General features: G+C 40.5%; 2 protein-coding genes across 5 annotated transcripts; one reads left to right on the top strand and one right to left on the bottom strand.

Annotated features, from left to right (window-relative positions):
- The first annotated feature begins 48,197 nt into the window (after positions 1–48,197).
- On the top strand, positions 48,198–53,413 carry LOC131243078 (myb family transcription factor MOF1-like). 2 transcript variants are annotated; one of them, XM_058242158.1, is made up of 6 exons: positions 48,198–48,916; positions 49,023–49,096; positions 49,202–49,238; positions 49,532–49,697; positions 49,782–50,019; positions 53,065–53,413. In XM_058242158.1, the coding sequence occupies exons 1-6, from the start codon at positions 48,790–48,792 to the stop codon at positions 53,368–53,370; spliced, it is 948 nt and encodes a 315-aa protein (XP_058098141.1). In that variant the 5' UTR covers positions 48,198–48,789; the 3' UTR covers positions 53,371–53,413. The 2 variants fall into 2 exon arrangements, with proteins under 2 accessions (XP_058098141.1, XP_058098140.1); XM_058242157.1 differs by having other exon boundaries at positions 48,200–48,916; positions 49,020–49,096.
- A 5,323-nt stretch (positions 53,414–58,736) lies between these two features.
- On the bottom strand, positions 58,737–123,532 carry LOC131243077 (uncharacterized). 3 transcript variants are annotated; one of them, XM_058242156.1, is made up of 7 exons: positions 123,243–123,529; positions 114,305–114,351; positions 104,729–104,885; positions 103,598–103,793; positions 100,810–100,939; positions 59,823–59,999; positions 58,737–59,320 (listed from the first exon to the last, which is right to left on the bottom strand). In XM_058242156.1, exons 1-7 carry the CDS (start codon positions 123,391–123,393, stop codon positions 59,153–59,155), a joined length of 1,026 nt encoding a protein of 341 aa, XP_058098139.1. In that variant the 5' UTR covers positions 123,394–123,529; the 3' UTR covers positions 58,737–59,152. The 3 variants fall into 3 exon arrangements, with proteins under 3 accessions (XP_058098139.1, XP_058098136.1, XP_058098137.1); XM_058242153.1 differs by lacking the exon at positions 58,737–59,320 and adding an exon at positions 59,353–59,613 and having other exon boundaries at positions 123,243–123,532; XM_058242154.1 differs by lacking the exon at positions 58,737–59,320 and adding an exon at positions 59,353–59,613 and having other exon boundaries at positions 103,598–103,790; positions 123,243–123,531.
- Between the last annotated feature and the right edge of the window lie 20,647 nt (positions 123,533–144,179).

Here is a 144,179-nt window from a genome sequence, read left to right as displayed (position 1 = left end):
TCAAGCTTCATAAGGTTCAAAGGTCAACCTTCATCTAATTGAATGAAGTTTCAATGTTCATACTTCATGTCTCAGGTATGATAGACCTTAGATTGACATTAGGTTAGGTCATTTTGAATACATAATTCATATTGAATCACTTTATAAGTATTTGGTATGTTCTAAGACTAGTCCTGGACCTTGTTCGACTAGTCCTAGCACTGGTTCGACCAGTCATAGAAAATCCAGGACCAGTCCTAAGTTTGTTGCAATTGTTCAGAATGTTCTATTCATCTACGACTAGTCCTGGACTCTGTTCGACTGGTCGTGTAAACAGTGTTGACTAGTCATCCAACCAGTCCTAGTTCTTAAGTCCTACAACCAGTTGTGGGTTTTCTACGACCAGTCGTAGACACCCTACGACCGGTCGTGTAACCGTCTGTTTCAATCCCGCTTGAAAATTTAAAAATCCGTTTCATCTATTACCAGTCGTGGAGTACTCAAGACCAGTTATAGGCGTGATTTTTGCATCTATAAATAGATGATGAATTTCAGAGATTGATAACTCAATTCAAGTAAAATCAACGCATCACTCTGAGATAAGTTTGTGTTTATTTTTAAGCTACATTTTGCTTATTTAATATTCTCTTTTGTTAGCTTATTTAATTTGATTTTGTTTCTATATTCCAATCTAAATTGAAAAGAGGAATTGTTGTATTCCTTCTTCTTAGAATCAAAATCAAATATAGTTAGCCTAACTAGTTTAATTTAAAATCAATTAGAACTTAGAACCATATCAAAGTGAGTATTGGACATTAAACTTCACATTCGAACTTCTACTCCGATTGGTTCTTCCGGGCTACAACAAAAGGAGAAATTCAGGTATTTTACATTTATTGTAAATTCAATTATTTTGGTATTGTTTGAGGTTAAGCCAGAAAAATCTCATTGTGTTGGTTATCTGAGGAGAGCTAAAAAACTCAGAAAGTGAGGTTTTTGAATTGTGTAAGCCCATATAAAAGACACAATTGTGTAGGTTTTAGGTGAACCTGTGAAACCTATTTTGATAGTGAACGCTGATATCCCATCTGTGAGGATATTAGAGTGGAGTAGCTGTGTGGCTGTTGTTTAACAATTGGTGTACACACAGGCGAACCACTATAATTTTTTGTGTCATGTGGTTTAAATGTTCGTTTAATATTTCATATCTTTTATCATTCAGAATTGTGGGATGTATGTGTGGATGTGAATGTTGTAATATTTACATTTCAAGCATTGTGGGAATGTTGTAATAGTTTAGACTTTACTTTCTGCTATTTCGTTTTATTATTCCTCTTCAGTTTGGGATATTGATACTTATTGTTCTAGTAAGTTTGTCCTGCCATAAACCCTTGGTTTTTATGGTGCAAGGTTGTACTTAGAATAACATTTGTATCAACCTCTCAAGACTTGAATTTGAGGTTGCTTTACATTTCTATATTGTGATTTGTTTCATTTCTTTTGTTGGCTATCATATTCTTTAGTTTCCACTGTTAAAAGTTTAATTTGGCATAGTCCTATTCACGCCCCCATCTAAGACATATAACTTGGCCTTTTCAGAGCTGTCGGCCTACGTTGGGGCGACGAGCCTCCCTGTAGTGACCAATGAGCAACACCGTCTCGTGAGCCGAATACGATGGTATGGGACACTGTATTCGAGTTATCGGCCTACACTAATCAGGTGACGAGCCCTTTGTAGTGACCTCGAGCATATTCTGAGACTGCGTTGAGGCGACGAGCCTTTCTGTAGTAACTAGAGTATAAACTAGGCCTACACTGATCAGGTGACGAGCGCTTTGTAGTGACCTAGAAACGTAATATCGTATGAGATTTACTAGGACTGACAACCCTATAATGGATCATTATTTGGGAATTGATATAAGGGAGGTACCTTAGCTTCCCAACCCTATTATATGAATAAACCTAAGTAAGAACTTGGTTAACACGATCATAACATTGCATTGCACGGTGCTTTGGCGAGGAAGTAGCATGTGTCTGGAGTGGTGCATGCCACAACCGTGAGATGAAGTTCGCAGAGGGAGTGCAAGCAACGGCATGCATCATATCTTACCATCTTTGCATTAACAAGAGTATTTAAGGCTTGATTGTTGTATTGCTTTATCATTTCTGCTTGATTGAATTGATAACATGTTAACCTTTGCCTTATAACTCCACTGAGTTGATCACTCATGTTCTGGGACGTTTTAAACACCAACCAGACTCTGTCTTAGTTACAAATGGCGATGCGATGTTTGAGGCGGAGCCTGACTTCTACGATGACGAGGAGGAGTTCTCCTATATGCAGTTATCAGGCGGGTTTTCTTAAACCGTCCTGATCGACAGGGGCTGCAGGGCTTATCATTTGTAGTTGGACTATCTTTTATATTTTGTATTTTGAACTAATACATGTAATTATTTAACCTGGCAATGTATTCATACTCTGGAGACCGGCAATGGTCTATACGTTCCATATATGCTTATGTACATCTCTCAGTCTTCCGCTTGCATTATTTAACTACCTCTGGAGTATGATATACTATTTTGGTATAATCCCCCTCATGTTTAATCCACTAATATAGACAACATTCAATCACCATCATATATGTTGCATAAGTGATGTTTTGGGACTTGGGAGTTGGTCTCCTGCTCGACCCCCGATTTTCAGGGCGTTACAAGTTAGTATCAAAGCATGATTTGGATTAAACTAAACCTGGGTTATGGTCACACAATGCCCACTTACGTACTTTGACATAGGAGGGTGTGATAAAACGTAGAAACGGTTATTGGATTACCAGTTTCGTCGGTCGTTGAATTCGATCAAAACTGATCGTCGTAGTTCACCCCGTAGGCATCTTTGACCGTGTAGAACGATCCTAATCTCCCTCTTGTCCGTCAATTGATGAGTAAAGACATAAATTCAGCCAACCCCATGTGCAAAGCACATAAAAAGCTTGAATGCTCACAAATTGAGGCTTGAACATACACCAAATGAGTGGAGGGGGCCATGCACCAACTTCTGGTGGGATTCGAGGTGGGTCCCACGCATTTCTGGAACCCTGAGGGGGGTGGACACCACCCCCATACAGAGGCACCACCGATGACACAAATCCAGGGAGAAGCCTTCGCCAGATCGGTGGGGCCCCGCCCGAACACACAGCGCCTGGGCAGAGCCTCCGCTGGCCCGGCGGGGCCCCGCCAGCCGACCGATCATGCAGACCCCACGCATGTGTGGAACCTCCCCTCCCACTCTAAAAACTCTCATTTGGGTCATTTTTGCAAAAAAATCCAACCCCCTTACTCCATATCCTCTTCCAAACCTCCTAAATCCTTCTTCCTCTCTAATCCATTACACCAACCCACCTTTCAAGCTTCAAATCTCTTTCTCCTTCATTATAACTCTCCCATTTATCATTCCAAGTGCTTCAAACCCTACTACCTCTTTCAATCTCCTTCAAATCTTTTTTCATACCTTTAAGACACCCCTTTTCCCCCATTTTTCACACCATCTTCCATTCCCTTCCCAATTGAGTACACCAACCCATTGGTGTGTCTCAAACTCCAAAACCCACCAACCCATCCTATTTTCCATGGCTTTCTTTAAAGTGGTCACCACCATCTTCTCCATCTCTATGCTCTTATCTCTTATGATGAGGAAAAGAACGGCCCCGGATGAGGCCAGGCCAAGCCGACCGCGTCGTCCTACAAGGAGGGCAGGCGCCGAAGCAAGTACTAGTGCAGAGCAAGAACGGAGGTCCAAGCGGGACCTCGATCCTCGGACTCTGTTGGAGAGATCCCTGCTACCGAACATCGGTCTAGATAAGTTCCGCAACAGCAAGGTCGTGTTTGAAGCACACGTCGATGAGAAGATGTTTGGGATGTACCCAATCATCGACTTTCTCGTGGAAAATGGGTGGGGGCCCATATTTGAGGGAAAGGAACCTGCCAGCACAAACACTGTGCGCACTTTTTATGCCCTCATTCGAAATTCGATGTATAAGCCCCTCCAGTTTACCATTCTTCTGGGTACGTAAGAGATTACGATTGGTGTGGATGATATTGCTCGTGTCATGGGTGTTGAGAAGGGATTGATGCATGTTAGCGAGAAGAATTGCGCTAGTAAGCGGGAGAAAAGACTCTGCACGGGATTCCTCTGTGGCCAGCCCGAGCACTGGAGGTGGGGAACTGGCGTCACTTCAACTAAGATGACAAATGACTTCCATCTGCTCCACAACATATGCACGTATAACATGTATCCCCGATCAAGTAACCGCACCGAGTGCACGAGGTTCATGGTGGACTTCTTGTTTCGAGTTGGAAAGGGAGACAAAGTATGTCTGCCTACTCTTGTCCTGACGCAGATAATCAAGGCGGCAAGGTCCTATAGGGAAAGCATCGTGCTACCATTCAGCTGATTCATTTGCAAGATCGCCTGCCGCTACAGCTTCCGACTCCATATGGATGACGTCGCCCCAATCCACATTATCAATGCAGGCACGCTTGACTACATGGGGATTGGTGAAAGGCAACGCCGAACCCACCTTGGGGAGTAGAGTGACGATACAGAAGAGGAGAGTGTTGATGTCGAAGGGGAAAGTGAGGATAACATGGAGAGCGAGGATGAGGAAGAAAGTGGCAATGAAGAAGAAGGGAGTAGTGAGGATGGCAATGGGGATGACAGTGGAGGTGAGGAGGAAGGGCCAGAAGAGGAAGAAGTGGAGGCCCAAGGCCCTGATGTGGCCTCTCCTCCTGCTACACACGAGCATGACAGTGATCGGGCTGCATCAGAAGCCCGCTGGGCTCAAATCGAGGAGACCCAAGCCGCCCTGCGACGAGAGGTCAGTCAGGTCTGGGCCGAGCTTAGAGAGACCCGAGCCAAGCTTGAAGAGAATGAGGCCTTCATGAAACGGAATTTCAAAAAGGTGTCTCGCACCTTGAGGACTATCCTGTGCTGCGTACAGAACAAGGGTGCACCTCCACCATTGCCAGATTTTGACGACTAGTCGTGCATGTAGTCATCTTTTATTTCACTTTGTTTGCTTGTTTCTATGTGTAGCCTCAATAGGCTTAATGTGTGGTAGTTTGGTAGTATGTTTTAGTGTTTGAAGCCTTGATTGTCTTACCTCTTATGCATTTTCCATCATAATTCATGTAATACTGCATCTCATGTATTGTGACAAATTTTGGTAAATGAAATGCATGAAGCTGCTTGAATTTGAATGCATGTGATATGTGGATGCGTGTATGATCATGTGCCGAATCTGACACGGGTTGCACCCTATGTTGTATTTAGGGAATGCCACCTAAGAGCACGCGGACCTCAGCACGTCTCACCCTTGGTGACTCGATTAACGGGGCTCCTCCCCTAAGCGATAGCTATATGGACCCCAGCTCGGGCCCACCTCACGAGACTATGCCGAATACTCAGCCGGCCTATGGCCCCACTAATGGGCCGACACCTGTTGCACCACCAGTTCCTGAACAGAATCGTGCGTCTTCTTCGATACAGCACATACCTCAGGCGGCCCCTCCTCCAGATAGGTTGGAGCAGATGATGTTATTGATGCAACAGCAGCAGCTGTAGCACTAGCAGCAGCAGCAGTAGCTCTTGGCTACCCTTGGGGGAATCTTTGCTCAGAGCATTGGTGTGGCTCCGCCTGCTCCATTTGTGCCCCCTGCTGGGAACGCGAGTGCCAGTGGAACATTCGAGCGATTTCAGCATTGCAACCTCCTACTTTCCTGGTACTCATAGACCCGAGAAGGCTGAGTATTGGCTTGACCGCATTTCTAAGATGCTTAAGCCGCTGCACTGCACTGAGGCAGAGCAAGTGGAGTTGGTCACCTTCATGTTTGAGAAGGAGGCCAGCTTATGGTGGGACAGTATTCTCCGCATTATTGCGGTCGGACATGTATGGACGTGGGCAGCTTTTGAGACCTGCTTCCACGAGAAGCACTATCCCCTCACTTATCGCCACGAGAAGGAAAGTGAGTTCCTTCGCCTCCGACAGAGAGGGATGACAGTGACAGAGTATGAGAACTGGTTCACGGAGCTGGCTAGGTATGCTCCTCTGATACTTGTCGATGAGCCGATGAGGATGCGGTGATTTTCTGAGGGTTTGTGACCCGAGATTCGCTTAAAGATGTGTTGTGCTAGCGTACCCACTTATGCTAAGCTAGTACACATGTCTTTGTGAGTGGAGCAGGATGGGGACAGGTTATCCCGCACTGGTGTGCCTATGGTTCCTAGGCCGCAACCAGACATGCCGAGCAGGCCATTCCTCGGTAAGAGGCCGTGTACAGATTCACCTCCTGGGTTTGCGGCTCCGCCGGTTCAGCTGCGACGGGCAGATTTATGGTGTAGCTATTGCAAGAGGTCAGGCCACACAGAGGTGAATTGTTTCACTAGGATGAGGGATAGCGGGTTCTCACCGCCTCAGAGGATCAACAGCTCGATGCCTCGGGCTACTTTCACTCCACCTCTACAGGCAGCACCTGCACACCCCTCCTTTCGACCGTCGGCACCTCGCTTTAGGCCACATCAATGACATATGGTGCCACAGTCGAACCGTTCACAGCAGGCTCGGGTGCACTCACTAACAGATGAGGCATCCGAGGGATCAGACGTAGCACCTGTGGCTTTTGAAGTCACAACTCAGATTCAAGGTACGCCTGTCTTTTTATTGGTGGACACCGAGTCCACTATTTCGATCATATCATGCGCTGCAATTAAGTGGCTGGGATTAGTTACTACTCCTATGAGGGGAGTGAGCATCCTCACCGCTACAAGGACCTCGTCGGATGTTACCAGGATGTGTGAGGCGTGTTCATTAGACTTGGGTAGCAGGATAGTGCATGTCGACCTGATCGTTACCCCGCTATGGCACTATGACATTATCCTCGGTATGGATTAGCTCACCGAGATGAGGGCAGAGATAGATTGCGAGACCAGGGTCGTGACAGCCTACGGACCTGAGGGCACGGTCTTTACTTTCCCAGTTTAGGTTAGTTGGCCTTGTTGAATTAATTGTTACGCTGCCTTGTTAGAGCATGAGTTGGGCCCGACGTTGGGGAACACACTAGTGGCACGGGAGTTCATGGTCGTGTTCAGGGTGATACCTGGACTACCACCTCAATGTGAGATTGACTTTACTATTGACCTGGCGCCCGGTGCGACATCCATTTCGCTACCGACATATCGCACGCCTCCACGCGAGATGGAGGAACTGAGGAGGCAGATTGATGACTTGTTGGAGGCAGGTTTCATATGACCGAGTGTGTCCCCTTGGGGAGTGCCCGTGTTGTTCGTGAAGAAGAAAGATGGTTCACTGCGATTATATATTGATTATTGTAGGTTGAACCAGGTGATGGTGAAGAACACGTATCCCTTACCCAGGATAGATGATCTGTTTGATTAGTTGAAGGGGGCACAATACTTCTCGAAGATCGATCTGCAGTCAGGGCATCATCAGTTGTGCGTCAAGGATGAGGACGTGTAGAAGAAGGCCTTCAGGACCAGTTTTGGACACTATGAGTTTCTCGTGATGTTGTTTGGCCTTATGAACGCACCGGCCGTGTTCATGGACCTGATGAACAGGGTGTTTCGGCCGTTTCTGTTCCGATTCGTCATCTTGTTTATAGATGACATTCTGATATACTCTAAGAGTCGGGAAGAGCACGAGGAACACCTGCGAGCAGTCTTGGGTACTTTGAAGAAGAACCAGTTGTTCGCACAGTACAAGAAGTGTAACTTCTGGAAAGAGGAAGTTAAGTTCCTGGGACATGTGGTATCCAAGGAAGGGATAGCAGTTGACCTCGCAAAGGTAGCTGCGGTTCAGGACTGGGAGCAGCCTGGATCCGTTACTGAGGTGAGGAGCTTTCTTGGTCTGGCAGAGTACTATCATCGATTTATTAGGGACTTCTCCAAGATTGCTAGATTGCTATCTCAGTTGACACGGAAGGATCTGAAGTTTGCCTGGAATGAGAAGGCCAAAGCAACTTTTCAGGAGCTGAAGGACAAGATAACGTCCACCCCTGTGCTAGTATTGTCAGAGCAAGGGGTTAAGTATACTATATACACCGACGCGTCTCACGTTGGTCTGGGTTGTGTCCTTATGCAGAAGGACATGGTGATTTCTTATGCCTCGAGATAGTTGAGGAAACACGAAGAGAACTACCCTACACATGACCTAGAGTTGGCAGCCATCATCTTTGCACTGAAGCTCTAGAGACATTACCTCTACGGAGAGGAGTTCGAGATCTTTTGTGACCACAAGAGCCTCAAATACATATTCACTCACCGGGACCTAAATATGAGGCAGCGGCGATGGATGGAAACCTTGAATGACTTCAAGTTTGAGGTTTCCTACCATCCGGGCAAGCTTAACCTTGTGGCTGACGCGTTAAGCCGTAAGAAGACCATAGAGTTTGTAGCTCCGCTGATGATGCAGAATGAGGTATGGTAGAGTTCGTGCGAGACTTCGAGCAGAAGCTCACTGTAGAGGAGCCGTTTGAGAGCGTCACGCACATTCATGTGCGGCCACTTATTGATGATAGGATCATTGAGGCCCAGAAGAACGATGGACGATTGTCTGAAATTTGAGAGCAGGCTAGCGACGATGAGGATGCCTAGTGGAGAGTTGATACGGATGGGGGCTTACGTTACCGTGGCCGCCTATGCATCTCAAATCTTCATGACTTGAGACAGGAGGTTCTCGAGACTGCACATAGTTCAAAATTGGTGATGCATCCTGGAAGCACGAAAATGTATCAAGATATGAAGAGATCATACTGATGGGATAATATAAAGGCCCATATAGCGGATTATGTGTCCCGATGTCTCACGTGCCAGCAGGTCAAGGCTAAACACCATCGACCTCCTGGACTGCTTCAGCCCATGCCCATAGCTGAATGGAAGTGGGATTTCATTTCTATGGATTTTATCTCATGGCTACGAAGACGAGGAATGGACATTACTCTATTTGTGTAATTGTGGACGGTTGACAAAATCGGCCCACTTAGTCCCGATTAAAGTCTCAAACTCTGCAGACGAGTTGGTCAGGTTGTACATCAAGGAGATTGTGCGTCTGCATGGAGTTCTCCTGGAGATTGTGTCGGACCGAGATACGCGATTCACACCCATCCAGGAAGCGATGGGTGTGAAACTGAAGTTCAGTACTGCATTCCACCCTCAGACTGACGGGCAAACAGAATGGGTGAATCAGGTGTTGGAAGATATGTTGCGTGGTTGTGTACTTGATTTCAAGGATAGTTGGGATGACTGTCTCCCATATGCAGAGTTTGTTTACAACAACAGTTTCCAGGCGAGTATTGGCATGACTCCTTATGAGGCCTTGTATGGGCACCCCTGTCGAGCACCGCATTGCTGGGCAGAGGTTGGAGAGAAGAGTCTGATTGGCCCAGAGTTAGTACAGGTGACCTCAGAGAAGATCAATATCATCAAACATCGACTTCAGGCAGCACAGAGCAGACAGAAGAGCTACGCCGATATGAGGAGGCGACCGCTTGAGTTTGAGGTTGGAGACTATGTGTTCCTCAGAGTTTTCCCTATGAAGGGAGTCATTTGGTTTGGCAAGAAGGGAAAGTTTACGCCAAGATTCATTTATCTATTTCAGATACTTGATCGAGTGGGTGTGGTGGCATACCGTCTTGCTCTACCCACACCACTTGCGAGTGTGCACAATGTATTTCATGTATCTATGCTGAAGAAATATATTTTTGATTCTTTCCACATTATTAGATGGGAGCAGGTATAGTTAAGTGAGGACGCTACATATGTCCTGCCACTGATGCGTATCCTAGATAGGAAGGAGCAGGTATTGCGTAGTAAGGTTATCCCACTTATGAAGGTACTGTGGATGCATCACACTGAGGAAGAGGCTACTTGGGAAACTGAAGCTGAGGTCTATAAGAACTACCCTCAGATCCTAGAGGAGTGCGAGAAGGTACTAATTTCGAGGAAAAAAAATTTCTTTAAGGGGGGTAGATTGTAATGTCTTGAAAAAATCTGTACGAAGACTCGAGCATCACCTCAGGCAGAAATCACTCAAGACCAAATCCTTTAGAAATTAGACGAGAATTCCCTAGTGCTACGCTAGAATACCTATAAAATTAACACTAATCACTTTAAATATGATCTCCAAGACCCAAAACGTGTAGAATCATTGGCACTACTTTACCCTGAAATCTAGAATCAATATCTAGACCCGGTTGCTCTCGGGAGCACCTTGAAATTCCGTATCGCACCTGGACCACACGTCAAAAGTCTGATGACCATGAAACTATACGAATATGACCGCTTTGTTGGGCTTGAGAACCATCTCGGAAATCAAGTCCCAACAGTGTCCAAAAACGCACAACTTAAGCCCGGAGCGAAGTGTGTGAGAAATGTGAATATCTTTAGAAAGCAAACTCAGATTTAATTGAATTGAGTCGTTCGCTTGCAGGCCAAATCTAAGAATTTATACCATTAGAATCTGACCCAATTACACCCTCAAATTAGGGAAAATTTCCAACTCATGTCAGTGCACTTGTGGCCCTGATCGAGTATCGGTGACCGTTGAACTGAAACTGGTCCGCCACGGTCAATCTGTAAGTCCGATCGGACCAAAAACTCAGCTTGACCTAGATCCAATGTCAGGGAGCTTAAGTCCGATCGCATGCCAAAAGGACGCCACCAGAAGTGCTCTGTTGGACTGAAACAGATGCCCTTTAGATATAACCCAAGTATACCTTGGCCCTGGGGCCATTTCCATCAGCCCTGGGCCTATATAAAGGCTTAAAACCCCCTCTCTCTCACTCCATACGAATTTGCTAACCTAGGTTATAGAAGAGAAAAGAAAGAGAAGGAAAGAGAGAAAGTGTGAGGGAAGTTAGGGTTTGCTGCAGAGATTCTTCTCTACCGCTCTACGTATCGTATCACCGCTACCGTATCGCTATACCAGCAATTTTGGTTCCATTTTCGGGTAAGAAATCCTAACCCTAACCTAACTTAGGGTTTTAAACAAAGTAAAGGATGAAATAGCTAATCTATTTCATACTGTAGGTTACAGTTGTGTCGTAGATGACGGGTTAGAGAACGAACAGATTTCGTTACGTGTCTACCGACGAAAGGTGCGGACTATAAAGGTTTAGGTTATGGTTTTCAAGGCTTTCAATGTCAGTAAATGATTTATGACTAACATAAATGCTATCACATGCTTAGATACGATGTTTCCCGCGCTTTACACATATCTATGAACTATGTTGAATATAGTGTATTCCATGTGTTTGTTGATATGATTGAATGAGTACCGAATTTGGATTTGTGCTTGCCATGATTGTTAACTATGGATATATGCTTGTTGTGTAAAAGGGCTTGCCAGGATATAGGTTACAACTATTCTAATATATGTATGATGGAATGTGTAGTCTAAGTGTTTGATAAAATGTTTGAATGAGGAAATGCTTGTTTAAATGTATAATATAGGGGTGTTGAGATAAGATTCTTGATCCCCTTATCTATAGTTATAATTTCCTTTACGTAACCTATCTTACATGGATGAAATGCCTATATATGTTAACATGTGCATTATATGGTTGTTGAAATGCTCAAATGAGATCTCTACGTGGTTTGGTCGTCACATGTTGTACTTGACTATCACATGTGAATGGAATCATTTTGGAGCATGTTTGGGACTATGGTATAGTCCAGGCAATCGGTAACAGGTCTTGGTTTGGCAGCCGAGGTTATTTCACCACACCAGACATGTTCGAGGAATCCGAGTCGTACGCTGCTAGTTGACAGTGGTTAAGCCACGCGGAGTGCTTACGCGCTCCATGTCTATCGGTTCGACGTATCTCATACCAATCGAGCTTGTCAAGTAACCTGATTGGCCCAATGTATGTTCACCATGTATGGATGCTACTGCTTGAATCTAAGGTACCAAACTCACCAGTGGAAACCTGTTTAACTTTGGTACCTCGATCCGCTAAGACTCATGAGCCAGACATGGTGGTATGGGACACCGTGGTCGAGCTGTCGGCCTATGCTGGGGCGACGAACCTCCCTGTAGTGACCAGTGAGCAACACCGCCTCGTGAGCCGAATACGATGGTATGGGACATTGTATTCGAGCTGTCAGCCTACACTGATCAGGTGACGAGTCCTTTGTAGTGACCTCGAGTATATTCTAAGACTGCGTTGAGGCGACAAGTCTTTCTGTAGTAACTAAAGTATAAACTAGGCCTACACTGATCAGGTGACGAGCCCGTTGTAGTGACATAGAAACGCAACATCATATGAGATTTACTAGGACTGACGACCCTAGAATGGATCATTGTTTGGGAATTGATATAAGGGAGGTACCTTAGCTTCCCAACCCGGCTATATGAATAAACCTAAGTAAGAACTTGGTTAACACGATCATAACATTGCATTGCACGGTGCTTTGGCGAGGAAGTAGCATGTGTCTGGAGTGGTACATGCTGCGACCGTGAGATGAAGTTTACAGAGGGAGTACAAGTGAGGGCATGCATCATATCATACCATCTTTGCATTAATAAGAGTATTTAGGGCTTGATTTTTGTACTGCTTTATCATTTCTGCTTGATTGAATTGATAACATATTAACCTTTGCCTTATAGCTCCACTGAGTTGATCACTCACTCTCACATTCTGGGGTTTTAAACACCAACCAGACTCTGTCTTAGTTGCAGATGGTGATGTGACGTATGAGGCGGATCCTGACTTCTACGACGACGAGGAGTTCTCCTATATGCAGTTATCAGGCGGGTTTTCTTAAACCGTCCTGATCGACGGGGGCTACAGGGCTTATCATTTATAGTTGGACTATCTTTGATATTTTGTATTTTGAATTAATACATGTAATTATTTGACCTGGCAATGTATTCATACTCTGGAGACCGGCAATGGTCTATACGTTCCATATATGCTTATGTACATCTCTCAGTCTTCCGCTTGCGTTATTTAACTGCCTCTGGAGTATGATATACTGTTTTGGTATAATCCCCTTGATGTTTAATGCACTAATATAGACAACATTCAATCACCATCATATATGTTGCATAAGTGATGCTTTGAGACTCGGGAGTTGGGCTCCTGCTCGACCCCCGATTTTTAGGGCGTTACAACTGAAGAAACAAAACGATCTCCAAGGGCCCAGGAAGGGCCTCCCCTCCCGCTCCTTCAGCCGTTATTAAGGTCAATGAAAGTACGGAGGTGGTAGAGGCGATTCCTCAGGAGTCTCAAGAGGTTGCTGAGCCAGGGTCGGCCGCAGTGTAGGACCCTTTGAGAAGGGAGGAAGAGGAACCTCCGAGGGAGGAGGCTACTGAGGAAGAGAGGGGGAACTTCCGTCAGCAGGTTAAGGGGATACTCCTCTGAGCGAGTAAGTAGATGCCCAAGGGAGAAGTCTCCAGCCTTTTTGAGCCACCCTCCATGGAGCAGACGCTTACTAGGATCACGACGATGCTCTTCGAGGTAAATCGCAGTCATTATTGCAGGCCTGTTCGGATTCTTATTTTTTTACTAAGTTTTCTTTCTTTTCGTAGTTCACGTCATGTGTGATGAGGGCCCATGCTGACCTATCCAGGGCCAACAGGCCATTGAGGAAGTAGAGGTTCAGTTGTCATCTGCTAAGGCTCGAGCTGCCTCCGAGGAGGGCCAACTCGAGGTGACAAGGGTCGCCCTTGGGACGGTCGTAGAAGATAGGGACAACCTGGCCACGCAATTGGAAGAGGGCAGGAGGGTGCTTGACCAAGCTTGTAAGGACTGCTTTACGGCCTGTGATGCGACCAATAGGATCAGGGCGGAGACCAAGGCCGCTCTCGCCTTTGTGTAGAAAGAGGTCGTGGATAAATTTCTTTCATCCCAAGCCTTTGAGGAGGAGAGTGCTACTCTCTTTCGCCAGGGCTACGTCGAGTGCGTTAAGGCGATGAAGGAGGCCTTCCCCGATCTTAATCTTTCTGGCCTTGACGAGAGTAAGTCAGGGTCTGGTGGCGAGGTCGTAGTTGACCCCGAGGCATACCTTGAGGCATCCCCCACCAGCGCTCCTGATGCAGCTCCATCAACTATCCCTGAGTGAGCTCCTGATGGGGTGGCTAAGCCTTGAAGTTGGTTTTGTGGAGCAAAATTCCTTTCTGCTCCCCACATCTTCTTTAAGCACTTCAAGCACACCTAGCGCCGATCTCGAGAGCATCTACAGCAGCAAGTGTTATCCTCCTTCGTCATTTTTGTACTTTTGTTGCTTCCCATGTATATAACACTGATGCGAGTACTGATGTATTATCGATGTAACATTTTCATCCAATCATGAATACATGTTCCTTCGTAATTTATTGTGTATTTTACACTTCTATCATGAATTCTTATGTGTTCATCGATGAGGGCTGAGCGATGATCGTCCACCGACCGAGTTAAGGATAGTAAATCTTAAGATGCTCGGCGTTCCAAGGATGCAACAACAGTTGCCCTATCAGATCTTCCAACGGTAGGTCCCAGGTCGGGCCGTACCGTACCGTGGTTGCAATCACGTAGGGGCCTTCCCAGTTGGGTCTCAACATACTAGTACTGGCCTCTATGGTATTCTGGAATGTTTTCTAAAGGAATAAGTCCCCTACTCAGAATTGTTTGACCTTGACTCGGGCATTGTAGAACTGAGATACTTGTTGTTGGCGAATGATTGTTCGGAGCCAAGCCTGTTCCCTTCGTTCGTCCAGAAGGTCGAGGCTGAGCACTAGCAGTTCCTCTTGTCTTGTTCATTGCACGAGCTCACTTGGGTGGTTGGCAAGCTGATCTCCACGAGGGTGATCCCTTCTGAGCCATATGTCATTAAAAAAGGAGTTTCTCCTATAACGGTTTGGGCTGTGGTTCGATAGGCCCACAGAACCTTACGGAGTTCTTCGGCACACGCCCCCTTTGCTCGGTCAAGCCTTGTCTGAAGGTGCTGCTTGATGATTTTGTTGACGGCTTCAAGTTGCTCATTTGCCTGTGGATGACATGGGGATGAGTAAATGTTCCTGATCCCGAGGTTCTGGCACATCTCCTAATATTACTTATTATTGAATTTCTTCCCATTATCCGAAACAATGGTCTGAGGTATCCCAAATCGGCAGATAATGTTTTTCTAAACAAAATTTGTAATTTTTTGCTTAGTTATTTTAACCAGGGGTTCGGCCTCTGCCCACTTAGTGAAGTAGTTTACAGCGATGATGGCAAACTTTGTCTAACCCTTCCCCGGGGGGAAAGGTCAATGATATCGATCCCCCATTAAGTGAAGGGCCAAAGGCCAGCCATCGAAGTGAGCTCCTCAAGCGGCTGTCGAGGGATGACTGCAAGCCTTTGGCACTTGTCACAGCTTTGAACAAGCTTCCGAGCATCTTACTGGATGGTCGACCAATAGTAGCCTTGCCGAATAACTTTATGAGCCAAGGACCGTCCTCTAAAGTGATTGTCGTAGATACCTGGTCGGGCGACTTTTCTGGCTCAGTGGAAAATGGCTCGAGTTGCTGCATGACTTCAACAATGAAGTCGGTCACTGCCTGACCCTTAATTGATACTGTGTTTTTAGTGAATGTCGAACTCGCTCAGCTCGATCGCTCATTTTGTGAGTCGTCCTGAAGCTTCCAGTTTTGGAGTATTTGTCGCAGCGATTTTTGTGAGTTAGCCTTTGAAATTTGTATAATATCATGTTCACATTCTTGTATAAAAATTTTGAAAATTTGAAAAAAAATTCCCATAAATTTTCCATAAACCTTAAAAATAAAAAATAAAAAAAATAAAAAAATAAAAACTCAACTCACATGAATGACTATCCACACCCCCAACTTAAAATCGACATTATTCTCAATGTAATGATACATGTAATGTAAAGAACAATAAAATAAAAGAAATTGTGGATAACACCTGCCATGAAGAACTCACCTGCTAGGTAACACTAAAAAAAATTAAATATTATAAAAATCCTACACAAATGCTCCGTCATACTAGGAGCATTAATCTGAATATTTTGGCTCATAAAGATGGACAGACTCCTCTCCTAAATGAAAGTTTTTCGCATAAGGCTTCAATCTCTGACCATTAACCTTGTATACATTGCCATTACGTGGATTCTCAATTTTAACAACCTCATGAGTATAAACATTCTTCATAATGAAGGAGCGTGTCCATCTTAATCTTAACTTTCCTAAAAAAATTAGAGATGGGAATTGTACAATAGGACCTTTTGCTGAGGTTCAAAATTCTTCCTCAGGATATTTTTATCATGAAAAGCTTTGGTCCTTTCATTGTAAATTTTAGAATTTTCATAAGCGTCTCTCCTCAGCTCCTCTAATTCATTTAACTCTAATTTTCTTTGTCCACTTGCTTGGTCTATATCAAAGTTTAATTTCTTTATTACTCAGTAGGCTCTATGTTTCAATTTCACAGGCAAGTGGTAAGCCTTCCCATACACCAATCTTTATGGGGACATTCCAATCGAGGTCTTATAAATAGTCTTATAAGCCCATAAAGCGTTGGATAGTCTAAGGGACCAATCCTTCCTTTTTGGCCTTATAGTTTTCTCTAAAATGTGTTTGATTTTCCAATTAGAAATCTCATCTTGCCCAATCATTTGTGGGTGGTATGGGGTGCTCACTTTATGCTTAATGTCACATTTCTTCATTAAAGCCTCAAATGTCTTATTACAAAAGTGAGACCCGCATCACTAATGATGGCTTTCGGAATTCCAAATCTAGAAAAAATATTTTTCTCGAGGAATCGTATAACCACTTTGTTGTCATTGGTCTTATTTAGAACTGCTTCAATCCACTTGGAAACATAATCTACACCAATCAATTTATAAAGAAATCTAAAAAAAAGATGAAAATGGACCCATAAAATCAATACCTCAATAATAATAAAATTTCAATAGTAAAATACGGGATAAAGGCATCATATTGTGCCAGGACACTCTTCCTAATCTTTGATATCTATCACAAGCAATATATAAAGCATGGGTGTCTTTAAACATGGTGGGCTAGTAAAAACCACACTGTAGGATTTTTGTAGTCGTTTTTTAAAAGAAAATCGGCCACCTATGGTAAAAGGAAAAACACTCTAAACTTCATCATCTGGGACACAATGTCTAAAATTTTTATCAATCCCATATTTATATAAATACGAGTCATCCCGGAAGAAGTTCCTAACCTCAGTTTCAAAATGCTTCCTATCTTATGACTTCTAATGATATAACATTTTTCCTGTTACAAGATAGTTCACTATATTAGCATACCAAGGCAATTTAGAGATCGTAAATAACTATTCATCAGGAAAACTGTCTTGGATATGCATCTCTTTAGTGGAATCATCAAACATCAATCTGGAAAGGTGATCGGCCTCTATGTTCTCTACTCCTTATCTTTTATCTCTAAGTCAAATTCTTGGAGTATGAGGATTCATCTCAAAAGTCTCAGCTTTACATCCTTCCTAGATAGCAAATATTTTAAGGCCAAGTGGTCGTGAAAATGACCACTTTGGATCCAAGTAAGCAAGACCTAAACTTATCCAAAGTAAAAACTACTACAAGTAACTCTTTTTCAGTTGTTGAGTAGTTCGCTTAGGCCGAGTTTAGAGTTCTACTCACATAATGAATAACATATGGCCATTTATCTTTCTGTTGACCCAAAACAACCCTTATGGCCTAATCATTTACATTACACATTAGTTCAAAAGGAAGTGTCCAATCTGATGGACGCATGATAGATGCAGTGGTAAGGGATGATTTAATTTTATTAAAGGCACTTGCATACTCATCTATCCACTTAAATGGGATATCCTTTTGGAGAAGATTAGTCAAGGGTCTAGTAATGGCACTAAAGTCCTTGATGAATCTTCTATAAAAATCGGCGTGCCGTAAAAGTGATCTAATATCTCTAACAATTTAAGGGATAGGTAAATTAGCAATAATGTCGAGTTTTGAGCTATCTACCTCGATTCCATTTTTTAAGATAACATGGCCTAAAACAATTCCTTTTTAAACCATGAAATGACACTTCTCCCAATTTAAGACAAGGTACTTCTCTTCACACCTAGATAAGACAAGAGATAAATTGTTGAGGCACTTCTTAAAACTACTCCCAAATATAGAGAAGTCGTCCATGAAAACCTCAAGAAACTTCCCAACTATATTTGAAAAAATACTTAAACCATTGGAAAGTTGCTGGGGCGTTACACAATCCAAATGGCATCTATTTGAAAGCAAATGTCCAAATGGACAAGTGAATGTGGTTTTCTCTTGATCTTCCAGGGCTATCTCTATTTGGTTATATCCAGAATAGGAGTGACCTTCTACCCTCTCTAAAACTTGATCAATGAATGGTAGAGGAAAATGGTCCTTCTTTGTGACTATATTCAATTTTCTATAGTCAATACAAACACGCCAACCAGTGGTGACATGTGTTGGTATAAGTTCATTATTAGAATTTTGCATGATAGTTATTCTGGATTTCTTTGGGACTACTTGAGTTGGACTCACCCAACACTATCGGATATTAAGTAGATGATTCTCACATCCAACAATTTGATCACCTCATTTTTTACAACTTTCATCATGTTTGGATTGAGATGCTTTTAAGGTTGTCTAATTGTTTGGCATCCTCATTGAGGTGGATCCGATGGGTGCATATGAAAGATCTTATACTCTTAATGTTAGAAATGGTCCAGCCTAAGGCTCCTTTATGGTCCCTTAGAACATTCAACAATTTAATCTCTTGATCATTGTCTAAAAATGAAGAGATCACCACATGATAAGTTTTATTTTCACCTCAGTATACATAGTTAAGCTCATTTGGTAGTGGTTTTAAATCAAGCTTTAGAACATTGGTTGGTGATGGTAGAGGTCGCGAGTCCTCGATAGATAGGATTTGAGTGCACGATCTCCATTGGTACATACCAATGTCCTGGGTGGTAGTGCTCTCATTATCATCATAAATTTCAGCAAGCACTTTTTTAAATCAGAACTTTTTAAGTCCCCAAAGACTTTAATCAATTCCTTAGATAGGCTAGGTTCCAATTCATCTTCCTCTATCAAGCAATCCATAAAATTCAGCTCATGGATCTCATTATTATCTATGGGCTGCTTACATAGATTGAAAATATTTAGCTCTAAAGTCCTGTTACCAAAAGACAACTTCATCATTCCATTCCTGCAATTGATGATTGCATTTGAAGTTGCTAGGAATGGGTGGCATGAAATAATGGGAACTTGAGCACTAGCATTTACACATGGTTCAGTGTTTAGTACAATAAAATTCACAGGGAAGTAGAATTCTCCACTTGGACTAATACGTCCTCTAAGATTCCCCTTGGTACCTTAATGGAGCGGTCAGCGAGTTGGAGTGTAATCATGGTTAGTTTAAGCTCGCCTAGCCCCATTTGTTAGTAAACCGAATAATGTACTAAGTTGACACTTGCACCCAAATCTAGCAAAGCATGCTCAATTTGGAAATTCCCAATAATACAAGGAATAGTGGGACTTCCCGAGCCTTTATATTTGGGTACGGCCCTTTTCTGAATGATAGCGCTCACTTTCTCAGTGATGAACACCTTCTTGTGCACATTTAATTTCCTCTTTATAGTGCATAAAACCTTGAGATATTTAGCATATGATAGAATTTGTCTAATGGCATCAAGTAGAGGAATATTGACAGTAACCTTTTGGAGCACATCCAACATCTCTTAATATTTCATAGGGACAGTCAGGTTCTAAAGTTTAGATGGGAATGGAACTGAAGGCTCATGTGACTTAGTCTCTTTATCCTTTTGTTGTTGCGGCTTTTGAACCATAGCCAGTTCATCATTCTCTTGAGACAGTGGTTCATCCTCCGGTATTTCTACCGGTTGCATTATCTTGTTATCGACCTCTTTTCCACTTCTCAAGGTAATGATGGCCTTAGCTTGTTCATGATATAACTCATTTGGATTTGAGTCTCTAATGAAATGTGTATTTCTAGGGCTTGGCGCAGGTTAAGAAGGAAGGGTGCCTTTTTCCCTAGCATTTAGTTGAGTCTCAATCCTAGCCATGATTATTTTTAATTCCTGATTTGATTGGATTAGAGACTGATTCATTTGAGCTTGAGATTTCATAAATGCGGTCAATGCATCCTCCACAGATGATCGCTTTGGTGGGGGCATATATGGTGTATTGTTAGGTGCCCCAAAGAAGTTATTTTGTAGAGGGCCTTGAGGTGCATTGGTGCATTAATTTGTGATCCATTCCTCTAACTAAGATTAAGATGGTTATGCCAATTTGGATTGTACGTGTTTCTCATTGGTTGCATAACTGTCCTTTGGTAGTTATTTATAGCATTTACTTACTTATGCTCATGCGTGATATTTTGTACAACTGGGATTATTGGACAATCCTTTGTGTTATGGTCTGCACCACGACAAATGTTGCAAAAATTACTTAAGGAAGTGTTTTCTTTAACCATATCAACCTTCCTAATTTCCAAGGCTTCGACCTTTCTAGCCAATGTAACGAATTTTGCATTAAGGTCGTCTTCCTCTCTTAGGACATACATACTCGCTTTCTCTTTAGGAATGGGTCTAGTTTGATGTGGTTTAGCAGAGACATCCTAAGGCTGAGTATTATCTGCTAATATGTCTAAAAAATCTCAATCCTCATTATGATCTTTGTTGAGAAAAGATCCACCACACATCATCTCTATGAACTAACGGGTATCCATAGTAAGCCCCTTTCGGAACGCAGCAATCAAGTGTCATGATTCATAACTATGATGTGGGCAAATGAGTAGAAGGTCTTTGAAGTGTTCTTAAGCTTGGAAAAATAGTTCATTCCCCTTTTGGGAGAACGACATGATTTTCTATTTCAGTGCATTTATTTTGTACTCGGGAAAGAATTTTTGTCAAAAACTTTCTACTTAAGGCTTGCCATGTAGTGATGGTATGAGGTCTTAGAGAGTTAAACCATGCATTGGCATGATCTTTTAGAGAAAATGAGAATAACCTAAGTTTGAGTAAATCCCTATTGCCATTATTTACTTATAATATTACAATCACTTCCTCAAAGTCCTTGAGTTGCAAGTAGGGGCTTTCAGAATCCAAGCCATGAAATTTTGGAATCAATTGAATCACACCTGGTTTCAAATCAATATTCCCTGTGTGAGCAGGGAACACAATGCAAGATGGTAAAGTTGATTTCTCAGGGTGTAAATGTTCATGTAAAGTCTGTGGTTAGTGCAACACATTCCTATGAACTTCATTCTCATCCTCAATAGGAGGATTACATTGATTTTCTCTGTTTATAGTTGGATCTGGCATATTTGGATTTACATTATCAACAGGATCTGTCATGGAATCCAAGTGGTGTTAACTGCCTCTCCTAAATGAATGATCAAGGCCTGAGACTAGTCCACCTTCAAAGGAGAGTCAATTGTTTTGATCTCTACTCCAACAGGACAAACCATCGACACCACAAAAAAATACTACTTTAAATAGTGAGTATAATACTTAAAGTAAAAATAAAAAATTATCCAACAACCAAGGTGGCAAAGCCGACCATGAGGATTCAATCTACAAAGTAAAATAAATTAACAACCCAGGTAGCAGAGCCGACCATGAGGGTTCAATCCACAAAGCAAAATAAACAAACAACCCAGGCGATAGAGCTGACCATGAGGGTTCAATCCACAAGGTAAAAATAAAAAATAAATCAACAAAAGTAAAACTAATGCAGAAATTAAATTATGTTAATCTGAAAAATAGATTCAGTGGATGATCTTTGTGATCAAATAGCACCTGTAGGACAACCATAGAACTTGGGTGATAAAATCTCAAGCAGGTCAACCTTATATCACAGTTAGTGCTCGAAAGACCTAACTAAATTTACTTTCAAAGAAAAATAGAAATTTTGGACGGTTTAGAAGGGAACTTGCCTTAGAAAAGAACTTACCTTAGCTATCTTGCATAGATCAAATCTATCTCAGTCTCCCCGGCAATGGCGTCAAAAACTTAATTGCTTACCTCCAAGTGCAGAGGTTCGTAAGTAATATCCTGTGAATACAGGGTCGACCCCATCTGGAGATGATTTATGAGAATGAGAAAATCAAATGCAAAATTAACTAAGTAATGGAGACTAAACAAATGAAATAATTTTGAAGGTTTTGAATGTATGAAATTGAATTAATTTGAAAACAACACCCAAGCTTCAATGTTCCACACATAGGTTAATGTTTCATAAGTCATGATGACTTTGATGATACAACAGGATCTGAGCACTATGATCAGCCTAATTAAAAAATAAAACAGTTTAAATATTTTAATAAATGATACAAAAGATTAGAGAATCATGTATTAACATCATTGATATATATTCTCAAGCACTAATGGTTTTAAGCATGCAATATCCATGAGATAATGAATTAAAGAAATGTAGCAGGTTGAGAACATCTTCCATCTAAAAAATCTAACCAATCTAGGTTAAGCTTATCCATCAATATGGATCTCATATGATGGAAACATATGGATCTCATATGAGGATCAAAAGCCTAAACCTAGATAAATGATAACATGCATACACCATTCATCTCATCATTAAAAATAATCAATCATCAAAACTTAAAGAATTATTAAACCCATGTGCTTCCCTTCTAGCTTGGGCTAGAGGAAATTAGAAAAACATAATTAGAAAAAAGAAAGCAATAAGAAAGAATAAATATATAAAAGCTTGTAAAGAAAAACAAATTAAAACTATGAAACTTTTCAAAAACCTTAGATAAAACTCTCTAAAAATACTAGATCTTGCTTTGGGATGCCTTGAATGATGCTTAGGAATGCCCTGGGAAGCCCTATTTATAAGTGGGGAACTCCAACTTTCGCACAAAGTTGGAAAACTCTAAAAATCACCTCAAATTTACGCAGTTTGCTAAAATAGACTTCACTCTTTGCAGTTTTCTAAAATAGACTTCACTCTAGGCCATTTCACAAATTGACACAGAGTTTCAGAATATATTTTTCTGAATAATTTCAAGATTCCTTTTCTTTACTTCAAATCTTTAATTCTCTTCATTCCTCACTTGATTTTCTTGGATATTTGGCACATGAATTCTTCAATCTTAGTCTCCTAAGATCCATCCATTGCCTTAGTGATTCTTAAGCATCAAATCCATGCTTTTAACACCATTTTCAATCCAAGCTCTTAAATTCACTTTGGAGCACAAACATGAGTAAAGTAGAACATTAAGTTGATTCATGTTCATAAAACCAATATATAAATGAGAGAAATTATGCAATATTTGAGTCTCAACAGTAGTACAGAATCAAACTGAGTTTACAAATTAGTGACACCCCCTGGGGCTCAACATCTAAGAATACAAGTATGTTGTATGATCTGTTACGAATGATATAAGTATAATTACTAATTTCTCTTCTCAACCCCTCCACGAGGTTCGGGTATGGAGGTCTTACCTATGGGTTCTAATTGATATAGATAAACTTCAAATTCAAGCCTTCATATGATACTGCCCATATCAACCAAGCGCCTAACATCATTAACTTCTCTTGTCAACTCCTTTGCGAGTTTGGGTATGGAGGTCTTATCTATGGATTTTACTAGATCTGGATAGACTTAAGATTTGGGCCTTCACATGCTATCGCCCATATTAATTAAGCATACAATACACATGTGCGCAGGCACACACACACACACACACACACGTTCGACTCATGTAACCATCAAACAGTCCGACCCGGACACCTAGTGGGTAAGCCAAGGGAAAATTTCCTGCCAGCTTCTACACTAACTTTTTAAACTAAAGTTTTATAATTCACTATTGAAATTGTGTTGGATAGTCTACCATGACACATGGAAGCTTGGCTGAGCTAAAGAATGAATGACTAAGTTATAGAGGGGGTGAATAGGACCACTTAAAAATTATGTCAATTCAAAACATAAATTCCTACTTAAATTAATATACTAAATTAAACTAAGGCAATTTAACAATAAGGCTTCCAAGCCAAAGTGGGTCCAATCACATATAATGCAAATGATATACCAATTAGAGCAAATAGTATATAATTGATAGTGTGCTTATGTGTGCTTTACAAGTCAAGTGTCTGGCATACAATTCAATTCAATCATTCATATAATTTAATTAATCAAATATATAAGCATGAATTAAACATATACGTAATTCACAATCATAAACACGAGCATATATAGTGTTTTAGTTTTCCTACTCTACTCTCGACAAACACACTGTCCTTGAGTGCACCTTGTATTCACTATTAGAGGTTTTTCAACAGGTTCACCTCTAACCTTTACAGTGGTACACAAGAACCTAACATGCAGTCCCATTGGAGGCTCCATTGGAGATTTAGTTGGTTTTTTATTAGCTAACTGACAACGTCGGTCCTAGTTCAAAGACCTACATTTACTCCCGCTGGAGGCTCCCATGAAGACTAACATGTACACACCCGGGTCCAGTGAATCTGGCCCTACACAAGAGCCTAGGCCTTATACAAAAACTTATTCGAGTTTGAGTTATAAACTCTAACCCTTAATTCTATACAAGGAATGAGAGTATCGACTCTAAATTGACAACCTTAATCGTCGGATTGAGTCCCTTTGTAGCACCTTGCTTAGGATGCATGATCGATACTCCTCTGTGCTCTAATCAGCTTCCCTTGTGCTCCCTCATATCATTGAAGTCAGTCTTCTTCAACTTCCTTGCATCGGCTACCTTACAATTAATGCTCTTATAAGGATACTAAGGTAATGGGACTGGTTTGGTTGAATCCCTTACAACTAAAGGTTGAGTTGGTTTTCAAATGGGGATTCACATAGATAGGCTTTATAAAAGTTTGAAAGACAAAGGTTTTCATATTGGATTGGTGTTTATCATTTAAAAAGTGTAAGGAAACAAGATCATCCTTATAAGGAGTTTAGAATGCTCATTAGAGTGATTAAACACGTGCGAGATGTCTTGAATCCCTTTGGATGAGTGCCTAGAAGTGTTGGAAAGTATTGAAATACATTACTACTTCAAACTCACCCAAAACCATCATTTTGCCCGATCGATCGATCCAAGCCTTTGATCAATTGATCGATCAGATGCCTCAATCAAACCAACATCCACAAATTTAATTAGATAACTCACTGGACGTTTTAACTTCCATCGATCGATAAGCCAAAACGGATTCGAGATAGAACCTTACTGGATGATTTTAGCTGTCGTCGATCGATCGAGTAGGTCCATCGATCAATCAATCGACCAGGGTCATCGATTAATCGGAGCTTTGATTGATAACACTCGAAAGTTTGTTATTTTGTGAAGTATGGTTGACAACAGCTTTGCACCTCTTATAACTTTACTTATCATGTTCCAATTTGGTTCCTAAGATTATGGATGATTAAACAAAGCTTACTTATAAAAGTTAGGATCATCTAAAGGTTAAGGGTTGTTTTGGGTCTAGGGTTAAGTTCACCAAGGCACCTCATTTATTTGTTCTTTGCTCTTTGATAATCAATGTCCTCTTGTGTCTTCGGTCTTAAGCTTTCCAAGGGCTGAACTAACTCCCTGACACATGAACTCATATGATTGACAAACAAAGTGTACAAATAAGTGCACTAACAATACCCTCCTTTGTTGATTATGTGATAAAAAAAAACATAACCAAGACCTTGTTATGGTCCATACCAATGACAAACCAAAATAAATTGAAATATTACATGTCAAATTACAAATATTTTACTACTCGATACACTAAGACATGTAAACTTGCATTGCTCTTCCACAATTGCTCCCCTTATTTTTATCAATCCCTGTAACTACAAATAGATCATGCCCAACAGAATACAACTTGTTTTGATGGGACTTGATCTTGCTCTCTATTTTTTAGTATTTAACAAAGAATTAGTTTCATGAGTATATTAATAAAAACATAATATAGAAAAACTCTGTAAGGCATATATTTTACTATAAGCATATACTAACAAGGGAACATGCTTATTATGTACATTCAAAAGATATATTAATCAAAATAGGAATAACCAATGATAGTCTAGTAGTAAACATATGATATTAAAATCAAGCAACTTTAAATCAAAACTAATAAAATAAAATGAGGCTTAATCCCCGGATTTAACTACAGTGCTCACAATTGAGGTTAGAATCCTCAAATATAACTATTAGGCAGAAGATGAGGCTAACATATTTAGATTTACTTATGGTGTTCACTAATTTTACTAATTAGGCTTACATCCTTAGATTTAGCAATAAGCCCACATAGATCTTTATGGATCACCTATCCCTCTTCACCACCCATATGGGTGTGAACTTCCTAAGACCCAGGATGAGTTTTGGGAGAGGTTTCTTTTCTTAAATTCTACTCTCCTAAGTGCATCTTTACTCAGGGATTTATTTTTGATAGGGAATATTCTTCCATGTTTCCTACCCTTATAATTGTTGCCATAACTAAGGATTTTCCTAGTATGTTCAATTAATAGGGCAACCTGCTGCCCTAACTCCCTCATATGGTTGTGCAATTCTGGAGGGGTTATAAACTTCAACTCATTTTTCGGTGATCATCTAAGAGGACACTTCTTAGAGTGTGTCATTTTCTCAATCCGAATAAATTTACATAAATGGTTCAGGACTAAAGTGGATTGCTGATTTTAATTGATTCGACATTCAAATCTCAAGTGGCCTATGTCTCTACATGAGAAACACACATGAGATAATTTAGATTTTCTCCCTAAAGTTATATAGTCCTTTTGGAACACTACTAGGATAGAGGTAGTAACATGAATAATTTTATTATTTTTAAAACCTCTATTGTCCCCACAAGGTTTGTCCACATTAAAAGATTTACCTATATGACAATTTTGGGCAACCTTGGTATCAACAATATAAGATTCAAGTTGGCAAACTTGAAAACTTAAAGTTTTAAGTCTTTATTTTCAAATTTAACTGTATTAAGTTCTAATTCAAGACCTGAATACTATTCCAAAGTCTCATTAATGTTAGACTTAAGATTTTTCTTTTCTTGTGTGAGGGAGGAAATTTCAGATTCCACTTGTTCTAATCGGTTACCCAATTTAATCTTTTCAGCTTTCACCAACCCCAACATCTTCATAATTTTCATGTTTTTCATGAAAAGTTGGTCGTAGGCTTTTTACAATTCGACATCTCCATCCTTATCATCTTCTTCATTATTGGAGGAAGATATCTCTTTTTCATTCAAGGTGTTATGGTCAAATACATCTCACATGTCTTTGGTTATAGCAGGGTGTCGGAGACCATTAAGGTGTGCATTGATCCAAGGTCTCCACCACCACTATGGGATTCTCCAAATTTTAATTTAAAATCTTCGGACTCATCATGTTTTTCTACCATGCCATTTCTTTTGATTTTTAAAACATTTGGACATAAGGAGGAAGCACGACTTTAACCCTCATAAATGTGACAATGAGTTCCTTTCGATTTGTTGAAAGATCTACTATATGTATAGAGTCAAAAGATGAACCCTCCATTTCACAAATCCATATATTATTAGACATGGTTCCAAAGCTCCTTTTTTGGATCTTACTCTGGATAATTAAGTCCTTGAAGAGCAACCCTCTCTGATATCAATTGAAATTGCGTGGGATAGTCTATTACAACACTTGAAAGCTTAGCGAAGCAAAGGAATGAATGACTAAGTCTACCTAAACTATTCTAATTTAAAAACAAAAATGCCTACTTAAACTAATATACCAAATTAAACTAAGGCAATTTAATATTAAGGCTTCCAAGCTAAAGTGGGTCTAATCAGATAAACTACAAATGATACCAATTAGAGTAAGTAATCTATAATTGATAGTATATTGTGTGTGTTTTACAAGTTAAGTGCCTAGCATACAATTCAATTTAAGTATTTATATGATTTAACTAATCAAACACATAAGCATGACTTAAACATATATGAAATTCATAATCGCAAACATAAGCATATATAGTGTTTCCTTTTCCCTGATCTACTCCCAATGGACATACTCTCCTTGAGTGTATCAGTATTCACTATCGGAGGTTTTTCAATAGGTTCATCTCTAACCTTTATAGCCATACATAATGACCTAGGTTATACTATAATGCCTCGAATTTCGAGGGTCGAGCAAATGCTCGACTCCCAAGTTTTCGGGCATCACTTATGCTTTGTGGAAGCCAATTTCTCAGTCACTTCTGCATTAGGTAATTAAGCATGTATAGGATTATACTTAATAGTGTAGCATACTCCAGAATAAACACGATTAAAGAAGATAAGTAAATTGAAATGCATGTGGTATGATTATCCAGAGTATGAGTCCATCTGGGTCTAATATACGATTCCAAAATCAATAATAAAAAAATTATGAAAATGTAGCATATAGCTAAGCTCGATCGCTCGACTCTCCCTGTCGAGAAGTGCGTAACCTACATCGGACCATCCAAATGCTAAAAGTAAGAGAACTCCTCCTCCTCGTCCAGGCACGATTTTCCAATGCATCAACACCAATAGTCCCTGCATCTATATTAGTGTCTAGTTGGTATTTTATATCACCATCCCAGAGTGGGAGTGAGTGATTAACTCAGTGGTTCCATAAAGCATGAGTACACATATTATTAAGTCTAACGGTACAAGAATGATAAAGTAATGCAAACACTCACTTCCTAGTTACTCTTATTAATGCGCATAATGGGGTTTATGAAATGATGCATGTACTTATAATCCAATACTCCCTCAACATGCAACTCCGAACACCTGGTTCACAAATGACAACACTCCCTCAACATGTGACTTTAGCTCCTGATTCGCCACATCCTATTCTAGTGCAATGCAGTGAATGGTTATGTTAACCAAGCGATTAATTAGGCTTATTCATCCAGTAATTTGGGGAAGCTAAGGTACCTCCCTTTTTATTATTGATCTCATCCGGATCACTAGGTGCGGGATGACCACAACAGTCCTACACCTGTAATCCTTAATCCATCTAGGTTCGTCACTCCCAGTTGATTAGATACGAAAGGCAATTTGTAAGAGTAATGTTCGCGGTCACTATGGAGAGGCTTGTCACCCCAATGTAGGTCGGCCGACAGCATAGATACAGTGTCCCATGTCACCATGCCCGGCTCACGAGTCATGAGGATCACGAGGCTAATGGTTAATAATAGACCTTCGCAAATGATAAGAGGGGTATCCTAGATTCGAGCAGTTGTGATCATATATGGTGAACATATATAAGGTTAGTCGGTTCTTTGAGCAATTTCGGTTGATGTGGGTGAACACTGGTGCAACTGGCATGGAGTGCATAAGCACCCCGTGTGGCCAAGCCACTGTTGGTCATCAGTGTTTAACCCAAATTAATCGAACTTGCCCCAGGGTGGTCAGCCTAATTCGGTCAACCCATATTTGGAAATTTACCGACTAACCAGACTACTCTTGTAGTCGTATTTTTTATTCTAATCAACTCAGATAGAATTTACAAATAAAATAATTCACATTTAATAACTAAATTCAGTAACATACTCATTTAGGCATTTCATCAAACACGTAAATATCACTATACTACAATTTGTAACTCATTGGCCAGAAATTTAAATACACCTAAGTTATCATGCGAATTCTACATTAACAATCATAAATCATTAACTGAAATAGTAGCATTGATAAACTACAACCTAAGCACTTATGGTTTACACCTCTGTCTAGTACGTCTGACTTAGACTCGTTTCTAGTGTTACGTGTCTAGGGAAGGATCTTTGACCACCTACACGAGTAACACGAGTTCGTAAGGGTTGGGTGAGTTCCATTTGAAAACCCACATCTACAAGGAAGGTTAGAAATCTTACCCCTTAATCGTCGCTGGAGTAGTTCCGACAACGGAAGTGGTAGCAGTTAAGCATGTGGGCCAATATCCTCTTTTCTCTCCTCCTTTTCCTTTCTCCCAATTTAGGGTTAATAAATTCGGATGGGGAGAAAGGGGTGCAATTTGGGAGTTAGTTATAGCTCTGGATGGTGCACAAATGGCCCTAAGGCCACTTCATTTGTCATTTACGCCCTAGGGGAGGTCATTTCTAACTAATGGTGCCCCCAAGAGGTCTCGTGGGCTTATTTACACCATGGAGTAGGTCCCCTACCAATGGATCTATACTAGGACACAACCTTGGCACGATCGGATGCATAGATCAACCATGGGGAGCCTAAGTTAGATCAACGGTCAACGATATTCCATCAGGGTCGCGATTATATGGATACGGGCATGGAAATATCCTTGACCCATACCCTAAGTTTGGTTGCAATCTAATGGTCGAAAGTTCACAACTTTACAAAACAATTATATGTCTATTTCACTTAAGTTTTCAAATTTCAGGCTAGGGATTCGCGTGTTGCAAGCACTTGGCCTCCGTTCCAAGTTGAGTAATTCTGGACACTTTCTTGATTCGCCACCCGCGATGAGCATCAAGCCAAGTGAGATGGACATTATTTCATAGTTTCGGAACTAATGGCCCACTAACGAGCAATTTAGAGCTCGTTTAGATAATCAAGGCATTTTCAGAATGAATTAGGTATCAAGATTTCTTGTGCGCAACGATTATGGTTTGAGTTAGCGAAGTTCATAATATGGCCTATTCTCAACTAGCGAAAATGACGATTCATTCATAATCATCTTGAATCATCGGTTCTTGTGCTAGTTGAGTAATTGAGTCAATTTGGTTCATTAATTAATATTTGACCCTTAATTGTCTCAGCTTTAAATAGATCTTTATTTAATTATGATTGTCTTGATTAGTGAGTGATATGTTAGCTAGATTTTTCTAAATGAACAAATCACGAGGCTAGACTTGAGGTTTAAGTGATCGAGTGGATTCGTTGGCTTTCTACGGTTGATTAATCAAAATTGTACGATTCTTTATTGGTATACATGTATAGGCTCACCACGAGTATTAAGGGTCAGTGAGTGACAATGCGAGTTAATTATAGCAAAAAAAATTTAAGGGTCTTTCAAAATCCAAAACAATGAAATCCAGGATGTTACAATTTACCCCCCTTAAAAATAATTTCATCCCTGAAATTGCCTAGTGTTAACATATAACTAATTTTGTACGTCTAAGTTTTTGTCAATTTTACGTTCATATACATGTTTGGATATATACTAACTCCACTAGCTTGGCTTATTATGGTCTACACCCCTTAAAAGTTTCCACCTACAAGGTTTGAAAATAGATGTCAAAATCATTATTATCGCACTATGTGTTTGAAAATAAAATTTACCTAAGGTTGGTATATTCTGTTCTTCATGATCAGTCTAATACGAAAAAACGGTTGTGGTAGGACGTTGATTGTCCACCTGACCAAGGCAGATAGCTCATTGTATCCCTTCCTAATCCTAATAGATCTTGGTCTTCTGACCGGTCAAAGCAGTGAGTCTGTTAGTAGTTGCTCAGGATTGAGAATTGGATCAAGCCGTGAATACTTCACAAGTGTATAGTCCCGTAATTCTGTAGTCCAATCAACTTAAATGCTTAGGGAATATCACACATTATTGAAAAGTTTAAATCTCTTATTTATAAGGTTGTCATTCAGGTCTTTGTCAAAGAGAGTTCTCATTTTAATTCATGTCCAAATAAGTGATTAATAATTCTTTCACTATGCCTATGGTCAAACAGTTATTGTAGAGAGGTTTCCAAGGGCCTAAGATTGTATCTGTGTATTGCAATTTTAATCCTATGGCTAACGGGTTATGAGCAAATCATGCCTCATTTTTATTAATTTTGAAAGGGAATAAAGAATCAAAAGTTCTAAGGTATTTCAGAGGTTTGAAGTACTAATAACGCTAAGAAGGATGCAAAAAAAGGAAAATTGAAGAATGTAATCTTCTTAATGTGGTATGAACCTTAAATCTATAAGAGAATAAAAAAAAATTTGAAATATTTTACCATAGTCTGCCTCTAATATGAACTTATGGATCCTTAAACTATGAAACCTAATCCTACTCAAGGGTCCTAATTCGATTGCATTGAAAACTACTTAAAATAGAAAAATATATAAAATTTTATTTAATCACAGGATAATTCCTAGTATTATTAGAAATAATTCCTAAATGGATACCAAATACTAAAACTCTAAGATGAAAAGTATACGTCCTGTCCATCGGCAAATTGTAGTTGTAGAAATTTTCGGTTTCAATACATCTTTTGTTCATAACGTATTTATCAATTTTGATTACTAAATTATTTTTATAATTTTTCTAGTAATTCATAATTAATTTAAACTTTCTCTCACAAAATTTTTTCATTTTAACTTTCAGAAAAATTATAAAAATTCTGGAAGTACCATTTGTTTAAAACTAATGATTTTCTGTATGATTCCAAAACGTCTCTATTTCTTATAATGTTTCTTATATGTTTAGTTACTAAATTAATTTGAAATTTTTTATAATTGTATATTGTTAATTTTTAAAGTTATCATATAAAATTTTATTTCATTTGAAGTTGTAGAAAAATTATTAAAATTCTAGAAGTAACAATTGTCTGAAACTAATGATTTTTGGATAGTTTTCAAAATATCCTAAAATTAACTAAAATTTAAATTTTATTTTATTTATTATTTATTTTTATATAAAACTATACTTATAAAGCTTCGATTTGGTTTTTGAATCGCCTCAATCAGAGTTATATTGAGGGAGATATGATTTTTTAAAGTTTGTAAAAAAAAAAAAAAAAATCTGAAAAATGCTGAAAATGGGTGGCGGTGGCACTGCTGCCCGCTTGTGGAAATCAGTGGTGGCGCACCATTTTGGCAGTGGCACCACTGCCCGCTGTTAGAAATCGGTAGTGGCGCGACGTTTTGGCGATGGTCCCGCCGTCCGCTGGTGGAAATCGTCAAAACCTTACAATAGGCATATCTCGCAAACCAGAATGAGTTACTAGACGTACCAAATATGATTTTGGGGTAGGAGAGGCAACTTTAGCCAGGTTATTTTGGTAGATTCCATCAGTTCTATGGTCAAAATTCCATTTTATTTCTATTTTTACTATTTATAGTAAGTTTTAGTTTGATTATTACTCTTCATCCTTTGAGCTTTAGGAGTTGTGTCCAACATGAAGAGTGCTTAGAAAAATTAGTAGAATAACATGGTTAAGCCAAATAGTATACCATAAATAGCAAATTTACTATTTATATTAAGTTATGAATTTTAGGGAGTTTGAGTTGGAGTTTGATTCTGAAACTTCTTACAAGGTTTGGTATCAACTGTAGGAAGCCAAGTTTAGCCTGTAACAAATGGAGAAGAAAGAAAAGATGACACCAAGTAGGGCCATTCTCTTTCGGATGATTTGTAATATATCAAGGATTTGCTAGAAGAAGAGTATAAATAGGGTGGTATGGGAAGAAGGGTGGTCCTTTTCTTGAAAGAAGAACTAGTTGTAGAGATCTGGGGTGGAAGGTGGGATTTAAGGATTTGAAGTAGGTTTTGAAGGGTGTGGTTGGAGTATGAGTTTGAAAGGAACATAGGTTGGATTGAGATGAGAAGATGGGTTTTAGGATGAACTTGCAATGGGTTTAAGAAAATGGGAAGGGTTTTGAAGATAGGTTTGAGGGAAATGGGTAGGAGAAAATGTAGGAAAGGAAGATGTGTTGAGAGAGAGGGTTGAGATGAGAAGATGGGTTGTAGAGATTTGAGAAGAAGGATGGGATTTTTGGGGTTTTGAAGGGTTGTAGGCTATTAGGGATTGAGAGAAAAGTGAGGAATGGGAGGAATGGGAGTGTGATTGGGAGTATTAAGGGACCCCACACATGCACCCATTTGCACATCCAAAGTATCCCGGTGATGGCGCGTGGATGCAACGGCGGAAAATGGACGCAATCCATCATGTGTTGTTGATCTAGTTGGCGATGGGGCACCTCCCTTACAACGAAGCTACATTCCTCCACCCTATTTCTATTCCTCTTTCCATTTTTCGACCTCTCTCGACCATTCCATGGCATAAATGGTTCGAAGGGAGCTAATCGGAAGACGAAGGTGGCCCATTTGGACGACGGGGTACCGGTTTGTGGTGAAGTTAGGTTTTTCCTACTCCATTTCTCCCCCTCTTTCCATTTCCGACCTCTTTTGACCATTCCATGGTCAAAATGGATTGAAAAGGCCGGATTGGAAGATGAAGGTGGGCTAGGCCGTTAGAAATTTTAAACAGGTGTACCTTTCAAACCGGTAAGAGTTCTTAGATTTGCCATATAAGATTTTGGGGTAGGGCGAGCTACTTTAGCTACCTAACCTAGCAACGTTGGGTAACTCACACCGGATTTGCAAATTCCTGCTCCACTGAAAGTTGAAACACTTCCTAGTGTTCTAGGACCCTAACTCTAACACTATCACAACTACTCTCTCTCAATTCAATCCTGTCCAAGTTCAATTTCCTAAGCTAAAGCCCGATTGCTCGAGATTACTAAGGGGTCAGTGTTAGAGTTTAACGTCGCTAAGTCTTAGCTCTCCCATCTATATCAGTGAATACATTATGGTGAGTCCACAGCCCGTGGTCCAGCTTAATCCTAAACTCAAGCTCTGATACCAACTCGTATCACCCTGAATTTCGAGGGTCAAGCAAACCCTCGACTCTCGAGTTTCTGGGCATCACTTATGCTTTACGGAAGCCGGTTTCTCGATTACTTCTATATTAGGTAATTAAGCATGTATATGATTATACTAAATAGTGTAATATACTCCAGAATGAACACGATTAAAGAAGATAAGTAAATTAAAACGCATGTAGTATGATTATCCAGAGTATAGGTCCAGCTGGGTCTAATATACAATTCTAAAATCAATAAAAAATGTGGAAATGTGTAACACCCTAGTTCCCGGAACCCAAGTACATGACTCATTTTCCAAAAACCCAGGCGTTAACCTTTAAATGTCCCAAATTCCATGTACATTTTTTTAATTATTATCAAAGTTAATAAACTAGCGGGAAAGAAGTAAATCAAGTATATGAGGGAGTCCAAGTATACATAACCAATATTTCAAGTGGTTACCCAAAAACTTATACAAACCAATGTCTTAATGTTATACAAAACATAACAATACAAATCTAATACAAATGAAGTCAGGAATAGAGAGCCGCAAGACCATCTGGCTCCTCCTATTCCATATGAACGCTAGTATGTGCGTCATCTGCGTCTCCTGCACACTGAGTACGGTTTGATAGCATCAATGGCTATCCATGAGGTATAACCCCCAAGATTTATCGTATCATCAAGATAATTAAGCATACTTATCAAGAACAGTATTTAATAAATATTTCACAATGATTATCATATGAACTAGATAAGGTTTATCATATACACATTCATTAAATAAATTTCACAAAGATAATCTTGTTTAAATGCATGGGTGCATGCACATGCTCATAGACCTGAGGATGCACATCCAGCTGGTAAAAAGTTTCCCAAGGAGAACCAGCCACCTGGAAAAGTACTCAAATGTATGCCCAAGGAGAACTGGCCACCTGAAAAAGACTATGCAATGGAGTCCCCCAAGGAGAACTAGTTGCCCGAAAAAGTACACGAAGGTACGCCCAAGGAGAACTAGCCATCTGGAAAAGACTATGATATATATCGCCCAAGCAGAGCTAACTACCCGGAAAAGTACTTAAAGGTATGCCCAAGGAGAACTAACCACCTGAAAAAGACCATAATAATATATAGATCGCCCAAAGAGGACTAGTCACCCGGAAAAGTACTTGGGGTACACCCAAGGAGAACTAGTCACCCGGAAAAGACCACATGTCATGAAAATGCATGATTAGCCCAACCATTATTATTTCAATTTCAAACAATCCATTTAGGAAAGCTCAAAGGTCACTATGGGGAGTTTGTCACCCAGCATAGGCCGATAACTCAGGCATAATGTCCCCATTCCACCATTCCTTGCTCATGAGACTAATAAATAAGATGTTTAAAGGTAACCTATTTAACTAGTGACCAGTACTAATTAAACAAGTGGAACTTACCATCATGAGGTTGTACGAAAATCATACATAAAGGCCACTTAGGGTAATTATTCCATCAAGGCTATAAAGGGCAAACATACAATTAAGCCACATAGGGCAAATAATTCATTCAAGGATACGGTGAAAAGGATTGACCCCAAAAGCCATAAGGGCACAACAATTCATTAAATGGTAAGTCCACAACAAACTTCGATTTAATTTATTAGATAGAATGGCCACTAGTTAAAGGACCTCCATAAACACCGTCATATCATCACAAGTAGTAAAACGAAACGTGTACAATGTTAATAGTATTCACACATGCAAAATGTACATTTAAAATCAAAACAGGGATATTTGCGATCTATAGCATGTCCAATCATGGAATTTAATTCAGTCATCAAATATTTATAAAGAATCACTCAATTAGAACTAACAATTATCATCATTTCTATATGATATGGTTTTAAGAAATCAGTTAGATAAATGAATGAATATAATTAAATAATGCTAACTATCATGATGTAGAAAGGCTTGAAGGGTGATCCTCTCCTTAAAAAGTGTGGGTTCACTACACAAGTCGCTAGCAACGCCAAAACAAGTCTTAAGATCAAGTCCTGTCAACTAGCATTTACTCGAGTTCAATTCAAATCAATACAACTCACTTAAATGTGACTCAATGGTGAAAATTGGGAAGTTCAAATTCCCTAAATTAAAATCAGAAAATAATATTAAATAACCTAGATCAAGTTCTAAATAATATTCCAATAAAATAATTAAGAGATCAACTCACCTTGTACGATCGATTTGACTCACTTTGACTCTAACTTGAATTCATCTTGATTTTAAATCAATTTGAACAAGGAAGATCTAACTTAGAGGCTTCAAATTTCAGATATGAGAAGGAATTCAAGAATTTACTACATCAAACTTGATTTAGCATGATAAGATAACAGAGTTAGACTCACTTTGTGATGTGACTCACTTGACTCAACTCAATCCCAATTCGGCCTCAACTTGAACACAACTCGGTCCAAACCTTGTATGCAAGCTAAATTGAATTCACCCACTGAAATCAGCTATCATTCTCTAAGAGACCCAGATTTATTCAAATCAGATTTCAATTTAATTAAAAACCCATTGAGTTAACTCAGTAGAAATCCAAAAACATGAATAGCTTATGTATTGCGATGAATAATGCTATTACCTTTGAGTAACAGAATTCCATGACTCGGCAACAATCTAAGATGGGCTGAACTGACCTAAGTCAAGCCCAGTTCATGTGTTTTAGGGGCTGACTCATTGAGTCGACTCAGGTAAGTCACTCAGTCTTCCTCCCTTCTTCTTTCTTCCTCCTTTCTTCCTCCTTTCTTCCTCCTTTCTCTTTCTTTTCTACTTCCCTTCTCTCATTTCTCATTTCCTCTCTGTCGACATTTCCAGCAGTTTGCTGGACTGACTCATCAAAACCCAGTGAGTCGACTCAATGCTCCAACCTGCTGCCATTCTTCTATTGCTTCTTTCTCTTCTCTTCCTTATCACCTTTCTCTCTTTCTTTTCTTTCTTTCTCGACCAGACATGACCTGATCTCAGATGGGGTTCGTACAACTCAACCCAAGCCGCACAACGAGTTGTTGGTTTGGTTGCAAACTCGACCGAGTTGGGATCGTGCACACCCACTTATGCATTCTTTCATCTCTTTTTCCTTTTCTCTAGGAGTCTGATGAAGCCCCAATCCCAACTAGAGATTGGATGATGGCTTGGAGGATGAACAAAGTTGTTCCGTAGAGTCCCGAGCCAACTAGGATCCACTCGATCTCCCTTCTTCTCGTTTCTGTTCCTCTTTCTTCTGCTTCATTTCCTTTTGCTTCTTCTCTTCTTCTCCTTCTTCTTGTTGTGTTGGAAATAACCGAGTGAAGCCCCAAACTCACCCTAAGCATGCAGTGACTCAGACCGAGTTAACCCAACTACATGCGGCAATGAAAATGGTGCATTCGCCTCTATTTTCTGTTTTTCTTTCTCCTTTTGGAATGGTTGCCCTAAAATGAAAAGAGGCTATTTATAGCCTTATGGGAGCCTAGAAGGATCGGCTCATAATAGGCTGATTAGTTACAACCGCGCCTATTAATCCCAATTAACGAAGAGAGCTTGTTGATGATCTCTTTAGAAGTTGTTTGTCTGGCTGAGATCTAGCCATTGGAATGATCATTTGAGGCTATGAGCCACCAGATGGGCGACTCAAATCAGGGAATGGGGGCCACTAAAAGATGATGGTTTCCACAGCCGATTGGAGAAGAAGGGGCAGCAGATCGATTTCTTATCGACGGCCCCATCTGATGATCCACAGCTTTTAGATGGATCAGATGGGCCTCTTGACCATTGTGGGGCCCAACTTTTAGATGGACAGTCACGAAACTTGGTGGTGCACAAGGTCTTTGCTTGCGGCACCATTTTTGCAAGTTGTCGATATCTCGCACGAGAACTTGCAATAGTAACGAGATAGTCTTGATGTTGCCCTAAGATGGGCATTGGAGATCGACTGGGAAACCTCTAGAAGCTCCTGAACAGCTAAGATGGAGCCACACTTAAAAAGGAAGGATTCCTTCCACCTTTTCTCCAGCTGTGGAGAGGGCTTCCCTATCTAGTGGCAAACGGATGGTCACGATCTTAGCTCATTGTGCAATTGAGATCAACAACAGGTTGTTGCCTCGGATTACCAACACGACACGTAAACAGATTTCCACTTTCAAAAATTGTTGCGTGCACTCCTCTATTTGTGCCCGTGTCTGTGCACACACACGTGTGTATTTTCACATGAAATCAACAAGGTTTTGATCAGGAAGTTCCCAACTCCCTGATGGACGGTTCGGATCTATGCAATAGCTGTGATGGTGGATCGCAAATCAAAATGGATGGATACCTTCTGTTTAAAATGCCCGTAGGCGGGAAAGGAGATAAAGTCTCCCCCTTTTTTGGTCTTTATCGGGTCAGCGCCTATTGACCTGGTTTGGCGATCCTGTACACCGTGGTGCATGTAAATTTTCTACGTATGCAACACTTTCATGGGTCCACTTGAGATGTACAGTGAAATCCACTCCATCTATTCTCCTTGGAGGTCCCAATAAGGGCCTTTCACCAAGAACCAAACAAATTTAGAGTTTAGGTGGGCCACACATATTGATTGAATCATCCAGTTATGGATCTCCACCGATTTGATGGTCAGGTCATCCTGTACTTGAACGTCAATGGTCAAAAAGTCTCATGGAGTTGTTCCAATGGTCAAGACGCTTCATGGCGCATATTTGACAATTGATGGCTAATCTCACAGATAAATGGCTCATTTTAAGGTGTAATGGCTGAAGTGTTTTAAATTGTCGACCAATGGCCTAATTGTATTGATCACTAGATATGAGGTTTGTAATCCAATTTAGGGAAATTTTGCCATTATTTCTATAATTCGACGACCCTGTATCTCAAGTGAATGACTGATCTTGAATCGAATGGTTGAATTGTTTCAGAATAGATCTCTAACTACATATACATCCTTTAACATATTTAAATGAGTCTAATGACTGATTTTGATGATTAGATGCCTAATCAGGTGATGTAAAGTCCTAGTCTACTGACGGATCACGAATTCAACAACTGATTTTTAAACTTCAATGGCCGGATCTGTTTTTTAGTGGAAGTTCGTAGTAAATTTAGGGGCCACATGACCCAATGGTGGGGATCGAGTTTAGGAATTGTTATGTTGAGGGTTGTGGGCCTGATGAACGGTGAACCTGAAAGTTCATGCTCTCATGTTAATAATGGAAGGTTAGATTTATCAGTCAAAGAAGCTAAAGTCCTAAATAGATTTATCTAGCAATGTGATGGTCTATCTGCACCGTTAACGGGTGGATGGCTTGATCCATGGGTGAGGACTAATTCCAACAATCCGATTTAAGCTGGAATGAAGATAAGCGGTTCTATAATTTAGATTATCAAGTAATACCCAAGTACTGAGAAGTACAGGGTATTACAAAATGTGACTTCTAGCTATGCTTGATCGCTTCACTCTCCCTGTTGAGAAGTGCGCAGCTTACATCAACCCATCCAAAAGCTGAAAGTAAGAGAACTCCTCGTCCATGCACACCTGGTCCAATGCATCGTCTTCGATGGTCCCTACATCTATATCAACATCTGGTTGGTGTTTTAAAACACCGTCCTAGAGTGGGAGTGAGTGATCAACTCAGTGGTTCCATAAAGCATGAGTTACATTATTATCAAGTCTAACAGTACAGGAATGATAAAGCAATGCAAACAGTCACTTCCTAATTACTCTTATAATGCACATAATGTGGTTTATAAAATGATGCATGTACTTACAATTCAACACTCCCTTAACACGTGACTCCAAACACCTGGTTCGCAAATGACAACACTCCCTCAACATGCGACTTTAACTCCTGATTCGCCACATCCTATTCTAATGCGATGTGGTGAATAGTTATGTTAACCGAGCGATTAATTAGGCCTATTCATCCAGCAATATGGGAAAGCTAGGGTACCTCCCTTTTTGTCATCGATCTCATCCGGATCACTAGGTACGAGAGAACCACCACGGTCCTATGCATGTAATCCTTGATCCATTTGGGTTCGTCACTTCCAGCTGAATACATTCCAAAAGGCAAGTTGTAAGAGTAATGCTCGTGGTCACTACAGAGAGGCTCATCACACCAGCGTAGGCCGATAGCACGGACACGGTTTCTCATATCACTATCCCTGGCTCACGAGTCTTGAGGATCGTGATGCTAATGGTTAATAGTAGACCTTCGTAAATGGTAAGAGGGGTGTCCTAGATTTGAACAGTTGTGATCATATATGGTGAACATATATAAGGTTAATCGATTTTTTAGGCAATTTCGGTTGATACGGACAAACACCGGTACAACCAACATGGAGTGTTTAAGCACTTCGAGTGGCCGAGCCACTGTCGGTCATCAGCGTTCGACCCAAATTAATCAAACTTGCCTAGGGTGGCCAGCCTAATTTGGTCAACCCATATTTAAAAATTTATCGACTAACAAGACTACTCTTGTAGTCCTATTTTTTATTCTAATCAACTTAGCTGGCATTTACAAATAAAATGATTCACATTTAATAACTAAATTTAGTAACATACTCATTTAGGCATTTCATCGAACACATAGGTATCGCTATACTACAATTTACAACTTATTGGCCAGAAATTGAAATATGCCTAAGTTATCATGTGAATTCTACATTAATAATCATAAATCATTAACTAAAATAGTAGCATTGACAAACCATAACCTAAGCACTTATGGTCCACACATCTCTCTAGTACGTCTGACTTAGATTCATTTCTAGTGTTACGTTCCAAGGAAGGATCTTCGACCACCTACACGAGTACATGAGTTTGTAAGGGTTGGATGAGTTCCATTTGAAAACCTACATTTACAAGGAAGGTTAGAAATCTTACCCTTAATCATCGTTGGAGTAGTTCTGACAGCAGAAGTGGTGGCAGTTTGGCATGTGGACTAAAGGGAAGAAGGAGAAATCTCTTCTAGCAGCCACTCCTCCGATGTCTCTCCTCTTTTCTCTCCTTCTTTCCCTTTCTCCCAAATTAGGGTTGCTAAATTCGGATGGGGAGAATGGGGTGCAATTTGAGAGCTATTTATAGCTCCAGATGGTGCACAAATAGCCTTAGGGCCACTTCATTTGTCATCTATGCCCTAGCGAAGGTCATTTAATTTTAACTAATGGTGCCCCTAGGAGGGCCCGCGGGTTTATCTACACTATGAGGTAGGTCCCCTACCAATGGATCTATACTAAGACACAACCTTGTCACAATCGGACGTGCAGATCGACCATGGGGAACCTAAGTCAAATCAACGGTCAGCGATGTTTCATTGGGGTCGAAGTTATATAAATACGCAAGGAAAATATCCTTGACCCGTACCCTGAGTTTGGTTGCAATCTAACAGTCGAAAGTTCACAACTTTGCAAAACAGTGATATGTATATTTTACCTAACTTTTCATATTTTAACTTAGGTGATTCGCGCATTTCAAGCACTTGGCCTCCAGTCCAAGTTGAGCAATTTTGGACACTTTCTTGGTTCGCCACCCGCAATGAGCGTCAAGTCCAGTGAGATGGACATTATTCCATAGTTTTGAAACTAGTAGCCCACTAACTTGCGGTCTAGAGCTTGTTTGGATATTTAAGGCATTTTAAAAATTAATTAGATATGAAGATTTCTTATATGCAATGATTATGGATTGTATTAGCAAATTTCATAGTGTGGCCTATTCACAACTAGCAGAAATGATGATTCATTCATAATCACCCTTGAGCATTGGTTCTTATGCTAGTCGAGTAATTGAGTCAATTTGGTTCATTAATTAATATTTGACCCATATTGTCTCAACTTTAAGTAGATCTTTATTTAATTATGGTTGTCTTGATTAGTCAGTAATAAGTCAACTAGATTTAGGTCATAGATGAACGAATCACGAGATTAAACTTAAGGTTTAAGTGATCGATCGGATTCGTTGGCTTTCTACGATTGATTAATCAAATTTGTGTAGTTCAAACCTCAAGACGTTATATATACACAAGAACCTAATGTCTACTCCCACCAGAGGCTCCCTTGGAGATTTAGTTAGTTTTCAAACGAGGAATCACCTAGATGGGAATTCTAGAAGTTTGAAAGACAAATGTTTTCCTATCGAATTGGTGTTAATCCTCTAAAGAATACAAAGAAACAAGATTATCTTCACAAGGAGTTTGAAATGCTCATTATAGTGATTAAACACATATAAGATGACTTGAATCCCTTTGGGTGAGATCCGAAAAGTATTGTGAAGTATTGGGATAAGCTAAGGTTTCAAATCCACTCAAAAATCATCATTTTGCCCAAGGCTCATATGCCCCTTATAAAGGAATCAAGTTCCAATGATTAAAAAAAAAATGAAGCATGCATAAATCGGCTAGTTCAATTGATTGAATGCCTCGATTAAACGAATGTCTAAAGATTTAACCGGATACCTCATTGGACGTTTTCGAGTTCCATCAATCGATTAACCGGGGTCATTAATCGTTCGAAGCTTAGATCGACAACACTAGAAAGTTTGTTGTTTTGGACAGTATGATGTACAGCAGCTTTGCACCTCTTATAGCCTTATTTATAATATTTTAATTTGACTCCTAGGGCTAAGGATGATCAAACAAGGTTTACTTATAAAGATTAGGATCATGTAGAGTTTAAAGATTATTTTGGGTCAATGGTTAGGATTACTAAGGCACCTTATTTACCAATTTTTTAGTCTTTAATGCATCATGCCTTCTTGTGTAACCAGTCTTCATTTTTCAATGGCTCAATGGACTCCTTAATGCACAGACTTACGTGATTGATAAACAAGGTGCACAAATAAGTACACTAACAACTATCAGTTTCAATAAATACATAGAACCAATTCATACATCACCCTACCCACATACATGGTTAGCAAGTCTTCCTTTAGGTGCATGATGAGCTGACTGGATAATTAAGTGCACCCAGACTCATCCAAGCGGTCCTTTCTGCAGGGCTTGTTTTGATGTATATTCTAAATCTACACTGTCCATCTGTTTTTCGATATCATTTTAGGGCATGAGCCAAAAAATAAAGCAGATCCAAATCTTAAAAAATACTATAGGAAACAGTGGTGATTGAACGCCTCAACATTAAAAACTTTGTAGGTCTTACCATAATTTTTATTTGCCATCCAACCTTTTGATAAAGTTATACAAGGAAGAAACAAATATCAGCTTGATCCAAAACTTTTGTGGACAGCAGGAAGTTTTCAATGGCCAATCACCACTCTCAGGTGGACCAAATCACAGGAAACAGCTGATCTTAGGTGCCTGTGGCAGTTGCTTGGCCAATCCAAAGAAACACCTTTTTAAGCTGACTGAGTTTTGGTCCTCTTCTGTAGGGGTGCACATCGAACCGGTAGAACGGTGGAACCGGACCGGAACCGACCAAACGGTCCGGTTTGGTCCGGTTCTAGAGTGCACCGGTTCCGGTTCCGATTCTAAAAATTAAAGAATCATTTAGTTCAGTTCGGTTCCGGTTTAGTGGTATGTAGAACCGAACCGAACCGTGATCCGAACCATGGATCCAATTCATGGAACCGAACCTGAAATCGTGAGTTTACAATATATTTTAGTTGTATATTTGACTCATGATTTATGGTTTACAATGCACCCTTTGCTTGTTTTCATAAATATGTTTTCTCATACCATATACAATATTTAAATCATTCATCAAGTGGATCACAACACGAATGGACATGGGCTAAATTATAAAATAGAACATGCAATTGGGCCGGATTATAAAAAGCCCAGAACCGTGGAACCGAACCGGTTTTCACGGTCCGGTTCCAATTCGGTTCTACGGTGCTAACGGTTCAGTTCCGGTTCCGAAAATCTTGGAACCATAAGGAACGGTTCAGTTCCGGTTTCACCCCAGAACCGAACCGAACTGAACTGTGTGCACCCCTACTCTTCTGTACACCTGTGCACCACCCAAAAAAAAAAAAAAAAAAAAAACTTCCTCATGGATTTACTAAATTTTAAACCATACTCATGTCACATGCAGGATACATCCGATAATCCGACCGTCCATTCACACTACGGTGTAAAAAATAAATAAATAAATCGTGGCATCGTAGGAGCTTGCCCATACACGGTGGCAGTCAAACAGCTAGAAAAGGAAAAACTCACATCATTGGTGCATTTGGAACATGGCCCACCTACCCTGAAGATGGATGGTTGGGACCATCTATGATGACAGCTCATATAGGTCTCACTTTTCATGTAATTTACAAATGACCCACGTTTTCTTTTCTAGAAATGGTTTGAAAATTTGAAGCTTTCTTCGGTTTGTTTGTCAAAAGTCGGCACCGGCTTTAGTTGTAAGAAACGTGATTGATGGAAGAAAGATAATGCAACAAGAAAAAAAATCAAACCCTGGCTTTTAGGGTTGTAGTTGAAAGTCTTGGAATTTTACGTGACATTCCATGATGAAACGTAACCGTAATCTGCAGGGGTATGGCCCACCATACATCCTCTGTACACGTGCCATTCACCTACTTAGATCCAAACCATCAAATCATGGCCCCACTTTTCTAATCGAAGCATGTGGGTTTGTTAGATGACCTGAAAATTCAGTAATTTTGGCAAACCCACACGTGTGTACAATAAAGCTCAGGTACATGTCACATGTTTGCTGACATGGCACGGTACGGCTGAGATCCAATTTGTCGATCAGAAACCCAAGAATCACGTTGGGACCGGATTGGGTACAACCCTGCCACCAGCCCGGTGGCTGATGGTCGATGCTCCGTGGACCCCACCATGATGTATGTGTTTCATCCACTCCGTTAATACATTTTTATAGATCATTTTAGTACTTGATACAAAAAATGAGAGGCATATAAATCTCAGGTGGACCACACGACAGGAAAACAATGGTGATTGGATATCCACCATTAAAATCCTCCTAAGGCCCACTGTACTGTTTATTTGACATCCAATCTGTTGATTAGGTAATACAGACTCAGATGAAGGAAAAAAACAAAGATCAATTTGATCCAAAACTTTTATGGCCCCCCAAAAAGTTTTTAACGATGGCCGTTCATTCAACACTGTTTCCTGTAATGTGATCCACTTGAGATTGGGATATACCTCATTTTTGGTGTCATACCATTAAATAATCTAGAAAAATAGATGGACAGTATGGATGAAACACATACATAATGACGGGGCCCACAGAGCACCGACCAACAGCCATTGGCTGGTGGCCGGGGGAATAGCCAATCCGTTTCCATCACGGGTGTCTACTTTTCAGGTTGGCCACAGTTTGCAAAATAAATAAATGGCCATGAAATACTTGGCTGAAGTTTTTTAATCCTTCCAAATTTTCCAATAGTGGGGCCCACGTGCTGAATAAACCAGATTTTATTTTTGGGAAATATGTACAAGGTCAGAGCAACCTGACGGATGGATTGGATATGGTAAATATGAGCCATGTTGACACGTGTGATGTCTACACGAGCTTTATTGCACACGCGTGTGCACTTGCTAAGCTCACAGTCGGGGGACTCGGTAGTGACCCCACCAGTACCGAGCTTGGGACTGGTCGGTGATCAAAAAGATCCGTGGGCCCAGCATATCCACACCATCCAATCATGTTTTGAGGTCATTTTAGGCTACAATTCCCAAAATGTGGTTGATCCAAAGCTTAACTGGACCACACCACAGGAAGCAGTGGGGATAGTATTCCCACCGTTGAAACCATCATTGGGCCGCAATGTTTATTTGCTATACAACAGGCTCATAAAGTCACATAAACCTGGATGAAGGGAAAACATATAAATAAGCTTGATCCGTAGCTTCCGTGGCTCACAAGATATTTTCAATGGTAGGCATTCAATCTCACTGTTTCATGTGGTGTGTTTCACTTGAGATTTAAATTTGCCTTATGTTTGGTATAATGTGGTAAAATGATCTGAAAATTTGAATCAACGGCTTGGATAAAGCACATACATCATGGTTGGGCTCACATAGCTTTGACCAGTACCGAGCTGGGAACTGGAGGGGTCACTACAATCCAATTCAACAGTTAGTAACTTCAGACAATGGTTATACGCGCAGGTAAAACACCTAAACTCTGTGGGGCCACCATTCCGTGAGTGTGACAACCATTCCTGTCATGGGCGAGTCTATACGTCCCAAAAGAATCAGCCTGGTACAAAACTCAGGTGGGCCACACCACCGCTAGTAATGAAAATTAATGCTTCCAACAGACATGGTTGGGTTGGGTGTTGGTGACCCAACACCACACTTCACTGTTCTCCACCAGGGAATCGATGCCAAGACCTCCGCGTTGAAGGTGAGGTATCTTTCTCAGTCTACTACTTACCCATCAATCAGCTGGTGTCGAAGCTTCGTGAGCTTGAGCTTTAACGATGATATTTGTATTTTGTATATGCTGTTCATCCCTTTTGCCCCCTCATTTTTACCACATGAGCTAAAAGAGAGCAAATCCAAAGCTCAAGTGGACCACACCATAAGCAGTGGTTGGGATTAAATGTTCACCGTTGAAAATTTCCTGGGGCCTCCCTAGTGTTTCCCGTGGCATGGTCCACTTGAGCTTTTGGAACTTACTCATTTTTAGGCTCATGCCATGAAATGAGCTGAAAAAAATGGATAGCCGGTATGGATAAAACACATACATCATGGAGGGCTCACAGAGCTTTGACACCAACTAGTTGGTTGGGGTATGTTGATCCTGATGAGGTCCTCTATGAGGGATAATTTAGACTGAAGGTTGATCCTGATGAGGGTCATCTGATGAACGAATTGGATGGAATATAAACAGTATTGTGGTCCCCACACAGAAACCTAACATTGGTTTCATTATGAGGTTGTCCACTTGAGTTACGGATGAGGCTGATTATTTACGGGCCTCACCTGATGGAGGGAGAGGATTTAACACACATCACGGTCGAGATTCCCATCTATTACGTGTATAAAATGAAAAGATTGACGGTTGATGGGATTACGAATTCTTTAGTAAATCTATTATAAAATATAGCCCATGATTCAAAATCGTAACCATTCATCTCATAGATCACATAATAGATGATAAAATTTACAATGATTGGTTAATATAGTGGGTCATGCCTTATTCTGCAAAGGAACGGTTGAAAATGGAAATGTGAAGATAGATTACAATCTAGGTGCTTAATTCCTTCAATTGAATGGATGGGAAGGTTTGTCTACCTTTAAAAGTTTTTTTAATGTCTCCATGGACATAGAAATGGGTAGATGGGTGGTTCCTGTGGTGAGGGGTGGGGTCCATTTAAGGGAGTAAGATTCATTCACGGTACTCCCGCGTACTATTACTAGTCGATTATTTTATTATCTAGTAGTTGACTTTGGTTACAAGGAGAGAGAGAGAGAGAGAGAGAGAGAAGGGTTTTGACCGATTCAAAGAGGGTGTTTATCTTAAATTAATAAAGTACTAAACACATGCCTAAAAAATCAAGCCGGAGATTCTTTCAGACTCGTTATACCCCAGCCGTTGTCTCTCTCTCTCTCTCTCTCTCTCTCTCTCTCTCTCTCTCTCTCCTCGTTTGCATGGGCTTCTTGTAATGATGACGATTTTGGCGTTCATGGGTCAAAGCTATTTGTAATTATTTCCAGAAGATCAGAAGCTCGTGATGAGAATTTTCTTTTGCAGACTACGGCAGGACAGACAGACACCCCGAGAGAGAGAGAGAGAGAGAGGAATTTACAGTGAGAGGTTCCTTTCCTCATCATCTCTCCCCCGCCCACTGTTGCCTTAAAGGTCGACATTTTCAACGTAGGGAAATACCAGGAAGAAGCTGGAGAAGGTGAAAGGAATAAGGAAGTTGAGTTTTTGAGCGTTTTGGAGAGGTCCCCGATAAGGAGTTTGATTGAAAGAGAGGAAAGAAAAGCACCCTAGATTCTCAAAGTTGTGGAAAGCTGAAGTTTTAAGGGGTTTTGAAAGGAACCCAGAAAGTTAAAGCACCATTTTTATTGGATTTTGCTGGGAAGAGAGAAGGAAAGATAACTCAACAGCTCAAAGGTTGGGGATTGAGGAAAGAAAAGCGAAGAAGACCCAAAAGTTCAAGAAGTTTAAAGGTTCCTTTTTTTTTTGGAGGAAGGAAGAAAGACGAGAAGAAATGAGAGGTTGTGGAAGGAATGGAACTGTTAGACAGTATATAAGGTCTAAGGTTCCTCGTTTGAGATGGACTCCTGATCTTCATCACTGCTTTGTTCATGCCATTGAAAGGCTCGGAGGCCAAGAAAGTAATTCTATTTCCTTTTGGGCCTCTTTTTATTTACTTCTTTATTCTAGTGTTTTTCCTTTCAAGAGTTGCTGAAAGCATGTTTTTTTTTTTTTTTGGCGTAGAAGCCACACCTAAGCTTGTTCTTCAGCTTATGAATGTAAGAGGGCTAACCATTTCACATGTCAAAAGCCATCTTCAGGTCTCTCTCTCTCTCTCTCTCTCTCTCTCTCTCTCTCTCTCTCTCCCGAAAGGGTTTGATTGGAGTCTAACATGAAGTTGGTTATCTTTTGTTTCTGGCTTTTAGATGTATAGGAGCATGAAGAGTGACATTAACAGACAAGGTATGTGTGACCTTTTTATTTTTTTAGGAAAATGATAATATATTCGTTTTAGCTTTACAAATATTTCTCCATGAATCTCATTTAAAAAATAAAATAAAATAAAATAAAATTGAAAATCTGATCTTATGTTGAAATCCCTTTATTTATTTATTTTCCTTTATTTTAATAAAAAGCTGTGCATTGAGAACATACAAAGTCGCGATTTAGAGATGCTCATACTCATTTTTATTTGAATATACAGAACCAATACTGATTTTCTGCAAAAAAAAAAATCGTTTCTCTTTCTCTTGCAGTTTCTTCAGCGGACTTGCATTCCACCCAACAGAGAAAACAATTCTTCGATGATGATAACATTGACAGCGAGGTCGATGAAGAGAATGATGGTTGTTCTTACCAATCTTCAAAACCCATTCCGGATTTCCAATCTCAATTCATCTACTCGCATCTCCCTCTTAAAAGGTTCGATCTCCCCGGTTCGAAACTCTTCCTGATTTTATTTGTTTGCCTTCTTTCATTAATCTTCTTTTTTTTTATTTTTTTTAGACCACGAGTTATCGAGACAAATTCCATTTCACATAGCTTGCAATGCAACCAAAGGATATTTGAAGCACCAGGCTATATGAGTGGTATTCATGAGGGTTATATAGAAGAAATGGGTGAGTATAAAGGAATAGACGAGAGTTGTTTAAGATGGCAGAAGGATGGTGGAAAAGCAAGGATATTTTCAGAAGATGTTTTCAAGTTTCATCCATACAAAGCAGAAGAATCTGAATTTGTCAAGGTACAAAAGGAGAAAGAACTTTTATGCTTTTATACTTTCTTTCTATGCTTGCTTTATCCCTTCTGAGATTTTTCACAGCTGCTCTTTTCAGACTGCCCCTTTCACTGTTTTCTACCCATATGGGATTTTATTTTTTTTTTTGGTCTTTGCTTTCTTTTGGTAAGTTTTTATTGATTTTTTATTATATTACATTGCATGGAAAACAAACTCATATAATACCAAAAATAGAAATCATTTGGAACAAACATAGTTATTAATTATTATAAATTCGAGTTTTTTTTTTCTGCAAAATCCCTCAAGATTTCTGATTTTACCAAACAATCCAGTAAGGTAGCTCCCCAAAATGAACTACTTGGGTGAAATAACTAGCGCGCCTCCTTTATTTACCTTTTCTTCTAAAAAGAGGTGGAGTGTAGCATTGTGGGGCCCATTTGGTGTGTGTGTGTGTGTGGCATCCAACCCGTCCAAGAGGTGCACTCTGCTATGATGATCAGACCAACAAAAAATAAGGCCGATCCAATCATCAGGTGGGCCACACTATATAAAACAATGTGGCCCACTTAGTGAAGTATTAGCCTAATGTTTGTTTTTTAAAAAAATAAAAAAAAATCATTGTGGTGAGGTTTTACTTGTTGGTTGGGTTGGATCTGGATGTCAGTTGTCACACGCACACCAGGTGGGCAGCACAAGGTTTGACCCCATCACCTTTTCGAGGGAGTGATGAGAGACTCTTTGGTCATTTCACCATGAAAGAAGCACTTCCTACGTTTTCAGTAGCAAAGGCATTGTCTGTTCTGTAAAATCATAAATCTTGAGGAAAATGTGGTATAAATCTTTCTTCTTTTTTTTCTTTTGTTTTTTAAAGAGTGAGTAAAAATAGAAATGAGAAATTATAGAGTACTCGGCCGTGCAACCATAGAGGATGTAGATTTTCTTGTAGTCTAGACAGGCGGAGCTTGGATGGTTAATGTTCCAAAATATTCCCCCATCTCTTGATCATAACCGTTGATTAGTGGACTTTTACATGCAATGCGGATAGTTGTATCCTACGTTAACGGTCCATTTTTCAACAAGTAAGGAGACGGTTAGGATCATCTAGATGTAGGAGATTTTGGGACATGGCCTGACAAGTAATGGAGCCCACAAGGTGAATGAAATTAGAGCAACCAAAGATCAACCCTTCTTGAATGTCATGCGCATCTACATGGTACTGATGTGAGTTACCGAGCTCAGGTGATGTGTGCCTAACATTCAAACTGTCCAACAGGTGTGCCCCACCACAAGAAATAGACCAATCTAATCATCATGCAGGCAACAACCATAGAAAACAATGTACAACTGACCTCCAAATTTGACTAGTGGGCCAATGTGGTATTTGAACGATGATGGGATGCTCCAAAAATACAGATAATCCTATTATTAGGTGGGCCCCATCACTTGAATTTCGAGGCTTTTGAGCGATTTCACATTATTTTCTATTGTGGGGTCCATGTGACACTTGGGTCGCCCTAATATTTTTCATGCCTTACCATTATGGGGAGCAAAACTTTTTAGACGGCATGGATGTCATATGCACATCGCTTGGGTCCCAGTAATAGTACCATGTGAGGGACCCCATGGAAAATTCTAGCTTTATTAGCCATTCCTCTGAAATGGAGATTTATCATGCCATTAGGATGGTTTCTTTTCTTGTTATAATTTCATGAGAAGATATATCGTCTGTATTTTTCTTTGGGGAATGATAACGTGTTAAAAATGTAATGGTAATCACCATATGTTCGAGCAGTGTGGGGCCCACCAGTGATGTTTATATGAAATCCAAAATGGTGTGCTGCCCCATGTTTGCTGTGTGTCCCACTAATTGTCCTGATCCAAAACTTAGGTAGGAGTACACCATAAGGAAATGTAAAATCACCCAAAAACCTATGGAGTCGATTGTTGTGGTCCACCTTAATTTTTAGTGGTCTGCATTTCAGCGCGTCCCTTCATCCTAGTGGGACACGCCTGATGAATATGTCTGATGACATATACACAACATAGTGGACCCACATTACATATGGAAGTTTCTATGGTGGGTGCTTCCCTACCCTCTCCTATTCTTCCCTTTGGTGTAACCTACCTGAATTATGGATCAGCCTGGTATTTTCGGATAAAGTTATAACATATGGGTGCCCATCTACTGAAGGGATTAGATTGTGCTCATACATCACAATGGGACCCACACAACTCAAATGTATGCAAACATTCCCCTTTTCTTTTATTATTCTTTTTATCAAGCATTAAATATTTTTTTATCTGAAAATCTATGAAACTTTAAAAAAAAAAAAAAAAAATTTCCAATTATACCCGATGATGATATGACAAACCTCGACTACAGAAGGTTCTGTAGATCGAGTAAAAAAAGAAAATTGGTCAGGTGAACAGTAGAGTCATGTTTGGTGAATGATCTATTGTAAAACTTACATTAATCAAGCGGGCCCCAAATTGCTGGGAGAAAGGTTAAGACAATGATAATGTGACAATGAACCATTGTTTCTATATGCTACTTGGTTTTTATTTTTATTTTTAGTCACATGTATGTTACCCATCTTTACTAGAAATCCATCATGAAATCATTTTTACTTTTCCTTGCACCATCATTTTAAACATAGACCTTTTGATTTTCCTTTTACCTTGATTTGGCTGTTGTAAATCACATAATCGATGCGTTGGAACTCATACATAAGAAATGCAAGTACCTATCTTATGTCTCTTTTGCATCATCACAAAATCATAGCTGGAAAACTTGAAAACTTAAAAGCATCAAACTCGATGTATGCCTATTACTTATTGGGTAGGTCAGTTCAAGTCACCTCTAATCGTATCGACTCAACTCAATGAGTCTTCTGAAGTAAGTAATTGGGTCAGACCCAAGACTGAATTTCCGAGAGACTCCGATCGAAATCTAACTGAGTTGAATTCAGCTAGTTTTAGGACTGTGCACTTGATAACACATTCTTTTATGTAGTTATTTCCTGATCATTTTGATAAATTCAATAATTACAGATTACCGGATCAAATGACCCATTGATTACTTCATCAAGGAAGTGCAAGTCTGAGGAGAAACAAGAGTTCAAATCATTTCCATGGATATCGTTAGGCGAAGAACACACGAGAAAAGAGGAAGGAGCTGATGATCTGTCATTATCACTGTCATTGCATCCTAGGCAATGGATAAACACGTCATCAATTAGTGAAATCAGTGATGGATCCTTCCCATCTTCAAGGAAAGAATGCTTGGGTATTTCTAAGGGAAATGATATAAATTTGGATCTTTCCATCTCTCTATGTGGTTCTTGTGAACATGTGTAATCACATTTTATTTTCATTAAATCCATCCTTTTGCCTTTGTTCATTGAATTCGACTCAAGCTTCTTCAATCTTCTCCTCATTGGTAGAATATCTTCTTCTTTTTTCTTTTCTTTTCATTTTTTCAGAAAGGTGAAACCATACCACCCATAACTTTTATTAATTTGGAAAACCATGGTACTACATAAAACTTTCAGGTAGGCCCGAGAAAAAATAAATGCGCCTCACGTATCAAATATCCTGCTATGCAGTACAGACACGAAACAAGAAAACTATACCAAAATCACAATCAATCCAACTCGAGGAAGGCGACCAAGGCCAACTAGCATCTACGCTCATTGGTAGAATATCACTAAGTTATACAAATACTGAGAGTTAGGATTAGTGGAATCTAATTTGCAGATCCATGGACTTCAGGGACATTGTATCCGACAAATTATTTCAGTAGGAACTACGATTATAAAATAAAATAAAATAAATGCAATTAATGTTTTCTTAAATACATTGCATATATTTTCAGTATGAACTATGTATTTTATTTTTTTAAAAAAAAACAAAAAAACAAAAACAAAAAAAAAAAAAAACAAAAAACAAAATGCAATGTTTTGTTAAATACATCATTCTCATTTTTAAATGCTTCAAATCAGAGGCACTTTATTTTAACCTTAGGTAGTATTTTAGTTATAAGCATAACAAATATCAAACATCTGATCATATTTCCAGCGAATTATGTGCTAAGTAGGTAAAGTTTTTGGAATAATATCTAAGAGAAGCAGTCAGATGTGTATGAGAGAATGAACAAGATATCTTGAGGTGAATAAAAAATGCCATCTATTTATGCTTTAAGCATGGCACCTTTTAGTCGACCTTATGATTGAAAGGGTTAAATAGATCTTATCTCTAGATGGAAAGTACCAGATGCTTGTAAACTCGGGTTTTTTTTTTTTTTTTAAATATTATTTTTTATTAAGTGATGTTAAAAATTAAATAGCCAAGAAGATATTTACTATGGAAAAGAATACGAATTTCCTGGTATGAGAGGTTCCTTTGCGTGAGAGACAAAACAAAGGGGAAACTGAATTTCTTTTCCTGGCTTTTACTTAAATAAGAAACCAAAAAAAAAAAAAAAAAACAATCACTTCTCAAAAATACCCGATTCTACACCCATGAAAGACGTGATGTTGGATTGGTAAAGGATAAGTCAATAGAGGGCCAACATCACACAAATTAAGGCCGAAGGAGCTCCAGTTGTCATAAACTTGAATTATAAATTCTAGCAGTTGTAACTTTACAACTAGTTTAGCATTTTGTGTATATAATATACCGTTGGAAAACTATTAACAGGCTTTACACCTTAAACAACCCAAGGTTCATTAGCGCAAACAACCCAAGGTTCATTAGCCCAAACAACTTTCCAAAATTTTATCATTTTAGTGGCTAATTTAGGTGACTCACAAGAGTTTCAACATAAGGTCATGAGTTCAAGCATCCATCGTAGTGCGAGTGTGTGAGTGTGTAAATGTATGTGAAAAAAAAAAAGGTTAAAACTTAATATTTTAAAAAGTTTTTTTTTTTCTTTTTTTTTTTTCCTTTTTTTTTAAGCTTTAAAAGTCTAATTGTAGTATGGAGTTATTGTTTTAGTCATCAAAGGATTGTTTGTGAGTTTGATAAAATTAGACATCTTTTTATTATTTTTAGTAATTTTTACTATTTAAGAAAATTGTCATATTTTGTGTCTAATTAGAGTATAAGGTTTCTTTTACTTATATAATGCCATCTAATATGTTGTAAGTAGTATTTTGAATCAATAATATTATTTTTAATCCATGTTTTAAAGATTTTCTCTTTCCTTAAATTCATGCTTGAGCAAACAAAGGTGGAGCTCCTCTTTCTCCATGTCATGCTAAGTTAATAGGTCATCATTTCCATGGACATATATATATATATATATATATATATATATATATAATGAGATCTATTTTTCATGGAATTTTTTGTAATGGAATGAAATTCCTGATAAATCAAATGTTTATAAACTAAAACAATGGCTTGGTAGGCATGATTCACAACTTAGTCATGCAATCTCTTTCAAGGAGTAAGTATAATAAATAATGAGATGGGTCAAGACTTGGATTATTCATCTAGTGGGCCACCATGGATTCAGGATAACCCAAAAATTCTCAGCTTGGATGATCCTAGCCACCTAACCCCAGGACTTTTTTTCTCATGGAAAATGAGAAATTGTCTTTCTTCTGACCTTATTTTATATGTCACCAATCAGATGGTTTGGATTATCTAACTGATGTAAGATGTGGTTATTCCATGATGACATACTCCCCACGAAAGCATTCGGTATATTTAAACCGATACTTCAATGGCCAATGATACGAATCAGTGGCACCAATAATGGGGTTGTCAATGGACTACAAATCAGGTATCAGTTATGGTTGATACAATACGAATTAGCCATGGACCACAAATCATATAGATCCAACGGCCAAGATTGTCCAATAAAATGCTGGACAGTTAAGAAATTGTGCACATTCAATGAAAAAAAGCACCCCAAAATAGGTGGTTAGAGTTTTCTTATGCGGAGAAGTTATTGGGCTATGGCTGATTTGTAGGCTAGAGAAGTATTGATTAGTGGGCCATCAATCATGGAAATCTGAAATGGGCATTGTAACCTCACGCCAATGATCTACTGATCTAAATGGAGTTTTCTTGGAACGTTGTCTATAACATTGGGTGGATATCCAAAGGCTATTGATCAATGGTTAGTAACATCCAATTTGAGTGATCTGTTAGGTATGGCCTATCTAGGCGATTTCACAACAATTGAACGGTAGCCATGTTCACTAATTGTGTCTAGAGATGATTTATGCACCGAGTTCACTACAATACACAATTCCAATGCACTATTTCAAATGTGGTATGGTTTGAATGGAACCCACTCAGCCTTATTCCGGGCATTTCAATCTCTCCTCTAATGTAATAACTGGAGAAATATTTATATGATAAATGAATTAAGATATGGAAAAGATCGTGCACCTTATGCGACCCACGGCTTGGATGCACATCCATATACAAGCATCGGTGAGCGGGAATCTTAGCACACCTTTCAAAATGGGAATTTGAAATTTCACTTTCTGAAATGCTCTTATGATCCCTAACAACTGTATTTTCATTTTCATTTCTTGGTGCTCACGGTGCTCATAGAAGTCGGAACAAATGCAGCTAGGGATGGCAATGGGCTGGCCGAGTCCCCTAAGCTCTGGGCCATGCAAGGTTACTCTCCATCTAAGAATTTTCTTTCATAAAAACGGTTTGGATCATGGAAAAATGATCTACGTACCAATGAGTGTATGTAAACTACACGTGTGTACATTTGAATGGAAACTGAATATAATAAAATGCCTTTAAAATGCCCATTCTTTTCATGTAAGGAAAGCCCACTTGATGATTGTACCGGGGCCAGCTACTGCCCCTCAGGCCTAGTTTTGCTGCCCAAACCCTGGACCTACAGTTCAGGCGGCCCACGCTCAGGCCATTGCTACCCTTAAGGGGGCGTTTGGGGCATGGGTTTAAGTGGGATTTGGTGGAAGTGGGTTTCAAGATCCCACGGATCATTGCAAGGTGTGTTTGGGAATCACACATGGTATGGGTTGTGAAGCCCTTCTGGGAATCAACGCCGGGGCAAGAGTTTCTACCGCCAGACTTTGGATTTCATGTAGCTAGTGGTCGGTGCTACGTGAACCCCACTATGATATATGTGTTTTATCCATGCCATCCATCTATTTTGAAGTAAAATTTTGGGCTTCATCCCAAAAATGAGGTAGATATAAATCTAAGGTGGACCACACCATGAGAAAACAGTAGTGATTGAATTACACCATTAAAAACCTCATTGGGCTAACTGTGCGGTCCACTTGAGATTTGGATCAAACTTATTTTTGAGCTCATACCATAAAATGACATGGAAAAATGGGTGGACAGAACGGATGAAACACATACCTCATGGTGGGGCCCATAGAGCACCAACCGGTATTAGCAAGATCAGATGCCAATCCATTTCCCAAACATGGAGTGGGATGGCCTCAATCCATGGGATTAGGAGACAATCCCTGACACAACCTAATCATTAGGTTTTGGTAATTCCATCCCACTTAAACCCATCTAATCCCAGGCTCCAAACACCAGCATCAGGCCCTCTCTTTGATGGTACTAGAAAGATTTGTTATTTTTATTTTTATTTTTCTAGACATGGTGTGTGCTTACCACTGAACTTCGGCAACTAATCGGGCCATAAATGGCATGCCAGTATGTCAATCAGGACCATCAAAATTGTCGAGACATTGTAAATGGTGTATAGACTGAAATTTATAGTTGACATACTCCCAAACTTCTAGTTGGTGGCCAGAAAATGGTCAGTGTAAAAATAAAAATAAAAATAAAAATAAAAAATCCTAGGGCCATACATTCATTGGATGGTTTTGGGACTATGGTCCAGAGGCAGTGGAGCATACGATGTTGACGGCCTGGATTGATAGATGACATGTAGGCTGATGTGTTGCCTCAATATGATAATGTGAAAAGCACATCACAATCTCATACCCCTTGAACCATTTTTTGAATATCAAGTATACCGTTTGCTTCAGCTGGTAACCCAGTGAACCCACCACAAATGGGCCACAACTTCCGATTGGCTCAACCCAAACGTTAGGTTCGGTTGGGCCAAAAATCTTCAACCCAACCCAACATGCACCCAAGTTGGGTTGGCCTTCGGGTTTGAGGCCCACAGCAACCCAACCTTACTTATTGTGCATACGTGTCATGAATAAATGTAACAACATGGCCCACAAGGAAAATAGGCGTTGGAAGTTCATGTTGGTTATCATAATCACAACTATCCCTACATAGAAAATAAGGTTCATGATTAGGGAATCAAAAAAAAAAAAAAAAACAGAGCTAAGTTTCAAGTGTCAACCTAAATTGTGTTAGATTATAGTATTCAATACCTTTGGTTGGGCCGATTCCTATAGATTTTGTATTGGTCTAATAAGCTTGAGTTAGATTATAGCACCTCTACACAACCACATGAATTGCACTCGTTGACAACCCTATCCATCTAATGGACCCGTTTCTGCCCCTTCATTATGCACTCCCACCAGATATCAACTTGTTGTTTGCAAGCTACAGTCTTGATGGTTCAAGTCTTTTCTTCTTTTTTTTATTGGTCCACTTGCTGAATACTTTCCCAATTCATAGGTAAAAGAGGAAGAAGTTGCTCTAAGGACATCCTATCACAGAACAACTTGCAATTCACCTTTAAATAGACAACCACATTGATTATCATAGGTAAAAGAGGAAGGTAAAATAACACATACAGCCACAGTTTTTACATTAGAAAAACAACCTATAAAACCATGCTATCTTATCATATTAACAGGGACAGGACACATTAAAACCGACAATATCTATTATTGCCTCAAGTACATACAGGGTCAAGATTGAAACCTCCAATATCCCAGCTATCAATTTCAATTACACCCATCTTCAGCTAATAATTGTTGGAAATGCAACCTTAATATCGCTCTCTCCACTTCCCCTGGGCATTCACCAGCTAACAGAATTTCATGCAAAGAAATCACAGGAATAGCTTGATCCATTCAGACCCACGATTGCCATTTCAAAATAAAGAAACTACATTTGCTGCCATTGTAGCCTGGTGATGCACTCGCCGGGGTTGAATCTTGTCAGGAATGGTCTGAGAACATCAATCATCTTGTTACCGTTTTTTATTCCTTCCTTCTATAGTTTTACTATCTGAAACCAGTGGTTTAACACAGAGCCGAGGCTTGACAGTGACGAGGTTGTGCGGAAGAACCGAGAGTGCAACGACTGACGATCCATTGGGTACCCCAGAAAGGGGGAGCAATTCAACAAGCACAGCAAGCTGCGAATTTCATTAGTCTAAACAGCATTAGAAATGAGAGATTGTGACTAGTTTGTGGAGTTGAATACTTGAGAAATCAGATCCTTGGTTGTAACTGCCCATCTTGCAGGGCACCAATTCAAATTGATACGATCGTCTGATAGAGGGCTCATCCAAAGATGGGGCCCACCAGATAAATGGCATACATTACTGAAAGGTGGACTGAACATGTACCATTTATCATGGAACAATAAGCACTTTGTTTCAATTGAGCACTGTACAATAGTTTGTTGATTAAATGGCATTTTCACTGCCTGTTCAAGGTGAATCAGAAAAATCAATGTGGGAATGTCTCTTTGGCTGAATATTCATCAAGAACTACTACCAGGATATGAATTGAAGAGGATTTCAATAAATAAAAAATAATAATAATCATAGTGTCTAATTATTAAAAAAAATGATAAAAAGTCTTAGATGATGATGATGATGAAAAGAAGTATGAAAAGCAATTGCAATTTGCCACCTCAGGAGATTTAAGGTCCACAACAGAATCAGCTGCAACATCTTTAACTGCTCCAGCCACAACGCTGAAGCATTTATTTCGGTCCAATAAAGTCAATTCATCAGAATCCTTTGGGTTCTTTTTCTGAATCTTCATCTCTGTCTCATCAATGCCTCTTCTATTATATCCAACCGCAAACTACACGATCAAGAAAAAGGAAAAAGGTTTCAAACTACACATGGTTCAAGCAATTGGCATTGCAGCTATAACAGAACATCAGTCACTAAATAGGTTTAAAATGTCGATAATATGCACTGACACCAAAAGATACCAGTCTATGAATCCCCGATGAGGCTGGCAGTGCTAACGATGCAGCATGGACACAGTTTGAATATGGATTTTACATACAAACATGGAAGTTATGAACACGATACCATGGGAAGCTTGCCTCATCATACCGCCCATGTTTGGCACTATGGGGCTCCCCCCATATTCGCAGTCCTGGCATGGCTGGTTGGGACCAAAAAAGTGGTAACGGTTAATAACCTCCACCATAGGAATTTGCCACTCACAAACGTGTGCATCATGTGCATGAAAGATGAGCAGTGGATCACCTTTTCCTTAACTGCACTTACGCAAAAGAACTGTGGCCAATTTCTTCTCCCTCTTTGGAAAATCGTGGGTGGTCCCAAAGTCAATGGAGAATTTTCTTTTAGACTGGCATGAGGGAGGGATAGGTGAAAAAGGTAGAGCCATATGGAGATTGGTATTACTGGTGGGAATCTGGTCTTCTTGGAAGGAAAGAAACAACTACTGTTTCAGAAACCAAAGTGGTTGGGTTTGGACTGTTTCAATAGGCAAAACAGCTTGTTCAGGGGGTGGGCTGTGGCTGTAAATATTGTAGATCTTAGCTTTTCTTTTCCATTTCTCTTGTCAGCTTTGTAAATTTCTTATTTTGTCAGATAAATAAATGATTGCCTTTCAAAAAAAAAAAAAAAAAAGTATTGAACACGATAGAAAACATATATCTTTACCTATTTTGAAGTAGAGGAATTATCAAAGGATCCTCAAAACCTAATGTTTTGCCCAATAGTTTCAGGTTTTCAGTTCTGACAGTTGGGCCCATGGTTGGATGATCCAGACTGTTGATCTGCTGGACCCCACCATAGATGGAATATGTCCTGAAAATCTCATGGACAGGACAATCCTAATCTTTCAATTTGCGCCCTACAAATAGAAGGCTAGAGAGAGAGAGAGAGAGAGAGCAGTGGTGCACATTCAACTGAAAGTCCCAAGAATGGTGGCTATGATCTTCCAAATTGAGCTGAAGGTTTTGAGGCATGGTCCGTCCAAAGAGGTATGCGATAGAACAGTGACCCGGTCCATTGAACCATGGGCCTCGCCTTTTCAGAATGGAAAATTAAAGTGCATTGACTCTGCAAAGCCCCAGGTCTGGAATCCTATTATTCCCCTTTTAAGTATCTGGCTAATATGATTTTATTGTATTATCTGGGTAAATATAATATCATATGACTGTATGGACGTGTCAGCGTGTTGGGTTTTCTACGGCCCGTGTGTGAATCCTTCTGAACATGCTGAAGTACTTGGAGGAATACTATGATTGCCATTTAATGATTGTGAGCTCTATCATTTCTTTGGGGAGCATGGTTTTTTTTTTCTTCCTTTTTTCTTTTTTTTTTCTTTTTGCGCGAATGTCAACAAAAAGAGAGTGCTCCTAAGGGATGATGAGGATTGAGGTGAGGGGCCATCCCAGACATAACCAACCTAGGAAAATACAAATGTCTCGATGCGCATAAAATTATTCCCTTTTGCGGCCCTTCAATTGCGGTAAACCCAAACCCCATTCAATAACCCAATCATAAAACAGCAGCAACCTGTCTATAGCTTCTATCTCACATGTGAGAGATCAATAGCACGAGTGAGCTGAAAACTTCCTGGATGCATCCAGCTCCCAACACCATGAATCTGCCACTGACTGACCAGGTACGACAACATTATGCATCTGAGCTTGGAGGCTGATGAACTCCATCATCTCTTCTGATAGGTTTCTGCAAAAACCAGGTTTCCATGCTATTCCATTCCCCACCTCTGCAAAGCACTGAGATATGAACTTTCCCTGATCCTGTGTGATCCTGAATAGCCTTGGTAATTCTTGTACAAAGGGAAACCTCCCAACACCCCTTATCTTCCCAAAATATGTTTCGAGCCCTGACCCCCATCATTTACAATATTGCCTGGGAACGTGCACTTGGTACTCCCATCACTGCCTTCCACAGCCCTTTTTTTAATTTTTTTTATTGGTTAGCACGTTAGTACACACACCCCACTTGGGAATCGATACCAAGAGTAGTGTTGAAACGAGGTTAGCATCACTCAACCTTCCACACCCCTAAAGCCCTATACCAGATGATATGTTTCCAAAGACTATTCATGATGCAGGACATGAAAATTAAATATGATATGCGAGATTTCAGGCTTAAAATCACGTTAGTTCAGAAACAATTACACAAATTCCATATCCCACATGAAAGTCCAAACATTCAACTCAGGGGAACCTATGCGGGTCCAGGCCTACACATAATAGGGCTGGATCAATAAAAATTATGCATCAAACGATATTCAAAGATAAGAAATAATCATCCACACATGTATAGTAATCAGTCCCTAATCCAAGGGATTCAGAAATTCCAATTCAGGGAACCCTAAGGTAAGAAAAGGGGCATAAAATTGGAGATTTGAGTAATTTATGGTTAGGTTTACAGATTTTGGGTGAAAGCGGAGTGAAAGAGAGGAGAGACGAACCAGAGTACCACACGCGTGGACAACAATAATGGCCCAGACGCACGTGCGTGTGATCCCGGCCGCACGTGTGTGGGGCCCACTATTCAGAAAAAGGTCACCTTGGCCCAAGTCGGCCAGGGATGAACTCCAAAACCCCCAAATCTCAGTTCAATCCGATGTACGGTTTGTGCGTGGTGCTCTACCGAAGTTTCATCTCTCCTATAGGGCCAGATTCTGAAATTCTGTTGTGGGGAAGAGAATTGCTGCAATAGATGATTAATTTGAAGTGTAGATAATGGGGTGAGATGAGAATAAGGGATAGTAGAAGATGAGTAGTAGAGATGGCGATGGATGGGGGCGAATCGGGATAGATGCGGCTTTGCACCACGGTAGTTAATCCTTCGATGAAGGGAGAGCTTCGCACCCAATTAGGCTTCACAACTCAGAGAGTAAGAAAATGCTGAATTTTTATTAATCTTCAATGAATCAAAAGAGCCACAAGGGGTGCCTATTTATAGGAAAACCCTATCCCCCAAAACTCGCACCATGTGCTCAACCTATTACTTGGCGATGAAGTAAACTAAAATAAAAACTTAAAAAAGAAATCTAAAGCGTTCATAATGTTATAAATAATATCAATAAGCAAGACCTAAAGTATAAGATCAATCCGACTAGTGGGCCACGATCATGAAATCCCATGATAGGCTTTACTTGACAATCGGGCCCACTCTTTTGAACCAAACTTCGTCTTCTAACTAGGAGACCCTCCCTGGACGTCATCATCGAGTCAAATCGACGGTGGGGTACGTACGTGCGTATGGGGGTGGCGTGCGTGTGCGTGTGCGCATGATGTCCCCATCAATTCTCCCTGGCTGCGAAGATTTCGCCACTGGTGAAATAAAACTCCTGAACAGCTCCGAGATATAAGAATCAAGTCTCTGAAGCTTCTCCTCAGTGAGCCACGTGCTGTCTGAAGCTGGGCGTGACTTCCATTTAATCAGGTACTTCTAAAACCCGCTGTCCGACGTTGAAACTATCTGATGGTCCAAAATATTCTCTATTTCCTCTCTGGGTGTGTGAAGGTTAGGTATAGGAGGCAGAGGCTGAAAAGAAAGGTCAGAAAGAGTAGGTATGGGAGGTAAAGGATGGAAAAATGGGTCGAGACGGGTAGGAATGGGAGGTAGATGCTGAAAAATGGGTCGGGACGGGTAGGTATGGGACGTAGAGGCTGGGAAAATGGGTCAGGAAGGATAGGTATGGAAGGTAGAGGATGGGAAAATGGGTCGGGAGGGGGCCATGGATCAAGGGATAAATCTGGAGAATCAGGATGGGTGGGCGAAGGGTCGGACAAAGTATCAGTGGTCCCCTGAAAAGTAACTAGATCCTCCACATTGAATGTGGAACTAATTCTCATAAAAGGTGGAAGATCTACCTCATACACATTGAGACCATTTCATTTTATAATTTTGAAGGGTCCAGCGCTACGCGCGTGTAACTTACGAACGGCCCTCAGAGGATACTGCTCGGGCCTGATGCGGACCATCACAAAGTCCTTGATATTGAATTCTTTGAAACGTTTATGCTAGTTTGCAGAAAATTTATAATGTTCATTACTAGTAGTGATCTTCTGCCTGATTTCTTGATGCCATGAATGAATGTGATGCGCAAAAGACTCTGCAAGCTTTGACGGCCTATGGAATAGTGACATAGGGACAAGATCAATAGGTTTCTCAGGTTTATAACCAGTAACGACTTCATAAGGACTGAGACCTATGGACCTATCGACAGAACTATTAAACGCAAACTCGGTTATAGGTATTACGGTGTCCCATGTTTTGGTGTGCTCTATATCCCTCCTAGGAGGAGACTCATCCTGTAGATCATCAGGAAAAACATCACGTAACTCATCCACTACCAGAATGGCCTCAGTGGGTAACTCTATACTAGCCTCTGGTGCACTCTCTCCAGCCACAAGGCCGCACATGTTGTACCCCTCAAAATAGTGGTCTTGATGTCCCTCATGGGGTTGGTGCACGGGTACACACCCATAATTGATTCCTTGACCAACTCCATTCATTGGTCTATCCTCCATGTCACCTGTCTGAGATTGGACATTTACCCCAATGGTGGGGTTTGTCCTGGCGATGGTCTTTAGTCGGGTAATGCGTACATCAAGCTGTTCAAAGCATTAGTCTATTTCCAAGCGCTTAATCAAAAACTCCAACTTTTGAGATAGCTTGTTTAGTGACTCTTGCAATTGTTCCATATTTAGTGTAGGGTGCCAACCAAAATGCAGCAATATAGTTGTAAAAATATAAGTTTTTTATATATATATAAAAAAAACAACCTAGTTTCTAAAAACGAAAAAGGAAAGTTTTTAAAACAAGTTAGGAAAGTTTCTCTATTAAAATTTAAAAATAAAAATAAAAACAAATTAGGAAAGTTTCTATAAAAAAAAAAAAAAAAGCAACCTAGTTTCTAAAAACGAAAAAGGAAAGTTTTTTAAAAAAACAAATTAGGAAAGTTTCTAAAAACAAAAAAGGAAAGTTTCTAAAAACAAATTAAGAAAGTTTCTAAAGAAACAAATTAGGAAAGCTTCTAAAATTTTTAAAAAAAAAAATTAAGAAAGTTTCTAAAGAAACAAATTAGGAAAGCTTCTTAAAATTTTTAAAAAAAAAAAAAAAAACAAATTAGAAAAGTTAAAAAAAAAAAAAACAACCTAGTTTCTCAAGAAAAAGAAAAAGGAAAGTTTCTAAAAATAGAAAGTAAGTTAGTTTCTTAAAAAAAAAAAAAAAAGGGAAAGTAAACTAGTTTCTAAAAAAGAAAAAGGAAAGGAAATTAGTTTCTAAAAACAGATTAAGAAAGTTTCTAAAAAACAGAAAAGGAAAGTTTCTAAACCTAGAAATAGAAAACTAAGTTAATTTCTAAAATAATTCAAGTAAGGGGATAACAGAAAATTTCAGCAGCTTATGTCAGGGTTTATGGACCTCTAAACAGCCATATATGATGAGAATTGATGCGTAATGGACATAAACAACCAAACCCTGAACATGTAATGAATTCCCCTACAAGAACCCTAGGCTTTGATACTAAATTTGATGCAAGACATGAAAATTAAATATGATATGCAAGATTTCGGGCTTAAGACGTTAGTTCAGAAACAATTATACAAATTCCATATCCCACATGAAAGTCCAAAGATTCAATTAAGGGGAATATATGCGGGTCCAAGCCTACACATGATAGGGCTGGATCAATAAAAATTATGAACCAAACGATACTCAAAGATAAGAAATAATCATCCACGCATAGTAATCAGTCCCTAATTCAAGGGATTCAGAAATTCCAATTTGGAGAACCCTAAGGTAAGAAAAGGGGCATAAAATTGGAGATTTTAGTAATTTAGGGTTAGGTTTAGGGATTTTGGGTGAAAGCGGAGTGAAAGAGAGGAGAGAGACGAACCAGAGAAGTACCGCACGCGTGGACAACAATAATGGCCCAGACGCACATGCGTGTGATCCCGGTCGCACGTGTGAGGCCCACTATTCAGAAAAAGGCCACCTTGGCCCAAGTCGGCAAGGAATGGACTCCAAAACCCCCAAATCTCAACTCAATCCGATGTACGGTTTGTGCGTGGTACTCCACTGAAGTTTCATCCCTCCTATAGAGTCAGATTCTGAAATTTTGCTGTGGGGAGGAGAATTGTTGCAATAGATGATTAATTAGAAGTGTAGATGATGAGGTGAGATGAGAAGAAGAGATGGTAGAAGATGGGTAGTAGAGATGGCGATGGATGGGAGCGAATCGGGATAGATGTGGCTTCGCACCACAGTAGTTAACCCTTCAATGAATGAAGGGTTTCGCACTCAATTAGGCTTCACAACTCAGAGAGTAGGAAAATGCAGAATTTTTATTAATCTCCAATGAATCAAAAGAGCTACAAGGGGTGTCTATTTATAGGAAAACCCTATACCCCAAAACTCGCGCCATGTTCACAACCTATTACTTGGCGATAAAGTAAACTAAAATAAAAACCAAACAAATAAATCTAAAGCATTCATGATGTTCTAAATAATATCAATAAGCAATACCTAAAGTATGAGATCAATCCGACTAGTGGGCCACGATCATAATATCCCATGATGGGCTTTACTTGACTATCGGGCCCACTCTTTTGAACCAAACTTCGTCTTCTAACTATGAGGCCCTCCCCGGACGTCGTCATTGAGCCAGATCGACAGTGGGGCCCTCCTTCGTATGTACGTGCATATGGGGGGTGGCGTGCGTGCATGTGTGCGCATGATGTCCCCATCAATCCACCCCTGCCGTGCCATACTTTCTGATAATGATATGTTTCCAAAGACTACACCCAGATCCATAGCTCAAGTGGTAGACTAAGTGAAAGATACCTCATTTCAACGCTGTGGTCTTAGCATCGATTCCCTAGTGGGGGTGGCTAACAGTGAAGTGTGATCTGACAGTGGGTGTACTAACAAGCTAACAAAACAAAACAAAAAAAAATGTTTCCAAAGACTATCATCATCTGTGTCATACCGCCACAGCCATTTACTAGGTACACTTTGGTGAGTACGGTTAGTGTTTTAGTACAGTCGTCGATGTATGTGCATGGCGGTGTATTCGAGTGTGAGAGAATACATATATTCAGTTGCCCCATGGTGCATATCACCATATCCTTGGAGATAATGGTGTATCTTTTGGATTTGAATTGCATTTATTTTTGAGCTTATCTTTTGTAACGAGTGGTCTATAAATAAGAGCTAGTAGATGAGAGAGAGATGAAGAAAATATTATATTCTCCTCTCTCTTCCTCCTCTCCACATCTTCGACAATGTAGTCCTTTAGTTTAAGAATTAGGAACAACAAAGAAAGAATGCCTCTGCGGTGAGCAGGCTTGAAACCAAGAGCCATATCTTTTAATGATGAAAATGGATGTAGGATTCAAATAAAAACCATCTCAATAAGAATATTAAGGAGCACTAAGAAACAAAAGAGAAGTTAATAGGTAGGTCAAAGGCCTTGTGTAGGTGGGCAACATGAACCCAAATGGAAGATGCCTTTAAAGAGAAGCATCCAAAGGGGGTCCCAAGGGACCTTTGGCAGGGCTTACCTCTAAGGTTAAAACCACATATGACATGGCAACCTAGCTTAAGACAATCCCCGCTCAAATATTTGTTTGAGAAGTCATTTGCACGTCGCAAACCGATCATGAAATATTTGTTAAGACTTTGAATGACACACACATCTTTGAGGAACCACTACCCGAAATGGTCACACACATGATCGGGCAGCTCTTCACTCCACGAGCCATCACATTTTTAGACAATAAGCTGCCACTAGAAGGGTGCGACCATGGGAGACCATTGAATATAATTGTTTGTCACAAGGATTGCAAGATCCCAGTCGTACTCATTGACAACGGTTCAAGTTTAAATGTCAGCCCACTACGAACCGCCATGTATCACGGATAATAACAATCCATGTTCAGGCCAAGTAGCATGAACGTGAGAGCATTGGACATAATCTTCATTCAATCTCCTCCTCAGTTGGCCTTGGCTACGCAAAGTCGGGGTCATACCTTTGACTCTTCACTAGAGAGTTAAGTATGTCCTCAAGGACAAGGTGCTCCCATCTTGGTTGACCTTGAAAACTTTTTCCCACAGAAGCAGTCCATCCTGGGGAACCAAATATCCCAATCATCAATGCTTGACATCCCGAGAAGGACCTTCTGTACCATAGCTTTTAGTTTGAAACAATGAATCACATGTCAATGGCATGTCCTCTAGCATCAAACTACATCTTCACTCTAGCTGAGCGTCAAATCCTCGGCTATCAGCTCGAACATCAAGACACCGCCAAGGTGATTGGGGTTGGAGAGAAAATGGGCAAGACCAGACTAGGATATGAGCTTCCCCTAGAAGACGAGCTTAAGGAGCCAAGTCCCAAGTGGAGATGGGAGGGGTTAGGAGATGGGAAGTCCCCTTTCCCTCGCCACCATCAAATTCATTAGCGCCAAAATCATCCACCCGGGCGAAAGGCTAGGTCCCGCTTCACCAAAACCCAGCCACCAGGTTAGCCTCACTGATGCAAGGACGTGATGGCCTAACCATAGATGCATGTATAATCAAGTTGAAGAGATTCAAATAATAAAATGAGGCAACTAACTATTATCAATTATGTTGATTAAGTAAATCTCAACATAGAGATGAAATCATTCCGTCGGGATCATGCCCCTTAGCATAGAATCATGGAAACAGTAAAAAGGGAGGACTTAGGGACATGGGGATATCCCAGATCTAGCATAAGCCAGTCCACAGTCAAGTTGGAATCCGATTCTCCTGATCAGCCATCCCTCTTTTCCGTTCAAACCAAAAGGGAAATCCAGAGAGGAACGAAAGAAATGAAGAAGAGAGATGTTTCGAGATGAGAGGGTGTACGAATTTTAGGGAATCAAAGAAAATAAGACGAACCTTTTCCTGCACCTCGAAGATCTGGAAAGATGGAAATCTGAAAACCGGATGGAATCCTCAACACCCAAGGGGTCAATCCTGAAAACCTGATCTCTTTGATAAAAGAAGAAGAAAACATACAAATTCATATTCATTCAATAATAATAAAATAGGGTTTCTCACAGTGTATATTAGGGGTGCACATTGAACCGGTAGAACCGTGGAACCGGACCGGAACCGACCAAACGATTCGGTTTGGTCCGGTTCTAGAGTGCACCGGTTCCGATTCCGATTCCAAAAATCAAAGAACCGGTTACATCGGTTCGGTTCTCGGTTTGGGGTTATGTAGAACCGAACCGAACCGTGAACCGATCCGTAGAACCAAACCATGGATCCGATCCGTAGAACCGAACCGTGGAACCGAACCTGGAACCGAACTTGGAACCGAAACAAGAACCCTTTGATTGTTGCCATATTTGACTCATGATTTATGGTTTATAATGCACCATTTAATTATTTTCATAAATGTATTTTTGCACACCTTATACAATATCTAAACCATTCATCAAATGGACCACAACATGGATGGACATGCGCTAGATAATAAAATTAAACATGCAATTGGGCTGGATTATAAAAAGCCCAAAACCGTGGAACTAACGGTTCCGGTTCGGTTCTAGGGTGCCAACGGTCCGGTTCCGGTTCCGAATATCTTAGAACCGTTAGGAACGGTTCAGTTCCAGTTTCACCCCAGAACCGGACCAAACCGACCCGTGTGCACCCCTAGTGTATATATAAGCCATAGAAAAAAGTAATAGTGCACTAAAGCCCCTGAAAACAATAAAAGTAACAAAAGATGAAAAAAATTAAAAAGTGCACTAAAGTCCCTAAAAACAAGGCAAAGAACAAAAAAGGCCTAAAACTAAAAACACTCGTATGACAAGGTGTAAAATCCGGCCTGCAGTCATGCCACTTCTGCACTCATAACGAGTCAGAAAATGGGTTTAATGAACCCAGAGTCCATCCACATCAACTCCTCCGCTCCGGTACTCCGTCAGCGACACTTCCTCCTCTAGTACACTCTAAGAGCCTGTTTGATTTTCAGGGTGTAGTGAAATCACGGGGATTTCACCCATCATGAATGGGTATCGTGTTTGGTAGGAAGAGTATTTACACTGGATACTCTCCCACAGGGAAATGGCTTTTCACTCGCTTCTGCAGACGAGTGAAACGAGGAAATCCAGGCAAAATCCTCGGTTACGCTCAAGGCATCGACATGACTATTCCAGGTTTCCGTAGTCCGCGTGAGCATGCACCAGAGGACACCTTCATAGCTGCCTATATTATGAAAATTCCTTTCCTTATCTTTCACCCATGAAACCCTCCTGCGCAGTAGCTGTTCTCTCCAACGCTACTAAGGATGATGTTTACGAGTGTTGTCTGCAGAGGGGATAATACCTACCAATGTGATAACTAAATCGGCCTTTTCTTCCTCCTTACAGGTGAGAGAAGGTTGATATTGTTGGTGAAGAAGACCAACCTTGGTTGCGGAGTAGGGACTTTTCCCAAAGGAACGACTCGTAAAACTGGTATGTACTCTAAACCTTTTGTACAAAATCCTTCGTCTTGGTCGTTTTGGTGAGGCGGACATGATGAACGTCTTCGATTGGGCCACCTGCTACAGGTAGTTGCACCAAAACCATTGCTGAAACAGAGAGAGAAATAGAGTTTTTATTTCTTTTTGGTTTGGTTTTGTAAGAAAACTCTATTTCTCGAATTGAGAAAATCTGAGATTATTGAATCTTTTCTTTCGTCTTTGGATGCTGAAATAGGCTTACGGTTTTCTCCATCAACCCATCTCAGATCTTTCAAGCCTGGTGTGGTCCACTGGAGCTTTGGATATGATAAAAGGGATGAACGGAGTTTGCTACTCCCCTGCCACCAACCCCGTGGCTAGTGTTCGATGCTCTGTGGGCCCCACCATGATGTATGATTTCATCCATTCCATTCATCCATTTTTACAGATCATTTGAGGGCTTTATCCAAAAGTGAGAGGGATATAGATCTCAGGTGGACCACACCACAAGGAAAAAACATAGTGATTGGGTATCCACCATTAAGGCTCCTAAGGCCCACTGTTTCGGATATTTGACATCCAATATGTTGATTACGTCATACAGACCCAGATGAAGGGAAAAACCAAATATCAGCTTGAAAAAAAACTTTTATGGCCCCAAAACAGTTGTTAATGGTCGACGTTCATTCAACACTGTTTCCGGTCATCAGGTCCACTTGAGATTCGAATATACCTCATTTTTGGTCTCGTACCATAAAATGATCTGGAAGAAAAGTTAAACGGCATGGATGAAACACATACACCATGGTGGGCCCCACAGAGCACCCAGCCAATGTCTGGTGGCAGGGGGAGTAGCCAATCCTTTCCTACTTGGGGGTGGTGTGACTTCACGGTCAATCCTCTGGCGCCCTTCTGGCATCTGAGAAGACCCTTCTTCTCTCTTTCTTGGATGCAGATTGCATCCTAACCCCAACCGTCTCCAGCTGTGAATGGGCAGGAGATGAACACATCCTTATCCACACAGTCCTTCCATTTTCTTCCTATCATTTTATGGTATAATCTAAAAAACTTTTCTCACGCAATAATCAAGCGGACCACACAGGAAGCAAAAGTGGTGAGTATTCTCACCGTTGGAACTTTTCTAGGGCCCACCGTGATGTTTATTTGCCATCCAACCTGATCATCAAGTTACATGGATAGATGGTGCAGATAAGGCCCATAGATCACGTTCGCCACTCAAAGCTCCCACCCGTTCGCAGCTAGAGACGGGCGGGGGTAGGACGCAACCAGCATTCCTCTTTCTTTCCTCTTTTTTCCTCTTTTGCTTTTTCTTTTTATTCAGTTCGTTTTGCATCTGGCGTGAGTCATGGGGGAATCATGTGCCGCCAGTTACTGGGGTCCGTGTGATGAGATGGTCTTGTGATTTGAACCGTTAATTTTCCGTTTCTACCATAGATGAGTTATTTCCCCGCTGAAATCGCTGTAAAGTGATAATCCTGGCCTTCGATTTTTAATGTTAAATTTAGGCCACTGAAAGTCTGGTTGTTGTTATTCTGGATTTAACTATGGATTCCGACAGACAAGACTGTCCGTTCCATGGAAGTTTCATGCAGTGGATTGTGTAGTGTAGATTGCAGAATATGGACGGTTCTGATCAGTGGATCACTCAGCATGTACGCCCCAGTTGAAGGATGCACTGCTGGTTTGTGTTTCGCTGAGGCATGTTCACATATAGCGGCTGTACATGAACTGTAACATACATCCCTTTCTTTATCCGAACACATCATTGTTGTAGGAAATCAGATTCGTCAAAAACATGGCCTGATCCATGATAATTATTTCAATATTCTTCTTAAGTGGGACCCAACTGAACAAGAATATTCAAACGAAGGTATGGATCATTATAATATGGACCAATATCAACATTTTTTTCTGATTTTCATAATGTACGGTTATTATCTTGTGTCTCATCTTTTGCACGGATCGGATTTTCTTAAATCTGATATATTATCAACTCAAGAAGAATATTCAAACGAATTGTGTGGATCATTACATGAAGGTCACAGCCAGTCGTTGTATGTGATCATTTCTATATTAATTAACGTTGATTAGTATTAGTTGATTTTACTAGGGTGATTAGGGATTTAATGGTCAACATAAAAAGTTGGACTTTTCTGTGACTTCATCTTGCTTCCGCCGCATCGGTTCTTCTTGCGTATATTTTCAGGACGTTAATGCATTTTTTCTTGATTTTCGATGGATGATTTTTTGATGGATGACTTTTGAATGGCCTCAATCTCTGACACCTGTTCCTTGAGTCAAGACCCTTTTCGTAAATCCAATGCATGGCACAGATCGCCCACACCATGTGATCTGGCATCTATACATGTGGCAGTCATCTCCCTTTTCACAAAACACCAGTGTTCCCAGTGGTGTGCATCTGCCTAATTTTTGGGATCCCTTGCTAAAATGAGCTGGAAAAACGGATAGAAGTTGTGGATATACAGCACATACATCAAGGTGGCCCCCACACGATAAGGCTAATACTCACTACGGTGTGGAACCCAGGATAACCTAATCCGCTCCCTTCAAATAGTGGGGCCCATGTACAGGGGCCTATTGCTAGAAAATCAAATTGATGTGGGATGATTATATGACTTTTCTATTCCCCCATTAAACTCTATAGTATCAAACAATGGAGTATCAAATAACTGTCCATAAACTAATATATTAAGATGGGCAGATGGACTACAATTAGTATGGTCAACAATACAGTTGGTCATCCATGAAAATTTTAGACATCCTAAAAAATTATCATGTCATCGTTCTAATCAAATTCACATGCATCCTGTATAGAGAGAGGTGAATCACTATGGCTAGGAGCGACTGGACGGACGAAGAGTTGGAATTTTTTGCAGTAATATTGGCTGCGGGATCTGCTACAATAGCAGCTAGGGAGTATTGTCGCACGTACCTCTTTCGAAACCCTCCCAGGTCTACTGATTATGACCGTACCCGTATTATCAATGGGATTATTAGGGCAAGAGAGACTGATTGTGTTTCGCAACTACGGATGAAAAAGATTACGTTCTTTAATCTTTGCTCAATCTTGCGAGATAAGGGACTGTTGGCGGATGCGAAGCACGAAAGTATGGAAAAACAACTTGTCATGTTTCTTCATACATTAAGCCACAATGTCCAGAACCGAGTGATTGGACATCATTTTATAAGGTCAAGCGAAACTGTGAGTCGATACTTTAATCGAGTCTTGGATGTAGTCATCCCTTTATATGCGGACTTTGTTACACTACCTACACTCGATAGTGCTGTCTATCGAAACAGGAAAGGATACATATCACAAAATGTCCTGGCTGCTTGCTTGCAAGTTCGACATGAAGTTCGTGTACATGCTAGCGGGATGGGAAGGTTCCGCATCCGATGCACGCGTTTTACAGAGTGCCTTGACTCACTCAAGCGATCCTTTCGTAATACCCCGTGGTAAACCCATGTACATCAAGTACTCTGATGGCTTTATAACATCAAACGAATAAGAATTGGTATTGATCAGAAATTATTTCTACAATGTAGGTAAATACTACGTAGTTGATGCAAGATATGCACACTCACCTGGTTTCATGGCCTCATATCGTGGTGTACGTTACCATCTCAATGAGTATCGTACTGGTCGGAAACCATCCAATGCTCGGGAGTTATTCAATTATCGCCATGCACAACTAAGGAATGTAATAGAAAGATGTTTTGGAGTTTTGAAAGCCAGGTTCCCAATTCTGAAGACTGCTCCACAATATCCGATACAAACTCAAGTAAAGATAATGCTAGCTTGTTGTGTGTTACACAACTTCACAAGGATATCTGGAGACGATGACATGTTTGAGTTTGAGGAGTCGTCAAGTTGTGGTGCCAATGGTGTGATCCCATCACCTACAAAAGTATCTGTCCTCGATGAAGGTCGTGTGCTTTTGAATGTCACTCCACAAGAAAGAGATGAGTGGGCCAGAAAACGCGATGAAATAGCTGCCAGAATGTGGAACCAAGCTAATCTAGTAAGTCAAACAAATTAAATGCATTGTAATGAGACGTACATCAACGATGGTTTTTGGAGTATCATTCAAGACTGTCCAAATTAGATCACTAATTTCTTTGGGACATATTTTGTTTTATTTAATATGCAAGCTTTTTTTTTCTTTTTTTTCTTTTAAAAAAAAAAGCCTGGATGGACTTCATATTATTTACTCATGCGGTAGAATGATTTTTTGAACTTGTCAACGCATCATTTATCTTCTCACAGATTAAGGTAGACCAAAGTGGCTCCATGTCAACGAATAGACGATCTATACTATCTACGCCGACGAAATATCACCTGGGATCACCTAGTAGTACCCTAAGGAGATCGCCCAGGAAGCATACACTAAACAGTGGAACTGATGACCAGTCCTATGGAGGTGTCCTTCGTTGGACGGACGACATGGACGACGTCCTAATTGACGGACTAATGGAGCTAGTCATTGCTGGAAGACGAAGTGGTGCTGGATTTAAAATAGAATCCTTTACAGGAATTGTTGAAAATATGATGTTGAAGCTACGCCTCAAGATCACTACTGTGAACGTAAAAAATCGCATCCGCACAGTGAAAAAAAACTTCTTCATTGTCAAAGATCTACGGAGTGCGTCTAGTTTTGGATGGGATCCAGACCTATAGCTTGTCGTCGCATCAAATGAAGTGTGGTTGGACTACATTAAGGTATAGTTTCTTTAACAGTTACATCATATCTCATTATACAAAGTGCAATGTTAATGACTGGTTCTTTTTTTGTGTTATGTCTAGTCTCATCCAGATGCTGCCCAGTTTCGCGGCAAACTCATGCCCAGATATGATGATCTCGAGTTTATTTTCGAAAATGACAGGGCTACTAGTAAAGCATCTGCCACTGGCAACTTCCCTCCCTGTGCAACCACTCCTCGATGGAGAGATACAGATGTGTCATCCAACCACACTGTTGATCTGAATGATAATATTAACCTAATATCTTTTGAAGATCGCGGCGATGATGCACCGCATATCCATTGGTCTGATGACAGCCCTGGAGGCGACAACATTCCTCATCTGAGTCCCACACAGCACGGGAATGCCTCCCGCAACAGGAATTCCACGGTTAATTCTAAAAAGAGACCGAGGGTGGAGCGACCTGTTGATATGATTGGCACCGGGATGGTTGATATTGGGGGTGCCATGAAGTCAATTGCCATTTCAATCGACAGGGGTCCGAACTTTGGTCGGATGGCTCAAATTATACTGGCTTTGGAAGAGTTGGAGGGACTGACGGCTAATGAGGTCTTATGGGTGACGAAGTTGCTATCGAAAGAAGAAGCGTATGGGACCTCCTTCCTTAACTTTGCTAGAGAGAAGAGAATTTCATTCATAAGAATGTTGCTGAATGGGGTGGACCTCAAGTATGAAAGAACATTTTGCCTAGTTTGACTGGCTGGAAGTAGTGATTCGTAGGCTTTGCCTTTAAGACAATTTTTAATTATATTATTTTTTGGACTTGTAAAACTTAATTTTGGATATTTCTACTTGTTTCTTATTGCACTTTTGGATAACACATCACTCGTTGCTAATACCTGAACACAGCACGTGCATTGATAGGGATTATTGTTATTGATTTGAACTACATGCAGGCTTAAGTTTCGCGCAAGTTATGGCGACACTTGCGCCACTGACATATTACCCAATAGATAATATGACTTCTTTTGTTTGGACAGATAATGAAAATTTATGTTGCCTTCGTAAGAAGACAACTAGGTATTTATTACTCGTGGGAGGAATGTAAGGCTCAAGTCGAGGGCTACTCTAATGCTTGGTTCAAATCTTTCAAGTATGCAGAGGAGGCATTTATTGCCTGGAGCAGGTTCGTAGGTGACGTCGTACCTAATCAGGCAACCCTTGGTGTATCCGATGCGTCTGGATTTTACTACCCGAGTCACGATCTTCCATATCCGACAACACCAGTGACTTCACGGACAACCCACCCAGGGACGTATTGTGGTTGTAGTGACGTCCCTCGTGACTCGTTGCTAGTTTTGTATATTGTTTTCAGTGTTGTTGTCATAGTTATGGTTTTCCAGTTAATGGTCCTATATCGGTGATGTATGTGTGGTGGATATTCTTTCGGATTGTTGAACAATTTATCTTTTTATTTTTTGGGTAGATTTCTTTTGGATGGACAACTTGCTATTTTATAGTTATTATAATATTTTCTCGTTGTACTTTAACCGTTCATAACTTGGGTGAGCAATGTGGCAAGCGCGTGGCCTACTTTATATTGAATCCAGGTAACTCATCAAATAGGTATGGATTTACCTGGGTAGCAAATTAGTGGGTGTTTCCCTGACTTTGGGCCCACCTTGATGTATGTGTTGTATATCCATGCCGTCAATCAGTAGTCGAGATCATTTTAGGACATGGCCCCAAAAAATGAAGCAAATCCAAATCTCAAGTGGACCACACAACAGGGATTGAATACCCACCATTAAAAACTTCGTGGAACACAAGTTTTGGATAAAGCTGATATTCGTGTTTTACCTCCATCCAGGTCTGTGTGACCTTATCAACAGGTTGGATAGAAACGGGACATTATGGTGGGCCCAAGGAAGTTCCCATATAGGTGGTTGATCAAGTGGGGCCCACTTCCCATTACAATCTCATAATACGATTTGCCAGTTGTGCCATTTGGGGGAAGGGTTGTGATAGAGTGCAAGGTGTTAATGGTTGGATGTTTGTGATTACAGGATCAGATCAATCATCAATCATGACCTTGAACGTGGGCCCCTCTTTTATGTCTCAACGATCAGGATCTAGTGGGGTATGCTAACCACTCGTGTGCTTTTGGTAGTAAGCAAATGATCATTACAAACTATAGATGATCGCTTTCTTTTCAACACATTGTAATCCTCGCACATTTTAGCGATGTGGATCTCAATCATGATGTGTATGTAGAGTCCAGATGAAAAAAATAATGAATGGATATTCACCCATAAAACTTTAATATCAGCTTCATCCAAAACTTTAATCACTCCCAAAACGCTTTTAATGGTCAAAATTCATTCAACACTGTTTCCTGTAATGTGGTCCACTTGAGATTGAGATATACGGACCATTTTTTTCTTACATCATAAAATGATATATAAAAATAGATGGACGGCATGGATGACACACATACATGATGGTGGGCCCCACAGAGTACCGACCAGCAGCCAATGGGTGTTGTTAGGGCGGAGTAGCCAATCCGTCCCCACTCTGCCCTCCTGCATTTTTCGTGCCTCATCAAACGCGGGAATTGCAATTGCTCACCTTTTTTGGAAATTTTTCAAACACGTGAAATCCAAATGATGACTTTCGACACTTCACTGCATTTCCCTGAGAAGTAATAAATGATCAAGGAAAATGCATTTACCAGCGAATTCGAAAAACAAACAGGCCCTAAAGGGTGCACCACTGATGTCCGCATCAATTCTCCTCGGGTAAGAATAATTCACCACCGGTGAAAGTGAACACCTGTATATCTTGAGCAAATCAAGGTCGATGCGCTACAGCTTTGTCTCTATGATCCATGAGTTATCTGTAACGGGCCTATTCCTCCACTTGACTAGGAATTTCTAAAAACCCCCGAAGTGAGTGGAAACCGCTCGGAGTCCAAAATTTCCACTACTTCATCTATTCTCGGTGCAGGTGGAAGAGAAGGTAAGATGGGTACAGGAAGGTCAGGCTATGGCCAAGGTCCATATATAGGGGGTTTGGGAAGAAGCAAGGGAATCAATAGATAGAGGTGATGGCTTGTGATAGGGAACTAGATCTTCCACATTAAATGTAGAACCGATGCCCATGGTAGTAGGGATATCAACAACATAAGCATTAGACCCCCAACCTTTTCACAATTTTATGTGGGCCTATGCTATGGGCACGAAGCTTCTCTTCATGAATCCAGGTGGAAACCAGACCTAATACAAATCATGACATCATCTCCAGATTGAAATTCCCTAAATCTCTTATGAGTGTCGGAAAGAAAGTTTATGATGTTCATTACTTGAATTAATCTTCCTCCTGATCTTGCAATGCAATGCACGTATATACTGGGTGAAGGACTCTCCTAACTCTGAAGGACGTTGTGGGGTAGCCATGGGGATCAAATCTATGGGGGCTCAAGGTCTAAGATCTAAAATAATTTCGAACAGGCTCATTCATGTGGACCTGTTCACTGAAGAATTATATGCAAACTCTGCTATGGGAAGAACAGTGTCCCAGGTCCTGTGGTGGTCTCTAATCAGACATCTTGACAAATTCCCTAGGCTACGGTTCACTACCTATGTTTGACCATCCGACTGGGGATGATATGCCGAAGAAAATTGGAGCCTCAAACCCAAAATATGTCAAAGAGTCTTCCAAAAATAACTAGTGAACCTAGTATATCTGTCAGACACGATGGATCTAGGCACTCCATGAAGTCGCACAACCTCCTGAAAGAATAACTTAGTAACGTGCGAGGCATCTGATACCATATTTATTGTAGACGTAATGCGTTCTAGGTAGCGGCCCTCTTGGTCGACCCGTAATTCCGTGAGTTGGTTGGCGTGGTGCACAATCGATGTAAGTAAAACGCCATGCGTGTTACATCGCTTCTCAGGATTGGATGTTGCAAATAGTCGCTCCATGAACACATCGTGTTACGTAAATCCTCCAACTGCGTCGTTGTGTTGACTTAAGATGTTCGCGTAAATTCACGCTAACATGGGACACGCCGGAGAATATCCGTAGTGTGCTAATATGGGCCAAGTTAGATGTATTAAACTGCTTTCCACATTGTGATTATGGTTGCTGAGTGTGATGGATTTTGCTAGGCATGCATAACATATAGATTGTTACGCATATCGATACCCTTGTATATGTGGAATCCGAGAAGTATTGATGCCTTATTCTTTGTTATCCTTATGAATTATGTTAATTATTGTAAACTTTAAAAGAATGACCATCACTATGAGTAAGGTGTTGACCCTCTCCAACCGTATAGATGATGCAGGTGACGAACAGATTGAAGACCCAGAGAATCACCTCCCTGAGGAAGATTATACTGAATAAACAAGAAAATAGTTTCATGATTTAGTTTTTATTTACGTTTTCACTGCAGCTTGATTTTGTAATTAGCTCTCATCTGAGAGAGCATTTGATGATTCATTGAACTTTTCTTCCTTTTCAAATGGAATAATAAATACAGGGAATTTCATTTTCATGAATTGGTACTTGAGTACTCAGAATTTATAAATTTAATCACACTATCTAAACGACGAGTGAATGGGATTAACGCCAAAATTCCCAGGGCGAGCAAAGACTCATGCGTTAGAAATTCGGGGCGTTACATCTGAGGTCTTATAACAGGGTAAGAAATAGGCCATCTTAGAAAATCAATCAACAACCACAAGTATGGAATCGTGCTTACGAATAGTCTTGGGAAGTCCAAGCACGAAGTCCATACTGACTTCTTGCCACAAGGCATGTGGAATTGGCAAAGGAGTATATAAACCAGTATTTTGCTTCCTCTACTTTGCCAATTGAAATGTCCGACATTGCCCTACAATCTTAGCCACATCTCGCTGGAGATTAGACCAATAGAAACGATCAGAAATAAGGGCAACTATTTTATCTCGACCAAAGTGACCAGCCATCCCTCCAGCATGCAACTCCCAAACTAGAAATCATGGAGTGATGTGCGTGAGATACAGAGGGTGGGCAGAAACAGTTATGGTAACCATCAGATCGTGAGAAGGATCCAGAATGGTTGGATCAAAGCTATATATAGAAGAAGACTTCAACAGGAAAGGGTCTCACACCAACCCAAACAAATCAATTATCCTGTCAAATTTACATTCCATAGTGTAATCGCAGCTTTTATCGAGTAATCCATTTCCTTTAGAGTAAGCATTTACTTATTGCATTCACTTGCTATCTTTAGTATAATCCGTAGCATAAGTACAGTAGTCGATAGCCAGAATCTAGCGATCAAATTTTCAATTATCACTTTACGTTCCACCCTTTATGCATTAAGAAAGTCCTTTAGTACGGAAGGCAAGGAGAAACCCATTATCAGAGGACGAACTCCACCCTATGACTATCGCCTGATCCATTTACACTCTAAGCGAATAATCAAATAGGCGACCGATCTCCTCAGACTTCGTTCATACCTAGTGTCTGCCTACTTTGGCGCTCAAGGTCATTGTTGTTCAGTTTGAATTGGAACCGCAGTCCCAATTCCGGCACGCCCACGCACCCGTCACCTGTGCTAAGAAGAGGAACGTCGAAACAACAGCGAACAATTTTCTGGCACGCCCAGTGGGACCTGCATTATTATAGGTCACCGATTCGATCATTGCCAGAATGCAACGGAGTGGCAAATTTGTCACGAATGAACCCGCAACACCAACAGCACCGCCCTTGGCGGATGACATGCAGTTTCAGGCACCTCCAAGTGAAATTAATTTGAACGTTAATCCTACGGAAAATCAAGGCCAGCCGTCGATGGCTCGCCTTATTCTTCCGAACGAGCTATCAATGGTACTCAGGGATGTGCATACAAGCATCCAGTTGGTGCAAGAAAATGCAAGAATTTAAGCAGAACAACTCCATCCACGGGCTGACAGTATTAATCGTTATATGGCCAATCAAACCGAGACCATGCAGCGATTGTTAGCCGTTGTGATGAAGTGAACGCAGCCTACGCAGCAAAATAATGGTAGTTCGGTTGGTAATGTTGTCCCTTTCCTGCCAACACCACCATTGCAGCATAATACGCCACCTACTCCTTGGGATGTGAGAATTCCCCCGCCTCCTGCAAAGGTCAGGAGACCGGAGCAGGAAGCTAGAAGTTATGATAATAGAAATCAAGGACCGCCAATGGGATTCTACCCTTCACAAGGTCTTAGATTTCAGGAGAATATTAATAGATTTGGTTCAGATCATCCACCAGCCATGGAACTTCCATGGGTTAATCATGACCAAATATTGCAACTAGTGCAAGAAGTCACGGGCCAAGTATTGGGCCGCAACGCTATTCCTACTTATCATAAACCTTACCCAGAATGGGTAGATCGGCAACACCCCTTGCCGAGGAATTATCAACCAGACTTCGCTCTGTTTTCAGGGGAGCACAGTCAATCAACCATCAAACATGTTGGCCGATTCACCATGCAATGTGGTGAACTAGCAAATAATGATTATTATAAATTACAACTATTCGGTCATTAGCTAATTGTTGCAGCCTTCACATGGTATTCTAATTTGTTGCCAGATTCAATACATAGCTGGCAAGAGTTGGACGAAAGGTTTCATGCTCAATTCTTTTCTAAGAACAGAGACATCACCATGGTCGATCTCACATGATTCTGGCAATTGCCCGGTGAATCATGCGAAAATTATATCATGCAATTTAAACGGGTAAAGAGTCATTGTAAGGTGTTCATGACCGAAGCCGAATTTGTGCAACTCGCACAAGACGGTTTAGAATACAAGCTCCGCAAAAAGTTTGTAAGCTCGGAGTTTGCTAATTTATATGACCTCACTAAGAAGGTCTCTCGATATGAAGAGTTGCTTCAAGGGGCTAGGTAGGCAAAGTCGTCAATTAGAACGTATTATAACAATCTTAATTATGAAATTGCAATCGTCGAGGTGGTGGCTAAGAAACCACCAGTTCGCTCAGCATTGGTCACAGCAAAATTGATGCAGGACATGAAAATTAAATGACATGCAAGATCTCAGTCTTTAGATCATACTAGTTCAAGACAATTACATAATAATTCCACATCCTACACAAAAGCTCAAGCATTCAAACAAGGGGAATCTGCACAGGTTACACAGGCTAGGGCTGGATCTGTAAAAAATTATAAACCAAACGATGCTCAAAGATAAGTAATAATCATCCACACATGCACAGCAATCAGTCCCTAATCCAAGGGATTCACCAATTTCAATTCAAGGAACCCTAGGGTGAGAAAAGGGGCAAATAAATTAAGAATAATGCAATCTAGGGTTAGGGTTTATGAAAAACAGATATGAGAGGGTAAAATAAGAAGAAAACCTGAACTGGAAGACAGTTCCCGCATGCGGACAGAGGGCTAGGTCTGACGCATTGCGTAGGGGCCTGGCCGCACGTGCGAGGGAGTCCCACACCTGGAAACCGACTCCTTGGCTCTGGTCGACCAGGGTTGGGCTCCAAACCCCTAAGTTTCAGGTCGATCCAAGTTACGGGCTGCGCGTGGTGTTCCACCGAAGTTTCAGCCCTCCTGCAGGGCCAGATTCTGGAAACTGGCTATAGGGAGAAGATTTGCTGCAAAAACTAATGGATTCGAGGCGAGGATGGCTGTAGAAGGTGAGAAGTATGGATGATAGGCGATAGGGGTGAATTGAGATAGATGTGGTTTCCCATCACGATAGTTAGCACTTCGATGAAGGGAGGGCTTCGCACCCGATTGGATTTTTCCACAACTCAGGAACTCAGAGGAGTAGAAAAAAATGCAGGAATTTTTTTATTAATCTTCAATGAATAAAAAAGCTACAAGGGGTGCCTATTTATAAGAAAAAAACCAATACCCCAAACTTGCGCCATATGCACAACCTATTACTTGGCGATGAAGTAAACCAAAATAAAAACTAATTAAAGAAATCTAATGCGTCCATGATATTCCAAATAACATTAATAAGCAAAACTTAAAATATAAGATTAATCAGACTAGTGGGCAACGATCATGAGATCCCATGATGGGCTTTACTTGACTACTGAGCCCACTCTAACAAACCAAAACTTATTCTTCTAACTAGGAGGCTCTCCCTGGACATCGTCATCGATCCAAATCGACGATGGGGCCCTCCTTCCCTTGGCGTACGTGCGTAGGAGGCGGCACGCGTATGCGTGTGCGCGTGATGTCCCCATCAACTCTCCCCAATTGCGAAGATTTCGCCACTGACAAAACAAACTCCTGAACCGCTCCAAGATGTTAAGATCAAGTCTCTGAAGCTCCTTAGTGAGCCACGTGCTGTCTGAAGCTGGGCGTGACTTCCACTTAACCAGGTACTTCCGAAACCCGCCGTCCGACGTTGAAACTATCTGATAGTCCAGAATATCCTCTATTTCCTCTCTAGGTGTGGGAAGGGTAGGTATGAGAGGTGGAGGCTAAGAAGTTGGGTCGGGACGGGTAGGTTTGTGAGGTAGAGGCTGAGAAAATGAGTCAGGAAGGGTAGGTATGGGACGTAGTAACTGGGAAGGTGGGTCAGGACGGATGGGTATGGGAGGTAAAGGCTGGGAAGATAGGTCGGAAGGGGGCCATGGATCAAGGAAAAAGTCTGGGGAATCAGGATGGCTAAGTGATAGGCTAGACAATGTATCAGTGGTCCCCTGAAATGCAACTAGATCTTCCACATTGAATGTGGAACTAATTCCCATGGAAGGTGGAAGATCCATCACATACGCATTGACCATTTCGTTTTATAATTTTGAATGGTCCAGCGCTCCACGCGTGTAATTTACAAACGACACCTTGAGGGTACCGCTCTGGCCTGATGCAGACCATCACAGAATCCCTTGCGTTGAATTCCTTAAAACGTTTATGTTAGTCTGTAGAAAGTGTGTAATGTTCATTACTAGTCATGGTCTTCTGCCTGATTTCTTGATGTTATGAATGAATGTGATGTGTAAAAGACTCTGCAGACTCCGACGGCCTATGGGACAGCGACATAAGGACAAGATCAATAGGTTTCCAAGGTTTATAACCAGTAACGACTTCACAAGGACTTAGATCTGTGGACCTATCGACAGAACTATTAAACGCAAACTCGGCTATAGGTAGTATGGTGTCCCATGTTCTGGTGTGCCCTATATCCATCATAGGGGGAAACTCATTCGATAGATCATCAGGAAAGACATCACGAAACTCACCCATTACCAGAATGGTCTCAGTGGGTAACTTTACACTAGCCTCTGGTGCACTCTTCCCAATGGTGGGGTTTGTCCTGGCGGATGTCTTTAGTTGGGTAATGCACACATCAAATTGATATATGTGATGAGCCTTGATGTATGATGGACATAAACAAACTAAATCCTAAACATGTAATGCATTCCCTATAAGAACCCTAGGCACTGATACCAAATTTGATGCGGGACATGAAAATTAAATATGATATGCAAGATCTCAGGCTTCAGATCATACTAATTCAAGACAATCACATAATAATTTCACATCCTACACAAAAGCACAAGCATTCAAACAAGGGGAATCTTCACGGGTCCAGGCCTACATAGGCTAGGGCTGGATCTATAAAAAATTAGAAGCCAAACGATGCTCAAAGATAAGTAATAATCATCCACACATGCACAGCAATCAATCCCTAATCCAAGGGATTCACCAATTTCAATTCAAGGAACCCTAGGGTGAGAAAAAGGGCAAATAAATTAAGGATAATGCAATTTAAGGTTAGGGTTTATGAAAAACAGATATGAGAGGGTAAAATAAGAAGAAAACCTGAACTGAAAGACAGTTCCCTCTAGTCGGCCAAGGGTGGGCTCCAAACCTCCAAAGTTTCGGGTTGATCCGATCTATGGGCTATGCGTGGTGCTCCGCCGAAGTTCCAGCCCTCCTGTAGGACCAGATTCTGAAAACTGGCTATAGGGAAAAGATCTGCTACAAAAACTAATGGATTCGAGGCAAGGATGGCTATAGAAGGTGAGAAGTATGAATGATAGGTGATAGGGGTGGATTGGGATAGATGTGGCTTCGCACCAGGTAGTTAGCCCTTCGATGATGGGAGGGTTTCGCACCCAATTGGATTTTTCCACAACTCAGGAACTCAGAGGAGTAGAAAAAAATGCAGAAATTTTTTTATTAATCTTCAATGAATAAAAAAGCTACACGGGGTGCCTATTTATAGGAAAAAAACCTATACCCCAAACTCGCGCCATGTGCGCAACCTATTACTTGGCAATAAAGTAAACCAAAAATAAAATCTAATGCGTCCATGATATTCTAAATAATATTAATAAGCAAAACCTAAAATATGAGATTAATCAGACTAGTGGGCCACGATCATGAAATCCCATGATGGGCTTTACTTGATTACCGGGCCCACTCCAAAGAACCAAAACTGTCTTCTAACTAGGAGGCCCTCCCTGAACATCGTCATCAATCCAGATCGACGATGGGGCCCTCCTCCTGGCGTACGTGCGTAGGGGGGACAGCGTGCGAGTGCGTGTGCGCGTGATGTCCCCATCAAAAATCAACTGCCCCAACAACCTTTGATATTACTCGAGCTGAGGAAATTTTTTACTTCATGTTAGAAACAAAGTTCATTAAGGTTCCTGTTAATAACAAAGTGCCTCTAGCTAAGTGATTTGCACGATTTCTGGGTAAGGAGCTTCGGCCATCGAAATGTGAGGAGCAGCGACTAACCTCGTCTTCACTCTCATTGTCCTCTTCGCAGTAGTGGATGGGGGGTGCAAGGGCACTTCTTTTCTTGCTCTCCACAAGACCCAGTTGAGAGCAGAATTGGGACGAAAGCTTTGTGGCACTTCGACCGCCCAAGAACTTAACATACTGGCAATCCCACCACGTCACGAAGTTGCTCATCACTTCAGGGTACTCCGGATAGGTTGGAATCTGTAGAGCAACCGCTTCTTTACAATAAGATGTACCAAGAGAAGTATAAAGCTCCTCATCGGTAACTATTACTTGATCAAAAGGAGGTTCGTTGTATGTTGTATGAATAAGAGGACAGGGGATGTACTACACTAGGCCTAGTTGACGAGCGAATAGAGAATGGTGATATTGTTCAACCCTTGCCTTCGCATTCTTGCCTTTCTCGATCGTGCCACCAAAAGCCAAATAGCGACCGATGACGTAGGAGTTCCAAGCATGGTGCAGTTGACCGACTGGGTGCTCATCTTCAGGATCAAATTGCCCCGTGAGCCATTTTGGTCCATAAGCCTTTTTCTTCGCAAAGGGCATGAAGGACTGATTGTTATCGGACGTGTCGAGAGAGAAGAACCCTAATAGGTATTCGTTGACCGCAATGTTCTCCAGGGGAATGTGGAAAATTCGGTCGCCATAAGAGGAAAACGATCGATCGATGTGTTCCTGACTGAAGAGATGAGGTCGAAAATACGCCCACATATGTACAAGCCATATAGGTCCTCCTGCCGAGTATAATCCTTTGACATTGATTTCATAAAGACCTCTATATAGATGACTTCGAACAAACGGTGACAATGCTACTCGATGTTCTTGAACAAGGCACTTAGCTAAAGTAACATATTCGATCGTGACTTGCTGAGCATTGATGCATAAGAGATGACGACAGATCCAAAAGAGAAGAAAGGCAAGATGCTCAATTTCTTCGACCGGTCCCTCGAATTTGCGGTACACATTCATGAAATTGGTATATCCTTTGGCAGTCTTGTTGGGGAAGTTTTTGCATTGCCCTGTTTTGACCTTTGCATGATTTACCATCCCAAAAGGTAAAAGTTCAATCGGGTGGCAAATGTCTTTAATGGTGATGCTCATCGGACCACCACCAAACATGAAAGTGTTGGTGGAAGTGCTCCAAAACAATGATAAAGCAAGGAGAGATGCATTGGGAAAGTAATCCAAAAGTGATAGTTTGATGCACTTGTACATACCAAGGTCTCTCCACAGATCTGTGTTGGGCCGATACTCTATTAAACCAATCTTCCCACCCTGGAAGTAGTTTCAGCCACAATCTTGGTGTTTTTAATGTGTTGATCGCATTAGGAACGATTTTGGATCTGATTAGAATGTTATCCCCCGGACAGATTGGGAAGAATGGATCCAAGGGTTACAGTGCTTCGACCGAAATCTCTGGAGAGAATGAAGGGCCAAGCAGAAGGCTTCTTCATGTATCAAAGAATTGAAGATTATCCCCTCGGTACACTTTCCTGCAAACAAATCCATTATCGCCATTATGTCTTTTTTAACAAAGGACGGGTTGGACGATGAAAAAGCCATTGTTAAGAGATGAGAGTAGCTGAGATTTCGGGAGAAGGGAGATACAAAAAGAGAAGGATTTTGGAATTATGATGAATTCAAATGTTAAATTGTGTATATATAGACGAGTGGAAAGCAGCATTTATTGTGAAATCATGCCTATTTCGGTAGAACGGCTCTTTGAGACACATGTTGGTTCAAGACTCGTTCGACGCTTCGAATCGACGCGACCGGTACTGATGATAACAGTCGAAGGCGGTTCGCATTTGGGTAACACGTGTGGGCATTTATCATAGCGTTAGCAAAACCTCAAACGCCACTGCCATTCTCTTCAAAAGAACAACAACGAAGGGGCCAATGTTTGTACCCTCTCCAGCCAAATCCTGTTTTCAGCCAATCAGGGCCAAATACGTGTAATCTGTATGAATGCGCATGCTACGATTACAGGATTTTCTACAGATATGTACGGTTGCATTTCAGAAACAGAGCCATAACGTATCAATTGCATTAAAGCAATTGAGGAAAGTGCGATCGAGTAATAGGTGGTCAACGATCAAATTCACACGATCGCTAGACAGGTGGCTGAAGATCAAAGGGAGCCAGAATGTGAGAAGCATCCAAAAGCAAAGTAATGGAAAAATGATTATGATAACCGTCAGAACGTGGGAAGGATACGGAACTACTGGATCAAAGCTATAAATAAAGAAAGTAAAGCAAGTTGAAAAATCGTCTCACACCAACCAAACCAATCAAAAAACCAAAATTTATCTTTCAATTGTCTTTCAAATTATCTCATCAGATTTACATTCCATGGTGTAATTGTCTTCTTTTCTTACCAAGTATATTTCTTTTCTTAGTATAATCATTTACTTTCCGCATTTTCTATTTACATTCCTTAGTATGTTTTGTAGTGTCAATGTAGTAGTTAATAATTATAGTTGTAATTGGAACTTCATCCCGTCACTGGCAGAGCACCCTTCAATGGTCGATAGTGGTCAATTGTAAGTTGTTCTTTCTTATTCCACTCTATCTGCATTAAAAAGTCCTTTCGCACGGAAGGCAAAGAAGTAACCCATCATCAGATGATGAACCCCACCCTTTGATTATCGCCTGATTAATTTACACATTGGGCGAGTGGTTGAATAGGCGACCGATCTCCTCAGATCTCGATTATATTGTGTCTGCTTACTTCGGTGCTCAGGGTCATTTTGTTCAGTTTGAATTGGAACCGCAATCCCAATTTTGGCACGCCCACACGTCACCTGTGCCAGAGAAGGATCGCAAATAGCGACGAATAATCGTCTAATGCTATATAAATCTGATTATTATCCAAAATGCCTGTCCAAAAAGGACACAATCCCATGTCCAATAGCCCGATCGATGAGCTGATCGACCACCGGCATGCGGTATTCGTCCTTTGGCGTAGCCAGGTTTAGATTTCTAAAGTCAATACACACCCTTAACTTACCATTATTTTTTATCACCGGAACCACATTTGACATCCATTCTGCATATTTGATTGGTCGGATGAAACCGGCTTTCAAGAGTCGCTCAATCTCCTCCTTGATCTTAAGGGTGACTTCGGCCGTCATCCACCTAGGTGGCTGCTTGTACAGCCAACAACCTTCTTTCGTGGGTAATCTATGCTCAACCAAGAATCGATCTAGTCCTGGCATTTCATGGTAATCTCACGCTAAGCAGTCGACAAACTCCAAAAGTAACTTTGTTAACTCCTTCTCAGGCGGTCGCAGCAAGTTGCTTATGAATGTTGGCTTTGGGTCATGATCCGCCCCAGGTTGATCTCGACCAGCGGGTCCTGGACATATGGTCGAATATCTTCTTCCTCCTTTGATGCTTCTTCAAACTCGAAATTGTCTCTCTCGGTCGATTCTTCTGACTTAGCCAATTTCGCAAAACAACCTTCATCGATTTCCTTTAGGCTCTCTTCAAGCCTCTTTATTTTAGTCGTGAAGTCGGCCCCACTCACCTCGTTACTTGATGTCCTGATCATGGGACCTCTTCGATGATACAGCGAGAAGTCGGTTGATAGAGGACAATATCCTTCGACCAAGCGTCATTGGCTCAAGTAACTTCAAAAATAGCTTGCACAATGCTATCTGGGTTCTTTTTTATCGTGATCCCCGTGGGGCGGCTGAGCTTATTTCTCCCAATGAATCTGATAGGTCTTACTTCTTCACCGTAGTAATAAGCTTCATTAGCATTCGAAGTGGCCAAGAAAGGTTTGTTCTTGGCCAAGACTAACTCGACTTTGTCTTAGTTCCAAAAAATAACAAACTGGTGGAAAGAAGATGGGATGCATGCAAAAGAATGGATCCAGTCTCTCCCCAACCGCGCATTATAGCTTGATGAAGTATCGACCACAAAAAATTGTGCCAAAACTATTTTTGTGCCCACAGTCAGATCGACCGGTAAGACACTGTGTGTTCGCGACGTGGCCAGCAAAATTGGTAACGGTCACCTCCAAGGGGATTACATCGGCCGTGGGCTTCGCCAACTTGACCATCATTCCCCTCGGTAACAAATTTGTTGCAGCCCCATTATCAACCAAAATCCTGGTAACAGGACATCCATCCAGATGAGTGGATATGTACAATGGCTTAAGGTGTTATGTCATGTCGCCGGTGAGTTTGTCGATAATCACCCTTTCGGATGCACCCCCGGTTGCAACAGTGACCGTGTCGACATGTGATGCTTTGTCGACCTTAGCTTCTTTTTCCTCTTCAAACGGGAAAGAAGCGTGTTGTATGATTACTGGATGAGCATATTCTTCTACATCCCCAGGCATTGTGTTTGGTTGAGTGGGCATTGCCTGAAAGTTGGACAAAATTTGAGGACCTTGATGCCTTCTTCTACATCTCGAGCATATCAGTCGCAGATTTGAGGACCTTGATGCCTTCTTTGGATGGCGATCGATCGATCATCTTGAGGACGAGGAATCCAATGGCGTCCCCGCATGGGTCAGCCGGACATTCTCCGTTGATCATCTGAGCTGAGATCGATATTCGATTTCAGACAATCTCTCAAATTTGCAGTGACCATGTTCACTTCCATATTAGTTGGAAATGGTTTCCGGGAACTTCAGTAGCCCACGGACGATATGGTCCTAAATGATGTTCCAGAAAACAACACAGTTGTTAGTCAAGTGGGACCAAGTTCCATGCCATTTGCAGTACTCGATCTTTCATTAGTTAGAGGTACTTTATGATTGCTAGGAACATTAATAAATTTTTCGGCCAACATGATATCAAATATTTCTTCAGATCGAGTGATATCAAAGGTATACACCTTTTGAGCCTTTTGTGTGGTCAGGGCGGTCAACTCCGCTTTGACTAATGCTGAACATACCAGTGCCTTTTTAGCCACTACTTCGACAATTGCAATTTCGTAATTAGGATCGTTGTAATACATCCCCAACGACGAATTCATTCGGCTAGCCCCTTCCTGTAGGAGTTTCTCATAGCGAGAAACCTTTATGTTTAGATCATATAGATCAACAAACTCCGTGCCTTTGAACTTTTTGCGAAGCTTATATTCCAGTCTTGTGCGAGCTGCACAAATTCAGCCATGATTATGACTACTTTACAACGGCTCTTCACCCCCTTGAATCACATAATATAACTCTCGTATGATTCCCCCGGCAACTGTCGGAATCGTGCAAGATCAGTCATAGTTATCTCCCTATTTTTGGAGAAGAATTGAGCATGGAACTTCTCTTCCAACTCCTGCCAGGTGTGTATTGAATATGGCAGTAGGTTTGAATACTAGGTGAATGCCGCAGCGGTCAACAAGAGAGCGAATAACTATAACTTATGATAATCATTGTTGGCGAGTTCATCACACCGCATCGTGAAACGGCCGGCGTGTTCAATAATTGACTGACCAGGTTCGCCCGAGAACAAGGCAAAATCTGGTCAATAACTTATCGGTAGTAGATGTTGTTGATCTACCCATTTGGGGTAGGGTTTGTGATACACAGGGATGGTGTTACGGCCGAGCACTTGGCCAGCAACTTCTTAAACAAGTTGTATTATCTAGTCACGGTCGACCCGCTGAGGTTTTACAGCTAGTGGATGATCCAGACCAAATAAGTTAAGATTATCAGGAAATCTAAGGCCCCGATGCGGATTTAATCCAGCTGGCGGTCCATGATTCCTATTATCAAGCGCAAAACTCCTAACCTCCCACTCAGGTTATCCAACTTTCATGGGAGGTGGCGCATTCCTAACCTCCAAAGGAGGAATCAGTGGTGAGTTGTGTTGCAAAGGCGGCATAGGTGGCAACGGAATTGCGTTGCCGACTGAGATTCCATTAACAGTATGTTGCGGTGCCAATGGTGTTCGTTCCATTATTACAGCCAACAATCATTGCATCTTGCATGGCTTCAATCTTACTAGCCATATAGTGATTGGTGCTTTCAGCCTAGATACGAAATTGCTCGGCTAGAGCCCTTCCACATTCTTGTACCATCTAGATGCTCATCTGAACATCCCAAAGCACTACTGATACATCGTCCGGAAGTACGGCTCGAGACGTGGACGGTCCAGCTTAATCTAGTCAGGTTAGTATTCAGATTTGACACCTCTTGTGGTGCATGGACCGGCATATCCTCCCCTGGAGGTGGTGCGGTCAGTGTTGAGGGTTCGACCCCAACAAGTCGGGCATTTCTCCTCTGCATTTTTGACAAAAGTCAAACCGGTAGTTAATAGACAAGGTCCCATCGGGCATGCCAGAAAATTGTTCGTCGTTGTTTTCTCACACAATGTATGCAAGCATGACAAAATTGGATTTGTGGCTCCAATTCAAACCAAACAACAATGACCCTGAGCGTCAAGGTAGGCAAACACGTAGTGTATGATTGGTCGCCTATTCAACCACTCGCTCATGTACAAATTGGATCAGGTGATTTTCAGAGGGTGGGGTTCATCCTCTGATGATGGGTTACTCCTTTGCCTACCATACGAAAGGACTTTTCGACATAAATTAAATGAAATGAGAAAAATCCTTACCATCGACCGCTGTGAGCTATTGAAGGACACCTTTCTGATGATTGAACGAAGTCCAACGTACGAGCATGAACTCAAATTACGGCTAAAAATTACCAGCTACTTCATTACCACTAAAGATTACACTACGGAATGTAAATAGCAAGCTGAAAGGTAAATGATTACACTAGGAAATGTAAATTGCTCGATAGGAAAAGTAAAGGATTACACTGTGGAATGTAAATTGACTAGTAATTGAAATATAATGTTGGGTTTGTTTGGTTTGGTATGAGATGAATTTTTTTTCTTGATTTGCTCTGCTATTTATAGCTTTGATCTAGGCATTTTAGATCCTTCCCACATTCCAACAGTTACGATAACCGCTCCCCATTACTTGGATTCTAGATGCTTCCCACATTCTGCTTTCTTTACTTCTCTCTTCACCACCTATCTTGTGACCGTGCGAGCTCAATCATTTCTCTGATCATTTGAACTCGGTCGTTCTTCCTATAGACCGCTCTAGTGATGCACGGCAATAACTGATACATTGTGGCTCCACTTTCCGAGACATCGTCGTACATATCTGCAGGAAAATCCCTGGGCGCAGCATGCGTGCCTGTACAGATCACACGAGACCTACTTTGATTGGTCACGGGAGGACTCGGCCGAAATGGGTACGAACACAATCATCTTAACATTAATCTCCTTGAGTGCCCTAGAGGCTGCTTTAGCCCATTGGACCTCCCCTTTCTTTATGCAATCGGTAATGGGACATGATGGAACTGAACCCTCTAATGAACTGCATATAAAGGTGGCTAAGCCATGAAAGCTACTGATGGGGACATCACGCGCACTCACGCCGCCCCCCCTACACACGTACGTACGCAGAATGAGGACCCCACCATCGATCTGGCTCGATGACGACGTCCAGAGAGGGCCTCCTAGCTAGAAGACAAGTTTTGGTTCAAAAAAGTGGCCCGATAGTCAAGAAAAGCCCACCATGGGATCTCATGATCGTGGCCCACTCATCGGATTGGTTTTATATTTTAGGTTTTGCTTATTGTTATTATTTAGAACATCGTGAACGCTTTAGATTTCCTCGTTTGATTTTTATTTTAGTTTACTTAATCGCCAAGTAATAGGTGTCGCACATGGTGCGAGTTTTGGGTATAGGGTTCTCCCTATAAATAGGCACCCCTTGTAGTTTTTTTCATTCATTGAAGTTAATAAAAAAATTCCTGCTTTATTTTTCTGCTCTCTTCGTGAGTTGTGGAAGAATTCAAAAGTGGGTGCGAAGCCCTCCCTTTTCGAAGGGCTAACTACCGTGGTGCGAAGCCACATCGATCCCCATTCACCCCCATCTTCCATCACCTTTTTTTCCATCTTCCCTCACCATCCGTACTTCGAATTTGTCCTTTTGTTGCATCAGATTTCTTCATTACAGCAGGTTTCCAGATTTCGGCCCGCAGGCGAGCTGAAACTTCGGCGGAGCACCACGCACAAACCGTACATCGGATCGAGCTGAGATTTGGGAGTTTTGGAGTCCATCCCTGGCCGACCAGGGCCAAGGTGGCCTTTTCTGAATAGTGGGCCCCACACACGTGCGGCCGGGATCACACGCACGTCCGTCTGGGCCATTGTTGCTGTCCACACGAGGGATCATCTTTTGGCTCAGGTTTTTATCCTCTCATAGCCGTTTTTCATGAATCCTAACCCTAAATTACATGATCCCTAATTGATTTGCCTCTTTTTATCACCTTAGGGTTCCTTGAATTGAAATTAGGGAATCCCTTGGATTAGGGACTAATTTTTATGCATGAGTAGTTGATTTTATTTCCCTTTGACATCGTTTGGTTTATAATTTTTATTGGTCCAGTCCTAGCCTATGTCGGCTTGAACCCGCATAGATTCCCCTTTAATTGAATGTTTGGATTTTCATGTGGGTTGTGGAATTTGTGTGATTGTTTCTGAATTGGTGTGATCTAAGCCTGAAATCTAGCATATCATATTTAATTTTCCAAGTCCTGCATCAGCTACGCACCTCATGAATATTGGGCGGCTTAGGCCAACTGACCATGGCCTTGACCTTCTCGGGATCCGCAGACACGCCTTCAGATGACACGATAAAACCTAAAAAGGTGACAATATTGGACAAAAACGAACACTTTGAAGTTGGAATACAACTTCTCTGCCAATCCCACTCACTTGCCTCAGATGGTGGAGAAGTTGTTCCTTAGTCATGTTATAAATAAGAACATCGTCAAAGTACACGACTAGGAACTTCCCCATAAAAGGTCTCAACATCTAGGTCATCACCCACATAAATGTACTCGGGGCATTGGTCAGCTCAAAAGGCATGACTAGCCACTCGTACAACCCATCATTCATCTTGAAGGCAGTCTTCCATTCATTACCTGGGTGAATGTGAATATAGTGATACCCACTATTGAGGTCTATTTTAGAGAAGATGGTAACATCAATCATCATGTCCAACATATCATCAAGATGCAATATGGGAAACCGGTACTTGACAGTAATCTTGTTGATGGCCCTGCTATCCACACACGTGCACCATATGCCACCCTTCTTGGGCGTCAGAAGTGCGGGCACAACACATTGGCTCATGCTCTCCTGAATGAGCCTTTTTTGCAGAAGCTCATCAACTTGCTTCTTGAGTTTTGCAAGTTCTACTGGGTTCATTCTATAATGAGGAAGGTTTGGAAGAGTCGACTCTGGAACAAGATCAATGGCATTTTAGATGTCCCTCATGGGTGGAAGCTCATCCAAGAGATCATCAAGAAAAATGTCTCTAAACTCATCCATCACCGAAATCACAGCACTGGGCAACTCTACACTAATCTGGGGTAAAGCCTCTCTAACCATGAGGGCATACACCTCTGAATCCGCTCATCTGTTTCTCAAACTCTTTTGCATTAATAATATGAAGAGAATTAAGCTTGGACTTTCTCGAAGTACCAGGATCACCCTTCTTAGTGACCTCCTTTTCCGGGATGTTCTTGGGTGGTAAGGGGCTCAATTTAATTTTCTTGCCCCCAAACATGAACATAAAAATATTCGAGCGACCGAATATTGTAACGTCCAAATCAAACAACCAGGGCCTACCTAAGATGATGTGGCCGACATCTATGGGAACCACATTGCACCACAGCGAATCCTTACACGACCCAAACTAGATGGGGATAAGACATCATTGTCAAACCGAAATGGAGGACTCGTCAACCCACGACACTCTGTAGGGTTAAGGGTGAGACTCAACTTTCAAGCCCAGTCGACTCAAGGTGCTAGTAGAGACCACGTTAGCACAGCTGCCATTATCCATGATCACTTTACAATTATTTTCTCCACACTTGGCATAAGTGTAAAAGATCGTATACGCCAATCATTACTCTCCTTAGCTTGGGCAAAGGCGCATCTGACAACTGCAAGTATCGAGGTCTCTTGCTCATCAAACTCCTCATCACTAGCACCAATGTCAGGCTCATAGTCCTCTACATCGCAATCACTCTAGGCATCCTCTTTTGTCTCATCTATCATAAGAGCTTCACCTCTTTCTTTATTCGGGCATTCCTTTGCGAGGTGACCATAGCTATTACAACAGTAACACTGTATGTGCTCACTTCCCTTTAACTAATGCTGGCTAGACCCTTTATCATCTTTGTTATAATAGGTGGGAGCAGTTAGGCCCTTAGTCTGGCTCCCAGGGTTATGTTTAGGTCCCTGAGGATTAACCCTACCACTGGAATCCCTAGTCCCAAACCGCTTTATGGTTGGTTGCACTAAGTATCGCTCAAGCTACCCTACCCTAAGGTAGGCCTCCTCTAATGTACCCATATCGTGAAGGATGAGCTCACGCCTAATGTCAGCTCGAAGGCCCATCCTAAAACGAGACAGGGTCACTGAAGGGTGCTCATCAACATCGCATCGCATCATATATTCCTCAAACTTGGTGACGTAATCCATGGCAGGCATTGACCCTCGCCTTAATGATTGCCACTGGTCCAAAAGACGCTCACGGTAGGAAAGTGGGAGATATTTTTCTCTAAGGACCTCTTTCTTCGCAACCCATGATGTAATTGACTCATCTCCATGCCACTCAGCCTTCTGTAACGTATTGATCCAAAATAGCTTGGCTTAACCCGTTAACTTCATCTTTGCGAACCTAACTCGACAGCAATCTAACATGTCATGCCACTCAAAGAAGTGGTCCATGTTGGCCAGCCAGTCGAATAAATCCTTCGGGTTCAAGCGGCCATCAAAGCTAGGAGCATCGACTTTGACACTCTTCATAACCTTGTCCTCAAGGTCGTAACGATCCCGCAACTCTTTGCGGGGTGCGTAGACACACAGTCCTACATGACTTACTCCCTGACTAAAGTTCTTATTACAACCCCTAATGGGTTCTATTGGGACTGGACCCTATTCAACTAGGTCCTCATCCATTGGCTCTCTTGCCTAAGACTGGTGGTCTTCCCCAATGACGGGGGTACTGTGAGAGATAGCCTCTAATCGCATGATACACTGGTTGCTAGCAGTCAATTGCGCGGCAATGGTCATATTCTGCATCTCAATGGCCATCAGATGGCGGTTAATCTTTTCGTGATCCTCAGCAATTTGATCTAGGTTCATGGTTGGGAATAGACGAAAATCACGACCTATTCGCATTTGTATACAATAAACGACCCTACGGAAAGACAACCTAGACTATATATGTACTATATGATTAATGCAACACAATTCAGATTTGACGCCACCAAAATGTGACTCTAAAAAAAATCAGATTTGATGATGCTTAATGCGATACTAATCTAGGTATGCAATGGGATGCTCGTAGATTTTAAATGCACCTAACAACTCTACGTTCAAACGGGGAATACTAACCTATGCTAGAACCCCGCTCTAATACCAAATTTGATGTAGGATGAGTGAAACTAGCCTAGGATGAATGATGCAAGATCAAACTATGTATAAATTTAAGCGTTCAACAAGTAAAATCGAGCACATCCACATTATAAGTAATGAAAATTCTGATTAACCACTCAATGGACCTTAGGCTATCACATACACTGTGCATGAAAGTATAAAATATCACAAGAGTGGCCCACTTGGAAGTTGGGACTTCCAATCTAGCATAGGTAAGGCAACATTCACATGAAGAAACAATATAAAAATCAGATTTGGGGAAATGGGTTTATCTGCAAATTAGATTTTTTAAGGGGGTTTTGGGAATCGAGAATCGAGGTTTGGGAATCCTAGTAATTAGGGACTTAGGGATTTAGGGATTTATGATTTTAGGAAATTGGGGATTATGGTTTTAGGTTTAAGATTGATGATAGGGTTAGCAAAATCGTGTAGAGGATGATGTAAGGAGAAAGAAGATGTAAAAAATGAGAGAATAGGGCTGTCTGTACGGACGTACGGCTGTCCGTAATGTTGGAAGGTAAAAAAAAATGGATGTGGGATGAAAGGGTTTTGGTTCTAGAGGTATTGTAGAAAAAGGAAGAAGAAGAAAAGTGAAGAGAGTTGTGTACCTTATTGGAAAAGAGAAAGAGGAAAAGGAGAACTTTGGAGCAGTCCACCCCCAAGCAATCTTTTAGCCCTTCCACAATCCGATTGGAATGGAGGGTTTTCTCACAAACCCTAAAGAAAGATGAAGAATGGCTTTTTCTCAAGAGAGACAAGTCTTTTGTTTTCTTTTACTCAAAAACACCATTAGGGTTGGGCATCCCCCCTCTTGCTTATATATCACAAATACCAAAAATTACAAAATTGTTATCCACTTAAGTGTTATGGCCAATAATCTAAAATAAGCACACTAAAACACCTAAGCGCAATCTCAATCGTCTAATAAATCCTAAAATAACAAATATATATATATATAAAGCAATATCAGGGTCCAAGGGCTGGTGGCCCGATGGCTCAATCGACAAGATCCAACAGTCGGATCGACACGAAAATAAAAACCTATGACAAAATGTGTCCTAAGCAGCCTACATGCATCACCCCAATGTGGGGTCTTCCTAATGCACGTCCAATGCATGTGGAGTCTTCAAAGTGGTCCAATGGGCCCCATTTGGAACTCGTCTCCCATCCACAAAGAGGGTTGCACTAATATCAGTGGTCGCCTCTACCTCTGGTATACTTGAGTAGGTCCTCTGATGTCCCCATCAACACTCCATCTTCACACCCACCTACATGGGGCCTTGAGTCCTGTGATGTGATGCTAGGATTGTAGCCCATCTCCTCTATTGCATTCTTTTTGCATCCTTTCCTTTATTTCTTCCACCTGGGGCCTTGGGTTCTATGATGTGAGATGAGTGGCATAGCCCATCTCACTTAGGGCATTTCTCTCACACCTTTTTGTTTCTTTCACCTACAAGAAGTCATTTGGCTTTGCAAAGTTAAGGCTAAGTAAATTAGTGGTTTCGCCCCACCTAGCCTTTTGCAGGCTATTCGAAGCATGACCAACCAATGTTGAGCTTTTACTGAAGTCTCGTGAAAGTCATAAAATTCCATGAAGTAGAGATCGCACGCCGTGCGGGCAGAAGAGGGTGCCTAACCCCTTCCTCTTCTATCACTGAGACCCTTACCTAGAATCTAAGGTCGCTGACTAATTGCAAGAGTCACTTGAATCGAGGGATCTCCTAATCCTTCGATCTGTTGACAATTGTACAGATTCTAGTCAGCCATAGACTCTAAGCCCTTTCTGACTAATGGTGACTCCAAAATTAACATATCAATTCATATATGAGTCACGTCCCATTGCGCACCACAACCAAGGAAACAAAATAACCGGGCTGCGAGGCACACACACATCGTCATCCCCTCGTGTTGCGGCGGTGTCCACAATAGATATATATATATATATATATATAGATATATATATATATATATATGTATATGTATATATAAAATCCTCAAGTATTTTGCACCCATAATCCTTGAAATGGAGTAAATGTGTAAAGAGATGGAAGTTGGAATGTTCACTCCTAAATGTTGTCGCTCTCTCACTATTTTCAGATTCTTGAGAAAGAGGCCGGCATTAGCATGCTTTCAAGGACTCCCATAAATATTATGTGAAAAAGAAGAGATGAAAATTTCGCAAGAAACTGGAAATCATGGAGTCCAGGTTTCTTGCTTGGACATTTTTAAGAAAGAATGGTTCAAAATAATTGAAGTGAATCTGAGATGTTTTCCCTATATTTTGAGAGAAAATGGATAACTTCTATAGCTAGAATTGTCATGAGCAAAAGATGTTTTCATCTTACAGAGTTCTCCATTCAGAAAATAAATCAAGGTTGTAGGGCCTTAATATGGACCACTGATTGATCAGAGATATATATACCATACAGTGTTGGATGAAGTGACTAGAGAATGGATGCAAATGAATAAAATAAACAGATACAAGTGAGGATGGTGTTAATGTGCAACGATAGATTGATGCCCTGCTGGACTATTAAGCTGAACGGAAGACAAGAAAATCATGAGGATATGAACAGGAGATCATTACATGGTCTAGCTCATCATCAAACATACAGTTTGCTAATATAGAATTCAGTACATGTGAGACCATATCTTGGTGATCCAAACCATTGATCTCAGGAGCCTCTCAACGGACAAGGGGTGCAATGAAATACTACAAATTGGAAGATTCTAGCCCTTTAATATGACCAACAAAAAAGATGGTTAAGAAAATACAACGATGCTCCATGTTCAATGCAAAGTAGTCCTGCAATCAAAGGGTTGGGATTTTCCAAACTGGAAGGTATTCCAAAAACCCATATCCACCATGAGACCCATCAGATTGATGGTCTCGATCACCAAATCATAGGCCCAGATGTACAGGATCCTGTCCATCAGCAAACTGTAGGGCTGCTGATGAGCAGGATTCTGTCTCCCCTAATCTGCAATGATAGATTGATGTCCTACATGAATTTTATTCAAATGGAATCCAAAATAAAAAGGCAATATACCTAGTTTCAAAAACCCTGGACTCAAATCAAAAGAAAAACAAGATGAGAGAGGAGAAAATAAATGAGATTTAGATTGATGTCAATTCAAAATATTAATATGTTGGAGTGCAATACCCTGATAGGCCTTTCATGTTTATTCCGTTCATCGTCCAAGTATTCCTGGACAAGCTTTGATATAGCATCATGGAGATCCTTCTCCTTCAGGCTACAAGTCGCCTGAATAGGGAGAATACGATGACACCAGCTGCACCAAAATAAACCATATATATTCAAAATGCATAATAAAGTTCTCAATACATGACCAAAACATGGGCAAGCATGCCAAATGAATACTCAGGATATGCAGGTTCTACATATTGTAATAGGAGATGTCTGCTGGCCCCACATGCACCTCTTCATGCAGACATTTGTGCCAACCCAGTACGTGTGTCGGACATCCAAGTCATGTATCAGGTGGGGTGCAAGTGTAGATCATCTGACCAAACAATCACACTAGTAGACTAATAAGTATGCCACACACGTACGAAAACAACAGCTTGCAAATTTTTTAGACCATCCATTATTTTTGAACAATTGGGGCCTACGTAAAAGTTGACCAGCCTGATTTTGACCAGACAATCTAGACTGAGGGTCCCACCTGCACTTAGCATGTGTATCCATGCATAAGTGCATGAGTTTACAACCACTGTTACCATTGTGGAATACCTTGCTTAGAACACATCCACACAACACCGCATCTGGGCCAAGCCACTCCAATCTAGACTACGGAAAGAGCATAGCTACCAGCAATGCAGATGATTCCAAGGCACCTAATTGAAATCAAGGAGATTATGGTGATGGTGGGAGTGGTAGTGATCAGAGTACACATGCCAATTATGATGATAATGACGACAAATATGATGTTATAGAGTCTACGCGTATGCCTACCTATCAGATCCTACAGTCTCCATGGCCAAACTCAGCGACGTCAATACCCATATAGTCAATACGGGGATTATTCGCAGCAGCCGCCAATTGGTCATAAGACAGCTACATATTTGGCTACCCTCCTCAATATTGTCAGTATGGATATGGACAATACAACAGACGCACACGATGCTGAGTAGGCTCGACAATCCTTTTGGTATCTTCAAAACTTTTACTAAAGATATCAATTATATATGAGTGTGTGTGTGTTTTACAACAGCTGTTTTACACTTTTACTATTATGATTTGAATCATTCCATAGTCTAATAGTTGATATTCAAAAACTATGAGTAGTCTAATAGTTGAATCATTCCGTTATAGGCCGATACAAATATGCGACAGCGAAAATGGCAAGACCAATATGCCCACCAATACTGATATTCAAAAACCTCCCACAATTCAAAACCAGAGTCAAGTACACAATGTTCTTTTCTTTCGTTTATGTAGATATTTTTTATTTTTTAAGTTTCCCAAACAGCATAAATGGACAAGGGTAAGAAAAGAGAGGTGAAAACAATTCTTTTTCCCAATGTTGTCAAAATCCTACAATTTAGGATTTGAGTTGAATCTTAAGCAAAATGATTTGAATCCCACCTTTGAATCCCTTTTTATATGAATCCTACGATTTGGTGATTTGAATCCTACGATTTGGTGATTTGAATCCTACGCTTTAGTATTCAAATCCCAATTTACAATTCAAATTATACGTGTTTTCTTTTATGTTAAGCTTCACTTGGCTTTCATTTTATGCTTTTTAAATTGGTAGGGGGTTTTAAGAATCATTTAAAAAATAAAAATAAAAAAATAAAAAACAAGAATCGTTTAGCAAAGGTAAATTATTTTATTTTGTTCTTTATAAGAGATTAAATGATATATATTCTCTTCAATGTTGAATTGTAGAGTTTTTTTATGATTTCTTACTTATTAACGGGTCGAAACACCAAATTAATGTATGAATTATCTGGAATGTTTTTATGGATGGTTACGACATGTTGACTTATATCTCTTGTGGAATGATAGTTAGAAATCAAAATATCTTTTTTTGTCGGTTTACTAAATCAAAAGCCACTTTTCCAATGCAATTCTACATTCAAGAAAGGTAACAAGAACAGAGAACATTAAAGGATCCTTGTAAGTTTTTTCAGGAAAATTTCTTTAAAGTAAAATAATAAATAAATAAATAAATAAAGAAGAAGAAGAAGAAGAAGAAGAAGAAGGTAAGAATCATTTAATTTTTAAGTAATACCATGTCATGATAGTGTTAAAGTTTTCAATTTTTTTCTGATTTCTTATATTTTTTTCATATTCTTAAGAAAATCATTTTTTTAAAAAAAATCCTACGAATTACGATTCAATATGATTCTACCCCTATTATGATTTGCAAGACGATAACGACTTTGACAACTTTGCTTTTTCCACCCTTTTTTAAGGGGTGGAAAAAAGGATCAATGAAAAATCTAGTCATTATATTTTCTTTCACATACCAAACAGGCCCTAAACTATAGGAGACGGAACAATATGAAATGTAGAACATGAATGATAGAAGGCAAAAAAGGTACCCAGTGCTATTCCAAATAACATTGGCTGTAAACGCTCATATCTCCATACAGGTTGCACACATGTATGAGAGACCACTCATCTGTTTGGGCCATTTGGGTACTGGTGGATTGGGTGTGGACAAAAAAATTACACCAGTCCAGTGATGCTACTGATTTGAGGATTTTTGAGGATAACAACCAGATCAAGAGGCAGAAGTCTTCCAGTCGGCAGCTAGGGTCATTTAACCGGTGTGATTTTTGGGCCATAGCCCATCCACAGGAGGGGGTAGAGCCCGATAGATGAATGGACTGGATCTCACATGCGTCCACGTATTCTTGATAACTAAGATATTGGCATTTAGTGCAGGATTACTTCCTTTAAAAAGCAGGCAACTTACAGTGGAGGTTTTAAGCTTCCAGAACCCAGAGAGTGAAAAATATTTGACAAAATATCAACAGTATGCTGGTAGTTATTTCTTGAGAAAGTGAAGAGAAGCAACCCGCTCCTAGTTAGCTTCACCAATGAGAGAACTGAACCTATTTCCACATCTGCATCTGTCTTGGCAGATGGAGTTTCTTTTGCGACCTCACCTGCTTGCAGAGATTATAAAAAGCCACACATCAGTGTCTTGAAGTTGAAACCCAGAAAGGACCGGATGGTTGGACTGGTTTGGGCCAAACCGGCCACAAAAATGAGTTAGGTAACCACAAAACCCATTTCTGGCAAGCAATCATTCAAACCGTCTGGTCCAGGTTGGTTATTTATCCTAGTTGAACCCTGGTTCAACTGTTTATTCATAAAATTTAAACCAAGTTGTGTGGGCTTCAAACAAACAATAAACTTCATATACACCAAATGCAGTACCAAATATGCCACTACCTTTCAGTAGCTTAATTCCTAGCATTTTAATTATTTACACATGTTACAAATCAAACTATTTGAACTGCCAGTTGGACCTATTTTGGATCAAACCACTGGGAGTTGAGGTCCAGTCCAGGTCCTAAAACATTGAAATACATACTTGCATCTTATCCCATAAAAAGGAGTAACCCAAGTTTGTTGCCATTAATGCCACATGAAGAATATGCCGGCCTTTCTAGTTCCTACACATCTAACGCTGCAGATTTATATAATCCTTGGTATAAAATACCATTCTCGGATCTTTTCTTCTTGCAATGTGCCCATGACATGGTGATCTAGATAGTTACCCCAATGGCGAAATTCTGTGCGAATAGATGGTCAAGACAAAATACAATTTTTTTAGAACAATTATTCACGTTCAAAGATAAAGGCCAAAGATTAGATGGCTAGGATCTTCCAATCTAGGAAACTTTTGGTGTATGGTATATCCACGGTGAGGCTCATCAGATGAGTGGCCTACATCTCTAAAACATGGACCACAGTTTTACTAAGTCAAGACTTGAGGCTAATATTCTTCTTTTTTTTAGGTTAAGGATCATATAATTCCCTCCCATCTAATTCTTAAAGAACACCAAATTTTGTCATCTCACATCTACAAAACCATTACCTGAAGTCCCTAAAACATTGGCAACCTCCTTGCTTTCTGCAATCTTAACACCTTCCCCATCTATTTCCTCAGAGCACATCTTCCTCCTTTTTGCAGTAACATTTGCATCAGCCGGTTTCAACCTTTCAAAGCCATCACTAGCCAAAGAGCCCATGTACTACACAAAATCCAAAAAAGCTATATTTTTGTCATTATGTGAAGAACTATCCAGTTTAAAAGTTATATTTTCATCATTATGTGAAGAACTATGCAGCGTTTTACGAAGCAATTCAAATATGCTTTAAAATCAACATGTATCAAGTACAAGATAGGCGTAGAAATCAATCTCAATAAATATGATAACTAGAAAATTTAAATTTTTTACTTTTGAATTCTCTTGAACCAATGTCCCAAGAAGTTAAGATTGCTGACCAAGAAGTATCCCAAAATGACCACTTTCAATATCTTGGCTCGATAATTCATGACAATGGAGAGACTAAGAAGGATAATGCTCATAGAATTAGAGTTGGGTGGATGAAGGGAAGATTTGCATCTAGAGTTTTATTGATCACCACATACCAATCAAACTAAAGGGGAGATTTTTATAAAATAGCTATAAGACCAGCCATCATGGGACAATGTTGGGAAATAAAGGAACAATATGTTCGTAGGATGTGTAGTTGAAAAGAGGATGTTAAGATGGATGAGTGGCAAGATGGTGAATGATAGAATTAGAAATGAATGCATTTGAAGATGAGGGAAGGTAGACTTAGATGGTTTGGTCATCTGCAACATTGGAGACCAAGAACTGCACCATTTAGGAGTGAGTTCAAGTTGAAGGCTCTAAATGGGAAAAGGTGAAGGCCCAAAAGGACGTTGGATTTGATAACCTATGGTATAACTGAGGATATGGTCCTGAGAGTGGAATGGCATGACAGGATTCATGCAGCCAATCCCCTAGGATAAGGCTTAGATGGTGATGATAATGATGATAAAATAAATAAAAGAAGATACATTGTGATATTGTCAATTTTTAAGAAATGAAAAATGTCCTTAAATTCTGCAATATAGTCAATTTTTCAGTAAAACCATAAATATTTCCACAATTTTCTTTGAAATATTATTTTTATTTTTTATTTTTATCTTGAGAATCCACAAAATTTAATTGATGGGGAGGAAGAGGATTCCTCACAAAGAATTACAAACCGGACCCAAAAGGGATAAAACAAAGTAAATGAACCTGACGCAAAGGATTGAACGGACAAAGCCCAAGAAATGACACCCAGATTAGCTCTCCTAAAGACCTCTCCATGAGATCTCTAGTGATTCCAAAAACATTTCTCGTTGCGCTTGTTCCAAATCGAACATAAAGCGGCCAGCTCCAAAGGACTCTCCCTTTAGGAACTATCCCGCCCCCATGCCATGATGAAAGGAAAGCTTCCATTGTTCTCAATATCACCCAACGTCACTGGAACTGCCCAAGGAAGTTGTCCCAGATTGCTCTCGAAAAAACGTAGTGAACCAACAGGTGGTCCATGAATTCTGCATCCCCCATGCACATAATGTAGACATTGGGAATGATCATATGCCTCTTTTGAAGATTGTCAACGATGAGCACCCTGTTCTTACCAACTGAACATGCAAAAACCACCACCCTAAGAAGAGCTTTATGGTGCCAAACCTCCTCCATCAGATCTCCCCAATTCCCTTTACCTAGGAAAAGAATAGCTTCATAGAGAGATCTAATCGTAAATCTCCCATTTTTAAAACCCATAACTCCATATCATCAGGGGTTAACCTCATGGGGTGAATGTGGTGAAGCTACAACAGCCTAGCCATATCCTCTAGCTCTTTGTCCAAAAGGTTGTTCTAACATAGGGAGGTCCAAACCACGCAACCACCTATGATGTTGAAACACTCGAAAACGTGTGCCCCCTACTCAAAGGCAATATTAGCCAAGTTATGAAACAAAACAGCTAGAGGTCTATTAAAGCACCAAGTGTCTGACCATATGTTTATCCGAGCCCCTTTGCTAACCAAGAAGGAAACACCTTTCTTGAATTTGTTGATCATTCTAACTACCGGTTTCCATGTTGCAGAAGCTCTTCACTGAGATGATTCCTTTGTCAGCCATCCCCCCTCCCCATATTTCATTACTATCATCCTTTTTCCCTAAGCACCCATCTCTGACCCGAAGGTCCACACACATTTACCCAAGATGGCTATATTCATTTACCCAAGGTGGCTATATTCATGACTTTTAGTTTTCTCATCCCAGCACCTTCCTCCCTGGTTGGTCTACATACATCCCATTGAATTAGGTGGAATTTTTGCTTGTCATTTGAGCTTTGCAACAAGAAATCTCACTTGATTTTATTAGTTCCATTCAACACTTGATTTTCACTTGTCTTTTAAGCCTTGCCAGTAGAAAATCCCACTTGACTTTATTGTTTCTTTTCAACACACTGAAAAGATTGGAAAGTGGGACATATAGTAGACCAACATATTGGACAACTTTGCCTTCTCAATGTGATTCAACACCACCCCCCCACCCCCAAAAATAATAATAAATAATAAATAAATAAATAAGTTGGGAGCTTATTTTCAATTCTCTTAATAAGCTCATCCCACAAGTGTTTCTCCATCTTGCCAATGCACAGTGGGAGGCCCAGAAATGTCAATAGAAGACTACCTGCTTTGCAACAAAAGATTTCTGCTAGATACTTGACTTCTTCTAAGGCCATTCTTATCCCCCAATAACTCATTTTTATGAACGTTAACCTTCAAACCCAAGACCACTTCAAATCATCTAATTCTTATTCCCAATAACTAATTTTTAGTATTATCAAAGAATTTTCACAATTCTCTAAAGGATTTTTTTTACTTTCCTACTTTGTTTTAAATTTATTTTATTTTCTGCAGGATTTTGTTCTCAAAGATTCCCAAAAACCAAATTCTTGGAATCACCATCATCTAAGCCTTATCTCAATTAATTAGGGTTAGCTTAAACCCAAATTCTTGAAAATCTCCCTATAAATTGTTGAACACAAGATGGGTTACTTTGGTTGGAAATTTGTGCTAACTCTATCATCCATGCCAATGGACACATGTCCTGCCCACCCACTTGACAGCTCATGGTACTATAAAACAAATCGATTGATTAATCAAAATTAATTTTCTTAGAAGTGTTGGGAGGGCTCTCTGATCAACATGTTAAACACTTGGACTTCAAGTATTCTGGCCAAAAGTTTCAGTACTTTGGCCCTAATATTTGTTTAAACCATCCCCATGCTTTTTTATTGTTTATCTTTTAATCTATGTTTGGATTTCCCTTCATAATTTGGATTGGTTCCACTCAAGGTATGTCGTAAGGGTAATGGTGGCCATAATGGTCCCCACCGTTACCGATACAAGTAATGATTGTTACGTCCCCATAACAGTTTTTTTTTTTTTTTTTAAGAAAAAAATCCTGAATATTGAGAGATTCCAAATATGTATTCTTTTATGGTTTTAAACATTATGGTTTTACACATGTTTATGATTGTGTAACGGACCACTCTTTGGTAAGAATGTGATCTCGGCTTATCTAATTATTTTATAACCTGATAGGCTTAGACAAACCCAAAATTTGCTTGAAATTCATGCAAGCTATGGCACTCATCCCACTAATGCACATCCCCAAGCATTTGACATCATTCCCCACAAGTACTTTTACAAAAAATAAATTAAATTAAATTCGAATGAATAATGTTGCCAATTTGGGGGGCCACTCAAATGCCCCCAAATTTACCACAAATTCATACATCCATAACACTCATCCACTAATGCATATACCTAAGCATTTGGCATCATTCTTCCCAAAAAAAAAAAAAAAAACATAAATAATAAAATTAAATTCAGATGAATAGTTGCCAATTTGTACGACTACTCGAACGCCCCAAAATCAGCCCAAAATTTATGCAATCTACAGCACTCTTCCCATTAATGCAATTGGCCCCAAATTATGCTTATTTCATCATCCAATTATCAGATTGGTGGACATTTATTGGACAAAGAAAAATTAAAAATATCCAAATGGTCCTACTTCAACAAACAATAGTCTACAAATCAACAGTTAGGATCATCCAAACAATCTGACTTTGGGATTGTGACTTACCAATAGTTGCACCACATTTTAATGGGTTTAGTTTGATTTAATACATGACATAAGTAAAATTTTCTGAGTGCAAGTGTATCAAGCTTCATACCCCACTAGACTATCAAATAATTAAAAAAGAGGTCTCAAGTCTAGTTGGACCACAAGTTATGGTCCACCCATGACCCAACATATAAATTCCAACTGGTTAAGTGCCTATGGAATCCAACCTTACCAATAGATTGGCCCCAAAATGAGGGTCACTTGGTGCAAAGATCAGCCATATCTACTCATCAGGTGGTTCACACTATAGACAAAAAAAGTAGCAATTGGTAAATAATAAAAAAATACAAATCTGGTCCACTCGATGAGTGGATGTGCCTGAGTTTTGCAAAAAGTGATCCTCGTGATGGGGCCAACATATTGGATGGCATGGATGTCTCACACACATAAATGGTTGGAAGGTATCCATTGCCTCAACTATAACTTATACTCCAACCGGTCGGACCTCTATTTGAAAAGTTGCTCAGAAATAAAGAAGCCACGTTGTGGCATTCTTTTGACAAGGCAAAAAAGAAATAGAGAGAGAGAGAGAGAGAGAGAGAGAGAGAGAGACGCACTTGTAGAGAGGCATCCGGAAGCAAGAGTGAGAGAGACGCACTTGCAAAGAGGCATCGAACTAAAGAAGAGAAGAAGAAGAAGAAGGAAAGAGAGAGGGAGAGAGAGAGAGAGAGAGAGCTTTCCAATCCCCAGGTATGCTCTTTTTTCTTGTAGAAGAAAGAAGAAGAAACATCCCAGGGATAATGACCGTTACTCCATTCAACGGCCGTTCCTCCTTTTCAAGGGTGCCTAGTTCGACCTAGAATTGCATAATGGGGTGTACCAGTACAGTTACATAACCGTTTCGGCACACCCTGGTTCAACTCAACAGTAGGCCCAAATTTGTTGGCGCAACTTGGGAAACAAGAGCTACATTAGGCATGCTCCCGTTTCTAGATTTTTTGTCGAAAAGTACAAGTGGGATAAGGATGGCTCAACTTGGGCAAAGCACATCCCATGTATCCCCAAAAACAGAAACTTCAATCCATGCCTTTACATTTGTCATTCTCAAAGAATTCTAATTGAAATGGATGAACTGACCAATCTGTATTAGTTTATATGCAGATGGTTATTTGAGAAAGATGCCAACATAATTCACATGTTCAGCTCCATTTATGCCTTGACATTGATCTAGAAGGATGGATTCATTGTACATGTAAATAAGTTATAAAGTGATGGTGTCATCATCAAAGCTTTGTCCCAACTATATGAGGTTGCCTTTATACATCATGTTTCACTAGTCACTCCTATGTAAGGCACTAAGCTCAGAAACTGCACAAGCCTTCATATCCTTTCACCATCTTTTGTGATCCAGCAGGTGTCTACCTATAGCTAAGTCCTTTTAGATCTTCCTCTCATCTTCTTCGTTGGGCATGACTCAACGAACCACCAGAATCTGCTCTCCAACCCTCAGTTGCTTCAGACGGCCTCATTTGTAATTTTACCATCCAAATGGGAATGTTTGTGTGGAAACCGTCTCTAAAGTTGTGCCTAAGCAGCCTAACCATATCTTTACCTGCATATACAATCCCTTGTACCACAATGGGTATATATAACTTAAAAAGAAGTCTTTGTATTCTCCAAAATGGTTTCTTCAACCATGAATTATTCAATTTCCAAGTATACAATTTCTAAGTGCATGCATATGAACCATCACACACTGCTAGAGTATCAAATAATTCTTATTTGGTTCCCACATTCCTAAACATGGTTTCTATTTGGAATAAAGGAAATATAGTACAGTGAAGGATCCCACTGTAATCCTCCAATTGGCCCAGGATAGTAGTACCCACCAATTTGATTCGACACCCCAAATACATTTAGGAATTATAAGGTCCTAATGCAACTAAACATGAATAGTACCCTGATGAATCTATTTTCTACAAGAAGAGGCCATGTTTCATTGATCCAGGTGATTGATATTATGAGTCCCACCGTGGATGTATGATGCTCCGGAAAATTTTCAAATTGGATGCTCAAATATATCCCATTACGGATCTTATTTCGGACTGTTGTTGTGTTTTCTGCCTACATGTTCATTTGCTGGCTACTAATTTGAGGATTAGAATCATCTGATCTTGGAGCTCATTTAGGCATCACTGATCGGCTGTGGTTCCTTTGGATAAATGGTTTGTATTTCCAAATCATGGGGCATCACATGTACCAACAGATCATCAGCACACTATTCCCTTTTTAATGCTTCAGGACCTTATAATTCCTCAACTACTTTTTGACAACTTACCAGATCATCCACCCAACGGGCATTTGAGGTATACTGAGTGTAGAAGGCCCAAGGTTCAATAATCCATACCATCAGTATTTGAGCCACATTGGGGATGGACCAATTCCCAAAAATTGTCCCATGCATGGCAATCCTGTCCTTCTGTATTATGACCCAGAAAACAACGGTCAATAGGTTTGTCCAATGTACAACAACCCTATCCTCTGTTTTGTCCCCCCAGATTGTAGGATCCTAGCCAATGATTAATGGCTAGGATCCCATAATCAAGATTTCAATGATGCATATCATTAGTCTATTGGCCCCGCTATGGATGGACCAGTTCCCAAAGAATGTCCTATGCTAGACAATCCCATCCTTCATTTGGTGGCCAGATAATGACTGTCAATAATAAATATAGAACAATCGTGCCCGTTCAATTAAAGAACCCAAGATCTATGGCTAGGATCTTATAATCTAGAAGATTTTACGGCTCGTTTGTTTCACCATTGTAAATGTGAATGGTAGTGTAAATAAGCAATGATTATTTTTCGCCCATGTTCGGTAGAGAAGGAAATTACGTTTTTAGTTACCCCTCGAAAATCGTGATGTAATGCTTGCAATTGGACAAGAATTGTTTTGATTAAAAATGTGGGGCCCACCGTGATGTATGTGTCTGATCCACACTGTCCATCCGTTTTACCAGCTCATTTTAGGGCATGAGGCCAAAAATGAGGGAAATCTAAAGCTTAAATGAACCACGCCACAGGACACAGAGGGAACAATGATGCCTACCACTGAAAGCTGAAACGTGGATCAAGCTCACAATGATGTGTCTGTCATCCAACCTATTCATAATGTCACACGGACATGGATGAAGGGTAAACACAAATATCAGCTTGATCCAAAACTTCTATGGCCCCCAAGAAGTTTTCAGTGGTAGATGTTCAATTCCCCCTATTTCATGTGGTGTGGTCCACTCGAGCTTTGGATTTGCATCATTTTTTAGCTCACACCCTAAAATGAGCAGGTAAAATAAATGGACGGCGTGGATAAGACACATAGGTAATGGTGGTCCCTATAGGTTTTACACTTGTTGCGTTTTATTTTCTCAATTTTAGTGTTGGAGCATTCCAAACAGCAATGGCTGTCAATGTCATATTAAAGCATCAACATGTAATTACGGGTATAAGTAATGATTACCCATTTACCTGTAATTACAGGTAATTACAAGAAAACAAACAGGCCCTTAGTAATCCATACCCGTCAGTCTGTTGTGCACACTTTGGATGGATCAATTCCCGAAAAGATCTCCCATGCATACCAATCCTATCCTTCCATCTTGTGTCGTATTAAAGATCTCCCGAAAAGATGTTCAATGATAGAAATACAAAACCCCATGTGCATTCAACTAAAAGAACCCAAAATTGATGGCTAGGATCCTACAGAAGATTTTTGGGCCATAGTCCATTGATGATGGGTTGCATCAGCCCAATGGACTGGGTCCACTAAACAATCGGCGTTACGTGTACATGCTTCAATCATAAATACACTGTAAATATCCTCAAGATCCTATAGTTCTTTTCAACCCGCCCACAATTTGAAATTTTAGCCACTACAAGAAAGTGATGACTTTGGGACACAGAATAGTGACAAGGATCCAATGATTTCGACTGATAGCCAACCATAGATAAGAATATCGGTATTGTATCGGCCGATACGGCCATATCGTATCTGTATCGGCACAAGACAATATGGAATACAGAGTTGTATCAGCCCGATATGAAAAAACTGAACTGTATATCAGCCTGTATTGGCCCGTACCGGCTGATACGGGGCATATCGGCACCGATACGGAGCCGATACAGTCGATACGCCCATAAAACCTAAAATTGAATTTTATTTTATTTTTTTCAAAATTTCACTCAGGTCTCCTCTTCTTCTTTTTTCCATTTAAACAATGGAAGAAGCTCAAAAACTCATTTTAGGGCTAGATCTAGACCTATTTTGGGATCAAAACAAATTATTTTAATAAGATTCAAGAAATCAAAGCGAAGTGGACTATTATGGGAAAAATCAAAAAGAAGGGTAAACCTTCACTTTCTTTTTTATATTTTCATATTCTTCTTGTTGTATTTCTATGTAATGGGCTTAGTTCACCAAATCATGCTTGATTTGTGTTCAATTAGGGCTCATTTAGTTGACCTTCAACAAGCCAAATCGACAGACAACATTCTCATCAAAGAATGGTCCGATACACCATTGAATACATGGTCAAAACATAAAAAATAAAAAATAAAAATGATAGATTCTTGGATATCTCATTTTTTCAATTTTTTTTTTCTTTGAAAAAAAAAAAAAAAAATCTAACCAATACGGACCGATACGGCCTGAATATCGATACGCAACGCCATATCGTATCATTTTTCTGTCAGGCCGATACGTACACCAATACCAACATTCAAAGCCATGTAGCCAACTTTTCATTTGACCTCTGCAAAAGGTAGGCCCAACCATTAGATTGGCACAACTGGATGGTGTGGGCCGCCTTATGAATGGACAAGCCTGACTTTTGTGTCAAGAGACCATCATAGTGGGGGCCTAACATTTGCATGCCTCAGATGTCCTACACAAGTGAGGCATTGACGGGAAAGATGGGGCTGCCTAGTATGCAGCTGTCTGTAGGTGATCAGTTCTTGTAATTGCTCTTACATTGTGTCACGTGTAGGAATTTGGGAATTCTAAGCATACTTGTTTATGTGATATGGACTGGGGGTCTTCATGGCACTAATGTTGTCAATGCACAAGCATGCGAAATTCAGATAAGGTGCACTGTGAGGCATGAGCATGTCTTCGATGAAAAATAAGGCTGGAGTTTGTAAGTTATGCTTCCTACAATATACCATTGAGTTTGGCTAATCCTAGAGGAACAAGAAAGCGTTACCTTCAGGAAAATATAAAAGGACTTCTAAAACTTTTTAGATCAATCAACATTCTATTGTGCATTGGAAGCCATATTTAGCAGAATAACATGTTCCTGGTCAGCACACTCATTATATCGATATACAAAATACAAATACAAGAAAATCTTGTTGGCATGATATTGAATTATTGAATAATAGATGAAAGGATAGTCAATTATAACCTTTTCAAGAATGGAAATGGCTTCTTTTGTGGCACTTTTCTCCCGTTCTGACAAGAACATAAAGGTATTTAAATTCAGTTCTATTACCATTATGAGGACGTAGGCAAAGTTACTCATTAGGTAAAAACAAGGAAAAAACAAAAAGCTTTTACATTTACTGTGTGCCCGTGATAAAGATATTTTGATTCCTCAAGAACAAAAGTAACAAAGTGTATGTTGCTTAAGATGCACCAAAATAATGTGAAACATCAAAAGCTTCCAAGGAAAACCAAGAACCGAAAAACCAAAAATAATTGGCTTGACAAGCAAAAGATAAAGCAATCAGACAGGTAATTTATGATAGGAACATCAAAATAATGCGAAACATCAAAAACTTCAAAGCAACAAGAAGAACTGAAAAACCAAAAACAATTGGCTTGACAAGCAAAAGATAAAGCAATCAGACAGGTAAATGATATGAACACTCGCCAGAAATATCTATGTGAAACATAGTAACTTCTCATCATCATCATGAATCATCTTAGCCTTTCCCCCAGCAAATTTCAGGTTAGCATTTAAATGGTCTATAGGCAAAAGTTCTACGATCAGCTGCCCACATGACAGCCACCTAAAAACATAATGCAGGATGAGGTTTTCTAACTTAAGATGATAACAAATTCAGATTTCAGATTTTGTGAGCAATAAACGTAAAATTCAACAACCTCATATCATTTCAAACAATAATCAAATAACTATATGTAAAGCCCTAGGCTACCATATGCTCGAAATAGGAATTGTTAAAATACTATCACCATAGGTCCCAATGGAAGTAAGGAATTCCACAATTAACATAGGGTTAGTCTAACAATCAAAAGGAATTATTTAAATCTAAAAGGGATTAACAAAAATTAGGGTTTAAGATGATCTAGGGTTAGGGTTTTGAGAGAAAAAAGTGTAAAACCTGAAATTTAGGGTTACAGTTTTGGGAAAAGGGGAAAAGTAATGAATTAGGGTTAGGGTTTTGGTTGAATGATAGTGAAAAGGAGGGGAAACCAAACACATGCAAATGGTGGGGGGGGGTTTCCGCACATGTGGCCGTACAACTATCCTATGGACGTACAAACGAGCGTGTTCCCACATGCGCAGGTTGGGTAGGTTTTGGGATGTGAGGGTTTGAGGAGAAGTTAGGATGAAGAAAAGATGAGAAAAGGAAAAACGGAAGAAGATGTAAAGAGAAGTAGGGTTAGAGATAGAGACCTTGTCGAGAGCAATGTTCGAAATATCGGTATCGCGTTACATATCACATTCTTGGGATACAGATACATATCGGTTATCGCATGGGATATATCGGTTGTATCGTGTAATTTATCATTGTTGTTGAAGACATTGGGAAACATTGGGAAATTGGTTGAATTTTTAAATGAAACTTCAATGATTGTTAAAAAAGACATCAATACACACTAATAAATCAAAACATTACAAAAAACAAGCACATATAATAGGTTTTCTTTGTATGGGATTCTAATCTATGCGTTGTTTAACTGAAGTGATGCAAGTATATTCAATGTCTATTCATATAATTTATGAATGTAAGAAGACGTGTGGAAACACAAGCAATGCATTCAAAAGCAAAAGAAGAATCACTAGCTTAGGTTACATACATGTTTGATTTGATGTTTGGACACAAAGATTGCAAACGATATGCATGAAATTGGGAATTTTTTATTTTTTCAATTTTCCGCAACTCGGCCCATCTCCTCAAAATCGAAGTTCCCAATCCATGATTTTTCATGCAAAACATGAAAAATCATGCATTTGTAACAATTTAACACTAATTTAACATGATTTACAGAAAACAAAAGGATCGAAATTCAAAAATGTTCACCAGATCGAACATGTGGGATATTTCGCACTACTTGTACGTTTCGTATCGCACTGGTGGAATACAAGATATATCGTGGGATATATCAGCTGATATTGTCGATATTTAAAACACTGGTCGAGAGAAGAGAGAGAGAGAGAGAGAGAGAGAGAGAGAGAGAGAGAGAAGGCTTCACACCTTGAAGATCTCTATGCACACAAGCAAAGAGAAAAGAACTCAAATTTTTTTATTCCTCAAATCATGCACAATGGGGGGGGGGGGGGGGTGTCGATTTTATTTTGTTGCCAACATGTCCTACTCATAAAATAAATGTACGGAAAGCTTTGAAATCTGAAATTAAACATCTAAACCACTATATAACATAAAATAAAATAATCTTAAAATAACATAATGTCATTTGATGAAGATGGCCCACGATCAATGGTATGATCATGTGCACCATGTGATTTGACAGTCCGATGATCGCATCCATCTAATTTAACAGTCCAAATCTTTCCCTCTAGTAACCCACATGCATCTTCTCGGTGTGGGGTCATCCAGATGATTGTGCATGCTATGTGCGGTCTTCAACATGGGTACTTGCCTAGCCACAGAGAGACTAGAGGACTTGCCTCATCAACTAATATGTGCGTAATGATGTCCCCATCAACTCTCCCCAGCTGACAAAATTTCACCTCTGGCGAAATAAAACTCATGTACCACTCAAGTGAATCCGAATCGATACTCTGGAACTTCGCCTCTGTGGTCCACATACTGTCTGATATCAACATGTTCTTCCATTTTATAAGAAACTTCTGATAGTGTACATGTATGTGTAGGATGTGCTAACTATTAAATCCTATCATTCATCTAATCATGCATACATATAATTAAACATTCACCGCATAAGCATAATTCAACAAGTGCTCAAATAACAATCTCAAACACAAGCATGTATAGTGGTTCGGTTTCCCTACTCCACTCCCGGCGGACACACTCAACCCATGAGTGTACCGGATTTCACTATCGGGAGTTTTAAATCGAGTTCACCTCTAACCTTTACAATCCTACATAAGGACCGGCTCCCGCAAGAGACTTTACGTGGTTTTCTATAGGCTCGCCATGAACCTCGGTCCTACACAAGAACCTACTGAAGTACACTCCCGCCAGAGGCTCCCACAAGAAACTTTAGTTGGTTTACTATAGGCTAACCAACAACCTCAATCCTAATCCAAGGACCTACGTTTACTCCTGCCAGAGACTCACTCAAAGACTAACATGTACACACTCGTGTCCAGTGGCCTACACAAGGACTTTGATTTATGTCATATGCAAGATCCAAGATCCTACAGAAGAACCTAGTTGAGTTTAGCAATTCAAACTCTTACACTCAATCCTACACAAGAAATAGTAATCAAGGTCGAACCAGTAGTAATCAATTGGTAGCCCAAAACAATCGTTTAGAGCAGATAGAGGCCTCGCTACAAGCCAACCCCAATACCAAGGAAGATGGTCAATCCCAAGTAGGAGACCCTGTGCATGTTGAGGTAGGAGATCCTATTAGAGGGCGTGGACATGGTTGAGTTGGCGGTCGTGGTGGTGCTCATTTTCAAGCACCCCCTAGAGAGTTCCACGAGCGCAAGCTCTATGACCGCTATGATCCAGATGAGTGGCTCATGAAGAGCGTGAAGGTAGATGTGCCAAGTTTTGATAGTTGCCTGAACCCTAAAGCATTCCTCGACTGGATTGAGGACATGGACAGAACTTTGAATGGTGTGATATGTCTGATGCCTGTCATATAAGGTTTGCCAAGATGAAATTGGTAAGCCAGTCTAAGTTATTTTGAACCAAAACAGAGCGCTAGATTGAGAGGTCTAGAGGTGTCCCAATAGTGCACTAGGAAGAGATGAAAGAAATGTTGAAAGAAAAATATATTCCCCTTTTGTACCATCAAAGGTTATTGGATAGGTGTCAATCCTTTCGCCAAGGGACCTTGCTTGTGTTAGATTACATCGCTAAGTTTAAAGAATACATGATGCGATGTGATATTGAAGACTCAATGATTACTCTTTCTCGTTTTAAAATGGGCTTCCGAGTCAACATTCAACAGGAACTTCTCCCCCGTGACGTTAACACCCTCGAACACATGTACCAAGTGGTGCTAGACATCAAGCAAATATTTTAAGCCACAATTTGGGAAGCGATTTGACTCCCGAGATTCCAATGTTAAGACTACTCCTTGAGGAGTTAAAAGTCTAACTTTGGGGGTCAATCCAAAGCTCTTCCTGGTCCACAACCCAACCCTAAGGATGGAAACCCTTGGAATCACACCAAGAGAAGGCTTCGCACCTTGAAGAAATCTAAGCACACAAGCAAAGAGAAGAGAACACAATTTTATTTTATTTTCTCAAACCGTGCACAATATGGGGGGGGGGGGTATTTTGCTCCCAACATGTCCTACTCATAAACTAAATGTACAAAAAACTTTGGAATCTGAAACTAAACATGTAAACCACTAAATAACATAAAATAAAATAATCCTAAAATAACATAATGTCCTTTGATGAAGATAGCCCATGATCAATTGTCCAATCATGTGCACCATGTGATCTAACAGTCTGATCGTCGCATCCATCTAATCTAACAGTCCAAATCTCTCCCTCTAGTAACCCACATGCATTTTCCCAGTGTGGGGGTCTTCCAAATGCTCGTACAGGCTGTGGAGTCTTCAACATGGGTACTTACCTAGCCACAAAGAGACTGATACCCGCCTCCTCCTCTGATACGTGCATGTAAAGGTGTGTGATGTAATGTTCCCATCAAAACAGCAACTCAAAAAAAATAAAAAAAAAAATTAAAAAATTAAAAAATTAAAAAAAGGAAAGGAAAGAGAAGAAAGATGGCTATGAACCTATAAGACACGATAAGATGAATTTAAGAATTCATAAAAGAGGTATTGTACAATGCTTTGCCCAAACCGTTGACATTGTTTTTCTTCCTTTTTATTCATGCCAACAACCTTTACAAGAGTGCCCACCATTAAATGACCTAAATCCTCATTGGATGGACCTTGCTATGGATGACTAGGACGAGAACCTTCATCTTACAGTCCCAGCCATTCTACAAGTGGAGCTCACCTATTGCATATGGACCATTGGCTATACTTACTTCTCAACCATCCATTTACTGACCAACAATAGGATGGCTACGACTGTTCAATATAGGGTGTTCTTTAGCAATATCACCCATCAACATTGAAGCCCACTAGATGAGCGGTTTGTATCAATGAAAAGTGCCCCAACTTTAAGGAATGCTAGCCCAAAGGCCCTAAACTAAAACTCCACTAGTTAAAACCAAGCAATGTATATTTCCTCTATATAAAGACAAGCTATCGGATCCAAAAGGTTTTAAGTTTAAACATGCAACAAATTTTAAATGTAAATAATGTTTATTTTTATGAGTAAGAGGATAAATTTTGTTTAAAGGAAAAAGATCTAAAACTTAGTAAGAGGATCATCATTATTAGCATTAAACATATTAGCCCAGCTAAAAAACAATACAATATTGGCGTCATGTATTAGACCCTATCAACCCATATCAGTCATTTTTCTTTAAGCCATTAAATTAAGAAAAACTATCAGAATAAGAAATTAGATATTCAAGAATAAACTTTTTTTTCTTTTTTGTATTTTAGACATATGTAGCAGTGTATCAGACTATTCTTTGTTAAGAATGTTGTTTGTCAGCTTGACCTGTTGAAAGTCAACCAAATGGTCCCTAATTGAACAAAAGTAAGCATAGCAAACAGGATTAAAACAACACAATATGAGCATTATGTATCGATATTGGCCCATATCAAACTACATTAGTCATTTGTTTTCAGCCAAAGAATTAAGTTAAAAAATTTATAAAAAATAATAAAATAATAAAATAAAATAAAATAAAATGAAAGATGTTTAAGAATCCTACTTTTTTTCTTTTTTATATTTTGGTCAGATAATGGTGTATCAGACCATTCTTTGATAAGCATGATTTGGTGAATTCAGCCCACACATTGAAATACAACGAAAAGAAGATGAAAAGTTGAAAACATGGGGGGGGAAAGTGATTGTTTACCCTTTTTCCAATATTTCCCATAATGATCCATTTTGCTTCAATTCGTTGAACTTGACTCGAGTCTTTTGTTTTGATACTCAAAATAGGCCTCAATCTAGTCTAAAGTGACTTTCTAGGCTTCCCCCATGGTTGAAGTGAAAAAAGAAGAGGAAAAATGAGAGGGAAAAAAAAAAGGACCTTTATGGTTGTGTTAGCCATATTGAGCCATGTTAGGCCCATAGGGTATTGTTCAATGCGTCCTGAATATACGATATAGCCATATCAGCCAATACGATACTGACATACAAATCCATGTAGATGATCCATTAAGTCAATGCATATTGATTTGTGTTACAAAAAGAATATCTAGAAAAGCATTGTCCTTGGCTAGCACATCAACTATGGAAATGGGCTTGTTTGAATCAATGTACTTGGAGCAAATTCTCCCTTTGACCCCATTAACGAGTAAAGATTGTTTCCATGGAGCCAGAAACTTTCCGGAAGCCCAAGCAATCACTTTTTTCCATCGCCCTCCACAATTCGTGGCCCCTTGAAAGAGTAAAGAACAATGATACGTATACCCCTGTATTTATCACCAATACTTCTGCATGGCTCGAGTCACCAACCATAATCAGCTCGAAGTAAGCAAATCAAGCCATCAAAATTACTAACTGCAACCTCAATACCAAAAATGCCCGAATCATCAAGGAACTACCATCAACTTTTTTTTCCATAATTTGGGGGAGGAGGGTGTCAAAAATGCAATTTTTTTTTTTCCTTTTCAACAAATCTCAAATGAATAAGTTCTGGTAAAGGTCCAACTTTGAAACTAAAACACCTTGAAATCCTTAGACATGATTGCCCAGCTTATAAGATGAAACTTGATTGTCTCCTTCACCCTAGCCAAAGGGGAGGTGATGTCATTGAATATTCTTGACCAAGAAAAAGATAAAACCAATGACATTCATCTAAACAGTTAGACATCACTCATTCTTCCGGAAAAAGAAATATTAATGTGTATAGATGACCAACCAAAAAAGAAATGGCATAGCCAATCCTGACTCATTTGCATGAAAATACAAACATACCAATCTCACCAAAATAATAGAAGTAAATTCCCAAATCATGTTAACTTTCTTTTATCGTCACTCCTAATTTCACCTTGATAAAATTAATTTTGGGAAATTTGTTGAATACAACAATTCGCCTAAATAACATAAAACAAACCAAATTCCTTCATCCACTGAAAAATACAATTGCATCCACTTCATATAAATGGGAGGAGAAAACTCAATTCATCGGTGAGATGCAAAAGCAAGATGATTCATCTAGACAAGAACTAGAGAAAAATCTGATTGAAATTGATACAAATTCATCTAAACAGATACAAAGTCCATACCTAAATAGGCCATGGTAAAATGAAACGAGCCCAATCATTTAAATGAGAAAGCATAACCACTGCATATAATAATAGGTAAATGGACCACTATCAAAACCATCATCTCCATGAAGGGTAAAAAAAAATGCCAACCATTTCCTTATTATTAAAATCAGAATTGTCACTTCTCCTAGGATTCGTAATAGCTTGGACAAGGCTATGATCTATTTCTAATTGACCAGGAATTAAAATTTAAAATTTAAAATTTTAAAAAAAAAAAATTAAAAGGACAACAGCAGCCGGCAAAATAAACACCATGTCAAATAAATCAGAAGATTCAGAACTCAGTATATACCAAGAGAGAGGGTCAGTGCTATCATATTATCGAAGTTAGCCATCAAGTATCAATATTTGCACGTGGTCCATGTGGATAAGCCTGGATCTTTCATCTGTTGGGTCCTATTATGGAGGGGATGTTCCAAAAATCATAGAGGTCAGGTAATCCGAGCTGCTAATTGAAGGACTCTTGAGGATTACAAATGGACAGTTTGGAAAAAGTCCAGTCAACAGTTGATATTCAGTGAAAAATGAATCAACCACTATATTACTAAGACCATCTGATTGTTGTGATTTCGGACATATGGCTTACCCATGCAATAGATGAACAGTCCAGATCTCATATATGTGTGCCATGTGTGTGGATATTGACTGTTAGGTAACTAAATAAGATGGCACTTAGGTAAAATGAAAAGAAAAGAAAAACAAAAACACCCAGTTCATCTGTGATTTAGAAAAAAAGAGAGATGATCACAGACAGCCATTACTTTCCTGCCAACATGACACATTTGTAGAACATCTGATCCATGCAAAAGGTGGGTCACACCATGATGATCACATGTTAGCCTGTTAGGAAAATCAGGCCAATCCACTCATTGGGTGGGCCAGACCAGTACACTGAGTCATGCCATCAGCTGTCCATTCATTTTGATGTTGTGTCCTTCTCCATGAATGGAACCACCTGATTTGCATTCTAGGTGATCATTGCAGTGTGGCTCACAATTTTCACAAGATGGGACATCTACACATGTGACATGTTGGCGGGAAAGAAATGGCTGCCATACGTCATCATTTCTCTAAGAAAATACCATTTCATCTTTGAAAGAAAATCCCTACTAAGTTAATAATAAAAAATCGGAATCCAGCACATTCTAAGATTAATAAACGAAAGATAATGATTAACAACAGACAGAGAGAGAGATTTGTCATTTGGTAGCTTGGATTTTGGGCCTTTTGGATTTGGAATCCAAATCCAGGCCAAAATCTTCTGTCTGGCACCCTGGAATTTAGTGGATTCTGGATTTGAACCTCAAAAAAGTCCAGTTCTCAATTCTTCTTTAAAAGCTGGTTGACTAATACAAGGATTTTCAATACACTCCAATGCTCATATTTCAAACAGCTCTCTCCATCATCCAGGTTGAAAATCTAGGTGGCCAAGTACGGTTTCTGGATTCAACAGATAGAAAATCAAGAATGAAACAAAGGGGGTGAGCATTTCAAATCCTGGATTTGGATCCTTATGTAAAAATCCAAATAGAAGCAATCAAAAAACAGAGAGAGAATCTCACTGATGGTGCAGGTGATTAGGAAGCCGCAATGGGAGTGGTCGATGAGGGAAGAAGGAGCCTTGTAATCGAAGCGAGGGATGCTTATAACCGTCGAATGCTGCACCCATGGGCTCAGTCCCTCTTTCTCCTCTTTCTGCTCTTCTCCCACCATTCTCTCTCTCCCTCAGCGGTAACTGATTTTCAAATCTTCAGAAAGGGAGGGAGTTTGGTTGAGAATCCTTATAAACCCTAGAGACGGTGGAGTGGAGGAGAAAAGGAGAGCCGCTTGACAGTTGCTTTAAGGGAGGGTTAACATTAATGGATCAGTAATACTCCGGTTATCAGATATGGCCAGTGGGACCCATGATCCAGTGATCCAGACCGTTGGTCTATCGTCCTCACAGCTAATTACGGGAACGTGTATTTCCTGCCAAATCCTTTCGCAGGAAGTTCCTGCGCTGGGAAGCTAGGTGGGGCCACCGTTACGAGTGTGATAAATCCACCCGTCCATCCGTTTTGTGAGCTCCTTCAGGAGATTTAGGCTGAAAATAAGCCGGATCCAATACTAAAGTTAGCCAAAAACGCGAGAATTGAACGTCCATGGATGAAGTATTCGTGGGCCGCATAAGTACTGAATCAGACTAATATTTGTGTTTTCACTTCATCCCAATAGGAATGAGGTTAAACATCACCGTCTGACTCCAGGGAGGGCGGATTGGATACTGAATGCTTAGGTAGCCAAAAGCCACTGAAGTGACGTGGCAAAATGTCATTGGTTGAATGCTAAGAAGCCGTTCTTTTGCAATGAATGCTCCTCTGCTATATATCTAGTAGTCGATCTTTCTCCCCTTCAAAACAGTCAATTTAGATCTCATACATATGTTTTATATTTACATGCGTGCCGTGAATATATATGTGTTGCTCTACACGTGTGTGGACATAATAACCTCATTCCTTGTGTGTGGACAACTGAGGCCCCTGCATTGGCGATCTAGACCGTTGATTAACGGGCTACCATTATGAATGGGGGTTCCCTAGAAGACCTTAACATTGAACTATCTTAACCCTTCTATCAATGACCTAAAAATAGACAGCTACAAAGAAAACACGTCCCATTTGAATCAAAAGTCCTAATCTACGAATTGACAACAAATCGTCCTTTTATTATGCATATAAACGGTGTGGATCCTCACCCATGAGCCCACTTTTCCATATCAACAATGTGTATCCTCCGCTCAGTGTATCTAACTTTACATGCATGCATTGCATGCCAATATTCACCGTCCAAATCATATCTCTATGGACCATTCAAACTCTCTTAACAATCTAGTCCTATCAGTAAGATTTTTCATAGATGATCCAACCATAGTGGGATTCATGATTTGGACGGTATGAAATTGTTGTGGGCATATGCCACGTGTACAATTGATGAGCTGCACTATAGTGATTTGTGACAAACACACATTGTAAGGAGGGTGTTTGATTTAAGTGATTGATAGAAAGCAAGAACCATATCCCAATGGATGGAGTATAAGTTGGAAATTATATAGATCTTGACCTTCTAAATCATATCCCCGTGGATGGAGCATATCCTATAAATCACACAAATCAAACTCTCTTAGTAATGTGGTCCGATCAATGAGACTTTTGCGACCCTTGTCCGGTATTTGCGCGCGACCCTGATTCTCATGCCGTTGACCCGAGTCGACTCAACCAAGGGCTTGTACCTTAACGACCTCGTCGTCGCCGCTGTTCTGATGCCGCGACTCGCACGCTGATGCGATGCTCTGGTCGGGAGTTGTGGGCCAGCGTTCGGTGCGAGAAAACGCCGCGCGTGTGAATTCCATCAATCAATCAATCCCATCAACCCGATCATGTCAAGTACACATCAACTTTCACCATTTCCCAAGCAACCCCCAAAGTCAAAAAGTTCTTACAACCCCCATACCCTTTCTTACAACTTTTGCCAAAAAAGTCAAAAAGTCTCTTACACCCATCCCTCTCTCCCATCCATCACTCCATCACCCATCACTCCCTCTCTCTCTCTCTCTCCCTTACAAGTCTCTCTCTCATTTCAAACTCTCCTATAGCAAAATCCATACGTATGAGTCCCCCATGGTGAGAAAATTTCATTTGTGTGGCCCACCTTTCTATCCTTAGATCTCTCATCTCAACCATCCATTCCTCATCTTCTTCCATCAAAGAGAAGCACAAGGAGCTAAGGAAGCCAAGGGAGCAAGAAGATCAAGCGGTGGGTGTTTGGATAGGATAGTTTTTGATGTTTTTAAGATGGGCCAAGTGAGGCCAACCGATCAATGGTTCGGATCTCACTTTGGACCCTATGATGTGGCCAATGGCCCACTTGGATCATCATGATCATTCCATGATGGGGCCATTCTCCATGGACCCCATCATGATATTTACTTTCTTGCATATTTAGGGTCATCTAGACCCTCTGATTTAGTGGAGAAGGGATCTCTACCGTTGAATTTTAATTTAATGAGCCCACATGTAATGGGACCCACTTGATGTATGATTTAGTGCAAGGGAGGGCCCATAGTGCCGGGGTCCCTCCATCACACGGTCTCACTCTCTATCTCTCTCCCTTTTATTTTATTTATTTTTTTTTCTTTCTTTTATGTTAATGAGGTTATGTGGCCCACTTGAATGGACCCCACCATGAGGTAGGTATCTTATCCAAACCATTTATAAGTGGGGCCCACCTTATATGTGTAGCACCCGCACCATCCATCAGTGGTGGCCCACCTGAGCAGGCCCACCTTGTGTGGCAGACCGTCCAGCGTCCCTGGACGCTGGACGTTTTAATGGGAAAACATAAATACTAGCTTGGTTCAAGCTTGGGTGGTCCACTCATGTAGGCCCCACCTTGATGTATGTATTAAATCCACACCATCCATTCCTTCCCTAAGCCCTTTTTAGGCGTTGACCTGAAAGATGGGATCCATCAGACCTTCAGGCGGGCCATACCATAGCAAATGGTGGTTTTCACCATTGAAAACTTCCCTGATTGGTTATACACTGGAATATGTCCAATATTGGACTTGTTTTGCTCGTGGTGGGCCATGGAAGAACACTGGACGGCGTGGATTCACTGGATGCGGACCCCACCTATAAAATCCTTGGATTTTCAAAAAATCAAAAAAAATAATAAGAAGCAACACAGCAGCTGCTGCTGCTGTGTCAGACGGTAGCAGAGACGCTGCCTGCGCACCAGCGCTCGGGCGAGCGGGCGAGCGTACAGCCACTCACGGCTGTAGCCGTGGGCCCCACCTTGATGTTTATATACCATCTAAACCCAAAGGAAATAGTGTGAATTGGACTCTACCGTTGGAACCCTTTTTGGGCCCACAGAAGTTTTGGATCAGGGTGAAATTTATTTTCACCCTTCATCTAGGTCTGCTGGACCTTATCAACGGTCTGGATGGAATATAAACATTATGGTGGGCCCCACATGGAGCCACAGTGATGTAAGTGTTTTTGCCACCATCCGCTTGGACGGTGGGCTGCGGTGGAGCCCACTGTGCATGTGTTGCATCCCCACCGTCCAGGGACGGTGGGTGTTTCCAGGTACGTGCGTCTGTGGGTGCGTGCGTGCGTGTGTGTATATATTTATATATATATATATATATACATATATATATATTATATACTATATTATATATATTTTTATTGGTGTGGGAGGCCCACCTCAGTTGCTTGTGGCCCATGGTTGAGGCCCACTTTGGTGTACATGTAAGGCCCATGGGTCGAGGCCCATTTAATGCATTAGGGGCCCATGGGTCGAGGCCCATTAAAATGTATTGGGGGCCTATGGGTCGAGGCCCATTTGATACAATATAAAGCCCATGTGAGTAGGCCCATTTGATGCACGTATGGGGCCCAATTGGCGAGGCCCATTTGATACATATAAGGCCCATGTGAGCAGGCCCATTTGATGCACTCTAAGGCCCACGGGTTATAGCCCATTGTAATGAACATAAGGCCCATTGGTGCGGCCCATTGATGTGGCCCACTTAATGAATATAAGGCCCATGTGATTTGGCCCATTTGATGTATTTAAAGCCCAATGGGATGTACCTAAGGTTCATTGCAATGTGCAGTCCCAACATGATTTATGTAATGACGTTTACGTCATGCCTTGGGAGCAATGGTGGTTTGACGTCCACATTGCAGGTATAGTGTGGTTAAATGTCCGCATTATGACTTTCCCTAAGGCCCATTGTTAGGCTCGTGCGTGTTATGTGTAGACCGTCTAGGCCCATCTTTGTTATGCACATCATCCATCCTATATAACATGTTTAGTTCCATGATTCATGACCATATGCATCATATGCATGCTTGATATGAGGAATGGCGATCATAACATATGCCTTGGGGGATTGTTTAGGGGCTCCCATACGGGGTGTTGCCCTACATGAGTGCACGATATGCGCAGGATTCTTGCATGTGAGTAGTGTGATTCATGCATTTGCATTGTGTGATATGGTTCTTGTACGCCCTAGCGACATCGGGGCCGTAGCTCCACAGGCGTATCGTGGTTGGCGGGATTGTATCGAAAATACTGTTCTACATGGGGTGCGATAGATATCCTGGGTGAAAGTCCCTAAACCCTTATGGTACCAGGAGGTTGCTCCAACGTCTAGACCGAGTGGATGCATGAGCGCTGAGTGCCGATTACCAGATGGTTGCGCTTTCCACTGTGTCGTGGTCGGTTGGAAGGGGGTGCGGCCTTACCCACCCGAGAGTAGGGGGCAATGCTAGGCTGAGTCTGACCAGCTCGAGGAATGGGTCCGCTATTGACGAGCCGAGCCCGATATTGGCAGGCGGATAGTGAGGTCTTTTCCACTCACCTTATTGCGCGCGATGGGGCGGCAATCTGGCTTGGAGTGTACTAGACCCCGGTGATATTCCAGATCTTTGAGCTGTATTGATATGTGGACTTAGATGAGGATTTGCATGCTTGAGTTGCATTTCGCATTGCATGGCCTTGGTATGGCCGACATCATTCTTTGCACCGCATGGCCTTGGTACGGCTAATGGTATTCTTGGCATTCATCAGCATGTTCCGCATTACTCTGATACTGTATAACTACATTACCAGCTTGAGCATACACTTTCACCACCCTCTAAGCTTTCTATAAGCTTATGCACGACTGTTGCGTGCAGGTGATGTTGGATAGCAGCAGCGCTGAGGCTTCGGCGCGTAGCTGATCTGTTTTTGGAGCTTTTGTTCTTCATCCTTGTATTTTCCTTATGCTCATTGTACTTGTAAAGTTTTGATTATAGTGGAAATGTGATGGAGTTTTTGGTTGTTGTGTGTGGGTTATGCCTTTGGTTATGCTTATTATGAATTAAACTGATATTGAAAATCCTCCTTGGAGGATCGTAGGATCGAAAATCTGGCGTATGGGGGCTGGAAGCAGAGAATGCGGTACTACGGAAGCTGTCGGCGCTAGATTCGGCGATCGGGAATTCTGTGAGCCCAGTTTCTGAGTTTAGGGCATGACATCACACAAATCAAACTCTCTTAGTAATGTGGTCCGATCAATGAGACTTTTGCGAGATGATATAGAATGGTAGATCAATAATTTGGACGGTCTAGGATGGCAAGAAGGAAGGGGAGGGTAAGAAAATTGAGAGAGAAGAAAAAAAAAACTTGAAAATGGAGTTTACCCATATGTGGTCGAGTGTGTGCACGGTTGAAACGGAGAAAGATCGACTAATGGATCTCCAATGGAAGAGCATTCATTGCAAGGGAATAACTATTGGTATTCAACCAATGGTGTTTTATCACGTCACTTCAATAGCCTTTTGGCTACTGAAGTGTTCAGTATCCAATCCGCTCTCCGCTCCCGACTCCAGGGAGGTTTTGATGGTAGGAATTTCCCTACTCACCTTTTCCTTTACTGCAGCCCACATTAGTCTTGAATCTGCTCCCTTTTGGTCTCAGATATTAAAATGATCTCACGAAACAGATGCACTGGGTGGATTTCTCACAAAGATTACGGTTGGCCCCACCTAGGTTTAACCCAGGAACACTAGGTGAAACGCTTTGGCAGGAAATCCATATGCAAAATTCTAAGAAAGCCTTTTACAAAGGTTACCACGATGGAAAGCTTGATGGGCCCACCATTATGTTTGTGATAAATCCACTCAGTCCATCTGTTTTATGAGCTCATTTTAAGAGATTAGGCCAAAAATAAGCCGAATCCAATATTAAAGTGAGCTGAAAATTGTGAGAATTGAATGTCCACAGTTGAAATATTCATGGGGCCACAGAAGTTTTAAATCAGGATAATATTTATGTTTTTAGTTCATCTAAGTAGAAATGGCATTATGAACTATATGAATGGCATGTAAACATCAAGGTCGACAATCCAATGAGGTTTCAACGGTAGGAATTTTCCTACCCACCTTTTCCTTTACTGCAGCCCACTTGAGTCTTGGATCTCACTCACTTTTGGTCTAAAATGAGTTCACAAAATAAATAGACTAGGGTGGATTTCTAACACAAGATCACAGTGGCCTCACCTAAGTTTTCGGCACAAGAACTTCCTACAAAAGGCTTTTGGAGGAAATCCGCCTCTTAAGTTCTCTTTCAGCAAACGAAGAATGTGCCCTTAAGAATCTGTCTGTTCCAAGACACGAATCAAGAAAATGGTGGTGTTTAATTTGGGCACAGATTGGGTACCAGCACTATAGGTCCTTTTAGGGGATCTATGAGGTCCACCATGATGTATATGTTTTATCAACGCTGCCCATCCATTTTGATAGTTCATTTTATCAACATCGTCCACTCCACGCGAAGCAATGGGGCTTAAATTCCTACAATTGAAAAAGTTTTAGATCAAGCTGATAATTATGTTTTTCCTTTATACAGGTCTATATGACCTTATGAATAGGTTGGATGGAAAATAAACATCACGATGGGCCCTGGGAAGTTTTCAATGGTATGAATTTAATCCCCACTACTTCCTATGGTGTGGTCGACTTAAGCCTTTAAGCACTTGCCCTAAAATGAATTGTCAAAATGGGTGGACGATATGGATAAAATATATACATAATGGTGGGGCCCATGATAACTAGGTCCAAGTGGGGTATTACCCAACCCACTCTTATTTAATAAAAAATATGGTAAATTTTTGTTAAAAATATGGAAACATGAAATACGCAGGTCCAACAAGGTCTAGACTAAAAATAGAGAGAGTAAACATCAATGAGTGTACACGCAAGACAATCATTATATGTGTTAGGGGTAAAATTGAGATGATCTAACGTATGGGACACATGACGAAAGAGCAATCAGAACTGACTCTCTGAACTATTAAAAGGCTAGAGAAGATGAGTTGAGTAGGAAGATTCAATGATTGAGCCGAAACAATTAAACCGGTTTGGAAATAATACTCATCAATAAACCTATAAATCTCAACTACAAGTACCAACCTCGGCCTCAACTTCGGACGACAACCTCGACTTTAGACAATGATCTCGACTTCAGATGACGACCTCGACTTTGGATGACAACCTTGAACTTGAATGCCGACCTCAGGCTTGAAACGGAAACACCCATAAAGAATCCCGCATCGTATATGAGCAAGATTGCCCAGAGAGATTTCAAATGAAGATCACGTCAATTAATGCATAATCGGAGAAATACTCGAGAATAGATTCTGATTCCAATACAAGCCTATCTAATGTATCTTATAGATCTATTTGGATATGGAAGTAGCCTAAAGACACCTATAAATACATTGCCCTCTGTTCACACCCCAAGTATAGAGATTGTGATGTAGTAGTAAACTCGGTGAGACCAATGTCGAATCCACAGGAACTGAAGCTTGTACGTATTCTGAAAATAACCAGAACTAGAATTAAAATAAGATGAAATCTAAACTAAGTGAATATGGAGTAATGGTGAAAATATTAATCTATAAAACTGGTGAAATTTAAAGGTAGGAAACTAGGGTGCCAAGGATCCACTTATAGAGATCGGGGAGATCTACGCTTAATTCATGAACTCAACTGGACTTTGAGTCCCATCCTCATCCAGTTGGAAGATATAGTTAACACAAGTAAGTTGGGCCTCACATCTTGTAACGACCTTGGAATTTTTGTGCTAATCTTTCCTTAAGTAGTTGTTTTTGGGGTAATTAGCGCTCTACTTGATTGCTTGTGAAATTCGCATCAATCACTTTAAATTGTATCTGCATGGCTCTAAATGTGTAGATTAGTGAGCGCTATGTTACTCTAAATCCGGGATCCATCGCTAAATCCAGGTGTTCTGGGGATTTTTTGGATCTGGATCGGACCTGGACGCGCGTCGAAAGTCCGATGGCGATGATCTTAGTCAGGTCACCGAGTTGGGCTTGGTCTTCACCTCAAAATCAAGTCGATCTGATTTCTAGGTCGATTTGGTTGAGTTCGGAGTGAAGAGTGTGAGAACGGTTGGAATTTAATAAGCTTTTTATGAAATGAGTCGTGTCGGCTAGCGCGACGATTTTAAGCATTCGACCGTTGGATCTGACCCAATTTCACCCTCCGATCAGGATGGTTGGCCCCGGCATATCCTAGTGCTTGTGGACTGATCGAGATTCAGTGACCGTTGAATTGAGTGTGGTCCGCCAGGCTGATCTGAAGAGCGGTCGGTACGAAAACTCGGCTGACCTAGATCCATGGTCGGTGAGCTTAAGTCCGACCTTTCGTGGTTATAGGCCCACCGAAGTGCTTCGTTGGATCGAGAAAGGCGTGCTTTGGTTATAACCTAAGTATACCTTGACCATGGGGTTATTTCCATCATTTTAAGGCCTATATATAGTCCTTAAACCTAGCTCTCATTTCCATACGAATTTTCTCTAACCCTAGCTTGGAGAGAGAGTGGAAAAGAGAGAGTTAGTGAGAGAGATTGGTTGGTGAATCATCTTGACTCTTCCTTGTTCTTCTTCTCCTTTGTACCTTCACTTTGATTCGTTCCTTTGGCGATTGTGAGTTCTTTTGGTGTAAGTTAACCTAACCCTTTCCTGTGTTAGAGCTTATACTTGATTTGGTGTTGTTGTATCTCATTTCTATCCTTATTTTAGGGTATTCTAGCGCCGTTGATGAAGACAACTCGTCTAAATCATTCGGCGGTTCTTTCTTTGCTTAAGGTGCGGACTTTAAGTGTATAGGTTATGGTTTTCAAGGCTTTCAATCCCGAATTAGTGATTTATTCTTGTTATGGATGAGATTTCACATGTCAAATGTTATGTTTACATTGCTTTCCTGATATGCATGTGCTATATTGAGATTTGTGTATTCTATGTGTATTTATAAAGTACCGTATATGTATAGAATATGCACTTATGTTTGCCATGATTAATTGTCATGTATGTATGCTGGATGCATGTATGACAACTCCTTGGGAAAAGGAAATGTCTAAGTGCATGTGTTTCAACATACGTCATGTATGTTGTTCCTTGTATGCTAAGTGTTTGTAGAAATGCATGAATGACCTAAGTGTAACTGATTACACTAAGTGTGGGCGTTGAGAAGTGATTCTCAATACTTCCATTGATGCGCATGTTTTCCTTTATGCAGTTACATTCCAAGTTATTTAAATTCAAGCATCTCCTATGCTTACATTTATGTTAAGTTGATATTCTTCAGATGTGTATGCTCCATGATTTGAGTGGTTGTTCCATTCTTGTTTTACATTCCATATGAATATCGTAGTAGTGTAATGTATTTGGGACTATGCCTTAGTCCAGAAATCGGTAATTGACCCTATGAATCGTGGTTGAGATTGCTTTCGCCACGTAGGGACGTATTAGACGAACCGAGCCGTATTAGAGTTGGCGGCAGTGGTTTGGCCACGCGAGTGTTTGCGCACTCTATGTCGTTCAATTCAACGTGCGCTCGTGCTAGTCGAGTTCGTCAACTAACCCGATTGTCAGTGTATGTTAACCATGTATGGGCGCTACTGCTTGAATCGGGTACCGAACTTACCGGTGAAATCCTAATAACCATGGTACACGATCCGCTAAGACTCATGAGCCGGACATGGTGGTATGGGACACCGTGGTCGAGCCGCTCGGCCTACGCTGGGGTGACGAGCCTCCCGTAGTGACCGGTGAGCAATTTAACTCGTGAGCCGATTATGGTGGTATGGGACACTATATTCGTCTTTGTCGGCCTACATTGATTGGTGACGAGCCCTTTGTAGTGACCTCGAGCATACCGGATACCGCAAGGAGGTGACGAGCCGATCGTGGTAGTAAGGGCATGAAAGGCGTGCATTGATTGGTGCGAGCCCTTTGCTACGACCTTAAATATAAAATCGTATGAGATGTCTAGGATTGACGACCCTAGTATGGATCACTGTTTGGATGGTGATATGAGGAAGGTATCTTAGCTTCCCAATCTGTGTATGAATTGGACTAATAACAACTTGGTAATCATATCCATGCACCGCATTTGCATGTGCTTTGTAGATGTGGCGCACTTTGAGGCGATGTCATGCGTAACGTAAGATGAAGACGCCGAGGGTGTACGTGTGAGGGCACGCATCATATTGCATTCATACCTGCATTAACAAGAGTACTTAGGATTTATTTAATTGTCATGCTTTATCATAAATAGACTAGGGTGGATTTCTAACACAAGATCACGGTGGCCTCACCTAAGTTTTCGGCACAAGAACTTCCTACAAAAGGCTTTTGGAGGAAATCCGCCTCTTAAGTTCTCTTTCAGCAAACGAAGAATGTGCCCTTAAGAATCTGTCTGTTCCAAGACACGAATCAAGAAAATGGTGGTGTTTAATTTGGGCACAGATTGGGTACCAGCACTATAGGTCCTTTTAGGGGATCTATGAGGTCCACCATGATGTATATGTTTTATCAACGCTGCCCATCCATTTTGATAGTTCATTTTATCAACATTGTCCACTCCACGCGAAGCAATGGGGCTTAAATTCCTACAATTGAAAAAGTTTTAGATCAAGCTGATAATTATGTTTTTCCTTTATACAGGTCTATATGACCTTATGAATAGGTTGGATGGAAAATAAACATCACGATGGGCCCTGGGAAGTTTTCAATGGTATGAATTTAATCCCCACTACTTCCTATGGTGTGGTCGACTTAAGCCTTTAAGCACTTGCCCTAAAATGAATTGTCAAAATGGGTGGACGATATGGATAAAATATATACATAATGGTGGGGCCCATGATAACTAGGTCCAAGTGGGGTATTACCCAACCCACTCTTATTTAATAAAAAATATGGTAAATTTTTGTTAAAAATATGGAAACATGAAATACGCAGGTCCAACAAGGTCTAGACTAAAAATAGAGAGAGTAAACATCAATGAGTGTACACGCAAGACAATCATTATATGTGTTAGGGGTAAAATTGAGATGATCTAACGTATGGGACACATGACGAAAGAGCAATCAGAACTGACTCTCTGAACTATTAAAAGGCTAGAGAAGATGAGTTGAGTAGGAAGATTCAATGATTGAGCCGAAACAATTAAACCGGTTTGGAAATAATACTCATCAATAAACCTATAAATCTCAACTACAAGTACCAACCTCGGCCTCAACTTCGGACGACAACCTCGACTTTAGACAATGATCTCGACTTCAGATGACGACCTCGACTTTGGATGACAACCTTGAACTTGAATGCCGACCTCAGGCTTGAAACGGAAACACCCATAAAGAATCCCGCATCGTATATGAGCAAGATTGCCCAGAGAGATTTCAAATGAAGATCACGTCAATTAATGCATAATCGGAGAAATACTCGAGAATAGATTTTGATTCCAATACAAGCCTCTCTAATGTATCTTATAGATCTATTTGGATATGGAAGTAGCCTAAAGACACCTATAAATACATTGCCCTCTGTTCACACCCCAAGTATAGAGATTGTGATGTAGTAGTAAACTCGGTGAGACCAATGTCGAATCCACAGGAACTGAAGCCTGTACGTATTCTGAAAATAACCAGAACTAGAATTAAAATAAGATGAAATCTAAACTAAGTGAATATGGAGTAATGGTGAAAATATTAATCTATAAAACTGGTGAAATTTAAAGGTAGGAAACTAGGGTGTCAAGGATCCACTTATAGAGATCGGGGAGATCTACGCTTAATTCATGAACTCAACTGGACTTTGAGTCCCATCCTCATCCAGTTGGAAGATATACCATGAAAATCAATTATGGACTTCTTCTGATCTAGTTTTCAAGAGATAAGACAAATATAAATTAGAATGGATTCCATCACAAGACCATGCCCATGAGACAAAGTAAGCAACAGAATTAAACTAATCTATAACCAATCTAAGAGATATATGAATGTTAGGAAGGATTCCCTCATCCAACCATGTCTAAGGAGCGATTGTGAACAACAGGGCTTCCTAACTACATAATCACAATAATGAAAAGGAAATACTCAAAGCCATCACAGATTTATTGTAATGTAAGTCACAACAAACCATTAAAAACTAAAGGTATTCCTAAAAATCAAACCAACATCAAATGTAATTCAACTAGCATGAATCCAAGCCATAGGGATCACCTATCACGCCATAAGCTTCACCTCTTAGCCGTAACTAAGAAGTTTAGCCTGACATGATGAGGCTCAAAAACTCCAAAATTTAAATAAAACAATAAAAAAAAAGAAAAAAAAAAAAAAGAAAACAAAAAAGCCTAACTAATATCTCTTTCTCTCTCTCTCCTCACTCACGTCCAGAGCAGGCTGCCCTTACTCTCTCCTCTCCTCTCTTTATAGCTGGAAAGGTCGGTTGGAGAACCTACGCGCTCAACAGGGATTTACGCAGCTGCAACAGGCGTGTATACGGAAATAGTGACGTGGTCAGCGATGCTCACCATATATCCCTTCGAACAGACTCTTCATGTACAGTCGGTTTTGGCTTGCGTTCCATCTGGATGGTTTGGATTAGCTGTCCGATCAACAGTGGTGAGTCACCACATCCCGGAATTCTCGGCTTTTGCGGTCGCACGCGTCCTGCTGCGTAATCGTTTTACGCTGTTGGATCGGTGGCCCCATGATCAGCGTCCTATGAAAAATCCAGTCCGTCAACTGGATTCCCATCGCAAAACTGGTCGGTTATGGATGATTTTGGATCACCCTTGATGCGGCCCACCTGGTATTTTTCTAAGTCGTCCATCTTGCGTTCGATCACAGAGACACCGTTCTCGCTGCCGTATTCAAATTTCCTTGTCTAGGCCTTGGTCAGAGGGTACTTGAGATTCGAATGGACGGTCCAGATTGGACAACGGAGCTGCAATGGTGGGCCATCTGCATCCGTCCGCAGCCCCTGTTCGCAGCAGAGGAAACGGATATTTCCGTTTTTGAATGCAATGCACTTTGCATCCAGTGCACCTCCTGTGCACGTGAGATGTACACACTCTCGTCATATAAAGCGGGTGCCATATTGATGTTTCAAGAAATCCGCTCCGTCCATCTGCTTTTCCAGATCATTTAACGGGTTGAGACCAAAAGAGAAGCATATCCAGATATCAGGTAGGCCCCAGTTTGATGATTTGTGGGATGATACGACTATTGGACCATTTCTACAAGGGTTCAGCAGATGAAATTTTACATGTATGGTTAATTTATGATTCTCAGGCCAGATATAAAGTTTCGAGCCAAGCGGATGGTGGAAACCCTATGATCTTGCATTCAGGACGACTTTCAGGCCTCTTTAACGTGAACTACTTAATTTTCTTGAATCTCGGCTGTGTAAATTCATTGATCTCAGTCCCCTGGAGTCCATGTCTTACCTTGGTGATTTATGAGTATCAAATCTACATTTTTAGTACCCTTTTTTAGTTTAAGCTCGTAAATTCACCTTGCAGCAAAAACACGATTAAAGTAGGCCGTTAAGCATTATCATGTATGTAAATTCATGTGATAATTAGGATCTAATATGAAATATTTTACCGTCAACACCCTCTTCAAATAGAAGGTACACAGAACTATCTCAATTCTACTACGCCTACTATGAGTCTATATACCTGACTTAAGCATCGAAGGGTATTCGGCCAGAACCGACGCCCCAATCTCTCCTTGTTCTCCTTTAATTTGCAAGTACTCAGTGTCTCAGTGGCTTGCAGGAGTTGGAACAAAATCAACCATATTTGAGCAACAATAATATGTTATGGTGTTCTTAGTTGCATTAGTATACTTACTTGACCATTCACAAGGTACAACTTTTTATTCAAACTTGTTAAGGCCTTTAAAATTTTGTTTGCCTTTTACCTTTTACAGAAGTTGCTGAAAAAAGGCCCTTGTTTGTCTCCATCAAGGCATAACTTCACATTGGAATATAAAGGTGTGTCTCTGTTATTCCAACTAGATGCATATCTTCAACACTCTAATACAATTCCACATATGGATAAAAGAATTGGTTAGTTATTTTTCTTTGAATTTAAGTTTGTTTTCCTTAAAATTTAAATAGTTAGTTTTCTTTTCAATTTGAATTGTTAATTATTATTATTAATTAATTTGAGTCTTTTGAATAAAGTAAGATATAGGTGGTTATTAAAGATGGTTAGGCCACATTTGGCACCGTGAATTTGAACTACACTATATTTAAATTCTTTGGATATGAAATACCTTGGATTTGGAATCCTTCGGTTATGTTTGGCACGCAAGATTCAAAGTCCCTTATAGTCTAAAACTAAAAGTAGCTATGTATAGTATATTTATAAGGATTTGAATTTAATTACTAAATTAACTTTAATATCATTGATTGATATACATATGTAATGTCTGACACAATGATTATAATTGAGAACTTGATAAGAATCATGTACAATTATCTTGATAAATGTGCTATAAATAGAGCTATAAAAGAATCTAAAATTACTGAGCAATAGCCTCACTAAAGCAGGGACTTAATTCTCAAAGAGGAGGCTTGATATAGCTTGGAATGAATGAATAAAGCTGAGAAATGTCTTCTATTTATAGGGTGAAATTTGGTTCCCTCGACTGGTCTAAGGTCTGCCTCGACTGGTCCAAGCAACAACTAATTTTCAAAAATTCTGGCCTGATCGGATAAACCAGACCCTTGACTGGTTGAGCACAACACTCAACTGGTTGAGTGGGTAAAATTCGCATTGCTAGAGTTCGAGTTGAATCCTGCTCGACTGGTCGAGCAAGTCTCCATGACCAGTCGAGCAGGGTGCTCGACTAATCGAGTCCTCAACAGAAAATTCAAAAATTTTCAAATAATTTCTAGACTAGTTAAGAAAAAAACATAGACTGGTCAAGTTAGTGTTTGGACTAGTCGAACCAAGACTGGGATTAGTTGAAGCAAGGTCCAAATTAAGTACCATAACCCAAATTCTATATACAATAAGTATGACCTATTCCTAAGGTCTTTCTATGGTCATGCATACCTGAAATGTGAGCATTGAACTTGTCAACTCGGTCGCTTTGGTAGATAAAATACTTGAAGTACTTTGAAGCTTGAAACTTGTACACTTTGAAGCTTGAGCTTGAATGCTTGAACTTAAGCTTGAGCACTTGAGCTTGAGCTTAGGCTTGAGCTTGTGTACTTATACTTGAGCTTGTATATGAAGTTGTACCTGCACTCTGACTTGTGTATGATCTTTGGCAGTTGAATATGCTCTTCAACTCGAAGATGTAGAAGCTTTAGATTGTTGATGTAGATGACACAAAAACTCATCTTGAAGAGGTCTATGTTGAATAACCTAAGGGTTTTGAGGACCCTAAACACTCTAATCATGTGTATCGCCTTAAAAATGCAATTTATGGGTTGAAACAAGCTCTCAAGGCATGATATGAAAAATTAACTAAGTTTTTACTAAGTCATAATTTTGTTATGGGGAGTGTTGATAAAACTCTTTTTGTTAAAAAGTATAATGAACACATACTAATAATACAAATATATGTGGATGATATTATCTATGGTTCTACTTGCACTAACCTGTCTACTGAGTTTGCAAAGTTGATGAAATCTAGATTCGAAATGAGTATGATGGGAGAATTGAACTACTTTATAGGATTACAGGTTAAACAGCTGGATAATGGTATCTTCATTTTTTAAACAAAGTACACCTTAAACCTGGTTAAGAAATTTGGATTTGAAAATGGTAAGAAATTTGATACTCTTATGAGTACGACTCTTATGCTCTCAAAGGATACAACAGGTAAAAGTATATATCCTCGATTATATTGTAGTATGATTGGTAGTTTACTATACTTAACTACAAGTTGTCCTGATATAGCATTTAACGCAAGTATCTATGCTAGATATCAATCAGATCCTAAGTAATCTCATCTTATTGCTGTCAAGCGCATTATTGGATATGTCACAAGTACGACTAAACTAGGTCTTTGGTAGCCATGTGATACTAATGTTCAATTAGCTGGTTACACAAATGCTGACTGGGCTGAGAACATAGATGACAGAATGTCTACCAGTGGTGGATGCTTTTATGTTGGCAATTGTCTTGTTTCCTGGCACAGTAAGAAACAGAGTTCCGTATCATTACCCACAGCTGAGGCTGAATATATTGCAGCTGAAAATGCTTGTACCTAGCTTGTATGGATGAAACGGATGCTCAATGATTGTGGTATTATGCAAGATACAATGATATTGTATTGCGATAACTCTAGCGCAATTAATATATCTAAAAATCCCATCCAGCATTCCTATACAAAGCATATTGACATTCAACATCACTATATTCGAGACTTAGTAGAAGATAAAGTCATTTCGTTGAAATATATTCAAACGGAAAATCAGCTTGCTGACATATTTACTAAACTTATTGACAGAAATAGATTTTTGAAATTGATAATAGATATTGGTATGCGTAATTCTAATTGAATTTATCATTATGTATTTGCATGTTTTATTTTGTATATTTTTGTGCAAATAATTGGTGAAAAATTAAAATTAAAATTTATATTTTTGATGCTTGCACGACCAGTCGAGCACATACTCGACCAGTCGTGGCTCAACAGGTCGAGCATGTACTCGACTGGTCGAGCTACGTGGTTGGAGGCCCTTTATGAGAGAGGAAAATCACTTTTTTACCATTTTTCTCTTCTTCCTCATCCGGCCTTCTTCTGACCCGTTGAACCCAACTTCGATTAGTGCTTGGTAAGTGCTCCATTTTTTTTATTTCCTTTCATATTTGGGTTCCCATTTGCATATCTTGCTACATTTTGGTGTCGATTTGAGGTTTTCTCTTAATTTATAAGAGGTTTTTATCAGGCCCGTATTTTAGCTCGTACCGTTCCGTAGGCTTCTGCAGTCTTCCTAGTCGAATTCCGGCGACTTGCGATGCATAAATAGTATTTGCGCACAACCCTGAGTCGTATTCTGTATTCCAGAGTCGGCTTGACCCAAGACTTGTACCCTTACGACCGCGCCGTCACTACATCCCACGCGCCGAGGCGATACCCAGGCTAGGAGATGTGGGCTCGCATTCAGTTTGAGGAAAACGCTGCGCTTTACAAAACCAAAGAGAACATGTCAAATCAATCAATCAATTACATCAATCAAGTACACATCACTAGTCAAGTACATATCCCATCACTCCCTTACCAAAGCAACCCATCCCTTACATGTCAAGTACACATCACTCACTCACCCATCACTCTATCACCCATCCCTCTTTCCTTACAACCCTCTCTCTCTCTCTCATTTCTCTACTCATCTTCCAAGCCACTATGAGAGCAATCGTCTAAGCTCCCCAAAGAAGCTAGTGTGGCTCACCTTTCTAACACCTAATCCCACCCTCTATGATCAATCTCAACCATTGAATCATGTTCCATTGAAGCTTTAGGATGCATTTGTGGAAGAAGGAAGTGGAGATCTAACGGTGGGTGTTCTTACCACTAGATCTTAATTATTGCTGTAGGGCCCACATGAATTAGGACCCATCTTGATGTGTACATTGTATGATAGAGAGGAGCTTATAGTGGCAGAGCTCCTCTCTCTCTCTCTCTCTCTCTCTCTCTCTCTTTCTCCCCCCCCCCCCCCCTTGTTGATGGCCCCTATGATGCATGTATTTTATCCTGGCCATCACCAGTGGGCCAGCTTGCTGACCGTCCAACCATGGAATGTCCAGCAGTAGACGCTGCTGGACTGTATGAAGGGAAGACAAATAAAAGCTTGATCCCCAATCGGTGGGCTACACTGACGTGGCACCACCCTGATGTATGTGTTTTATCCACCGTCCATCAGGGACGGTGGGACTCCACCGTGATGATCTGTGCATCCAGCCGTCCGTCCATTGCTGGATGCTGGATGTTGGCTTGAAAAAAAAGAAAGAAAAAGAAATAATAATATATATATATATATATTATATACATATATAGATATATATCTAGTGGGCCCCACGTGGGACCCACTCACCGTGAAGCAGATTAGCTAGCCTACCACACACCAACTATTTAGCCGCTGTATTGACGTCACCTAATGTGGTGGGCCCCATCATGCGGCATGTGTTAAATCCCAACCGTCCATCTGTTTATCCAGCTGGGACGGTGGGCCCTTCCATGATGTATGTGCTACATCCAAACCGTCCGTCCATTGGAGGACGTGGACCCCACCATGAGATGTATGAATTAGCACCGTCCATTTAGACGGGCTATGTGGGGCACACCGTGATGTATTTATCATCCAAACCATCCATCCATTTGGTGAACTCGTCCTAAGGCTTGTGAAGAAAAATAAGTCAGATCTACTATCAAGTGGTCCACACAGCCAAAGCAGCAAAGGATTAAACGTACACCATTGAAACCCCTCTTAGGTCAAAGAAGCTTTGGACCAATATGAAATTTGTTTTTCCTCTTAATTCAGGTCTTTGTGATCTTATGAACAAACTGGATGGAAAATAAACTCTATGGTGGGCCTTATGGAGTTTTAACAGTGAAAATCACTATCTCTGCTGCTATTGCGATGTGGTCCAAATGACCTTTTGATCATTATCTCCATTACTATTTGTGGTATGGTCCAGATGATCTTTTAATATGATTTTTTCTTAGGTAATACTCTAAAAATGATCTCTAAAATAGATGTATGGTTTAGATAGTTCACCTAGAATGGTGGGCCCAACTTGATGTATATGAGGCCCATTGGTGTGGCCTGTGGATGTGGCCCACTTGATGTATGTGAGGCCCATATGATGCGACCCACTTGATGTATATGAGGCCCATGTGTTGCAGCCCATTTGATGGATACGAGGCCCACGTATTGTGGCCCATTGGGCTGTTCTTGTGGCCCATTTTTTGAGGCCCATTATGATATGTTTGTGGCCTTTAATGAGGCCCAATGTGATGAATATATAGTTCTTATGAGGAGGCCCATTATGATGTATATGTGGCCCATGAGTGAGACCCGACGTGTTGTATATGAAGCCCATGTAATGCGGCCCATTATGATATATTTGAGGCCCAGATATGAGGCCCATTATGATATATTTGAGGCTCATGGGACGTGGCCCATTGTGATATATTTCCAACCCATATGATAAGGCCTGACTTGATGTATATTAGGCCCATGTGAGCGGCATATTGCGATGTATATTAGACCCGTGAGATGCGGCCCACTTGATATATATGTGGCCCGTGTAATGCAGCCCATTGTGATGTGTGTTTGGCCCATATGATGAAGCCCGTTGTGATGTATATGTAGTCCTTGGATGAGGCCTAAGTGATGTATATTAGGCCTTTCTGTGAGGCCATGGCCCCACTATATGTTTGGCCCTATGAGGGTCACTCCTTAGGAGCAATGTTGGTTAAATGTCCACATTGATGGGCAATGATGGTTAAGTGTCCACATTGTGACATTTCCTTAGGCCCTTTGTTAAGCCGATTATTGATGCTGGTTATTGATACCGATTTTGAGTATGTGACAGCATAGCATCATGATACATGCCCATACGCATCACCTGCATGTTTGTTATGAGACGTGATTGACCATTGCATATGCCATAGGGCAGGTTGTTTATGGGACTCCTTGAGAGACGAAGTTGCCCCACATCAGTGCAGGTATGCGCAAGATTGATGCATGATTGGACTGTGTGATTCATGCATCTTGCATTTTCTGATATAACCACCGCACGGCCTAGTGACATTAGGGCCATGGCCTCCACAGGCATGTTGTGGATGGCCAGATGGGACACCAGAAATGTTTAGTTATAGCATACGAGCGCCATATATGTCCCTGGGTGAAAATCTCTAAACCTCCATGGCTAGGAGATGCCCTAATGTCTAGACAAAGTAGATATATATATATATATATATGAGCGTATGAGGGCCGTATACCAGTAGGTTGTGTCTCCCATTGTGTCGTGGTCAGTTGGGAGGGGGTGTGACCTTACCCGCTTGAGTAAGGGGACAATATTTAGGTTGAGTTTGACCAGCTTAAGGAATGGGAGCACCATCGATGAGTCGGGCCCGATATTGGCAGGCAGATAGTGAGGTTTCTTCCACTTACCCAGTTGTACTCTCGGATAGGGACGACAAGCTGGCGTAGAATGTACTAGATCCCGGTGATGATCTCAGAGATGTACGGTGTTGATATGTGGACTTATTGAGTAGGAGTTATATACTCAGCATCTTACTCATTCATTTATTCATTCACTATTCACTCGGGCTGGTGGTGCACAACTAATTATTATGTTTACCTTTGCAATGGCCAGGATTTCGGTTGGGGCGCGCGACTAACCTGAGATCAGGAGTTTACCACATTGAGTCTATCTATCCAAATTTAGGTATGAGACTGGTTTGGATAGAAGTCCCTTATGATGGACGTTGTAGCCTGCGATACTACATACTATCATCCCGACTTCACACTCCACTTTGGTCATTTCATTTGCACCGCATATTGCATTACATCCGCGGCATATGACATTTTGAGTTACTATGTCATATGGCCTTGATGAGGC

Source organism: Magnolia sinica, chromosome 4, assembly GCF_029962835.1.
Source record: "Magnolia sinica isolate HGM2019 chromosome 4, MsV1, whole genome shotgun sequence".
Taxonomy (NCBI): domain Eukaryota; kingdom Viridiplantae; phylum Streptophyta; class Magnoliopsida; order Magnoliales; family Magnoliaceae; genus Magnolia; species Magnolia sinica.
The sequence above is the reverse complement of the archived record's forward strand: the minus strand, read 5'-3'. Positions and strand labels throughout refer to the sequence as shown.

Excerpts from the sequence above, each read along its gene's own strand:
- LOC131243078 (XM_058242157.1), top strand. The coding sequence starts at position 48,790 with ATGAGAGGTTGTGGAAGGAATGGAACTGTTAGACAGTATATAAGGTCT. Across the intron at positions 48,917-49,019 it reads AAGGCTCGGAGGCCAAGAAA|AAGCCACACCTAAGCTTGTT; the intron begins GTAATTCTATTT and ends TTTTTGGCGTAG. Across the intron at positions 49,698-49,781 it reads TCGCATCTCCCTCTTAAAAG|ACCACGAGTTATCGAGACAA; the intron begins GTTCGATCTCCC and ends TATTTTTTTTAG.
- LOC131243077 (XM_058242153.1), bottom strand. The coding sequence starts at position 123,393 with ATGGTGGGAGAAGAGCAGAAAGAGGAGAAAGAGGGACTGAGCCCATGG. Across the intron at positions 114,352-123,242 it reads CCTAATCACCTGCACCATCA|AACGGGAGAAAAGTGCCACA; the intron begins GTGAGATTCTCT and ends TGTTCTTGTCAG. Across the intron at positions 59,614-59,822 it reads TGGACCTTAAATCTCCTGAG|GCAGTGAAAATGCCATTTAA; the intron begins GTGGCAAATTGC and ends CACCTTGAACAG.